At 38.2% G+C, this 107,072-nt stretch overlaps 3 protein-coding genes and 1 non-coding gene across 6 annotated transcripts; 1 reads left to right on the forward strand and 3 right to left on the reverse strand.

The window, feature by feature from the left end:
- Positions 1 to 21,688: 21,688 nt before the first annotated feature.
- Positions 21,689 to 21,759, reverse strand: TRNAS-GGA (transfer RNA serine (anticodon GGA)). The gene has a single exon. It is a non-coding gene; the product is annotated as a tRNA-Ser (tRNA).
- A 2,318-nt stretch (positions 21,760 to 24,077) lies between these two features.
- On the reverse strand, positions 24,078 to 24,722 carry LOC145978178 (uncharacterized). Its single transcript, XM_083110618.1, has one exon. It carries the CDS (start codon positions 24,720 to 24,722, stop codon positions 24,078 to 24,080), a length of 645 nt encoding a protein of 214 aa, XP_082966744.1.
- A 3,970-nt stretch (positions 24,723 to 28,692) lies between these two features.
- Positions 28,693 to 43,562, forward strand: LOC145978084 (uncharacterized). The gene is made up of 3 exons (XM_083110512.1): positions 28,693 to 29,680; positions 37,263 to 37,411; positions 41,487 to 43,562. Exons 1-3 carry the CDS (start codon positions 28,849 to 28,851, stop codon positions 41,592 to 41,594), a joined length of 1,089 nt encoding a protein of 362 aa, XP_082966638.1. The 5' UTR covers positions 28,693 to 28,848; the 3' UTR covers positions 41,595 to 43,562.
- Positions 43,563 to 58,035: 14,473 nt separating this feature from the next.
- On the reverse strand, positions 58,036 to 96,205 carry TBC1D16 (TBC1 domain family member 16). 3 transcript variants are annotated; one of them, XM_083110479.1, is made up of 14 exons: positions 96,076 to 96,205; positions 93,428 to 93,557; positions 90,492 to 90,681; positions 89,093 to 89,210; positions 86,632 to 87,061; positions 77,067 to 77,198; positions 75,495 to 75,708; positions 72,490 to 72,613; positions 69,822 to 69,961; positions 69,282 to 69,425; positions 68,027 to 68,213; positions 65,360 to 65,466; positions 62,913 to 63,129; positions 58,036 to 59,629 (listed from the first exon to the last, which is right to left on the reverse strand). In XM_083110479.1, the coding sequence occupies exons 2-14, from the start codon at positions 93,525 to 93,527 to the stop codon at positions 59,456 to 59,458; spliced, it is 2,277 nt and encodes a 758-aa protein (XP_082966605.1). In that variant the 5' UTR covers positions 93,528 to 93,557; positions 96,076 to 96,205; the 3' UTR covers positions 58,036 to 59,455. The 3 variants fall into 3 exon arrangements, with proteins under 3 accessions (XP_082966605.1, XP_082966604.1, XP_082966603.1); XM_083110478.1 differs by having other exon boundaries at positions 96,039 to 96,205; XM_083110477.1 differs by having other exon boundaries at positions 96,055 to 96,204.
- Between the last annotated feature and the right edge of the window lie 10,867 nt (positions 96,206 to 107,072).

Genomic DNA, 107,072 nt, shown 5'->3' on the forward strand with positions numbered 1-107,072 from the left:
TTAACTAATAGGTAGGAACTCACCCTACAGTTTAATATGAGATTCGAACCACTAAATGCCTCTAACGGTAAGCTATTTGTTTAAAAAAAAATTGGATTATTGTTGACAAGAATTAATTGAAATTACTGCTGCATAACATCATAAGTATATTACAAAATCATCTAGCAATTTAAGCTGAGAGATTAATGTTATTTTCATGTCATTATACAATAAGCGTGTTCTGTAACAGTAATACTTAAAAAGTATTATCAAAATAATTATATTATTTATCCACACACCCCTAACGCCCCCCAAATTTCCTCAATACCCCTATTATTTTCACAAAGGCCCAATTTATGGTCATATACGCTCTAAATTTATACTTACACACCCCTAAATACAAACGTATACACCCCCAAACCAGTGGCGTACGCAGGGGCTTCTTTTCGGAGGGGGCTGGAATTGTGATGGTGGATATTACATACCTGCTTTCTGGGGGTGGATACACTACAAAATATTTCACAATTACCATTCTTAACCTTCGTCTTAAAGGTTGTTCAAACAAAATCAATGTAAGGCGGGGTTTCAGCTACCGCTTTAGTTTGCCCGAGTTCCTTACGGCTTTCATTTGAAAATCTTGAGAAAATCAAAATTTCGGGAGGGGCTGTAGCCCCATCAGCCGCCCTCTGAGTACGCCAGTGCCCCAAACGCCTGATCCGATGTCTTTCGACTTAAAATAATGGATAATTTGTAAACCGTATACTGTAGTATATACAATTCTAATTTTGTTCATGATAGGTCTACGACTACGAGTTAACTTTGTAGTTTGTATCATGATTTCGTGTAACATAAAACGTTCTGCGGGGAGTGACCCTCTGTATCCCCCGCTAAAATGTGAAGAAAACTGCATGGTTCATGAAGATTTCGTTGCTTATGAACGTTTTGCGTTGTCATTAGCTCGCGGCGATGTCTCGTTGTGAAGTAGAAAAGCCCGAAGGTTTCACGTAAGTGAATATAGCACCCAACAATATTATCCAAAACAACAGCAGAAGGGACGTTGCATAACCCTTCATGGACACAAAATGTTAATTAACGAAAAATCAATACATTTACAATAAATATTAATTACTTTACATTAATATATATTATAAAATAATGGGTAAATGTCTGTTATATCGGAGACACATTTCTATCGGATATTTTCAGTTTTATATGGTTCGTACTTACAAATTGTGTATTGCGGAACATAGTTGAAGGTGCCATTGTGCTTTTTACACGCAAATAACTTCAATTTTTCACATTACGAGTAATTCTTTTGGGTTCTTTCTTCCGTTGCGGAACATACAATATGGCACGCACAGCTGTGGATCATCGCGCGTCGTGCTTGTGTTTTGTCGATTTGGAGTGGGGTATGCAGTGTTTCAACCTTCTTAACCGAAAAATACCTATTTTCGTGTTCATTATATCATCACAAACCATTGACGGATAGCCCCAAAAACCATTCACGATAGCCCCAAAAACTCTTCACGATAGCCCCACGAATCATTTCCGGAAAGGTTATGTTAGGTTGGGTTAGGTTAGGTAAGCAGTTAAAAAAAAAAAAATTAAAAAATCTGGTAAAAAAAGGCACGTTTGGAAACACTGGCGAGACGGCGTGACTTTCGACGCTCGCGCCATCTGTAGGTACATAATGGAAACAACGGCATAATGTTGTCGCTTTGCACAAAATGCAAGTTTATTATATCAAAAGTGCTTATTTCTTGTTGTGCAGCATTCTACGGTGAGAAAATACCTCCACGAACTTTCAAAATACAACAGAAACTCATTTCCGTAAGTAGTTTCTTCTGTAAAAATGAAGAAATGTGTCTCCGATATAACAGACATTTACCAAATAATGAAAATGAAACACGAAGGACTGAAAACTTACGATTCCAAAATAGAAGTGAAACTATCCTTGTGTTAGATTTATTGTTGTTTATAAATCTATGTTGTCGGGTTAGGAGTGTTACATTTGACGCTGGCAGTGGCGCCAACTTATGTGGCTCCGAGCCCACCCAATAATTTGTCGTATTCCTATTATTAATATTATTATATTTGTTATCATGATTCGTGCTGGAGTCCTTATTAAAATCAGAAAATAACAGATTCTCTACAAAAATAACAATTTAGGATGCATTGTTGGTGGGCATTAATATCAAATCATGGAATGTGGATTTATGAGATTTTTTGTGAACTTTAATTCGAGTGTGTGAGTCCAATCAATGATTTTTAAAAGTTGGCGCTCCACAACGCTGACAGCAATTATTGACGTTTTTGTTAGGGTATGACTGCCAATTTTGATGGCGTTATCATTGCACGTGCTTTTCCGCTATTTTTATTCTGGATATAACCGGATTTTACTAACGAAAGAAGCGAAAGTACTACGAGGTACTTTTTTAGGCGGATAATGCTTTGGAATCATTCCATACCAAATCAACACAGCCTACAACCCGACCATCTCAGATTTTCATGGAATTTGTGGAGTTGATACTATCCATGGAACTTAGTAACTTAGCTATACTAAATATGCTGTAACTCCGCCCCATTTGGCCTAGAAAGCCCAATAAAGTTTATTGTGCAGGGAATGAAACAAGCGTTCCAATGATATGTAACAAGCCTACCTTTGGATAAAAAGAAAATTTTGTCACGTGACCTTGACCTTTGACCTTGAATATCTCAAAACATGTAATCGCCAAAAATATATTAACCATACTCTAAAACATATGAAAAAATCAAACTGGGACTGGAATGGGATCAAAAAATATAAAATAATTTGTGTAACTATGTCACTGATGAAACAGGGGCGATTCCTCAATGTAGGAAGTGAGGAAGTCCCTACAGTTCATTTTTACTTGTTTCCAGTTCTCTACCTTTTAGGAGTTTAATGCATGTTATAAAATGATGTACGTACAATTGCCTAGGTTAGATACTGTCAAGAGTTGACTGCTCTCGCTCGCTCCAGTAGCAGTCCAAAGACGATGGACTGCCGCTCGCTGAGGAACATCGGCGGTCATCCTACAGACAGATGGGTGGGGGTAGAAGAGGCAGTGCAAGGGAGTGGGGAAAGGTTACGAAGATCGGCGAGGGGCGAGCAACCAGCAAGACTTTCCTCAATCAGCGATGCCAACCACAACAAAATGTTACTAAACCAAGCACAATTTGATATTTGTTGGCACTAGCACCGTTTCTAGCATAATCTGCAAACGCCAATCCCTGGGAGAGGGAAATAGAATTCAAAGGAATATGTTTTCAGGAAATAAAAATAAAATTATGTCCAAATCTTATTTCTACTTCACCAGCGAACATGTTTCAAACGAAAGGGAGTATGCCGATCCAGCGGAAAGCTTTCTTGCAACCATACCACGATCCATCCTCTGTCTCGTCTTCATCCTGCCCGATTTAGTTCGTCAGGAGATTTTATGATAGGAAATCGGTAGAAAGTTGGGGGTAAACAATTTTCTCAAACCTAAGTACGATGTTGAACCCATGTCGTTTCTTGCATCATTTTAAACAATTTGGGGGGAAATTTACACTATTACATAACTGTTAAAAAATGTAACGCAAGTTCAAAACTCTAGAAAAGCAGATGCAGAATTACAATTATCCGAAAAAATAAATAATTAATAATAAACCCTACCACAATTAAGAAGCATTTAGCATAATTTCGAGTTTTAAGCAACACTTTTTATTATCGTCAATCTACACGACAGGGAGGGGGAAGAAAATATAAATTCTTACAAAATCTGAAATATCGTCAATGTTATTTTCGTCGATTTTCATAGGTTCACATTTAAATATTTCGTACTTCAAAGTGAGGATCAAGGGCCCCTTGCCACACCTTGAGCATGGGCCTGCAGCTAACATTCAAAATGCAATGGCTAGTACAAGCAAGACGTGTGAATGTAATTGAACCCATTTTTCAAACCTTCCTCGGTTTACCGTAACTTCTTCCTACACTCCGAAAAAGCCACGAGTCGTCACTGTGATGAAACCCTCATTGCAATGTACAAGGGAGTGATTTGTGATATTATAAACCCGAGAAATGATGAGCCCCCTCAGGCAGATTTGCCTACACTTAAAACTAACTCAACATGCCCATATGAGCTTTTTGCTCAAGTGTGGTACTCTGTCTAATCCAAGATTTTTGTAAAAATGCCCTCGGGATTTTCCCGTGAAATGATGAGCCCCTCAGATTGATTTGGCTACACTTACAAAAGCCACATCTGTGAGATTTTTGTCCATAATCCTGTCAAAAATATGCCCTTCTTGATATTTTTGGCTACACTTAAAACTAAGCCAAGATGCTACACACACACACACACACACACACACACACACACACACACACACACACACACACACACACACACACACACACACACACACACACACACACACACACACACACACACACACACACACACACACACACACACACACACACACACACACACACACACACACACACACACACACACACACACACACACACACACACACACACACACACACACACACACACACACACACACACACACACACACACACACACACACACACACAAAGCACACTGCTGAACCCAACTGATATTTTTTATTAAGTATAGAGTTTTGATTTGAACCCCAATAAATTTTATATAAATACCAAAGCCAAAAAATATTAACACACATACACACACACACTAAATATACAAAACACACTGCTGAACCCAACTGATATTTTTTTATTAAGCATAGAATTTTGATTTGAACCCCAAGAAATTTTATATAATAAACATAACAAAATTCTAATATTTATTTTTGTTTAACAGGCACAACAAGTTCTGAGCACATAAGCAGGTTCTGAGGAATACAAGGCAGCAGCAGCAGCAAGCAATTAACTTATAGAAGGCAGTGTGTATCCTATCTAATTGCATGGATAATCTTGACACAGGATTTTTTGAGAGAAGATGTATTTCAAAATACATAAAATCTAAGTCACTTGTTGATGATTTAAAGCTTAGATTCTTTGGCCTGTCCGAGTATGACCTGTTTACAGTGCAAAATGAAACTGAAATGCAGTGGGTGCTTGCCAGTGACAGGCCATTCCAATGCCTCTATCTCAATTTTATCACCAAGTTTGAAAGGCTTGTATACAACAGGTACAAAAGAATTGTTGGATTGTTTGTTAATTTTTATACAGACAGGTGCCATTATGATTTAAGGTTGAAATTGTTTAACAATTATTGGTTCAACAATGCTCATAGCAATTGTTTAGAATATAGGATGTGCATGATTGCATCTCAGAGTTCAAATTGGAGACATTATAAATATTCAAATAAAATTATTAACAGGATATCTAAAAATAAGACTATTGAATTTGTTACAACTGATAATGGGTATTTGTACAGTGGTGAGGATTTCAATCCAGAGTTTGTATCATATTCCAAATGTATATGTTTGATTGAGCTTATTATGTATTTCATAAGGCAAAAATTTAGAGATTGCACTTATGATTGTATTGTTCAGGCACTGGGGCAGAATAATTTGCATGACATATGCAACTGTGGGAGAGTTTTGTCTAGCCTCTCAATATGATTTCAGGCACAGGAATCTGGCAGTTGGGAATCAACCCGCAGCAGACAGCCCTGATTATTTCAGCAGAGACAGCAATCAAGGTAAATAAATATTTGCTGCAAGTGTAAATCCCTGCCCATCACAGCCAGGCTCGGGTCTGTATGCAGGAAGAGGCAAGATATTTGTTTGAAATCTGCTTGGGTATAATTTTCTGAATCCTGTACCTAATAATAGCATCACAGCATAACTCTGATAGAGATAGGGACATTGAGTATCAATAAAATATTCAGAACATACCTCTATAAGATATCACAACCTGCAACAATCTGGATGTATGAGATGTTTTATTGATTCTGTATTTTTCAGGCTCTCTTGTTACAATCTTGTTTCTCTCTGCAATATTGCCATCACTATAACAATATCTGCCACATGTTCTATGATTATATGCTCTAACAACATAAACCTGAAAACATATCTGTAATCAATAACTTGTCAGTAATCAATTCTAACAAGTTTAATTTTTAATAGGCTCTTCCTGTCTTGTTTCACATGCAGTTCCAAATCCCTGCCCATCGGTGCTGTAGAAATATCAGCCAGGCTCGAGTCTATGTGTAGGAAGAGGCAAGATATTTGTTTGAAATCTGCTTGGGTATAATTTTCTGAAGCCTGTACCTTATAATAGCATCACAGCATAGCTCTGTCAGAGATAGGGACATATTTTTCAGGCTCTCTTGTTACAATCTTGTTTCTCTCTGCATCACTATAATAATATCTGCCACATGTTCTATGATTATATGCTCTAACAACTTCAATGAAAACATATCTGTAATCAATAATTGTCAGTAATTAATTCTAACAAGTTTAATTTTTAATAGGCTCTTCTCTCATCAGTGTAACAAATTTCCTGTCTTGTTTTACATGCAGTTCCAAATCCCTGCCCATCAGTGCTGTAGAAATATCAGCCAGGCTCGGGTCTGTGTGTAGGAACAGGCAAGATATTTGTAGTTGAAATTTGCATGCAATAATCTGGATGTATGAGATTTTTTATTGATTTTATGTTTCTGTATTTTTTAGGCTTTCTTGTTACAATCTTGTTTCTCTCTGCAACATTGCCACCACTATAATAATATCTGCCACATGTTCTATGCTAACAACTTCATAATCTAAACCTGAAAACATATCTGTAATCAATAACAGTAATCAATTCTAACAAGTTTAATTTTTAATAGGCTCTTCTCCTGTCTTGTTTTGCATGTAGTTCCAAATTACTGCTCATCAGTGCTGTAGAAATATCAGCCAGGCTTGGGTCTGTATGTAGGAAGAGGCATAGTTGAAATCTGCTTGGGTATAATTTTCTGAAGCCTGTACCTAATAATAACATCACAGCATAACTCTGATAAAGAAGCAGCCATTAATGCAGATATTTGTGAAAACATTGACAGGCAAGACAGCGACTCTGGAGGTAAATCCAGAGGACACTGTTGCTGCTATAAAGCAGAAAATACAGGATAAGGAGGGAATCCCTCCCGATCAACAGAGGCTCATATTTGCATGCAAGCAGCTTGAGGATGACAGGGTGCTTTCAGATTACAACATACAGAAGGAATCAATAAAATATAGTTATATTCAGAACAAAACCTCTATAAGATATGACAACCTGCAACAATCTGGATGTATGAGATGTTTTATTGATTTTATATTTTTGTATTTTTCAGGCTCTCTTGTTACAATCTTGTTTCTCTCTGCACCATCACTATAATAATATCTGCCACATGTTCTATGCTAACAACTTCATAATCGATGCATGAAAATATATCTGTAATCAATAATTGTCAGTAATCAATTCTAACAAGTTTAATTCTTAATAGGCTCTTCTCCTCATCAGTGTAACAAATTTCCTGTCTTGTTTCACATGCAGTTCCATCCCTGCCCATCAGTGCTGTAGAAATATCAGCCAGGCTCGGGTCTGTGTGCAGGAAGAGGCATGATACCTGCAGTGGTACATAAAATTTTGAAATCTGCTTGGGTATAATTTTCTGAAGCCTGTACCTCATCACAGCACAGCTCTGTCAGAGATAGGGACATTGAGTATAAACTTAATTGAAAACATATCTGTAATCAATAAGTCACTAACAAGTTTAATTCTTAATAGGCTCTTCTCTGTGTTGTTTCACATGCAGTTCCATCCCTGCCCATCAGTGCTGTAGAAATATCAGCCAGGCTCGGGGGGTCTGTATGCAGGAACAGGCATAGTTGAAATCTGCTTGGGTATAATTTTCTGAAGCCTGTACCTAATAATAACATCACAGCACAGCTCTGTCAGAGACAGGGACATTGAGTATAAACTTTATTGTGAAAACATATCTGTAATCAATAATCATTATTCTTGTCAGTAATCAATTCCTTCTCATCAGTGTAACAAATTTCCTGTCTTGTTTCACATGCAGTTCCATCCCTGCCCATCAGTGCTGTAGAAATATCTGAAGCCTGTACCTAATAATAACATCACAGCACACCTCTATAAGATATGACAACCTGCAACAGTCTGGATGTATGAGATGTTTTATTGTTTTTATGTTTCTGTATTTTTCAGGTTCTCTCTTGTTACAATCTCATTGCCCTGCCACATGTTCTATGATTATATGCTCTAACAACTCATCTGTAATCAATAATAATTATTCTTGTCAGTAGCTCTTCTCATCAGTGTAACAAATTTTCTGTTTTGTTTTGCATGCAGTTCCAAATCCCTACCCATCAGTGCTCAGCCAGGCTCGGGTCTGTATGTAGGAAGACGCAAGATATTTGTTTGAAATCTGCTCTGAAGCCTGTACCTCATTACAGCACAGCTCTGTCAGAGATAGGGACATATATCTATAATCAATAATTCTCAATAACCAATTCTAACAAGTTTAATTTTCAATAGGATCTTCTCATCAGTGTAACAAATTACCTGTCTTGTTTTACATGCAGTTCCAAATCCCTGCTCATCAGTGCTCAGCCAGGCTCGGGCAAGATATTTGTTTGAAATCTGCTTGGGTATAATTTCCTGAAGCCTGTACCTCATCTCAGCACAGCTCTGTCAGAGATAGGGACATTGAGTATAAATTTAATTATATTCAGAACAAACCTCTATAAGATATGACAACCTGCAACAATCTGGATGTATGAGATGTTTTGTTTCTGTATTTTTCAGGCTCTCTTGTTACAATCTTGTTTCTCTCTGCAACATTGCCATCACTATAATAATATCTGCCACATGTTCTATCTAACAACTTCATAATCGATGCAAAAAAATAAACCTGAAAACATATCTGTAATCAATAATAATCTTGTCAGTAATTAATTCTAACTCTTCAGTGTAACAAATTTCCTGTCTTGTTTCATATTTCCAAATCCCTGCCCATCAGTGCTGTAGAAATATCAGCCAGGCTCGGGAAAACACACATATGCCACTTCTTCTATAAGCTAATATTGTTCCTAGCATATAAAATATTTGACAGGTACAAAGTTCTGTTGTTTCAACAATAATCTCATATTACCTTGTCTGCTGTTTATGCCTTCTATGAACCTGCTGAGATACTCAGGGCTGCTTGCTGTACCTGTTGAACAGGAAATACATATTAATACTTGTGTTAATTTATAAATACATACATATTTAAATATTTATCCTGACAGGGTTTGAATGCTGTTAATCCTGACATGGGTTTAACTGCTATTCACTCTACATATTTGATTGCTGTTTATTCTGTATTGTTTATTCTACAGGTTTGAATGCACTCTGTGCCACTCTACATGCTCACTCAGTAATGTTACAGGTTAAGCATGTTTGCAACCCATAGGTCATTGTGATTTGAAAAGTGGCAATCAATGCCCATTGTTCCTATATAAACGTTTCAATTATTATTAACATACGTTGAAACGTTTATATAGGAACAATGGGCATTGATTGCCACTTTTCAAATCACAATGACCTATGGGTTGCAAACATGCTTAACCTGTAACATTACTGAGTGAGCATGTAGAGTGGCACAGAGTGCATTCAAACCTGTAGAATAAACAATACAGAATAAACAGCAATCAAATATGTAGAGTGAATAGCAGTTAAACCCATGTCAGGATTAACAGCATTCAAACCCTGTCAGGATAAATATTTAAATATGTATGTATTTATAAATTAACACAAGTATTAATATGTATTTCCTGTTCAACAGGTACAGCAAGCAGCCCTGAGTATCTCAGCAGGTTCATAGAAGGCATAAACAGCAGACAAGGTAATATGAGATTATTGTTGAAACAACAGAACTTTGTACCTGTCAAATATTTTATATGCTAGGAACAATATTAGCTTATAGAAGAAGTGGCATATGTGTGTTTTCCCGAGCCTGGCTGATATTTCTACAGCACTGATGGGCAGGGATTTGGAAATATGAAACAAGACAGGAAATTTGTTACACTGATGAGTTAGAATTAATTACTGACAAGATTATTATTGATTACAGATATGTTTTCAGGTTTATTTTTTTGCATCGATTATGAAGTTGTTAGATAGAACATGTGGCAGATATTATTATAGTGATGGCAATGTTGCAGAGAGAAACAAGATTGTAACAAGAGAGCCTGAAAAATACAGAAACAAAACATCTCATACATCCAGATTGTTGCAGGTTGTCATATCTTATAGAGGTTTGTTCTGAATATAATTAAATTTATACTCAATGTCCCTATCTCTGACAGAGCTGTGCTGTGATGAGGTACAGGCTTCAGAGCAGAATTCAAACAAAAATCTTGCCTCTTCCTGCATACAGACCCAAGCCTGGCTGAGCACTGATGTGAAGGGATTTGGAACTGCATGTAAAACAAGAAGAAAATTTGTTACACTGATGAGAAGAAAATTAAACTTGTTAGAATTGATTATTGAGAATTATTGATTATAGATATATGTCCCTATCTCTGACAGAGCTGTGCTGAGATGAGGTACAGGCTTCAGGAAATTATACCCAAGCAGATTTCAAACAAATATCTTGCCCGAGCCTGGCTGAGCACTGATGAGCAGGAATTTGGAACTGCATGTAAAACAAGACAGGTAATTTGTTACACTGATGAGAAGATCCTATTGAAAATTAAACTTGTTAGAATTGGTTATTGAGAATTATTGATTATAGATATATGTCCCTATCTCTGACAGAGCTGTGCTGTGATGAGGTACAGGCTTCAGAGCAGATTTCAAACAAATATCTTGCCTCTTCCTGCATACAGACCCGAGCCTGGCTGAGCACTGATGTGAAGAGATTTGGAAATGTGAAACAAGACAGGAAATTTGTTACACTGATGAGAAGAAAATTAAACTTGTTAGAATTGATTACTGACTTATTGATTACAGATATGTTTTCAATTAAATTTATGCTCAATGTCCCTATCTCTGACAGAGTTATGCTGTGATGCTGTTATTAGGTACAGGCTTCAGAGCAGATTTCAAACCAATATCTTGCGTCTTCCTACATACAGACCCGAGCCTGGCTGAGCACTGATGGGTAGGGATTTGGAACTGCATGCAAAACAAAACAGAAAATTTGTTACACTGATGAGAAGAGCTACTGACAAGAATAATTATTATTGATTACAGATAAGTTGTTAGAGCATATAATCATAGAACATGTGGCAGGGCAATAAGATTGTAACAAGAGAGAACCTGAAAAATACAGAAACATAAAAACAATAAAACATCTCATACATCCAGATTGTTGCAGGTTGTCATATCTTATAGAGGTTTATACTCCATATCCCTGTCTCTGACAGAGCTGTGCTGTGATGTTATTATTAGGTACAGGCTTCAGAAAATTATACCCAAGCAGATTTCAACTATGCCTGTTCCTGCATACAGACCCCCCGAGCCTGGCTGATATTTCTACAGCACTGATGGGCAGGGATGGAACTGCATGTGAAACAAGACAGGAAATTTGTTACACTGATGAGAAGGAATTGATTACTGACAAGAATAATGATTATTGATTACAGATATGTTTTCACAATAAAGTTTATACTCAATGTCCCTGTCTCTGACAGAGCTGTGCTGTGATGTTATTATTAGGTACAGGCTTCAGAAAATTATACCCAAGCAGATTTCAACTATGCCTGTTCCTGCATACAGACCCCCCGAGCCTGGCTGATATTTCTACAGCACTGATGGGCAGGGATGGAACTGCATGTGAAACAACACAGAGAAGAGCCTATTAAGAATTAAACTTGTTAGTGACTTATTGATTACAGATATGTTTTCAATTAAGTTTATACTCAATGTCCCTATCTCTGACAGAGCTGTGCTGTGATGAGGTACAGGCTTCAGAAAATTATACCCAAGCAGATTTCAAAATTTTATGTACCACTGCAGGTATCATGCCTCTTCCTGCACACAGACCCGAGCCTGGCTGATATTTCTACAGCACTGATGGGCAGGGATGGAACTGCATGTGAAACAAGACAGGAAATTTGTTACACTGATGAGGAGAAGAGCCTATTAAGAATTAAACTTGTTAGAATTGATTACTGACAATTATTGATTACAGATATATTTTCATGCATCGATTATGAAGTTGTTAGCATAGAACATGTGGCAGATATTATTATAGTGATGGTGCAGAGAGAAACAAGATTGTAACAAGAGAGCCTGAAAAATACAAAAATATAAAATCAATAAAACATCTCATACATCCAGATTGTTGCAGGTTGTCATATCTTATAGAGGTTTTGTTCTGAATATAACTATATTTTATTGATTCCTTCTGTATGTTGTAATCTGAAAGCACCCTGTCATCCTCAAGCTGCTTGCATGCAAATATGAGCCTCTGTTGATCGGGAGGGATTCCCTCCTTATCCTGTATTTTCTGCTTTATAGCAGCAACAGTGTCCTCTGGATTTACCTCCAGAGTCGCTGTCTTGCCTGTCAATGTTTTCACAAATATCTGCATTAATGGCTGCTTCTTTATCAGAGTTATGCTGTGATGTTATTATTAGGTACAGGCTTCAGAAAATTATACCCAAGCAGATTTCAACTATGCCTCTTCCTACATACAGACCCAAGCCTGGCTGATATTTCTACAGCACTGATGAGCAGTAATTTGGAACTACATGCAAAACAAGACAGGAGAAGAGCCTATTAAAAATTAAACTTGTTAGAATTGATTACTGTTATTGATTACAGATATGTTTTCAGGTTTAGATTATGAAGTTGTTAGCATAGAACATGTGGCAGATATTATTATAGTGGTGGCAATGTTGCAGAGAGAAACAAGATTGTAACAAGAAAGCCTAAAAAATACAGAAACATAAAATCAATAAAAAATCTCATACATCCAGATTATTGCATGCAAATTTCAACTACAAATATCTTGCCTGTTCCTACACACAGACCCGAGCCTGGCTGATATTTCTACAGCACTGATGGGCAGGGATTTGGAACTGCATGTAAAACAAGACAGGAAATTTGTTACACTGATGAGAGAAGAGCCTATTAAAAATTAAACTTGTTAGAATTAATTACTGACAATTATTGATTACAGATATGTTTTCATTGAAGTTGTTAGAGCATATAATCATAGAACATGTGGCAGATATTATTATAGTGATGCAGAGAGAAACAAGATTGTAACAAGAGAGCCTGAAAAATATGTCCCTATCTCTGACAGAGCTATGCTGTGATGCTATTATTAGGTACAGGCTTCAGAAAATTATACCCAAGCAGATTTCAAACAAATATCTTGCCTCTTCCTACACATAGACCCGAGCCTGGCTCATATTTCTACAGCATTGATGGGCAGGGATTTGGAACTGCATGTAAAACAAGACAGGAAGAGCCTATTAAAAATTAAACTTGTTAGAATTGATTACTGACAAGTTATTGATTACAGATATGTTTTCAGGTTTATGTTGTTAGAGCATATAATTATAGAACATGTGGCAGATATTGTTATAGTGATGGCAATTTTGCAGAGAGAAACAAGATTGTAACAAGAGAGCCTGAAAAATACAGAATCAATAAAACATCTCATACATCCAGATTGTTGCAGGTTGTGATATCTTATAGAGGTTTGTTCTGAATATTTTATTGATACTCAATGTCCCTATCTCTATCAGAGTTATGCTGTGATGGTATTATTAGGTACAGGATTCAGAAAATTATACCCAAGCAGATTTCAAACACATATCTTGCCTCTTCCTGCATACAGACCCGAGCCTGGCTGTGATGGGCAGGGATTTACACTTGCAGCAAATATTTATTTACCTTGATTGCTGTCTCTGCTGAAATAATCAGGGCTGCCTGCTGCGGGTTGATTCCCAACTGCCAGATTCCTGTGCCTGAAATCATATTGAGAGGCTAGACAAAACTCTCCCACAGTTGCATATGTCATGCAAATTATTCTGCCCAAGTGCCTGAACAATACAATCATAAGTGCAATCTCTAAATTTTTGCCTTATGAAATACATAATAAGCTCAATCAAACATATACACTTGGAATATGATACAAACTCTGGATTGAAATCCTCACCACTGTACAAATACCCATTATCAGTTGTAACAAATTCAATATTCTTATTTTTAGATATCCTGTTAATAATTTTATTTGAATATTTATAATGTCTCCAATTTGAACTCTGAGATGCAATCATGCACATCCTATATTCTAAACAATTGCTATGAGCATTGTTGAACCAATAATTGTTAAACAATTTCAACCTTAAATCATAATGGCACCTGTCTGTATAAAAATTAACAAACAATCCAACAATTCTTTTGTACCTGTTGTATACAAGCCTTTCAAACTTGGTGATAAAATTGAGATAGAGGCATTGGAATGGCCTGTCACTGGCAAGCACCCACTGCATTTCAGTTTCATTTTGCACTGTAAACAGGTCATACTCGGACAGGCCAAAGAATCTAAGCTTTAAATCATCAACAAGTGACTTAGATTTTATGTATTTTGAAATACATCTTCTCTCAAAAAATCCTGTGTCAAGATTATCCATGCAATTAGATAGGATACACACTGCCTTCTATAAGTTAATTGCTTGCTGCTGCTGCTGCCTTGTATTCCTCAGAACCTGCTTATGTGCTCAGAACTTGTTGTGCCTGTTAAACAAAAATAAATATTAGAATTTTGTTATGTTTATTATATAAAATTTCTTGGGGTTCAAATCAAAATTCTATGCTTAATAAAAAAATATCAGTTGGGTTCAGCAGTGTGTTTTGTATATTTAGTGTGTGTGTGTGTATGTGTGTTAATATTTTTTGGCTTTGGTATTTATATAAAATTTATTGGGGTTCAAATCAAAACTCTATACTTAATAAAAAATATCAGTTGGGTTCAGCAGTGTGCTTTGTGTGTGTGTGTGTGTGTGTGTGTGTGTGTGTGTGTGTGTGTGTGTAGCATCTTGGCTTAGTTTTAAGTGTAGCCAAAAAAATATCAAGAAGGGCATATTTTTGACAGGATTATGGACAAAAATCTCACAGATGTGGCTTTTGTAAGTGTAGCCAAATCAATCTGAGGGGGCTCATCATTTCACGGGAAAATCCCGAGGGCATTTTTACAAAAATCTTGGATTAGACAGAGTACCACACTTGAGCAAAAAGCTCATATGGGCATGTTGAGCTAGTTTTAAGTGTAGGCAAATCTGCCTGAGGGGGGCTCATCATTTCTCGGGTTTATATTATATACTTTTATACTACTCAAGGGTGAGTCAAAAGTCTAGTAACACATCCTATAAAATGTAAAGGAATTATCCTGGGTATAATTGGTCATGATAGAAACAGATTTGCCCCAAGGGGAACCATAGTTGTGTGTGTGTCAATCGTAGGTCCGACCTATTGTTGGCCGCCATATTGAAATCTACTAGAAAAATTTCAATGGCTTGATGTGATACATCAAATCAGGCTAGAATTTCACGAGGAATGAAGTGGCGAAGATTTTTCCAACGTATCTTTAACCAGCAAAAAGTTAGGTAACACTTTACTATACCGGAGACAGATTTCTTCAAATTTACAGAGAAAGTACTTACGCAAATCATTTTCTGTAGCCTTGTTTATGTTCGGGAATGTAGTTTTGATCCATTTTAATGCTAATGCATGTGGTTTTCTACGAAAATCTATTTCCGACGCGCTATTGCTGCTGCCGCCATTTGCTTTCTGCACGTCATCGAGAAAAACCGATGTTGTCCGTATATGCTAAATTGAACGAAAGGAGTGCTAATGGAACCTAACCTAACCTAGTAGGCATACCTCGTCCCCATGATGGTTCGTGGGGCTATCGTGAATTTTTGGGCTAACGTGAATGGTTTTTGGGGCTAACGTCAATGGTTTAATAATTACTCTTTATGTCAAAAATTCAACTTTTTTTGGTTAAAAAAATTCGTGAAATGTTTTAATTTTTTTATTTAGGTATTTTTCGTTAGAAATTCATTATTTCAACTAAAGAAATGTTCCGCAATGCAGAATAGTACGTTAGCAATGTAAAAAATTGCGAAATAAATGAGTACCAAAAGTTATACGCATAACTTTCACTTACAATATCTGATCATTATAATGTTATCAATGTTCCCGTACGCACACTCGTTGACACCTCTCACACTAACATAGAACATTTTGCAATGTAGCAGGTGCAACATCATGAAGAGTACCAACTATGCGTTCTCTCATATGGTAAATATCATGGAATTTTAGAACATACACCATCCATTGCCTTGAATGTCCTGAAGGTAAAAGACATAAGGTGTTGGATCCGGGGAACGTTCAGGCATTTTAACAGGTCTCCGTCTACCAATCAATCTACCGGGAAGTTTTCGTGAAGAAATTGCAACAATGTTCCCATAGTGTGGTCTCACTCTGTCCTGTTGAAAAACTCGGGAAATGTGCCATAGTCCGTAAGCAATGATGAGAAAGCTGTTGACTTAACAAATCTAAGTAGCCCTCATCAAGGTTTCATTGTTGTAAATGGATCAACCAATGGCGTTCTCCATACACCGTACCACACCATTAGGGTGGTTAGGTTAGGCTGGGATCTGTTTACCGTAGATTATTAAGTCACAGGTATTGCATATTCTTTTATTAACTTCTCAGTGAATATAAAAAAATTAGCGTCGTGACTGAATATTTTTTCATTCCAAAGTTTAACGGCATCTACCTTAGTGTGTACGACGACGCTCTGGCGGTACGTTACATGGGTAATGTAAACAAACAAGAAACAAATAAACAAAAGGCAATGATTCATACAATATTTACCTTTTGTGCCAGGGTAAGTGCCATCAGTTGGAGCCCAAGAGATTGTATAGGGGTAGAATAGATGTTACAGTTGAAAATTACACACCACGGGGTTAGTTTACTTTATATGATATAATTGCTAGACAAGAGAACATGCATAAAACACTTACATTAATGCCCCTTACATTCCTACATTCACTCTCTCACGCATACTTCGGCATTTCGAAAGACATCATTAATTAATACAAATTTAGTTTCGGGTGATGTTTAAAGACCGTAGCATTGCTTACATCTTTTCCTAATTTTACCTTCCCGTTTCCGTTTCCCGGTAAATTATGTTCAGGTAGGAGCTTAAGCATGGACGAAAACAATACTCCTTTATGCATGTATAATTGAATGTTATTAGGTTTACCTTTATATTGTTACTTTTTCAGGTTAAATTTGATCACCGTTATATAATTACCTCGATAATTTATAGTGTCGTACAATCTGAAGGTTAAGTACTTTGCCTAATTGAATGACTGAAAGTTGTACTCTGATTTACATGGTAAAATTATCGCTGGTACGATCTAATCACCGTAATAAGCAATGTCAATGAGTGATTTATACGTAAATATGCGAATTCATCGGGCGTTTATAGTTACGGCGGGGCAAACGAAGCTTCTCCATTTACAGACGTCACACTTTTCACTCGGCTTACCTTGCCGGATCTGTTTGATGTAATCCTCTTGGCGATTTTGATGCCCCTGGCGGCGTGATGAATGGGATGGCTTCTAGACGGTAAGGCTTCACACTTCTGGATCTCTGCATCTTCGAGGGTGCAAGGGGTTGAACGCCCATACGTGGGTTCTTTCCCGCTCTCTACTCCATCGTGGTTGTAAACAATCCCGGGCGAACTAAACACAACACTGATTGGTTAGACACAAGAGGCGAGTATTTGTAAGCGCGGATGGTTCCCGAGAGGTTGTGTAAGATAAACTGTGTTTTCCGCTTCCCCGCTTCTCTATTTATGTGCTATTCCAAATGTTCGTTATGATACCCTCTCGGTCTACGCCTTGTTAAATCGTACTCAAACCATTGCATCTTACCCTTCTATCCTTGCCCGTGTAATTTGAGTTCCTTGACCTATCTCCAGCGACTCCTCGAAGGGAGGCTACCCTCTCGCCGGATCCATTATATTCTGCACGGTCGCTCCGTGGAGAGCGACGGGGAGTCTGCACCTATTGTCATCAACTCTCGCTCTTTAACCTTTAATATCTCCCTTAATTCACCTCCTATCATGTTGTCTTTTTGGGATTTTGCCTATCAGGATCTGATACGGAGCTGTCTTAAATTTCCATCGAATCCGTTCATTGGCTCCAAAGCTGTATTTTTGTGTCGGGAAACCGGCTTGTCCTCCGTATTCCACAATGCAACTCTCGGGGAACAGCCACAGTCCATTTTTTTATTGCTTATTACCGTGATTAATCTATTTACCTGATAGTTGGCAAGATTTGATCGTTATAAATATATTGATGCAGACGAAACTGGAGTGAAAGAAAACACGGAAACGGAAACGAAAAAGATTAAGGTGAAATAATGAAATACGTGAGAGAAAGAATAGCAAGAGATGGATAAGAGATTTGACTTTTAAATCTTCTTTCAAATCTTCGTATTTGTTTGATGGGCTTCGTTTTTCAGTCCACTTCGTGTATAGATAAAGGTTAATCGACACTAGATCTACAGCTTAAAGTGCGATCCGAACCAGTACGTGCCTGTAATTTATATCAAGGAATGTACAGAGACGTGCGCAGACTAATTTATGTATTAAAGCGAGTTCCAATTACCTATTTGGACAATGTTAGCTTAATTGTCGTAAACTTGTAACTTCATGTTTCATTTTCACAGAAACTTAGGCACATGAAGATAAAATTTTAACATTATAGCACAAGTTTTTTCTATCATACTGACGATATTTATGTTAGGAACTGTAGCTTTCCTGGCGACGAGATTCTACAGGGTGTTTCAAAAGTCCCACAACCCAAACTTTGAAAATGTATATCACGAAAATCGTAAGAAATATTTACACCGGGTTTGCTGCATTATAAAGCGTCATAAATTACGATATTTTTCAGTGCTTAGCATTATCAATTTATTCCATACAGAAAATTAAATAAATTAATGACTGGCGGAAGGCAGCGTTAAAATTTTTCCACTTTGCACTTTTGACTGAGAAAACTATGTAAGAAATTATCGGAGGGCCTTAATTAGACGTCTGATGACTGACACCATGTCAATCTGTCATTTATAACCAATGATGATCATGTGCAGCATTTGATGGATTTATGATTGGTGATTTTATGGGTTGAGTGAAAAAGTGCCATTTTTCGGACATATCTCCGCAGCTGGCAACACTAGCAGGTTGAAATTTTGTCACCAGACCACGCAACACGTGCCTAAGTATTGGCCATACATTTACGAGAAAAATCAAAATCATAATTTTGCGCCAAAATCTGACTTTTATGTGTAAATTCACGCACCTGGCAACCCTGCCATTCCAACACAGCTGACGGGAGCTTGTTACGAAAAGGGAAGGGCGAGTCATAAATGCGGCTTTTACACGACTACTTTTTTATTATTAATACAATTTGGACATTAAGTGTTAATTCCGATTAAATCACTAAACTAATCATGTAGGCTATCACTGGGTTAATAAAATTATCATTTATTAAATAAAGCCATTACAATATTTTATAAACATTGTAAATTGGCTAAACACATATGATCTTCAACACTAATTACCAACTCTTAACAATATGTGGGTGGCCGCGGTGGCTCAGTCGGTAACGCGTCTGACTACAATGCTAAAAGTCTCGGGTTCGATCCCCGGCCGGTTCAAATCCGGGAACTTTTCTAACGTTGGAAGCGGCCCCGGCGCCCAACCAGCGTCGAATAACATGGGTACCTGGGGGAAACCCTGGGGGGTAAAGGCGGTCAGGGCCCCCACTCACGACCGGATCAAGAAAGTGTGGGGCGTTACCCCCACACCCCCTATACGCCTTCATGGCGTGGTGCTAAGCACAGGGGAACACTTTACCTTTACCTTTTTAACAATATATGGGATCATTTGTTGGTGTTCAATATTGTTGATTTTTGTCGTCGGAAAACAGACACAGTCTGACAACAATAGTAAACGCAATACTCATATGACACAGTACACCATACTCCAAGTTTTTTTTTGTTTGTTTGTTTGTTTTTAATGGAGCGGTACCTCGTGGATCGCATGACGATTTCCAGCGGATCATGTTCTGCTGTCTTGGTTGTTAACAAATGGAACCAAGCCTCATCAGTGAACAAAAAAAAGAACAAATCAAGAATTTTGATGCCATTTTCTTCGATGAGAGATCGACACCACCCGCAGTACTTCAAGCGTTTATCCTTATCAAGGTTTACGATTCCCCGATGACGCAGTGGTAGCGTCGTCGCCTTGTAATGAAGGAGTCACTGGTTCGATACCCAGTGGTGGCACAAGTGGTTTGGATCCCACTTTAAACTGTAGGTCCAGTCCCGATTAGCCTTACTATGCATAATGTGGACTTAAAACACCAAAACAATCAATTATCATGGTTTACGCATATCCCCCACTGCGGCAGGGGTTAAATCCGATAGCGACCACTTCTTGTTTTGTCACATACACTTCCGGTTTCTCGAAATCGACGCACTAGCCGTAAAACAGTTGCTTTGTGAGGTACAGCAGAAGCAGGTTATTTTTCTTGGAAAACCTCTTGCACATGAGTGTAAGAATGAGTAGTAAAATACTCTTCAGCAATGCACACGCGCTGCTCCAATGAATACGCCATGCTGAATTTCCATGATATAAATTTTCAAAGTTTGGGTTGCGCGACTTTTGAAACACTCGTAGCAAGTGTTCACGGGTTACCAACCATCGAGTTAACCTGCCTGATAAGCCGATTAGACTTTTTCGGATATTGTATTATTTATAATTAAAGTAAATTGGAAATCAATGTTCGTACTGAAAAAAAGAGCTCTAACAAATGTAGTTACAATACAATGCTATATCACTACAGGCAGTAGCGGCAGCATGGGGGAAGGTAGTGACGGCGAATACAGGGGCATGGGGGAGGCAATTGCCCCCCTACTTTTTCGCACTTTTGCCACGCACTATGGCCTCTTGATGCCAAGCTTCAACTACCAAGAGAATGTAAGCTGTCCTTGTCCCCTCCCCATGTTTTGATACCCAATCACCGCTAATGTCTACAGATAATAACAGCTAAATCCTTCCCATTAAATTAATCTGTAGTTTATATGTTTTTTCCATATCGACCTCCATGGCAGAGTGGTTAGCACAGAGCGATAGGCGTCAGGGTCCCAGGTTCGAATCCCGGCCTGGACTTGTGAGTGTCCTTTCATCGTATCGTCACTCATCCTCATCTTCGCGATTAGCCAAAAGTGGCAGAAAAGCGAAGTAAAATAAACTAAATCAAATCTTGATAGAAGTTTTCCAGCGTTTTCTAATCTGCATTACTTCATAGAATATATTGCTCTGTACCTGATCACTTGATAGTTACTCCCATGTGGTAGGATTCTAAACGGTAGAATTCGTAGAGCTGTTATATGTCTTTTCCATTCTTACGGCGGCCGGTCCTAGTTGTAGCAAGGGGAGCGGGGATTATGCCGCAGACCAACCAGGACAACAGCAGTGGCGCCGAGAGACACGACGCGGCGGAAAAAGTACTACGTGAACCTCGTTCTACTGGCCGCTGCGTTTCTTATCGTGCTGGATTGGTCGCTTTCCCGCTCCCCACTTCTCTTGTCAGCATTGGGATCGACCGCCGTAACAGTAGAAAATACCTTTAGTGAAAAATGCAGGCTCGACCAGGACTCGAACCTGGGTCTCTGGCATTCCGTGCCTTTGCTCTACCACTGAGCTACCGAGCCCCGGGCGGTCGCCCACTTAGCCCACCCCTTGCTACACCTCTGCTTGCATGAATAAACATGGAGAAAATTCAGTGATTGGAAGGGGGTGTCTATGCATATTATCCTAGTGGAAGGTGGCCTCCGTGGCAGAGTGATTAGCTATGACGCCAGGGGTCCCAGGTTCGAATCCCAGCCTGGGCATGGGTGGTCTATGTGAGTCTTCCTTCATCAATTTCATCGTATCACATAGGCGGAGTTCTGGAGGGGCCAGGGGGGGCCTACCCCCCAACTTAAAGAAGACTAAAAAATAACACATGATTAAGTTCAGTTACTACATTCTTGTTATGAAGCCATACCGCAAATCTTGACGTTTGGCATGTGCGGTAATTGCGCCGCAATAGCGGGTCTTAGACGATTTGATTGATGTGTACATTTTGAAGAAAGAAAAACGTAAAATGACTTGTGTTGAGTCAACAGTTACTGCTGAGGCATCAAAGGAACTTTTCAATTTAATTTTTCTAAAATTTCTGAAGCTTACTATTGTACCGTAACTTTTTTAAAGTAATACGAGTATTGTATCAATAAAAAAAATAATGAAATGCAAAATGCAATAATCGTACTGTTTTTCTTCTTTTAAAACTGACAACCAATAAACTAATTAATATTTGTTTACTTAAGCTAGGAAATTTAACATTTTCAAATCTAAAAGGCCTAAAATTCAGTGTTTTTAAGTTGTTGTTTTTTTTTTTAAAAATTTCCGGGGGAAGAAATTTCTTGCTTGACTGGGGCATAGCATAACCCCCACGTTTCTCCACTTTTAGGACCGCTGCCCCCTAACAAAAATCCTGTGTGCGGCCGTGATTCAAGCTACGTCAAGGATAGAGTGTGACCCTCACGTAGAGTGGGATGCATAAGTATTTCCAAGCAAATTGTCCATCACCATGTTTATTCTATTTTTTATGTGTTTTAGGCAATGAGATCTTCCAAAATTGAAACAAAAAGCCAGACAAACTGCTGACAACTTCTATACAAAAGCCCATTTCATAAAAACAATAAGAGAAAAATGAATGAAAATTATCATGGACAATTTACCCAGCAATATTTGTGCATTCCAATGTACGGTCCACAGCGATTTATCAAGATCTAGCCGATGTATATGAGAAGCGGTCCAGAATGGGAGAAACCATTGCGGTTATGGCATACGATCCAGTGGCAGCTGGCCAAGTGCAACAAGTGCAGATGTTTTCACCTAATTTTTAAATTAATATTGACATTTTTCATTTGCTTGTTAAATTAAACTATTTCCCAGCAGAACGCACACGATAATACTCAAATAATACGCAGCTCGGCGCTACGCACGTGAAGAGTTCGTTGTAGCATAAACAAACCAAGAGCAGACGCCGCCAGGTTGCGGAAGACTTTAGCCGGTTGTCATGGCAACGGTGACGTCACCTAGCTTTGGAATTGAACGGGTATCGCCATCTAGGTGCAGCAGTTCTGTCGTCGACAGAAAACATTGCATCCAGTGGTTGTGGCAAAATCGTTGCGTTCTCGCGAGATCTTGTTCCGCGTGTGTGTTTCGCGTTTCCTATCGTGTGTTATGTTCATGTGTTGAGCTGTGGTTTGTACAATGAACCCAGTAAATGACTTAGTGTGTAATTTGTTGCAGACACCATTTTTCCAGATGGACAGATGAAAACAAAAAGGTCGTTTTAAATTTGGGGGGGAGGCACTGACACTTACTATTTGTTTTTCATTGCCTATAAATGTACTTCTTCACCTGTTATTTTAGGCACGAGCCGCTACTGATACCATCATCTCCTACCACGGAAACGGATTAAAACATAATCCAACAAACGTGGGATGAATGATGTATTCAATACCTATATAACAGCACAACCTACAAGTGGATCACTCAGGTTAGAAACAGACTCCCGCGATACCACGAGGTTTGAGACCATGTTTACCATACGTCTACTCACGGGTCACTAACATATTTCCCGCACTTGCTGTAAGCCAACACAAACAGTCTCTCATTATTTTTCACAAAGTTCTTTACAAGAACGAACCTCTTAAAACAGACTCGCAAGGGTATGTACTGTTGGGAGCTGAGAAGACTGCAAGGCTGAGGAATGCGAAACTGTTGTCGCCGTGCGCAGCCAGCTAGTCTTCCTTTCAGGGTGGCAGCGGCATAAATGAAAAAGGCATGGTACGAAAACGCATTGCAAATGAATGGAAGATATTACATAGCAACAAGTGAAAGCAATACTAATAATGGAGGAATTTTATTTTGATTATTAAAGTATTTGTACAATAACATGCTTTCCACTCACCTTTCATCAGTCATCGTCACTATCTGATAAGGTTTGTGCCAATTCCGATCCCGAAGATGAATCGCTGTCACTGATGTTGTCGTCTTCATCACTGTCAATACCACCTAGTGAAATAACGATTCTATCCACAGTGTCCTCCATCAGACCATCTTTCTGCCAGTAGTCCTGTTCGACAGTGATGACATGCCTGTCATATCCTTCCCAGTCAGCTGGCGTCACAGATTCCACCGCACTCTTTGTCACTTCCTCCAACCTTGACAACGTCAAATCTCCTGTTATATTTTTCTCCCTCACAAGTCGTTTTATTTTAGCCCACGCTAGTTCAATGGCATTCAATTCGCACATGTAAGGAGGCAACCGAAGCACTGAATGGCCATTCGTCTTCAAAAGTTCGTCCACACGAAAAATCTTATCTGGCGGCCTGTACTTTTCGATCAATTGGAATAATTCAAATTTTTTCATGCTTTCTGAAAATGGCACTTTGTTTAGTCTTAACCAGTCTATCATCTCCTGCTTCACAGAATATTTAGTCGGAGGCTTATTCACCTGTATGTTGTGGTAGGGAGCGTTATCCAATACACAAACACTTGCCCTCGGGAGGGCCGGCAGAAGTTTTTCCCTCACCCATTTCTCGAAGTTAACGGAATTCATCTGTCCATGATAGTCTCCGGTTGCCTTTCCTGCCCTAAAAATCAAGTTTGATACATTTATGAAGCCGTGCCTTGAACCAGCATGAACTAAAATTAACCTATTGGAGGAACTGGTGTTGGTTGACACTCCTTGTACTGAATCACTTTGCCAGCATTTCCCAAAGGTGAGATTGTTGTCGACCCATGACTCGTCGATATATACTATCACACGATTCTCCGATCTCAATTTTTTAATTGCCCTTAGATATTTGGCACGCCAATGAACAATATTTGGACGTTCTATGAGAATTTTTTTGTTGCTTCTGCATTTTTTCCAACTGAAACCCATATCATGAAGCAGACGACGTAAACTATGCACTTTCCACGGAAAATTAATTTTTTCACGAATGGCTGAAAGAAGTTTCGGTGCCGTTGGTATTGTATTTTTCACAAGGTAAAATTCTTGTATTACGTCTCTGATGACCCTTCGATCGAATTCGTCGCAATGGAATCTGTATTGCTCGGCTCGTCGTCGTTTCTTACCCGGTGTAGACAGTGACGTCTCGCCCGCTTCATGGGCCTCTTTCCTTATTTTTGATACACTCCGCACAGATACGCCCGTGTAATTAGACACACGCAAATTTGATTGCTGTAGCAAGTACTTTAATTTTCCTTCTTTGGCCTCTTCATCACACTGCTGTATCACGTTTCTTATTATCTCCCTAGCTTCACTGTGAATTGTCTGTCCCATTCTTCGCGAAGAAGACATACTCGCACTGCAACAATGGAACAAGAGCACTGAAGTTAGCAAGACGCACACACACAGATCCAAAATAGTTGAGAAAGTAGCGCAGTCTTCCCTCCCGAAGCTGAAAAAAGAGGGTCGTGGGAGGTTCCAACCCTGACGTCAATCAAGGGACAGGGGTGACGCTGTCACTGACCTTTCCGCTTGTTATAGGATCTGCATTTGTGCGAGGGAACTTGAAAGTGCCTTGTGTTTCCTTTTCTGTAGCTTGTGTGATAGTGGGGATGTTCTTTTTTTTTGCAACAACAGTAACACTTCAGTAAGATGCCGCGCAATTGTGCTGTTGCTTTGTGCCAGAACAACGCAAGAAATATAGTAGGTGTAAGCTATTTGCTCCCAAAGCATAGGGGGGTTAGGGTTCAAGCCCCCCCCCCCTACCGAAACTTCTGGCATGTTGGATTAATGCGAGTTCAGAAACTAAAATTTGTAACATATTTTTTAAAAAATATTCGCAGTTGCACAAAATACAACAGACACACAATTCTGAAATGATCGAGTTGAAATTTTCAAACATTTTGAATTCTGAAATTTGAGCGAAATGGGTTTCATTCTCAGAATCACAGCCCACCCGCGACCCCTTCATTTTCACTTCTGCTGTCCTCTTTCCAGTGCTGTTCCTGGATCAGACTGAAAATTCTCTTGCGATTGTCCCAAAATTCCAGTTACAACTTTTAATTCCCTGTTCCATAAGGGTTTAAATGGCCCTTCATAAGTGTTCAAACCTAGAATATCCTGCTTCATAGCGTGTTACATTCACTATCCTTCACCCAGAAGTCGATATACGGTAGTACATACTGTACATTTAACCTATATGCGGTCCTATAAAGCACATACTTGTATAGTGCATAGTGGTTGTATATAATGCTGTTTGAAAAGCATAGGAACAATATGAGCGTCGGAAAGTGGGATCGAACTGGTCTATAGAATATACATCGTTTATTGCAAGTTACAAAATAGCACAATGTTTGTTAGTTTCATTGTTAATAACTGAAATAAAGTCCAGTTAGTTAGTATTCGAACAGAATAACCGAAGAAAAACAGCGTTAGATATAAAAATTGAGGTTACAATGCAGGTACCAGGTTATGTTTTACTATTTAAACCAAAGAATTACTGCTTTCGACAGTTTTCAAAATTCCAAAAATTAAGTTTCGTGTGAATGGTCAAACAACATAATTTTTATGACTAAAGATTATGCGACGCCCATGGGAAAAATTAAGAGTGAACCCCCTCCCCAACATTCTTCCTGCCTATGGCCATGTCCCAAAGGATCCGATTATGTGCAAGATGTGGGTTTCAAAGTGTAAGAGATTAGATCCTGTTAATATCAAAAGAGCCACAGTGTGCTCATCGCATTTTCTGGATGCCGATTACAAACGAAACTTAAAAGCAGAACTGCTGAGCAATGCCTGTAGAACGCAGCTTAATAAAAACGCTGAACCAAGTTTAAATTTACCTGGTTGTGTGGTGAATTGTAGCGTGCAACAGCCAAATTACATAATTGATCGAAGTGGACGTGCCAATAAACGTCAAGATTCGAAAGCGAGCAGTGGAAAACTTGAAGAGTCATCTTCTTGCAAAAGAATTTGCATGGCACACAATAATTCAGAGACTTTGAGTACTGGAAATATACTCAATATACCCAATCTCCAAGAATAATAGTGAGTTGAAACTGTGAAAAAGAAATTAAAATGTGCTGAAGAACAAGTAAAGAAACAATGCAATCGTTTATTACATAAAGTGAAGAATGTTCAAATTAGCAATAAACGTTTGAGGCAACAATTAGCAAAACTTCACAAATTAAAGCAATCTGCTTCCAACGTGTCTAAGAAAGTAAGGGTGTGTGCTTTTTGTGTATTTCCTAGCGTCTGTTAATGCTTCTTCGCGAGAGCACCTGACACGGTCATCCCTCGGGAAAGATGTGAGCAACCGGAGACTCCCGATTCCATTATCAGATTCTCACCCTTTCCTACAGGAATTTCTGTATGTCTGGCAACACTGAAAAATTGAACACCAAGTCGAAACTTCGCTCCCCACACTTCCTCCCCGTTCACCCCCGAACCTCACCCCGCACTCGCAGTCTTCTCAGCTCTCAACAGTACCAGTGGCGGATCCAGAAGTTACATTTGGTAGGGGCGAAATTTAACTTGGGTACCTCCCCTCATAGGAAATCAATTCTAACTTACACTTGCACCTTTTTATGTAAACAGTATTTCAATTTTCATTTATTGAAATGGCGAGGTTCAGCCTGTGACTGTTCTGCCACCTAGCCCCAGTTCAGTACTGCATGTAAACAGGAATCAATCTGACTTCTATGTTTCAGAGATCAGGGTATTATTTTGCAGAAATAGGCTCCAGGGCTAGAATAGATGGTTATTATTGCATGTCGTTATCATAATACCGCATTAAACTGAACGATTAAATTAAAATGAATAAACAAAGAAAACAAAAATCTATTTTCTCAAAGGGGTCTCGGGTTTGATCCACTTTTGAGGCATAAAGCGTTACGAGCTAAGATTCTGTCCCGTAGAAGAAGGTTCCATGCTTTCTCCTTCTCCTTTTGTGTTGTGCCGTCAGTTCTTTTTTAATATTATTATTTTTCTACACTCTACTACATCCTTGTACTCGTCGACAATAATGATTAGTACATATCAAATTCAGAGAGGTTTGCAGCCCGAATTACTTTCTTCTCCTACATGTTGATACTTTAAGACATGCCACTACTCTAGACGGTTCTTGATTGTAATTTGTTTTAGCCAATCAATCAGGTATAACCTTACAAATTTATCTCGGATCAGTTGAACGGAATCTCGTGAATGTCGTTTTTCGTTGGTTCAATGCAAATCTTTAAACCAACTTCATTTAGAGTGGATTAAAATTAATCTCGTTCATCTGAACTTCGAAATAATCATAAAATATCCACTAGTGCTAGCATTTGGAAGGGGCTATCGCCCCTATTGCCCTTCCCGTGGATCTGTACCTGGTATGTGGGTATCTCGTTGTGCGATGACGGACATACATAGTAGTGGTGGAAAGTGCTGTAGCTCATCTGCTCATCAAAGTGCGGAACAAACAAGGAAGCAAACGTGAGAAATAAACCAAAATACAATAACAGTACCATTGGCCAGAAGCTGCAATATAAGTGGCGTGGGCCACAGACCAGAAGACAAGACGTCAGGTTGGCGGTTTTTAAATGACAAGTGCAACAACGTGACATGAGTAATGCTGTGGAAACTCAAAGAAGTTTTGGTGCTTTCGTTTTATTTTTATAGAAGTGCTTAATATTATATTGTCCTTTGTGTAGTACTACGTTTTGGCTGTTAGGTTGCACTGAAAGAAGTTACAATGTCAGCGCTCGATGACAGTTCTGATTTCACAGAGAATATTTTACCAAGGGGCTTTGAAGACATAGTCAACGACTTACCAGACCTAGACGATGTTGATCCTTCTTTTGAAGATGGTGAATTGCTTCCTGATGACGGTCGTCATAAGGAAGCTTTAATCAGTTTCTGTGGCCGGAATATCATAGTAAAATTTGGAGAAGAGGATTCAGTGTCTTACGTAAAGGAACGCTTTATTGAAACTATTGGATTAATGCGTGAGTTTTGGCAGTATGCGCAGAAAAGTGAATCTTTGATTTTTCAAATGTTTAGTTCAAAGTTTAATGAGTGGATTGACGTTGTAGGAGATGGCCCTGTAGAAGACGGACAAAAACTTAGAGCACTTGTAAAGTCAGAGAATAATACTACAGGAGGAGATATGCAACTTGAAATGTGTGGAACCATTTCATGTAGCTCCGAGGGCAGTGATAATAAGATTTCCAAACACAAAGATCGCGGTAAGAAAGGCAGAAAAAGACATCGTAAGATGGTTGTTACTCGTACAATACGAAAGCACAAAAAGAAATGTAAAAAAGAGCGTAAAGACCACAGAGCATCTTCACCTGAAAAAGGCAACAGCAGCAGTAGCAGCAGCAGTTCTGTCTTGCCTTACACTAGTGAGAGAGATGAGACCCCTGGTACAAGTGCTGTGTTGTCCTATGATAGTACGTCGCACTATGACAGTACATCACAGTTTAACTCAGATGTATTGGATGTCTACCAGTATGAGGAGGAGTACCGGTATGAAGAAACCTATTCTGAGTATGACAGTTCGTATGGAATGGGACCCTCACAAGGTGAGACATTATTTTAATTTCCTATGGCAGTTTTCAGTGTTGAAATTGTTAGTTTTTGTTACAATCAATGTTCCAATAATGTGCAGTGTTTCTACCAAGTATCACTTATTTCTATCAAAAGTAAGACCTTATCTTTCTAGTAAGAGGTGCAGAATTTCATAAAAATGGGTGAATGTATGGTTGTACACAAAGTAATTGTGAAAATGAAGCAGAACGAAGAGAGGATGAAATTAATGGGACAGTGAATAGAGTAATCCATAATTTCATTAATTCCAGTGAAATACAGAAAATGTATCTAACTGTGTTTTTGTTTAAATCGCCTGAGCTGAAAAATTGCAACTGATAACCAGTGCTTGACAAAAAAAAAATTAAGTGCAGGTATGTTTACGTGAACCTCTGGACTAGCTGGGAGGATCCCAGACCCTGCATCCCCCTCCATTTCGAGCACTGTTCCTGACACTAAAGCACTTCAAAATTGTCTTAATAGTTATGTTTATTCCCTGTTCACAATTAGTGAACGGAGCACAAACTGTGTTATATGCATACATTTATTTCATCAGGGATGTGCAGTAACCTCGGTACTTGAGAATAACAATTGATTTTCGGTTGATGATTGTTTCAAAATGTCTGTATGCAAATAGACATCATTACATTTATTACCTTCGTAAAGCATTATGCCCCACTTCAGTGCAAATGCATAGTTTGCAGTCCTGGGCGTCGCCAGGAATTTTGCGAAGAGGGGGCAAAGTCAGGGAAAAGCGGGTACGTGTCATTTATGAAACACTAAACACAGGTAAATACATGGACACATTATGAAATGAGCACTTGCCACTTCCTTCAACTTTAGAAATCAACACAACAGAGCTATTCCCAGAACAAAAACTGGAGATGCCTCGGCATGCCAAATAATTCAATCACTCTATTCTCTGTCCCTAAAATCTGCGAAGCACATCCGCGAATAACAGAAGAGAAGATGAGAAAGTGAGTGGGCTGAGCAAAGCAGGTCGTGCTGCTGATAACAGGCTTGTAGCTGCTTCCGCACTCACTTCCACTGTCACGAGTTCATTGGTCAAGCCCTCTCAAGTCACTACCTGTTTACTACATTTATTTTGTTTGCTTGCTCTAGAGATTCCAGGGACAAAGTATAGAATGAAAGTTTGGATCACTTTGCAATTTTAGTCGGTGAATGCTTAACACACACAATCCTGAAACTCGAGGTTGATCTTAACCATGTCTTCACGTGTCACATTGTGCTGAAAGATCTTTTGATAGAGCACTTGTAACCGGTAAAGTCACTGCAGTAGCTAGAGAAGGATACATTGAAGTGAAGTGCAGCGAGGTCGTGTTGGCATGGCCGTCCGGAAGGGGGGGCCGTGCCCCCCCCCCTGGAAAACGAAAGTCAACCAAAAATTACATATTTCACACATATAATTTAATTTCAGCCACAATAATGTGTGTTAATTATTGCACAAACATGATAAATTCAAATTTAAGCAATGTTTTTTGAGGGATGAACACTATTCTTGGGGAAAATATGCCATGTTGGCCCCCCCTGGAAAAAAATACCTTCCTTGCCCCTCCCTGGAAAAAATCCTGCGGACGTCCATGCGTGTTGGTACCCTGTGGTGCAGGAACGTTTTTCATGTGGGGGGGACAAAGTTCAACCTACACACACACACACACACACACACACACATATACATATATATATATATGATCTAAAATTGAATTTCCCATGCACACACACATACATAGGGAGCATGGAAAATTCTATTTTAGAACAGCGCACATGAATTTCCGTTTTCTTTAATCAAAGTTTTCGATAAATAATTGCGACAGTGCTGGATACCACAGGTCTAAAAAGGTTAAAGCCCATCTAGAAAAAAGTAAAATAGAGTTAATATTTCTCCTGCCATAGCCCTAATCTGAACCCTATCGAATGATTGTGGAGATTTATCCATTCTTTTGTTACTAATAACAGATTTTACCCTGATTTTGAAGTTTTCAGCAAGTCATTACATGATTTCTTTATAAAATTCCAAACTACAAAGAGAAAATGAAAACTTTAATAACTGATATTAACCATTTTGCCAACTCTTCATGTTAAGGAGGTATATATACCTCTAATAAATAAAGAGTTGGTATTTTATATGTACATACGAAGTTAAGACTTCAAAAATATTTTTTTAGAATCTATGGTTACTTTTTTTTTAAAAAAAACACAGGTTTAAAAACAGATAACAATTCTGAAATATATAAAGCTCTAGATCTTGTTCTTGGTTCATTTGTAATTTAATGGAACAGAAGATCACATGCTTGCAATGTGAAAGTCACGAACACACACACATCTATTAATTTTAATGCAGAGTGAGATTTGAAATGGGGGAAATTTCTCCACCCTCTGTCTTGACATATCCAACCAGGGGCTCATGGATACGCAAACTGTATTTTTAGAGTTCCAGTTCATTTTAGTTAATTTTAGAGTCCCATAAGTATATGTAAAGCAATTTATGGCGGATATATGTTCGTTATTTTCACAGACTTCTGGAGCGTGTTCCAGAAGACTTATCTATAGAAAATTAAAAACTGTGCCCTGTTGGACCACTTTTCTTTAATGCTCTTCAAACACTTGTTTAGAGTTGTCGTGTTTTGTTGCATCTTTTTGAAAACTGAGTCGTGATGGTTCCTAATCGACTGCGAGAGGTCCAAGTTTGAAAGACAGATATAACATTGAAATAGTAGTTATTTATAATAGATTGGCCTGTAGGACGACACTCCACAAGTATGCTTCATTGAATTATTTTACCGCGCTTTAATGACAACTTTCAATAATCGCAAAGGTGAGGATGAATGGTAATAAAACAAAATCCAAAACACATTGCCCCTCACTCAAAGACATTGTGTATTCAATCGAAATTTACCAATATCTACAGCTCAATGCGAAAACTGATTCAGTGCTATGAATGTAACCTTAACTGATTGCAGAAATAATTTACAAATTACGATACTTTAAATTTGCTTTTCCTTTCAAAAATTTGCAACATAATGGATCAAATCTAAGCACCACAGTGCCCCTGACAAAGCAGCTGGAAATGCATCGAATCTACAGGAACATCTTGTCTATTCACCTGATTTATATAATTTTCTTATAGTTTGATTTCAGAATTTAACTTCAAATGGAGTTTATTTGTGTTCCATTCTACATCAAAATTAGATGTTATTTTAAACAATGTCCAATTATAAGCATACTTATAGATAAAAAGATAGTGCATGCAAGGTTTAAAATAATGGAAACTTGTGTTTCTGGTGAACTATTGTCAAACATCTACAAGCTTATTGGGACAGTAAACCCAGTAAGTCTATCCATACGTGCCCTGTTTTAGTGTCTAGGAAGCGGAAATATTACTGTTCCATTTCAACTACGAATGGTATAGAGATGAGACAAGTCGAAACCTGTCACAGCATCCGCTTGTCTCCTCCTTGTTCTTGTTTGTGCTTGTTCTCGTTTTGATCTCGATTCAGAAGTTTGTCAAAACTTGTTTTAGATTCACTTTATGCTCAGGTAGGGTAATCGAGACTGTATCTACAGTTTAAATAGAACTAGAAGTATCTTACAAATAATTTACATGATAATATTATGTGGCATTTGCAATGCATTTATGTAAGCATAAAATGGGAAAAATATAAATTATGTTTGTAGTGATGGAATATGAAAAGTTTATATAATTATATATTTTCATGTCACAAAAATTCCTCTTCTGAAACAGCTTTATGTCTTATCAATCAATTGACTACCTCTTTAGGAAAGTGTACACAAAAGGGGAGTTAGCATGCAGCATGATTTCCTGAAACTAAACTTTATCTTATTCCATTGTTTCTCACTCTTTTTTAAAAAAAAAATCCAAGAGCACAATTAAAGCAAACTAGTATGACAATGTAGTAGAAAAGTTTACAGTGGTTTGAATTATGAATTATATTCCAAAGGACGATAATGTTGGTAAACAATATAATATTTTTGTGTTGAACTATTAGAAAGTACGTTATTTTGACAGCAGCACCTTGTATGTGTCGCATTATTTTAGGAGGGTTCAGGGGGTACAACGTGATCTACGGATTTAGGGGGTACTGTACCCCTCAAAAAATTTAGGGGGTACAATGTACCCCTTTACCCCCAGTTCCTGCATCACTGTTGGTACCACATCAATGTGCTCACAAATTTGTTGAACGTACATCTCTGCAAATTTGCTGTTTGCATTTTCCCTGTCTTGCAGAATCAAGAATGAATATTTAGGGAAAGGCCAGTTACATTGCATAATTCTCACACTTTCAGGCAAGAGATTAGCACTTTCAATAATCAGTAGCACCAAAACGAGAGAGAAAGAGGTTCTTCTTTGTTATTTACTTCTTGTACATTCCATATTGAGACAAAGTAAAAAAATCATAACATTTCCAAGTACTTTGTGTTTGCACATATTACTTTACCATTTCATAAATAATAAAAAATTGAAACTGTATGATTGTATCATGGGCTCCTGCATAGCCAATTCGTGCGTGTGGTTCGCATTTGGTGCAAGTGGGTTCCTGGATTCAATTCACGGTGGGAGCCCATGTTGTGTGAGGAGAATTGGGAAGCTACTTGAGGGGAAGAAGTAGCCAGCTGCGGTCTCGAAAGCCAGAAAACAGTAATTTGCTGACCACTTGTCACCAAATACAACCTTTGTCAGAAAAGTTCCAGGATTGATTTTTTTATTCTTTACCTCTGATATTGAAACACAAGAAATGGGTGTTATTCAGTTACCTGATATGTGTTCTGAATAAATAAGTGTTTCCATGTAAACTCACTAGGTGGCAGGGCTGTGCTTTGCAACCCACTGTTCGGCTTCTTGTCACATTTAGTTGGAAGTTACTCAAGTGACGTGATGGACGTGGATTCTGAGCAGTGTGTGAACATTAAGTTCTCTGTTAAGCTAGGAAAACCTCTAGTGAGACATGGAATATGATATAGCAAGTGTATGTGACAAGGCATTATCGAGAAGCCGTGTCTTTGATTGGCACAAAAGGTTTGGGAGGGCACAGATTCAGTGCAAGACGATCCAAAGACAATGTTGATCACATTTTATTATGCTAAAGGTTTGATGCACTATGAATAACTGCCTGAAGGATAAACGATAAATGAAAACTTTTATATTGACGAGCTGAAACGTTTTTGTCAATTTGGTGGTGCCGTCGTTATTTTGGCATTGGTTCACATTGCACGACAATACAAGGCCCCATATTTCTTTATGAGACCAGGAAAATCTGGCCAAGCATGGTATCCCTGCTCTACCAGATCCCCCATATTCACCCAAACTGTTGCCATGTGATTTTTTTTGTTTCCCCCATGTGAAAAAACCACTGAAAGGTAAGTGTCATGAAGATATTGTAGCAATCCAAACAGTTTTGCGACAGATGTGCTGAGAAGCATCCCGGATGAAGCTTTCTCTGCTTGCTTCCTTGACCTCCAGAAACGGTGGCAGCTGTGTATAGATAGCCAAGGGAACTATTTTGACAAGACCTAGGACCATTAGTTCCCAAGTTGAATACATTATTTTTTACAAGCTCAGTCCTGGAACTTTTCTGACAAAGGTTGTAAAAATGACAGTCTGGTAGGCCCTGCCCCGTAAAAGGCTGTTGCACCATAGAATTTAGTTCTTTTAATTGTGCATCATGCTATTTATTGAACTTTGAATGGTTATGTGTAAAATGTGTAGTGTGATTACTATAATGACTACAAATATCTCTCTTCAACTTCGTCGGATGAAATACATCAACGAAAACAATCCCTTATTAGTCCCAATGGTGATAGACCTGACTAACTGAAACCAGTGTCTTTGAACTATTGCAGTGACAGGTGGGCTGGAGGTGAGAGGACGGGGAACCAGCAACAAAAGTCTCATGCCTGCCTTGCTTTCAGTCACCCAAAAGGTGGGGCCATGGAAAAGCCTGCTGGATGAGCTCTTTTGAGTCGCCATACCTAAGGATGAAAAAGTACATGGAAAAGAGTGTCGTATATGAACTGCTATTGACAGGGCAATAAATATTACAATTTCAAATTTATAAAAGCTGTGTGTCACTGCTATATTCACTGGGCCCTGAAGAATAAGTGTTAATTCGGGGAGACTAGTGGTTCTGAAGTGATTTCCAAGATACACTCCTTGTGTTGGACTTACAGCAGTGCTTGAATTGGGATAAAGCAAGTGATGAAGCTGACTTCCCATGAAAGATGCATTTCATTGTCGTTTTAAAGAAATGAACATGATATGCTATCTACCGTACTTCTTTATGTAAAAACAAAATTGTACCTTCAACTTAACCATTCACTTCTTCCTTTGCCTGCCTTTTTACATGGTACAGGGTGTTTCAGCTGATTTCAATATGTATTTTAAAAAGTACTACAACAGACACAAACTTACACAAGATACTGTTCTAAAGAGGAAAGATCAAAGTTTATTTTAGTATGTTTTCAACATGGCCACCATGCAGTTTGGTGAGACAAACAAGGCGAACACACATGTCAAAAACACACGTTTCTAAGTTTCCTTCGAAATTGTTGTGGTTATCCTCCTGACTTCATCTTGCAGTTCATGGGCCAGATTTAAGAACTTCTTGTTTCAGGTATCCCCACAAGGAAAACTTGCATCGATTTAAGTCTGGACTTGTGGCAGGCCAGAATTGAACATTTCAGGATATCGATTCAAAATGACATGATGTCGGAAATGCGCGTTCAGGAATTCAAGAACTTCTTCTGTGGTGTGCATCCTGACCCCATCTTGTTGAAACCACCGTCTTCACATTGGAATACATCCTGGCCTGGATGTTCTTTCTGAGTGTCTCTTTATCAATTTCATCATCAAAAGGGGAGTAAAATATACAAAATCAGTCAATCAGTGAAGAACTTTCAAGCATACTATCTTCCTGGACCTACCTTTTGGGAGCAAAAATCTTTGAAATAAATAATTTTTGTGGCTTTCAAATGCTGGAATTACATTTTCACAGCTTCAAAAATGATTTAATGCTTAACTCTTTATTTTAACAAACATCTTCCTCAATCTCACGTACACCTTGTAAAAACTGTCCAGCATATGGAAACCTTGTGTGCATAAATATCAGTAGTTTTTTAATACTTGGTTTGACATGTAGAGACTCCCTGATGGCGTAGTGGTTGCGTTGTCGCCTTGTAATCAAGGGGTCCCGGATTCGATACCCGGAGGAAGCACATAGTGGTTCAGATTCCACTTTAAACTCCTAAGTCCAGTCCCAATTAGCCTTACTGTGCATAAAGTGGACTTAAAACACCAAATCAATCAATCAATTAGTTTGACATGTGTGTGAGTGAACTGAATATGTCAGAATCAGCAAGTTTTAGCAAGGGATAAAAGTAATTCTTAAAATATAAATAACGTGTAATGCATCTTAATCCGTCAGAAAAAATATATTTTCTAGTTTTTTGGTATGTTGAATATGATAGAGAATTGTAAACCTATGAGTTTACAAACCTTCATTCACGCTAGCTTTGTGATAAATACAATCCTCTTCTTTCCAGCTGGAGTTTTCAATGCATTCTTGGACATTAGGGGGAAGAATCCCATCATGGCCTTGAACGAGCTGTGTACCAGAATGAAGTGGGAATTTCCATCATTTCAGCTGGCGAACGAAGTGGGAATGCCCCATGAAAAAATGTTCCGCATGCAGGTGTGTGTATTTAACACAAACTTGGTGGATTTCAGTTTCTTTCTTGATCGATCTGAAAATGTGCTCCACTCAGGGTTAAAAACTATAAATTAATCATACACCAACCCCTTTTTTTATATATAAGATTTCAGTGGTGAGAAACATTGGAGATTATTCAATATTTCTCAGTGGTGAGAAACATTGGAGATTATTCAATATTTCTCAGTGGTGAGAAACATTGGAGATTATTCAATATTTCTCAGTGGTGAGAAACATTGGAGATTATTCAATATTTCTCAGTGGTGAGAAACATTGGAGATTATTCAATATTTCTCAGTGGTGAGAAACATTGGCGATTATTCAATATTTCTCAGTGGTGAGAAACATTGGCGATTATTCAATATTTCTCAGTGGTGAGAAACATTGGAGATTATTCAATATTTCTCAGTGGTGAGAAACATTGGAGATTATTCAATATTTCTCAGTGGTGAGAAACATTGGAGATTATTCAATATTTCTCAGTGGTGAGAAACATTGGAGATTATTCAATATTTCTCAGTGGTGAGAAACATTGGAGATTATTCAATATTTCTCAGTGGTGAGAAACATTGGAGATTATTCAATATTTCTCGCTGTCACATCATTACACTCATTAATTTGTTGAATTAGGTTTTTTGTGTTGCTTTTCTGCCACTTTTGGCTAATGAGTATGAGTGATGTTATGATAAAATTGATAAAGGGACGATGACAAAGAACATCCATGTCCAGGCAGGATTCAAACCTGGGACTCCTGGCATCATAGCATGCTATGTCCATTCATCAATTTCATCATACCGTCACTCATCCCAATCTTCGCAAATTAGCCAAAGAGTGGCTCAAAAGCGAACTAAAATAAAGCAAATCAATCAATCATTGAATTGTTGTAAATTATTTCTTGACAGTGATGGGATCCTTCATTTCTTTAATGTTTATTGGTACATGATATGGGTTGTGTACATACAAAGGCTGTCGCAGAGAAGGTGAGACTAATTCCTGTATAGGAAAAGAGCAACTTCCATTGGCTATCAAATGTACTAGGGTGAAAATTTGGTTCATTAGCTGCCGATTGAGACCAAAATGAGCGCAATAGATCAAAAAGTCATGACTGCGTAGCAGTTAAAAGACAAGCAAGAATCATTAAAATGAAACAAAAAAATTACAAACCACAACATTTTTATTCAGAATCAGCCTTATCGAGTAGACATACATCTTTTTCAAAATAGGCACCATTGACAGCTAAGCAAGCATCCATACGCTCCTGCCACTTTGTAAATGTCTTTGATAATTCATCGTCAGGTAGCGAAGTGAAGAAAACTTGCGCTGCAGTGATCACTTCTTTGTTCGTCATGAAATGATGACCACGTAAAGTGGCCTTTAAAAGTGGAAATAGCCAAAAGTCGCAGGGTGCAAGGTCCAGGCTTTAAGTTGGATGTGGGAAAATTTCTATTTTTCTCTTCGTTGCGTAATTCTGAAAAGCCCGCATGGTAAGCGGGCTTGCGTTATCGTCACGGCCGTAGGCAGGAAAAAGTTTCGGGGGGGGGGGGGGTTCATTCATAATTGTTCCCATGGGCGTCGCCAGAAATTTGAATAATAGAAATAATAACAATAATTGTACAATAATTATTAAAATTTTGTAATAATAAAACAATTTATTCCATAATAATACTACTAATAATTATTATTATATTATTGTTATATCCTTGAGGGGGGGGCTTACTCAATCCAGCAGATGAGTGAATATCCAGCACAAGTTTCTTTTTTGTTTTTTTTGTGTTTCATACAGTGTGTACTGAAATGCACAATTATTATACTTCGGCATTAAACTTTAGACACCTTCAAGAAAAAGCTTTAAAAGGTAGATGGAAATTTTAGTCATAAAGTTTTTGTTGTTTAACTTTAAAATTACATTTTTGGAATTTTGAAAAGTGTGGAAGCAGTTATTCTTTTTAAAAACTTTGCAAACGTAGCACTACGAAACTGGAGATCCTAGGTTTGAAATCCTATCAAGGGGGGGGGATTTTCAACTTTATCGGACAGGAAATTTAAAAGCTGGAAAGGGAATTTTGGGACAATCATAAGGGAATCTTCAGTTTATATTCCTTGTGACGCAGGAACAACACTGGAAAGATGACAGCAGAATTGATAATGGAGGGGTCGCGGGTTGGTTACGATTCTGAGCATAAATCCTGTTTCACTCAACTTTCAGAATTCCAAATGTATGAAAATTCTAGCTCGATCGTTTCAACATTGTCTCCTTGTATTTTTGTGATGCTTCGGAAAAAAAATTGAAAATTTGTTACACATTTTGGTTTCTGAACTTCCATTAATCCAACATGTCAGAAGTTTCGGGGGGGGGGGTTGAACCCTAGAAACCCCCCCTCTAAATACGGCCATGGTTATCGTGGTGCAATAACGTCTTGTTAATCACGGACAGTCTTTGTCCAGGATGCGGAAGCAAAGCACCTGATTCGCAACCCATCTTCGAACAACTTGTGCCATCGGTACACTGTGGCTCTACTCAGTCTGACTTGATCGACATATGCCTGTTGAAACATTGCATATGTTTTCGCAGTACTTTTCCCTAAACGCCAACAAAATTTTATGGCATGTCGCTGTTCATCTTGAATACTCATCGCAAAAAGCAATGTTATAATGTTATACACAAAAACCTGGAGAGGTAAACGAAACACGTTCCACGTAAATCAACACAGCTGCTCACTAACGTGGTTTCGCAACATGTGACAACTTGCTACGGAAACAGAATGAGCCATCCTACACGACGCGACTAGTGCCGAAACCATAGGCAGTGTTGCCAAGCCAGGAAAAAAATCTGTCTCACCTTCTCTGCAACAGCCTTTGTATGTTTAACGTAATATTTTTTTCTCACTGATCTATGGCTTGTTTCACTAGGAAACAGGAACACAGAAAAGGTGAAGCTGATTTTTCTAAACTTAATGAAAGAAAAACATATATACAACTTTGGTTCTTAACACAAGGAATTGCACTTAGATCTTCCATCTGGTAGTTAGATGCCCTACTTAATGGACTATTGCTGTGTTCCAATAGGCAGAATTATACCAGTATAAACATTTATCATCTTGATTTGAATTAGTACAGAAATAAATTTATATTTTAAGTATTTAATTCAAGGTAGCCACTACGTAGGGTGACTAACTTTTGGCCATGAATTTATGGGTAATTTAGTCGCAACAAATTTTGCACATTTGTAGTGGTGCGGCATCACTCCAGCAAATGGATAATATGAAACAAAGGAATTAATTTATATTTTATATAATATACAGATCACAATCTAGAATAAAAATGTACAAATTCCACGTTTATTACTTCCTAAACGATTGTATTTGTTCACTGTTGCTGCAATATTAACCACCAATCAACTACTGCAAGATAGGAAGTCATTTCCACCCACCATAAGTTAAACGTGCAAGATCTCGCAGTCGACTTGATGTTTTGTGTGGCTCGCCGAAGTCTGAATGAGTTGGCATTTCACGATCTTGTTTTTTAATTAAATATACAGGAGAAATGGAATGTCAATATGGGAACTGGGAGGGTCTAAAAAAAATAGCTGGAAATATGGGAGAGTTGGTCACTCTTCCACTACTATTTGTCTTTTTTTGCCTTTTTCGGCGTTATTTGGCTTCTTGGTCCTTTTTAGCCTTTTTTTTTCAGGTCTTAAAGGCTTTTTCTTGCAACTTCACCTTCTTTCGACTACGTTTTTACTGCCCATTCTCAATTCGAATCATCATCAGTTCATCACCTCTTAAACATCCTTTCTGTAGTAAATAATATGATTCTTCAAGTATGATTTCATTCATATTGTTTTTTCGCACTGTGTGTTCCATACCACCAGAATTTTGTATTTTTTATGCATTAAATATGTAATTAAAACTGAAGTTATTAATTAATTTGGATCACATTTATACGTCCTTTTTTCCATTTTAGGCCCTTTTTTGATATTTTTAGGTCTCTTTTTTTGGCAATGTATAGATCTTCAACTTCCAAGCCCTACTAATAACTAACTCTATTTCTAAAACAGGTAACTGTGAAAGGGGTTACCTACATGACTGATAGGTTTTACAAAACAAAGAAGGAAGCGAAGGCAAAGGTAGCAAAACTAGCCCTCAACTGCCTTGGATTTTTATAACGAGCATTACTCTTCAGGAAAACTGCATATGTACCTGCATTTTTATAGATTGTGATACTAGTTTCCAGTACTTTTTTTTCTTTTCCTTACATCCTTTGTGGATAAGAAATTATTAAATTAAAGAGATTATATGTTCAAGATATTTTATTTTAAAAAATAAGTACTTTTTGTTTTTGTTTCTAAATTCTATTAAAAGTGTATTTTTTTTCAAATTCTATATTGCGTCCTTCCTGATGTATATAGTGGAGGGAAGAATAAAGTGCAATTACAGAAAAGTGGTTAAAGTTGATTGATAGAGATTTAAAGTTGTTTGTTTACCATGAGGAGGGGTTTGAATTTGACATAAAGGATAAAATCAGATATTGAAATATAAACAATTTAGAGTTGAAGGATAATTATTCATGTAAATCTGTGGAATCTCAGAAGTGATAATTTAGCTAGGGTGGTCCGTAAGTTTCCTCCTTGTGGATATTTTGAATACACAGTTGGCTTCTTCAGACACTTCGAACCATTTTCTATATTGTGGTTTCCCCGTTTGGAAGCAAAAGTATTGTGATGTTATTTCAAAGGAGCAACCGCTGATATGCTTATTGGAAACAGTGTGTGATAATTAGTGTGCTGTTTTGTTTGATACAACATCTATCTTGTAGTATGTTAACATTCTGCTATTACATCCAATTTGCACGTACATGGATTTGCTAATTTTTCCACATAATCTATTGTCTAGGAAACCACACAATCTGCAGTTTGTTTTCAAATTACACATTTGGCAATCCAAACTTGAGAAGCTGATGATTACATTTCACCCTAACTTTATTTCATCTTCTGGCCATTCTTATACAGTTTGTACACCCTATCTCAATGTTCCTAAAACTTTTGTAAGAACTGTTGAATATTACAAAGTAATACAATAAATGCATGGTTTTTAGTCTTTAACGTTTTGTCCTGTTTCCCCAGAACTTTATAAAGTTTACACTACCACATTATACACAAACGTTACATGGCAACTCACTTCTACGCTAATAAAATATGCTCAGTTTGTGTCCTCTCTCAGGTTTTGTCCCATGAAAACCAGGATGAAACAGCGACAACAATTAAAAAAAAAAACCTTTAATAGTAACCCCCTATCTGTTTGCAACACTTCAATTTATTGTACATTTTTGCTTAACAGAGATCGTTCATTTACTTCTTTCATTTTATGTAATTGGATACCCTTCTTTTAATGTCCAGCTATTTGCCTTTCTGGATGGTGTGAAGTCCAGATTATGCAGTTGGAGCTCCCATATCTCTTTTCAAATGACTACAATTATATAATCTCCCGCATACAAAAACAGGGTTCCCACTAAGGCAGCTTGTAGACCAAAGTAACACATGCCCCTTCAGTCTGTACATGCACGGCCAACAGACCAAGGCAACATCACACACACAGTTGAAATACGTTTCAATCCAAGTGACTGAAGAAGGTGTCTGTGTTTGATGGCCTCATAGCTGAATTATCATGTTATGTGCTGAGTAATTTCAGTCTCGGATGAGTATGTGAACATACCAAGATGTTTCATGAATGCTTAAAAATACATGGAACTTTTATGTCATCTGTTATATTCATTGTTTGGGGAAGGACCTGTAATGTGCTTGAAAGATGTTACATTGAGAAGTGTGTGGTTAATATCCTTCTTCTCGAACAATTTTTTATTCAAAGTCTAGAAAGGTTTTTAGAAATATTAACACATGACAATATGTTATGAGCAACATGGTGTGATATTGCCAATGGCATCCTGGATCCTTCCTAAAAATATGTAAAAAGTGGTAAAATGGTGGCAATGCTTTAAATTTGGCATAATTTACTTCTTTTGTCAACATAATTAAAAACTTTAGTGATGTGTACATTTTGTGCAGTGGAAATGTTTTATTATTTGAATACTAAATATGCTTTGGCAAATATTTTTTTCTTTCTACTCGTGAAAAATAAACAAGTGTGTTATTAACATGGTTCTTGCATTTTTTTCATTCCAATTGAGAAAATTGTTGAAGATTGCATTACATGTACAGCACATTGTACTCTAATACAGGAAACACGCTGGTATGTGTTTTCATTACTTTGCTGGTGCCTAATGGAAAAGTATTTTTCTGTTAACCTACTTTATATAATGTGACTCTAATAAAACAGTTGTGACTGTATACATGTCCTCAAAAGTGAAATTTACTGACTGTAATGCAAAATTACAAAAATAAAGTTTCAAAGCATATATATATGTTTGTGTGTCTCTTGTACTTCCTTGATATCTATTTTGAGGAAAATATCAGGAAGTGGCAAGAAATCTAGCAGGCCCTTACGTGTTCATCCCAGTTTTAGGGAAAAAATTATTTTAAACATTGCCACTCGTGCTCTGTATTAATAATTGAATTCCTTTAAAACATTGCAAAATTAACTCTTAGTCCCCACTTTAGGTAAAATCATTTTTCTTAGAATTTATATAAGATGAAAGCGAGTTACTAAAGATATATCCGCGAAACTTACTTGTAAATGCTCTATTAATGTCGGTGGCCTCTGTCACCATCCACTTGGGAACTCGATGCTTTTCTGTTAGGTTTAATTAATAGAACATTTACAAGCAAGTTTTGCGGATATATCTTTAGTAACTCGCTTACGTCTTATATTATCAACCGCTTTGTTTATTCCCCTCAACATGAATTAGCATTTATGCCGTGTAAAGTGCAAATTTTTATGATATTTCAAATGTCATGGCATTTCTCAAAGATAGAATCCGTTCTATTTCCATAGCATTTTTCGTAGCATAACCAATCAGAAGCCACCTCTAGGGCCGCGAGTGCAGATGTAACGGTGGCCGAGTGAGATGTAAGCAATGTATCACTTCACATTTTTACAAGCCAATAACTATTCAACAGAGCGTTTCCTTTAAAAAGGGTATTAGGTACAAATATATACTTTATAGTGTATACAATACACAAATGGAAGAATAAATTAGTTGTTTCAATTGTTAACATGGGGCACTGGCTCATCTTGTATGCTTCCTTGCAAAGTATTGTCTGATATAAAAAATTATATATGGAAGCATTTATGCTATAGGTCTTGTCTTTTCTACTGTTACGGTGGCTGGTCCTCATGCTGGCAAGGGAAGTGGGGAGCTGAGAATCCACCGCAGACCAACCAGACAACAGCGGTGACGGCGAGAGTTACGATGTGGCAGGAAAAAGTACTACGTGAACCTCGTTCTACAGACTGTTGCATTTCTTATCACGCTGGATTGGTTGCTTCCCCGCTCCCCACTTCCCTTGCCAGCATGAGGATCGGCTGTCGTAACAGTAGAAAAGACCTATAGCAAACATGCCTCCATCTAAAGTGGGCCTTATAAGCAAAATTGTGTTTACCTTTCTATTTTTCACTCTCAGGTGCCATTGTCCAGGCAAAGTTTCTATTCTAGCTTATATTCATAAGTCTTTTATATAGTGGACCTGGAACTTTTCAACCTGCCCTCGTACATGAAATAAATACAATAGAAGCAACACCACCAGAAGATGCACACCAAACAAGGAGCAATCAAAAATTAAAACATAACATTAAAAAATAATAAATGCTCAAATTCCATTTAATATATTTCACATGTTTACACTTCTTTATATGTTTACACTCTTCCATGAAGCAAAATCGTAACTATCATACTCTTAATCTACTCATATTTTTTTCAAAATAAACAATAACTTGGTTCTTACTCAACAATATTGCTTTCAACAATAGTTTATAGAATACAGTCCTTTTAGTTGTAGCAAGGAAATCCTGCAGTCTTTTACAGACATGTAATGAAACTGGCAATCAATCTTGAAACGAAAATGTAACATTTTTCATAATATATAGTATTATACATAGGCATATTCAGGGAGGTTGTATCCCCACTCGTTGCCTCAAGAACATTGAAAACACAGGATTGTGGAATAATAATGTATTAATAAGCAAAGAACGGTGGTATACATCCCCTTTTCAGAATACCAGGCAAGCCATTAATAGATATATAATAAATATAATTACAAAATAATTTACAGGTGAATAAAATTACTAACAAACACAAAAGCAACATTTTTTTTTTACAGAAAAGGTTTGTGAAGTCAGGAACGGGGCTTTCAATGAACATAACACATTGAAAAATCATTGTGCATAATGGAGTACATGAGAAAAATATCTAAACGCACAGCCATGTAAGTAGGCAGCTGGGCAGAATTGCGCTATAGTGGAACCACAAGGAAAGAAACCTGCGCAGACCCCATCGCGCTGGCGGGTGGGGGAAAAAGACAGGAGGAAGAAGCCTTCAGAGTCGCAAACGTCAGTGTTGCCAGACCTATTGATTTCTTGGTAGGATTCCATAATAAACTATTGCTATGGCACCTCCGACGGCCAGCTCAAAAACACGTTTCCTGCTCATCTTTACTTGAACATGGAGGGGAGATGTGGAGTGGAACTCCACTCAGCCCTGAAAAGTGCTGTTTGAACTGTGAAATTATGTCAAACGCTACTCAATTGTGCCAGGACATTATTTTATTACTTTTACTACATTACTATTTTTAGATGGCTGTATTTTATCCCACCCTAAACTCTATTTCTATTTTAGTTATTTTACGTCGCTTTTGTGCCTCTACGGGTAAGTACGACAATATGGATGAATGAAAAACTGATGAAATGGATGAAGTGACACAAACACAGTGAAACGTCCTTGCCTTACGAGGTAGAAACACTGACTTCGTAGCGTGGGCAAATTATGTTATACATGTATGTGTTTGTGGGTGTGTGTGTGTATTTCTAGCAGATGGGGAGGATGGGTGGCACCCTAGCATAAGCGTTGCTATCTTGAATTATTGAGGAAGACATGCTGTCTAATTCACCAAATATATTTCACATACGTAATGCATTTTTTCATTATGGTGCAGGACGCGTGCCCACCCCTATCGATAGCTGCACACGAACACCATCAGAAGGCAAATTGATTTGTTATTGTTAGCATTCGACTTGAAAGATTGTGGAAAATCGCTGACAACGAAAGGCGGCACGTTAGCTTCATCTGTGAACACAAGTTTCTACCATTTCCTGTCATAAAAATTCCTCGCGATAATAGAGGCATCCCAACCCCTTGTGTCGATGCTGAGAAAGGGCAAATTTGAGGGTGGTTTCCACGCACCCTCTAACCGGAAAATGCGGAAGAGATGAAAGATGTTGGTCGGTTCCTTCGGGCGGTTTACTTTCTTTTGTTTGAAACATGTCCACTCCTGAAATGGAGATCTTCGGTATATTTTCGCCAAACACAGGGTGCTGGGTTTAGCACCATTGTTACAAACAATGCGCGCCACTCCCCCTTGCCCCCCCCCCCCAGTGCGCACAACTATGCCGCCCTTCCCCCCCAAGAACGTCGTTCATCCTCTTCTATTAGATCATCGGATTTTGTAGCAGAACTTCTGGTTTCCAAGGAACAATCTCCCGAATTTTTCAAATCTGACCTGGCAACACTGCCCCGAACACCGATAACGGCAGTGAAGTTGCACGAACGCTTTGGACGGAAGGTTTTTTTCCTTGTGGTCGAGCTATAGTGCCACATATAGGAAAAGCAGAGTGGGGCAAAAGTTGCTGGTTCCCGTGTAGTGTGTGGCAACGTCAACCGGGCTGTGTTGCCTAGTTCGAGTGTCAGACCGACCTCTCACCGGGCCACTTTCCAGTCAACTTGAAAGTTCGTTACAGACCCCAGAAATGGAGTCCAACTTCTACACTTTGGACTGCTATTAAACCTCCAAACACATGGGGTTGTGTTCCGACATGGAAACAGTGGGAACTTCTGCCACCCACCTAATTTCACAGCCCTGCATTCAGTGACAGCATGATATTCATGTACATGAATAAAAACATTAACTTATTATGGTTACTAAGGAAGTGAAGTACAATTGTCCAGAAAACAGATGTAATTTTTGTTGAACACAATTTTCTATTCTCACACTAATATAAATCATTATACTTAATTTATAAACCAATTCTATTTTGGATTTCTGATAAAGTTGCATGTGGATCACTTGAATTGTTGGAATTCTACATGCACATACCACAAAAAGTATGCTTTATACATGATTCTCATGAATGCTGGAGTCACACACAGTGGAAAAATGAACCATTTGACAAAGTGGACTCCGAATTCTGCATGTCAGTACCTCGTAGAACAATACAGGGTGGTTACTCTAAGTGAGATTTCAGGCTGAAGCGATAGGAGACGAGTGACACGTGTTGCTTGGAAGTGAACCCTCGGTAATCAATGCAATCTTTCAAAGCGTGGTAAGCTACACATGTTGCTTGCGTGTCACTCCAACTGGGCTCTTTTCTCAATATCATGCATTGTGTGGTGAATAATTAGCTTTACTAGCCAGCAAGTAACAAGGAGGTTTCATACTGCATCACAACCACAAACTGCCCATCCCCCTACAGTCTGTAAAAATGCATTTACTGTATATGCATGACCAATAGACTGAGCTAACAGATGAGTACTATTGAGAAAATGGTAAAGCCCCAGTGATAAGCAAGAGAAGGATGCAGCTTTTCATGTCAGTCTGGTATGAAAAGTTATTTTTTTTTTCTGAAGGTTCATTTTCAAGTGACAAGGGTCACTTGCCACTTTGGTCTGAAAGTTTCCTAAGGTAAAAGGTAAAGTGTTCCCCTGTGCATAGCACCACGCCATGAAGGCGTATAGGGGGTGTGGGGGTAACGCCCCACACTTTCTTGATCCGGTCGTGAGTGGGGGTGATGTGATCAGCATCACGCCCCTGACCGCCTTTACCCCCCAGGGTTTCCCCCAGGTACCCATGTTATTCGACGCTGGGTGGGCGCCGGGGCCGCTTTCACCGTTAGAAAAGTTCCCGGATTTGAACCGGCCGGGGATCGAACCCGGGACCTTGAGCATGGTAGTCAGACGCGTTACCGACTGAGCCACCGCGGCCTCTGAAAGTTTCCTAAGACCAAGATAAAATTTAAGTATATTTTAATGTTTTCAAGGTGAAATTTCTAAAATTTCAAGGCTAAAAATGGAATGATGTATTTCGATATTATTTATACTAGTCTCATTTCCAACTGGCGGCTGGGAAACAGCAATCAACTGAATTTTCTTCCGACTGACATTGAGCATTTTCGAGTCGCAAGGCACCAAATGCTGTTAGCGGAATGAAACAGATGAGCATTGGATACACCACATGTTGCCAAACATACTGTAAAGTGAGAGAGTTCTACGAGAATGATATCGTCAGCACCGGAAATCAAGTGGGTGTTAATGCACACATGATCCTGCACCATGAAGTTTCCGGAACGACCACCCACAGGTCGGTATGCAACTGGCAAAAATAGAAGTACACTTTGTTGATTGATTTGCTTTATTTTACCTTGCTTTTTGTGCCACTTTTGGCTAATTTGCAAAGATGGGGATGAGTGATGACATGATGAAATTGATGAATACACACTCACAAACATCCATGCCCAGGCCGGGATTCGAACCTGGGACCCCTAGTGTCATGCAATGTGCTAACCACTCCACCATGGGGGCCGGCAGAAGTACACTTGGCTATGTTGCTTCGGGAGAGGGATATTACTTCTACAGCTTTTACTTCACGACTGAGTTTGTCACCCAGCCATACAGCCCTGAATACAATTGGGGAACAGATAGAGCCCGAAATAGCCATGAAGGCCAGCCACCAGCTGGAAATGCAAACAGTATAGTGCAAAAATATCAAGACAAGTTTTTTTTAACTGTATCCAGTGTGTCCAAAGCTACTAATGCAATATTGTTATGCTTTCTAAGGAATATAATTTAAGGTTCAGAAAATAACATCACAAAATCATGTAAACTTGCTTGGAAAAGATATTTTATTTAATTAGAGGAAGAACTGTTATGTGATAAATAAAAAAAAATAGGTCCCCTTCAATGCAAAGACCTAAGTTTGAAACTTACATTTCATGAATTTGAAAAGTGAAGTTTACAAAATAAATATTGTCAGGAGTTCCTTCCAACAATCGACGTAAGCACTAAAAAATCTTTGAATACATTATCACTTGTATCATCTACCTATCTACATTCTTGAAAATCTGGTTACTGGAAGCTTGCATTTTTGCACCAGTAATTCCCACATATATGTCATTTCAAAATTCAAGGATTTCTTGGTGAGTAGACCCCCATGCTTTCTAATTAAGCAACTCATTGTAAGTACGAAAGTTCCAGCACATGACTGCAATAAGAGATCTAATACTTTGACCTCAAGGGAAGGTTACCTTCAAAAGTACCACTCTAAATACTTTGGTATTTTTATTTTAGTTATTGGCTTTTCCATTGGGGTATGAGACAGGACAGGTAAATGTTTTTACCCAGGTTTTGAACCCTGGACCCAAATGCTAGTCTAAAGAATTTGGCACTAACACAATTGGTCTCAAAAAATTATCCATATTGTACTCGTGTTATTTTTTATCACAATGAAGAATGTAACCTGTTCCAGACACATGTTTTAACGTTACAATCTTTTAAGGAATGTTTTAATTTTGAGCAATGTTCTGAAAATACTATGAGCGTACAGATAAGAAATATTGCAATTATAACTATTAATAATTCAACTTTGCAGCAGATATATGAAGTAATTGAAAGAGAGGCAGTTTTCATTAATTTTTCTCCACTTCACAATGTTCTGATTATATCTTGACACACACACCCAAGTATATACAGGGTGTCTCATAAGTAATAGCGCAAACTGACACAGGTGAAAGTACACGATAATAGAAGCAAAAAAGTCTCAGTAAACATGGGTCTGCAAACGAGCCTTGTCGAGATAATTGCGAATGTGTGATTACAAGCCACCACTGACTTCATTGTTTGTAAACATCATCCTAGTTGGTAAAATGCTAATACTGTGTGTGAATGTGTGGTTACAAACAGTCATTGATTGCATTTTGTAAACACTCAGTGCCTTACTCCTTGCGTGGTCCGAGGTTTGCTCTTTGTTTACAAAACAGAACATTTCCGAGAGGTGGCGTTGCAATCAAACAGAACATTTCCAAGAGGTGGTACGGCTTGTAGCCACACATTCGCACACATTATTAGCATTTTACCAACTAAAACGAGGTTCACAAACAATGAAGTCAGTGGCGGCTTGTAATCACACATTCGCAATTATCTCGACAACGGCTCGTTTGCAGACCCATGTTTACTGAGACTTTTTTTGCTTCTATTATCGTGTACTTTCACCTGTGTCAGTTTGCACTATTACTTTTGAGACACCCTGTAAAGTGTAACAAAAATTAACTAAAATATCCTACCTTGGAACCCCATATATGGCCTTAACACAGATATACATTAAAAGCTTGCTTATCAGATATGATTTTTAGTGAATTTTAAAAATAACCAAAACATTTTTCAATCTCAATATTTAATAGCATGCACAAGCAATTCTGCATGATAGATAACATTGTATACATAAATGTACACTGTAATGTTATTAATAACATTATTTGGTTGTGGTTCAAATAGTGTTACATAGGGATGTGACGAAGCTGAAAATTTACCGATGCCGATGTACTCACCGATAATTTTTGGAACCGATACCGATGCCGATATTTAACCGATTCCGATACATAAGATTATTAAACAGAAATGGGATGTTATTTTCAGCATGACAAAAATAAAATTGCTATGTACATTTCTATTGCATATCATATGTATATACATATATATTCTCAAGAGATGCGAATGTACATTTGCATCTACAAAATGTTATGTGAACCTTTAAGAAGAACATGGATTCTCAAGAGATTAAACATTAGTACACAAGCAGTTCTTTGAAATGCAAAATGAATTCCTGTTCTGCCAGATTCAACTTCAGAAACACGAGATTTGGAAGCACTTCAGGAAGTAACCTACTTCTTCTCTTATCTCAAATCTGTTCAGCAACACTGAACACTCAATCACTGAATACTGATGCAGCAGGTATGCTCAAGTATTTTCTCAGCACTTGCTTCAGGTTTGAATATTCATTTTTGAATTTCCAAATACAACAGCAGATCCTGGTTCAGCAATGTACTCTTATATTTCTGATTTATAGTTAGGTTGATCCTCTGAATGAGTTTGCAATAATTTTATTACAAAAACTCTTCAATAATGACGAATCATAACCAAATTTTCAATAAATCTTACAAAACTAGAATATAAAACTTATTAGAAGGTAAAAACTCTAGTATAATCTGCACCGGTTTAAATATCGGATTTTTGCCGATTCCGATACCGATGCCGATGTGTCAATTTCGGCCGATTTTCATACATCTGTAATCGGCTTCGGCACATCCCTAGTGTTACATCTTTCTTCCAATCTTGGTAATTTTACATTACCTTTCTACCTCTCGAGTTATCATGACAATGAGATGAATGTGTGAGGGGGAGACCACCACAATGATACATTCATGCCTTAACCAAAGTTCGAACCTGGGTCCACTAGTTTTCTAGCACATTATGTTGACCACTCCACCACAGAGGTCAGCTATTGTTATATCTTTCCAACAGTAACTACTGCATATATCTTTACAATGCAATACCTGTAAGTGACAGTGCAATGCAGTGCTCTATTGTGTCATATTCACTACATTTTTTAATGCACAGGTAAGTACATGTTTAATATACTCCAGATTATCCAAAATGGGTATGACCCCATCAAATTCAGATAAACAAGCTTTTGTAATTATAAGTAATTAAGTACAACTTGTGTACCAAGTATGAAGTTGCTGAGGCTGTGGACCAATTCGAATGAATCATAGGTGAATGTATGATTATGTTTAAACAGAACTATCTTTGCAATGGCACAATCTGCTCAAATTCTAATATCCCAACAATTTTAAATTGCCACAATTTTTAAGCATCAGTACTGGCAAGAATATAAGATTATTGGGAACTAATACTAGTGTCTGTTCAAGGACGTATTTAGTGAAAATACACTTATTTAATATTTGTTGTATAATCAATGCTTATTTATTTCCTCCAAATTTATTGGAAACCAAGGATTATATTGGGATCGTAACTTTGTATGACAGTAGCAAAGAAGATTTATGCACATTACTACTTACAATAATATAATCATATAATTAATAAAATATTAATCATGAACTTTAATTTTCATCAACTGGATCTAACATTATTTTTTTTTGTTATTGAATAAATATTCAATTCTTCATGTATTACACATTAATTTCCTTAATTTTGGCGATCTAAACTATATGTAAGCTAGATAATGCTTTTATATCTATTCTTATATCATCTTTTTACCTACTCATGGAATAAAATTATATAAATTAATATATACAGGGTGTCCCAGAAGTCTTTCCCTGATTACAAACTTTATTCATATCCATTATATGCAATGTAGAGATGTGAAAGTGGTGCCAAAATGTTGGAAAACTAACCAAGTTTATTTGTTGCAGGTTTCAGTAATGTGGCTGTAGTGTAGCAGTGTCAGTGCCAAGGAATCCAGAAGTAATGCTCTTGACATCGGGTAGCATCTTTCCATACAATGTTTCTTGGACTTGACACAATTTGGGAATGAAGATAAATTCCATTTGTTAAATACCAACTTATTGATGGCAGATATTCTAGACGAAAGAATTCTGTACATCTGAAAGTTCCTCTGCACTGTTATTGGTGACTGGGTCTCGTGACACCAGAGGACATGCTGAGCTTTTTCCTGATTTGTGAACATTTCCGGTTTTCTGGGCACTGACACTGCTACACTACAGCCACGTTACTCAAAACCTGCAACAAAAAAACTTTGTTAGTTTTCCAACATTTTGGCACCACTTTCACATCTCTACTTTGCATATAGCGGATATGAATAAAGTTTGTAATCAGGGAAAGATTTCTGGGACACCCGGTATATTTAAATAATTTGATACAATTATTTTAATTTTAATATTACACACTTGGTTCGGACTCCCCCGAAATATATTTCTTAATACGTACCTGTGTCTGTTGTATCAACTTGGTTCTAAATAACATCTTACTTGGCAAACACTACTGTACATCTGATAGCTAAGTCAATTCATTACTTAACCAGAGTACAGTCCCTGCAGTAGATAAGAATTTCTCTTACCATTCTCAATCTTGTCTTGCATGTTCTCTGTCAAGGAGAGATGCAAATCTACTTGTAACTTCTAAGCACCGAGGCATTCAAAACAAAGCATTCATTTTTTTAATGGAGTCTGAATTTTTAAAAAAAATTAAAAAGTACATGCAGTCAATACAAAATAAAAATACTGTGGTTATTATTAACGCTGAGCCGATACTGTTGTATTGATTAGATTTTATTTACTGGTACTAACTGATACTTTTCCGGCATTACGGTCTTTCACAGGGTACACAAAAATGCCATGCCCCACTTTCACAATCTAATTATCCTGAAAGTTATGCAAAATTTGAAGATTTCAACTGTTTTGCACCAATACTGTGGGAAATACTGTGTTTTGTGATTGCAACACAGGTATTTTAATATCCTGATAAAAATTCTTGAATATTCTGAAGTAAAACTGGTAAATTGATACATACGTATATTGGAGTGGAATACTCAGCAATTAATATTAATCAATATTTTGAACAACTATCCGTTGTTACAATATGTTGATAAACTCTAGCAAATGAACTAATTTTGTTTTGCATTCATAAACATTATCTAGTAAAGAATATGAGTCAAGCTCACTTCAGTGTAGAAATAATACAAGGGTTGGATAAAAAGTAATGGCAACACTGGTATAATTGCTACTTGACTGTATTGGCAGAGGAGCACGTGTTACATTCCTTCAATGTAATCGCCCCCCCCCCCCCCCCCATCTCTACGACCTTCTGCCACACGTATGGAAGGCATCGTACACCGTCAGCACGTCCATCTCTGTTGATGTCCCGCAGTGACCACCCTATAGCACGTATGATGGCTTCGCGCGTGTCGTAGTGCTTCCTGCCCAGTGGTTCCTTCATTTTGGCAACAAGGTCGTAATCACACAGTCTCATACCGGTGAATACGGCGGATGTTCCAGTACCTCCCACTACCAGTTATTCAGGAGCGCAGTCACAGTGTTCACAGTGTGACACTTTGCATTGTCAAGCAGGATGATGGGACACCGTGCCAGAACGTGCCGTCGCTTCCTTCTTAATGCGAGACGAAGGTGGTGTTGCAAGAAGGTGCAGTAGTAGGCTGCGTTGACCGTCTGCCTAAGAGACGTTGTTCTTCTTGCCTAAACATATTGTTAGGGCGCTTGCACTCTCGTCCTCTGCTTCAGAGCACTGCTGTTTTTGACTGAATAACATACAATCGCACCCCACTCACTATACTTCCTCGTCTGACATTCCTTTATCATCCACGAAACGGTTGTGGCGCTCTGACTCGCCCCTTTCACGGGACAGCAGTGTTGCCATTACTTTTTATCCAACCCTTGTATATTCCATTATATTGTATTTGTATCAGAAGGGAGAAGAGAAGAATTGGGCTTTCATTATTAGATAATTCTCTTTGACTGAATTAGTCGTATTCACATAAATATATTCTGACATCACATGCTGTGCAGAACATGTTCATGTCAGACAGCAGGTACACAAGGGAAAACACTGTACACGTAGAAATAAAACCTTAAAAGTTCCCTTTCGTTGCTTCCTGTCAGTACTCCCAAGGAAACAATGGGGGTTAAAAAGAGGTGTGAGAAGTTAAAAACACAAAACCCAGTGAAACATTGAAACTTTCAGGTTTATTTTTGTGTGTTGTGTTTCCACTCATGTTCCTGCTCTCCGACAGGTAAGATGAACATGAATTGATCGTATTCAATTAACATCATTTCCCTACCCTCTATGTCAATGACGATAATGGCAAAACGATGAACGAACAAACACCATGGCCCGAAACTCAAACGCAGAATTTTTTGAGTCAACTTAGGAACCTTCAATGTGGTCAGCTACTGTCTGGCTTTGTATAACGATGAGCCAGACATCCACACATCAGCAAAATCATTGTATTGTAATTAAAAGTTTGATGTGTATTGTTCACATTTACTTATTTCCACACCAATAATATTTTCATATCCATTTTCACGTATAACAAAAGAAATACTGTACTTTCTTAAACACTGTTCTAGAGTCAATTTACATTCTTTAGCTTTAAAATAGTTTTTGTATTAATAATAATCCTGCTTTTATCCATAACAGTAGATTTGGCTGGTTTATTGTGAGCTTTAAATTCACTTTATACACAGATAAGCTACTCAGGACTGGACCTACAGTTTAAAGTTAAACCCTTATGTGCATCCACCAAGTATCAAACCTGGGACCTCTTGAATACAAGGCGATGACATTGCCACTATGCCATTGGGGAGGTACATGCAATAACTTGTATATATCTCTTAGATACTGGCCATTATTTAAAGTATAATTTTCATGCATAAAGAGCACAATGCTACTCACAGTCTACCATTCTTACTTTCTACTTCCTTTATTTTACGCTGCTTTTCTACCTCATGAGTTAATCGTGGCAATCAGGATGAATGATGAAATGGATGATGGAACACAAGGTTGATACATACATGCCTTATCCAGGGTTCAAACCTGGTACTTCTGGCTTCATAGCATATCAATTCTTTCCTAGTGACTACATCTCAATTGTTGCAGACTGCTCTAAAAATTCACTGAATCTGGATTCCAAAACAGATTGCTACAGTCAAAAGAACTTGGTATAGCCCCCCCCCCCCCCCCTAACCACAACTTTCACAAATTTCAACAATATTATTACACAACTCCTTGTACACAAACAAAATTTGACTGAAAACAACCTGGGAGGTATTGTATTATAGATAGATAATGCCCACATTTACACAAAAAATCCTCCCATAGTTTAGAATATGTTCTAACATACATTCATGAATAACGGTACAAAATATACATACATATATATTTTGAAATAAATAAAATATATGAATGAATAACAATGCAAAAAATGTACATGGTAACTTTCTGTGGAAAATAAAATCACAAATATGCAAATAATAATACTAATGCCCATAATTTGTATGTGGAGTGCAATGCAGTCACAATGGCAAGACCATTGCTGTATATTATTACGTATTACACAAAACACACAAGCTTTCTGGAAAATGAATACAAGAGAGCACGATAACAAATGAGAAATAACATATCACATCAAACAGCTTCAGGAAAATCATTGAAACTTATAGTTTTATTCAACATTTTGTAATATCAACAAATTTTAAAAATTCATATGAATTTAGGAGAATTTTTTAAAGTAAAAAAATCTATGTGAAACAAATAATGTATGCATCATAATACAAATAGGCTTTCCTAAATTGTGCACTGATATGCACTGTTCTCAGCTTACCAGTTAGATTCAATTGGCATTAGTGTCGAATGTTTGGAGCGCACAATGTGCTCTCATCATTAGGGAAATCTGATGAATCTGGCTGGTAACCCGAGAAAAAATTTCTGAATCACATCGCCAGGAAAGTTACAATTCCAACTGTTATCTATCTTAACAATATCCTCATGATTATGCACTTTAGACTTATATGTAGACACCACACTTGTAAAAACAAGTTCCAAAATGTTTTATTCTAGCTTGTGAAATTACAATTTTATGTTCCTGGATTTCAAATTTTCCAGATTTACATATATTTTTTTCCACGCTTTTGTTGTCCAATGAAGCAGTGTCCTCGTTCTGCATTATTTGATTTGATTTGTTATTTATTGTTGCTTTTCTTCCAGTTTTGGCTAACTGCGACAATAAGGATGAGTGATGAAGGGACACTCACAAAGAACACTCATGTCCAGGCTGGGATTCGAACCTCGGACCCCTGGCATCATAGCATATTTTTTCTGCTTTCCGATTTATTTATTTACAGTTCCTAAAAATGTATATTCAATATCTTCTAGCTTTCCTCTTTTCTTCTTAGCTAAGTCAGAATTGTTAATTTCAGCAGTCAATATGCTCTCACTGATGAGTGTTCCAGCTTCGAATCCTGGCCTCGACATGGTTGTTTCTTTGCGAGTGTTCCTTCACCATTTCATCATCAAATTTGACCAATACAAATACAACATTACTCATTTTTAGTTCTTTCTCCCTCAGGATATAAACAATTTTCTATTTTTCCAACTGTAAGTCAGAAAACTTTCCATACTCGCATTCTTCTGGCATGAGTACCGTCGTCTCTGCAAGGCTGCTAGTTGCCTCTGTTTCTCAATTCTATTTGTTTTTGTTATTGTTGTTTTAAGTCCACTTTATGCATAGAAAGGCTAATCGGGACTGGACCTACAGTTTAAAGTGGGATTTGAATCACTTTGTACCTCCAGCAGGTATCGAACCTGGGACCCTTTGATTACAAGGCGACAACGTGCCATTGGGGAGGCCCTCAATGAAAATTATGTGATGCACAGAATGCAGGACATTTATGATTCTTTTTTAAAATTATTCCCAAACATCAGAGGCCCAAAAACACGATATATCTTGGAAAAAGCAGATGTGTGGTATCCCTGAATTAAATACATTATACAGTGGAACCTCGAATTTATGTTTTTCAGAGACCAAGCTGAAAATCTTAAAATGCAGGAAAATATAAAATCAGGGTTCCAACATAATTATAAAATTAAAGTCAAGTGATAAGTGGAAGTTGTATGAACTAAAGCTCCTAGAACCTTTTTCCATATTGTTATTACCTAATGACTACTTGAATTATGCAAGTCTATGAAAATATTCAGAAACATTTTACATGTAAAAAGTACTTCATAAGCACATATTTGGAATAAGTGTCATTTCAGTGAAAATATTGAAACATTTTGCAACGACCCTGTAAGCCAGTCATGGCACCCCAGGGCACCATGGTGTACACTTTGGGAACCACCGTGCTAACCTCTCTGCCACAGGGACCGGCATCATCTAGAAAATTTTCAGTTTCTGATTGGAAGTCATTTAAGAATAATAAACCAGAAAGCTTGTATATTTTATGTAAATACAAATATAAATAAATTACAACTATATGCAAACAAACACGTATTATATTAAAAATGAAACCAGCCTTTATGGCAAGAGAAAACGACATTGCTAAAACACATTCACAGTAAGCGACTAGAAAAAATTCACTCATGAACAAGTATCAGTGGTGCACATCATTATAATGCAAACAATAGACTTCAGAGAGGCACAAGTATTTCACATGGTGAATGTAAATATATACAAAACAATATGTAAGAGAAATTAAAAACTACAATATATAATATATACTATAAGTTACATTATTACATTTCTGTAGGCTTACAAGCATAATGCAAAATGCAGTCTTCACTGCAGCTTATAATTTACACATCTGCCGTACTTTATTATAAAATAAAAACCTCTCTATTGTGTTTGACTGTGTAAAATAACTATATTCCCCCAAAATGCATAATTATTATTAAGTAGCAAACAATGTCAACATACTGGCCTAAATTCTGCAACCGTTCATTAATGACTAGGGAAATAATATGGCAAGACATGAAACGACATCCCGTTTCCTCCACACTGATCCCGTTATAGTTATACATAGAAAAATTCTATTTCATATCAATGTGGCACTGGGTTGCCTACGTTTTCCATAAAAACACCTAACAATTAAAAAAGTTTTGAGTCATGCTAAGCATAACAATTTATGGCACATGTGAAAAAACATTGTTATGTACTTTGACGTGCATACACCTTAAAAATATCACAGATTAAAAAAGGAAAAACGAAAACCTGTCATGAATAATCAGTGCTTCTATCCGAGACTAGAGGCGTGTGGAAATTCACTGTACTATTTCCCCACCCTTCGGGCATGGATTATCATCATGATTCCCACAGCACTCTATCACTGGTGCATGCTGGCTGTCCCACATCCCGGGACCACATATCTGGCACAGTCCGCTTAGGGTGCAGGGGATTCTAGGCATCTGACGAAACTGATGGAGCAGACCACGTGCCTGTTGGGAAAAAAAAAGGACCATCAGGCTTTACAAATCACACTCTGATGAATCTTGTTCTATTGCAAACTACTCCATGGTATGACATCCTTTTGAGAACCAGCATCTGCCAAACTGCTTTTCAATGATTGAAGGGTGGTTTGTGTTTATGCCACCTCCATTATGTTTTGCAACGAGAACCCATATGCTTTGTTCAGAAAATACTCCATGGAGATAATTTATGTACAATTTATTTACACACCTCCCCTTCTCCGTATATACATCGTTTCATTACAGCTTCAGTACAAATACGCTACAGGTTGCCTTTTGCTCCATTACAGAAGAATGAACTTTCCAGGACTTTGCTCTACGAGTGCACTCTCGCAGTTTAGCGTGTCAGTGTCCCTACGCAGTTCTCTCATTAAGTACTGTACATGTAATTCCAGCTACAAGTGCACTATTTACCTTAGCACTAACCTGCCCTCGTAGTTTATAACGCAGAGGTTCCTACATGTGACTATCGTAAGTGCAAACTATTTGCTCGGCGCTCTCCGACATTATGCTGGAATTGACTTCAACTCGAAATCGTATCAACCTCAAAGAACCTCTGTCGGTGTGTCTCTTTCTGTGTTTTGAAACAGTCTGAACCAGATAGTTATACCTCCATTAAAACCAGCCTGACCCCTCCCACTGGGGCGAAGGCCCTTTCGTTAACTTTTTAAACAAGACAGTCCTTGGGGGGGGGGGGGGGGAACTAACTGTTGAATACAAACATGTAAAATGTTACACATAAATTTTCCCATTTCACAATGTGCGTCAAAAACCACACAGCATTGGGGCATCAAATGCCATTGCTACTGTTTTCTGCTCTTTCAAGTCCTGATTCGACTATTATTGTTTCTATTTTTCTTGTATGAACATATTACTTGCATTGTAGAATTATTTCTCCTGTCTTTTTACAGTTTATACAAGCACATACACAATTTTTGATGTAGGGTTCTGGGAGAACACATGCTCCCTTCGTCAGACATTTACTCTTAGTTTCATTAATGTTATCGTTATGACAATGGAAAATATTTATTTATTTTGGGATTACTGCCCTTTGCAGTTTTCCCCATGGCAACTTGTTGAACATAATCTTTGATATCCCTTTTTTTCCTGTTTGCATTACACTGAAAAAAGTTAGTTATAGGTCCCGTGTTTACTGTATATCCCATGCCCTGAACCCATGTAGGGTTCTTTCCAAAAAAAATTCAAGGATACAAGCAGATGTTTTCTGTATTTCAACCTTACGTATTACCGACTCTCACCCCAACACACATACACATACACAAATACATTAACAACATAAAAGGTCTGTGCGATTCCATGTATCCAAAAATTCTAACTCAATTCAATTAAATGATATATATTATAAAATATTTCATTCAAGGTGTGAAGTTTACATTTGCCATTTCACATACTCAGACCCGAAATACATCTACAAACACAAGTCACAAATGTTACAGGATTTACAAATCTACGAAAAATAATTAATTTTGTAAGAATTTCACACTCAAATTTACATAATCAACTTCAATATATCTTATCTTGCACCAAACTTCCATCTGTAGATAGATCGTTGTGCAAAGGATGCTAACAGGGCAAACACATTAAGAGAATTCCATTTAATTTTCCAGATAGATTTATTTTCCTTCTTCAATAAAAATAAAAGCTAAAGTGTGAAAAACTTGCCTCAGGGAATTTATAAACAAGTATAAATTCAATGGAACTTGTTTTAATAAAAGTTGCAATTTTTCAAGTCTACGGACAAAAAATCACGAAGAATTCATGCATAATTCCCGGTAAGTAGAAACCCTGCATTTGCATGGGGTGTCTCAGAAATATTTTAGTTTTTAAAACTATTAAAATAAATACTTAAATTTTTTGTATAAAGATTAGGGATGGGCCGATATGAAATTTTGGCCGATACCGATAAAGTTCCGATATAAAATTTACCGATACCGATAACTGATATTCTACTGATCCGATATAAAATTAGAAATGGTCCTTGAAGAACCTGAAAGGTTCATTGACCTCCTTAATAAATGTATGTTTTGAGGTGACTGCAGTGAAAAAGAAATTAGACATTTACTTTTTTAGAAATTTGGGCATGGAGATTAACCATAAAAATTACAACAAAATGGCAGAATTTTCCACTAAATTATCAGATATTTATCAATATAACAGATAGGTAAAATAATCGGTAATTATACTGATACACCGATATGCCTATATCGGCCGATACCGATAGAGTACCGATTAATCGGTCCCATTCCTAATAAAGATACATTTATTACCAAAAGAAAGCTTAAACATTACATTTTTATTTGTTGTAAAGAGCATTGGACAAATGGTGACTGTTCATGTTTTCGCATTCAAATATTCTTGAACTAAAGTTTTCGATCACTCGCAGAAGCATTGCACGAGGAAGAGCATTGGTTTCATCTGTAATTCTTTGCTTCTCTCAAAGTTTGTGGCATTGGGGTGTATACCTTACTCTTAAGGTAACCCCATAAGAAAAAATCTGCTGGTGTTAAATCGAGACTTCTCGGTGGCCAGTTAATGTCCCCTCTGTGACGGATAACCCTTTTTGGGAATAACTGATGAAGAGCATTCAGTGATTCATTGGTGACGTGAGAAGTGTACTAACAATTTTGTATGGGTGGAAATGCATATCCTTCCGAATAATTACTGTCGACTTATGCAAATTTAAAGAAGCTGCATGCAGTCTTAACGATTGGCAAGGATCCTCAGCAACAGACTGGCACTCAAAGTTAAAGTTTCTGTTAGATCTTGATGACCTTGGACATCCCAGCGGTTTACTCGTCATAGTGCTTCCAGTGTTTTCAAACTTTCTCACCCAATATTTAATTAAATTTGCGCTTGGGACGTCTCTCATTCCTGCCACGTTGTAATTATGCTGCTACAAACGACGCACAACATAACAATCATTATTTTTATAAAACGCACGAACACAAAAAGCACATTGCTGCTGCATAAAGTGCTCCATGGCAACAAAATATTAACAATGTTGCCAAGTGTTTGCGATCTATCTCATTTCTCCGTAATGTGTGAATTGCCCCAGAGGGCAGATTCAAAAACCAAAATATTTCTGAGACACCCCTTATAATTAGTAAGGACGGCAATTGCTTCAGCTGCAATTTATTTGCTCTTGCATTTGGCTATACGATATAGCATTTTCTTCATTTCTTAATATGAAAAAACACCCGTGTGCCTGGAGGCCTAACAACCCAGTCCTTACCTTCCTGAGAATGAGCTCTCCATCCATGAACATAGCGAGGGAGCTAAAATGCAGGAGCATCTCGTCTGCTCTCAAATCCTGAGCAATGACATCATCTCCATAAACACAAATTATAGCTAAGCACAGGAACAAGTGAAAGTAGTCAGTCTGATAGTTCGCCCAGCAGGCCTCCCACATCTTCAAAGCTTCTGCTTCTGGAAATTCCCGTTTGAAACAGCTGCAGGAGGAAAATGTACTTCAAATAACAGTTTAATAGTTTAACCAATACTGATAATTAGACATGTACGAGGGGGTATCCAAAAGTTTTAATTATAATAAAGAAGTTATAGAGATATTTACATGAAACTTTTTGTGCATAATCAGTGTCATTGCCATGCATACTTGTGCAAATATCAAATCTTTGTCTAACGTAGTTTTCTTCCCAAAGGCTGTAGAAGACATCAATCTGCATGATGAACAAAATTGAAGCCCGAAGTGTCATAAAGTTCCTCCATTTGAAGGGCAACAACGCACGCCAAATCCACAACGAAATGAAAGCTGTATATGGGGATGAAAGCCCATCATATGACACGGTTGTGAGGTGGAAGAGGAACTTTCAAAGTGGTCACATGTCCCTGACAGACGAGCCACGAGCGGGTAGACCCTCAATCAAGGATGATCTTGCCATGGTGAAGAAAGTGGAGGCCGTTATCCTTGACGACAGAGGATCGACCATGGAAAGGGTGATGGCGGAGACTGAACTAAGTTACGGAAGTGTGTGGAGGATTATTCATGAGGAACTGCACATGAATAAGGTGTCTGGTACGCTGGGTACCTCGCTTGTTGACACCTCTTCAAAAGCAAACTCGCCACGACTTTTCCCAGCAGAATTTGACTGTTGGAGCGAAATGAAGACGATTTTTTTGCTTGTCTCGTCACTATGGACGAGTGCTGGGTATACCTCTACGATCCGGAGACCAAAGAAATGAGCAAGGAGTGGAAACATCCATCCTCCCCCCCTCCCAAGAATGCGAAGGTCCAGAAATCTGTCGGGAAGGTGATGCGGTCCGTTTTTTGGGATAGCCACGGGGTAATCTTAACAAATTACCTTCCGAAGGGCGAGACCCTCAACAGCGATTACTACTGCAACCTTCTGGAGAAACTGCGTGATGCATTGAAACAAAACCGTCGTGGCATGATCAGCAAAGGCATCCGTCTCCTGACCGACAATGTACGCGTCCATACGGCCCAAGCATCCGTTGTCGCCGCCCACCGGTTAGGCTATGAACTTTTGCAGCATCCACCTTATTCGCCTGATCTTGCACCAAGCGACTTCTTCCTCTTTCCCGAGATGAAGAAACCACTTCGTGGTCGGCGATTTGACGACAGAGAGGATGTCATTTTCGAAGTGGAACAGTGGTTTTCGAGCAAAGCGGAGGACTTCTACAAAGAGGGCTTAAAACAGGTGAAGAAACGCTGGCAAAAATGTGTGACTCTGCAGGGAGACTACGTGAAGAAGAACTAACTTTGACCACTGCAAGTGACTATTGTATGTTTTTTATTTCATGGTGATAATTAAAACTTTTGGATACCCCCTCGTATAGTTTTTGATGGAAACGCTGAATGTGAAATAACACACTGTAATGTTATTTTTTATGTTTTGAAAGGTGTGAGGTGCTTTTTCATAACATGTCTTGTCATGAAATTGATTATTAATAATATGTAGTCTAAAAGTAAGACTAGCTAATCTAGCTTCTAAACCGGTTTCCTGAGCCTGGGTCAGAACCCGGTTACTTTGAGAGTTGTTAGCCAATTTCAATTGTTCGACCTCCTTCTGCAAGGCATTAGGATGTATCTTCAACCAGTAAAATGTTATTACTGAATTCTTGTACTAATTTGCTCCTTTTCAAGGTGTCAGAAATTAACATTAAAATGTCTTTAGCATGTCAGTAAAGAGATCAAAGTGACGTCTAGGGAGAGAAGTTCGCATGCCATTGCGAAGATACATCGAAAAAACCTTCACCATTGCATTTCTCGTGAAATTCTAGCCTGATTTGATATATCATATCACCCCCTCCCATTTAAAATTCTGAAGCTGAATTCAAGATGGCGGACATCAAGATGGACACCAACCACGCGGGTGGCGTCAATGTGGTCCCTTGGCCTAGCAACGATTGGTCATCACCATTTCCACGGTGTGTGCTGCAGTGGCCTTGTATGGGGGTGTTAAGGGACTTATTGAGCCACCCTGTAGTAATCCTTTTCTTTTTTTTGTGTTTACCATTTTAATTATATTTCAATAATACGTTTTTCTCAGTTATACGTTTTTACCCTTCTGTCACCTATAAAACATATAAATGAGATTTCACTGTAACTAAATAATGCCATTCATTTCAACATAGAATTTTTTTTATTTGCCACTCCTAATCACGATGTATGTATTAACTATGTGCAGCATGACTACTTACAGCAAAATCCACCGATGGCAGAAGAGCAGTTCCATAGCATCTGTATGCTTTTCAAGGTGAGCATAGAAATGTGGCACTATTACCCTAATAAGTTCCCGAAGGTAAGTCTGAAAATCAAGAACAAATAATTACAGCTATTCTAAAGCAGCTACGGAAATATATTTCTGAAATTATCAAATTTGATGCACAAAGAAATAGCACGGAGGGAAAAACTGTTCCATTAAAAGAACTCCAATCTTGATCCAATGCTACACAATCTGGCTGGCTCACTAGATCATATGATAAAGGATTTCTACTAACAAGCAGTTTGTCATGTGGTTATTTCTAGCATAGGTGTAGCTTAGGACCTAACTTTTGGGAGAGGCAGAATCAAAGATTTTTCAAGCCCATAAAAATATCATTCATGGCCTTTTTTGATAAATAACTGTTACATTTGCAAAATCTTAAAAAATACTTCTTACTTTGTGCCTCAGGTTCGAGAAGGTTAACAAAACTACCATTAACTTACAAAATTTCATAAACCTGAGAAGAAAAAAAGAGGGGAGACAAGTACTCCTGCCAAGTTACGCCTATGATTTATAGTAAAAAAAATAAAGTGCTCCCCTGTGCTTTGCACCATGCCATGAAGGCATATAGGGAGTGTGGGGTTAGGGCCCCACAATTTCTTGATCTCGGCCTAAGCTGCCTTTACCCCCCAGAGTTTCCTCCAGGTAGCCACTTTATACGACACTGGGTGGGTGCCAGAGCCACCCCATGATTTATAGTATGAATTAGGGATGTGCTGATATGAAATTTTGGCCAATACTGACAAAGTACCGATATAAAATTTACCGATACCGATAACCAATATTCTACCGATCCGATATAAAATTAGAAATTGCCTTTGAAGAACCTGAAAGGTTCATTGACCTCCTTAAAAATGTGTGTTTCAGTGACTGCAGTGCAAGAGAAATTGCATGTTTAGACATTTACTTTTTTAGAAAGTAGAGCATGGAGATTATCCATAAAAATTACAACAAAATGACAAAATTTTGCACTAAATTATCAGATATTTATCGATATATCCGATCGGTAAAATAATCGGTAATTTTACCGATAAACCGATATGCCTATATCGGCCGATACCGATAGAGTACCGATTAATCGGTCCCATCCCTAGTATAAGTACAAAATTTAAAAGGATTAGTTAGGGTCTGAAAAATCTGACACTAGAATAAGGTATGTGTGGCTACTTTATTGGTAATCAACAGGGTAAGTAACGCAAATTAACCGTTTTAGAACGAATAATAAATTGCACAAACTATCTACCATACCTCAGTAAAATGCAATAGGCAAGTTGAATGATGGTATTCTGAACTTATGTGGTGTCCTACTAGGCCAGTAGTAAAATGAAAATTTCAAATATAAATGGAGGTCAAGTGACAACTCATTTGATATAGGTGGTAGTAGAGATGTGGTAGTAAATAAATACGGAGAAACTAGTTCTAACTTTTTCTGCAAAACTGTTTTTTGGCAGTCTATGAAAAACAGTTTTGCGGAAAAAGTGAGTACTAGTTTCTCTGTATTTATAGGTCTCTTAGTTGCAAACAACTTTTGTAGAAAACTTATTTTACTATGATATATTTGATTTTGCAAAAATGTATCGGGTAAGGCAGTCAAACAGGAAGATTTAAAAAAATCACAAAAATATAGAGAAAGCAAATATTAGTTAATTTTCTAACATAAATGAACTGTACATGAGTTGAAATTGCTAGTGTACCTGAAAAATGTTATTTTTTAAAAAATATTTTTTAATATGGTGTCAGAAAGATGGCATCCTTAGTTTTGCACACATTGTCGAAGACTCAGAGTAAATCCACCCATGACGTTATGCTGACATATTGGTAACCATTTTCCTGCCTGTCCTCGATGACTATGACCCAGATGAAGAAGCACTCTTCCAGCAAGATGGTGCAACTAGCCATACTGCTAGAGTGTCTATGGATGTGCTTAGACTCGCATTTTCTGGTCATCTCATCAGCAGATTCGGCAATATTCCGTGGCCTGCCCATTCACCCGATTTGCCAGCTCCTGATTTTTTCCTTTGGGATTACCTCAAATCCAAAGTATTCAAGGACAACCCTCCAAGAACCAGGGATGATTTGAAGGAGCGAATTCGGCAAGAGATCCACAACATTCCGTCGGAGATGCTACAAAGCATCATAAGCGGATTTACTCTGAGACTCCGACAATGTGTGCAACACCTAGGATGCCATCTTACTGACACAATATTAAAAAAAAAATAAACATTTTTCAGGTACACTAGTAATTTCAACTCAAGTACAGTACATTCATGTTGAAAAAATAACTAATATTTGCTCTCTCTATTTTTTGTGAATTTTTAAAATCTTCCCGTTTGATTGCCTCACCCTATATTTCAATGTATTCTAAAATTCAAAACGACTAATACTTTTATCTTTCAGTCTCAATGATTGCAGAAATGCAAGCTATGAAAATGGACGAATAGTTTTGGGGTGCACATTCAAATATGGTGGCCCACACAATTTGCTTGGAATCCCACGACCACTAAAAATTTTGGAAGTCCTTTCCAGACCTCATAAACAAACCAATATATCTACATTTGCTGGAAAAGTAATGATGAAAATACCCCTTTCATAAAATGCTCACCAGACTTCTATCCATGTCATTATCCCTTGGGGTGCAAACGAAAATGGCTTTCTGCATGAGTCCAACGAAACACCAGAACGCATCAGATTCATTCTGGATTTCAGCTAACACTGGAGCCAAAAGGTCTGACATGCCTTGGGTGTACCCGACATTTGGATTCTCAGCAGCATAGTTAAGTAGAATGTTTCTGTAATCAAAGACAGCATTTACAAAAATAAACAGTTACAGCAAAGGTGACATAATATCTTCTGAAATGCTTTTAAAAAGAAAAAAAATAGTGGTACGAAAGTATTTGGAATAGCCATTTACAACAGAACCAAAAAAAAATATTAAAAAATGTTTCAAGATATAAAGACTTATAAAATTTGTTTAACAGTGCATTATTCAAATAAAATAATAATGAACTTGCAGTTTGGCATTTTAAGTTTTGTATATACTATACTACTCATATATTCTAACACTTATAACTAGGGCTCGGAAGTTAAGGAAAAATCCTTTTTTTTCCTAGTGTCCGAAGACAAGGCCCAACATAATATATGTTCATTTTGGGTCATTGTAGGCCAGAAAAAGGTGGGTTTTATTTGTCCTTTTTTGCGTTTTTTGGCTTATTGGTCCTTTTTTTTTAGCCTTTTTAAGGTCTTAACAGCTTTTTTTTTTTTGCAACTTCACCTTCTTTCGACTACGTTGTTACTGCCCATTCTCAATTCGAATCATCATCAGTTCACCACCTCTTAAACATCCTTTCTGCAGTAAAGAAATAAAAAGAAAAAGAAATAAATAAATATATTTGAACCATCCCTGAAACGAGAGAAAAACATTTTTGGACGACTGAAGCAGGTACGCTACAAGGTCCTTTAACCGTAACTTGTCTGGATGGTCGCACTGTAAGTGGCAACTTTATCCTGTTTTGAAGCTTTCAGTTTTTTCGCACTGTGTGTTCCATACCACCAGAATTTTGTATTTTTTTATTTATTAAATATGTAATTTCAACTGAAGTTATTAATTAATTTGGATCACATTTATACGTCCTTTTTTCCGTTTTTAGGTCCTTTTTTATATTTTTAGGTCTTTTTTTGGCAATTTATAGGTCTTCAACATCCGAGCCCTACTTATAACTAAGGACTATATCTTTTTAAAGAAAATTCTTGCAATCATTGTACTTGATAGGTTTTTTTTGGTTTTTTTTTTCAATTTGTCTTCAGCTCTAATGAGAAAATATGTGTCTTTAGCAGATTTTTCTAAAAAGCATACTTACTTCATCACTTGAACATTTGGGTTGTCCTCGCCAGCAAAGTAAGGGTTCCCACGATCCGTCCTCACGACATCCTTCTCAACTATGCATTGCACACTCTTCCAGAACTCCTGGTTGTCTTCACTGTCCATCTCTTCCCTCCTCTGCCTGAAAACAAATATTCAGTGCACTCTTTATCTACAATTCCACTTATTTTTCCTAACAGGCCTCTCCGTGGGCCCCCTTGTAATCTAGGGATTCCACGTTCAATCCCGGTGGAGCCTTAGTGTGTAGTGGCTTGGATCACATTTTAAACTGTAGGTTCACTCCCGATTAGCTTATCTGAGCATGAACTTCTGACTGTTGTTCCTTCACAAACTCTCCCAGTTATTACAATTTTGTAGAAACCAATGGAATATGTTAAAATATGTACAATAAAATATTAAAATGAGAGTTCTACGGTTCACAAAGATAACATTTAAAGTTTTTATATCACTAAATATGACTGCACAAAAATCGGGACTCTACTATTCACTAATAAGGAAAATGGCTTCAAATGCTTACATTATATCCTGATACTCCAAATCCTTGTCCCTTACAATCACTTCCCTCTCCTCATATGAAGACTGGAATGGGAAGTAATGAAGTAAAAAAGGCCACACTATTTTTCTCATGGAAGGGTCCAGTCCACCAAAGAATATTCCCTAAAACATTAAAAAAAATAGTGTTAGGATAAGCGATACAGATAAAGATGCCGTTTATGTTAGGGGTGGAGGTACAATTTGGAATATGGCATACATTTATGTGTCCACCCATCTCTTGAAGATGTTCCATCACCACCAACTAGAATATGAACCACAACCACTTTTCTTGTGAGACCACTTGCTCACTGGCTCATATCCGATAGGATGCTATCTAGATCATGTGAGGGGGGGCACGAAGGATAGATACCAAAACTGCCCCAAAAGACACAATAGGGCACTAAGGGTAGATATAGAAAATTCCCCAAAGGACAAACATACTGGGTGGGCACCAGAGCCACTTGAAGAGGTGGTAAAAAGACTGGTTCTCCCTCACCAGGGTTCAAACCCGGGCCTCTTGCATGGTAGTCAGATGCCGTACTGACTGAACTATCGTGGCTGTATTTTTTATTACAATAACATATAATAATATAATAATTTCCAAATTTTCATTTTGTGAATAAAGAAAAACAAATATATGTTCTGTTTTTGTATCGTAAAAGATACATTGCGCTATGTTGTCAAAATTTTCCACAAAGTAACTTTGTATCTCTCAGGATACAACGAAATTGGCAACGTTGTTACAGGAATTTACAAATTTTATATAACTTTCTGTCATATTTGAGTTTCAAGGAGGCTGATTGTAAAGTGTCATACTTTTCTGGCAATTGGAACATATCTTGCTCCTTTAAGGGTTAAATTAAGGAATGACCGATATAAAATTTCAACAGATACTGAAAAAGGACCAATTTAAAATTTACTTGAATGGTCAATTCACCTGTTCAATTAATGTACATACCCAGGTAACCAGCAGATTTGATTATTAAACATTTATGATCCAACACCAGTTACATGTACTATACTTTTATACACGAATACTAGTTACTAGAGTAACTAGGAGATATTTTGGGGGGATGGGGAGCCTTGAAGTTGATAAATTCATTAACCTGTGGCGCAACAGCCCGTGAGGGCCAGGGCCTAACTACCGACTGCCAGCCTCACTCCTACCTGCCAAAGTGTGATATCTAACCCATTACGGGGTGACCTGTGGTCAGCATGACGCATCCCCAGTTGTTGTTGTAGGTTTCCATGACCGGGTTAAGCTACTCATTCGTAGTTCCCCAATTTCCTCACGATGGTGGGTGGCCACTGGTCCCATACACAGGCCGAAAATCTCAAGAGAAAGTTGTTACAACACTTTTGCAGTTTAAATTATCATGTGTGGCCACTGGTCCCATACACAGGCCGAAATCTCAAGAGAAAGTTGTTACAACACTTTTGCAGTTTAAATTATCATGTAAATTATGCAAAACTAGCTGATTGCCCAGCATTGCCCGGGTATTTATTTATCTTAATGTTCTATTAGACAGGAATATAATGAATTCTAACTATAGTGTAAAATGAACTTGGGAGTTTAACGGCATTGGGAGTGTCCCTATTAATCTCAGCAGCTCTGAAAACTATGGATTCCACACTAATATTGGTAGTTTTACATGTCACCCCATTCCCACCGCAACCCCTAGGGGTGTCTTGAAGTTGAACAGCATTGGGAGTGTCACTATTCATCTTAGCACACCCGACAACTATAGATTCCACACTAATATCGGTCATTTTCGATTATTTTTATGTCACCCCCTTCCCATCCCCACCCCTAGGGGTGTCTTACCCACACAGTATTTCTCTCCAGATTGTAAGTCATACGTGTACCAAGTTTGGTCATCGTGAATGTCACCAATTAGCTTAGAGACTCCGAAAATTATGGATTCGACACTAATCTAGGCAATTTTTGACATTTTGATACTCACACAGTAACATTAATAAATATTTTTAACAACTTTAATTATTGTAATTTTCAAGCATTGGTAAGGGTATCTGCATCGGTATGGAGTATTGGTTCAGCCCTAATTAGAATTGATTGATTGATTTATTTGATTTTACTTCGCGTTTTGTGCCTCTTGGCTAATTTGCGAAGATGAGGATGAGTGATGAAATGATGAAATTGATGAATGGACATTCACAAACAACCAAGCCCGAGCGAGATTCGAACCCGAGACCCTTGGCATTGCAGCGCGATGTGCTAACCACTCGGCCAGAGCCCCCTAATTAGAACACAGTTTAAATTGTATAAAATGTGTTAAAAGTTTTTTTTTTTAAAAAAAATGATGACCACCACATTGGTGGAATTATCAATAGTTATATTTTTACACCATTCTTAAATCCTGACACACACATTTATTTGGGTCAAATTGTTGAATAAATAAAAAATACGACCATGAAAAGTACACGTTTACATTAATGTTAAATGTAAAATGACTGCTGAGACAATCTATAATGAACCAATATAACCAGTTATCTCCTGCATCAAGATTTATTATGCAACTTCACATGCTAAGCAGTCGTCTTCCTGTTAATTCTACAGATATTTGGATGCAAAGCAGAAAATTTTAAAACTAACACAGAAAATTTCTAAAATAACCTTGATAAATGCTGACCTTTCTCAATGTTAAATCATCCTCAATCTGCCCATCCTCGTTTAACAAAGTGAGCCATGTATCATCATTCACTGGAGGCACGTGCCCCTCTTCAGGATGAAGCTCATCCTCGCCCACCTCTGGTCTGCAAGTTAAAAAAGATGAAACACAAATTAGTACATGCAAGCAATTCCTACACAGGAAATATACTGTGTATATATACAAAGCGATTCAAAAAGATCTGGAAATTTTTGTTATGAATGAATTGCAATATAGTAACATACTATATATGAATAGAAAGTAAAGCTCTCAAAATATCCTTTCATGGTCACACACAATGGTCGGATTGACATGGGCCTCCCTCTTGGAGAGCATCCCAAACCTCCTCTGTACCATTGTGACAGAGTTTATCTTGCAGAACTCAATCACGTGAAACACATTTTTCTGCCTGCACCATCATTTTTTTGCTGAAATGAAATGAAACCATCATTTTTTTGCTGAAATGAAATGAAACAAAACAAGATGATATGAAACCTTGACAGTTTTCAATTCTCTTCATGTATAGTATGTTAACTATTCCTTAAAGAGAGATAATGTTGCAAAAATGTTGGAAGCTTTTTGAATCACCCTATATTTTAACAATAGTCTTGTATTAAAACTGTATCTTATCAAATTCAAGTTGAATTTCATCACCAGAGATTGTTTTGGAACTTCTTAAAGTCAGCAAAAACAATGCTCTCCTGCAGAACTTCAAAAACCAAAAGTAAATATTGTGGTTAACAGATACTCTACAGTTTTAGTTCAATAATCAGTTTGTATGTAAACTCGTTAATAATTTTCTGAAGCATGTCTTCATGTATTGGATGTTGGCAGAAACCTGTTATTTTGTCAGTACCAATAAAGTGCTGGTATAAAATTTAGGGAACTGATAAATGATATTCTACCAATTTGATATAAAATTACAAATGTTCCATGAAGAACTTGAATTTCTACAGGTCACTGCAATGGGTTTTGTCTTTGAATAAGCTGTTGTGTATTTCAAAATTGACTTTACATAAACAGGGAATGTAAATTACTCTTTCATGTTCATTAAAATATTAACAAAATGGTAGGGTTGTGCTGTACATTTAAACTAATTATATAAAAATCAGATTGGAGCAATTATCAACAATTTTACTGATAAACAGATATGCATCTCTTGGCCAATACCTATTTCCAGTTCACAGTGCATCTTCTCAAGCCTAATATTATTACTGTAATGTGATAGCCTAAATCAGAAAACAATGGAGCTTTTCCTGTACTTCACAATTTGTTCCCATGTGTAGGGTAACTCCAGACTTTCTTACTTGTGTATTGAATTTCAATGACCAATGAAATTATGCTTAGAGCATTTTTCAATTTTACAGGAAGATGCTTATTAGGGAGGATCTAATATGATAACGATACCTGACATAACACAGATCCAGTATAAAATACAAAAATATTAAACTTCAATCCTCTGTTAAGGTTTCTTCACAGTGGCAACCGATGAAGGGGGATTGTGCAAAAATTAAATATTTAAATACTTTTGCTATCTTACTGCATCCCATTGCACTGTGTGGACCTTTAAAATTCACTTGGCGTGCAACAAGCAGCACACTGGTATATGAAGCCGCTTCTTCCTCGGGGACTGCCAGTACATCTCCATGTTAACTCTAACGTAAGCACTGCTTCCACTTCCCTCCCTGCTAGGCCCTTGTCAATGCTAAAAAGCAAGACTGCATTCAAAGCAGCCAAATGTACAGTGGTGCTGCCAAGTGGTAGAAATAGAAAGCTCTCACACTAAGATGGTGAACACCGGGCATAAACATGCAATTACCGAGAGAAACAGCGGCCGGCCATGGAACGCGTCCGTTTCGCTTGTCAGTAAGTGCGTGATAGTTTATTTTTTTCGAATCGATTCAAAGAGTTATTTGTTTTCTGGCAGTAAGTTATATAATCTGGTGTTGTGAATGGTAAATCGTACAAGTAAAATTGAATAATTCAATGAAAGACCGCCGCATGAAGTTCATCTTCAAATAGTTAAGGTAAGGTTTCTTTTTCTTTTTATGCAGCCCTTCTAAAAAATAAGTAGCATGAGTCACCACTGTTTCTTCTACATTTTGTATGTGTTGCCCATATTCTAGCTTATTTCATATTACTTTCCTATATTTTTATGTTAACCATGATCATAAGCATACAGTGAGGGAACAAGATCAATGAAATACAAATGCCTTACACCGTATTTGAAGATCCTTGCCATCACAGCATGCTACACTACACCCTCATTAATAACATAGTGTTTCGGATCCCACTTTGCACTCTAAGTGCAGTCCTGCTCAGCCTACTGTGCATGACTTACTCTGCTCACCAACCTGCCATACAGTTCACCTCAGTTGCTTTTCTTTTGTTAAAAGTAGGTATGAGAAAATGTCAAATAATGTTCCATTTATGGTAACTGTTTAACGGCACAAATATTTATATCTTTCAACATTTGTAAGTGCAATACAGCTCTTTGACGGTCTAGTTGGCAGGGTCTCTGACTGCCACGTGTGGATGATCTCAGGAATGATTTTTTCTGATGCTGATGTCAGCATCTCTGGTACAATCTCACCAATAGGTAACTGAAATTGTTTGTTTGAAATGTCTTTAGTCCACTTAATGTACAGATAGACTAATCAGGACTGGACGTACATTGGGATACGAGCCACTGTGCAATGTGCCTCCACTGGGTATCAAACCCAGGACCTCTTGATTACAAGGTGATGATGTTACCAATATGCCATCAGAGAGACCTCAATATGTAACTGCAGGCAGCCCTAGGTGGTAAAGGCAGCCGGAGCATGGTGCTGATTGCAAAAATAAGGATATAGTATCATCATCAGTTCAAAGTGAGCCCTATTGTAAAGATGAGCTTTTTAATGTTTCAATTCTCCTACATTGGAAGCAAACTTAATCAGACTGCAACAATATATGAAGCGCTTACGATAGTGCAATGCCCAACCTACCTGCATACCATAAAATGCTTATAAGGAACAGAATCGTCCATCTTGGGTTGGGACTGAAGCAAGAAATTCCACTCCTCTAGAACTTGGGCGAGATGATCTAGACCACCATGATGGAAATGGAGGATCTTATATTGACTTTCACGGGATGCCACCACTAACTGGCCACATGTGTTTTCGGGATTACTAAAAAACAAACGTAGAGATCGCATCTGGCCTGTATAAAAGAAAAAGTCTATTTAACACAAATTGCAACGTGTATAATTCAGAACATAACAAAAAATACATACATTTTGAATTTCCTAGGCCAATACCACACAGTTTGTTTCTTGTCAGCATGTCAGGTTACATGTAAATAAGGGCTGAGCCGATGCATTGGTATCAGCCAATATCAGCTTGGACAGTATCAGCTGGAATGTATTTTTGTCATTTTAACCATGGCGCCTCTTCCACACACTTGCATCAGTGAAGTTTCTTACCCTCTGGAAGGATAAAATTGACAGAAAATCTCCGGCAAATGAAAATGCAATATCTCTATTCATGCTTACCACACCAGCAAGTGTGTAGGGGAAGAAGTTTGTTCGACAATGGCCTCTGTTCACAGGCAGAAGGGGGAAAAGACCTTTGCAGTGGCTCATAACAGACTACATGTTTACCCCAAAGATTATTATTCTTGAGGTATACATGCACTAACTGAGACTTCAAAATATATGTAGATCAGGAATGGATCTGTGCTAAAATGCAATGGACTTTTGCATTTTAGCAATATAGAAGAAAAAACAAAAACAAATTAATGTTTTTATTTGACTCCTTCTTGTAATATGCAAATCAAAGGTGTTGGTCACTGAGTACACTGGCTCTCTTGAACAAGAACCAATGGGTCTCAAAGTCTCCCAGGTATTTATTTTACCTGATAGCAGTAACACATTTTTTAAAAAATTTTGTACATTTCCATAATATTCATATTTTGTAATTTTACCATACTACCACATTAACTCTGATAAACTTACTATTCATTTACCCGTGTTCACGCCTGACAAAGTGGCAAAAACCTATCTCCACGTAACCACCAAACTGATATCTTTAGATACAATACTACCACATGTTTTTTTAAAAAGCATTCTTTGAAAAGCCTGAAATAAATATGTGCCTGCATAATTTAAGGGAAAAATTATTTAGTAACACGAATCTCTGTGTGCACGATACACTAAAGATTTCTTATTGATACTAGTTTCATGCTTGAAGGCTTTACCATTCCAGATATATTGACGATTTTGTAAATGTCTACAAAAGCACAATTCACTATGTGCTATGACAGAAACATGATTGCCATTTGAAAACCACAGATGTTAAAATTAAAATGCTACCAGTTTTAAACAACAGATACACAGGTGAAGTGACACACACACAAAAACTACATTTTTCAAAAATGACCAAGCAGGCTGAACCACTTCATACAGATGGACCCAAGAGCCAAAATTATTAACAATCAAAACTGAATCCATCATTATAGCTTTAATGGTTAATGATGACAAAGGTGGGACAAAACAGACCATTAATTTCAATGAAACTTACTCAGATCTACCGAGAACCGTCTACAACGATGCTCCCGTCTCACCATCGGTGACGTTCCTGAGCTTTCTGGAAACGAGAGGTTGTGCTGCAGAGCCAGCTGTTCTGGAGTACTCATCCAGGAAGGGACGACTCCTGTGGAAGACACAAGCATTGCCCTTACACTCAAAGCATTGGCCTGTTCCTGATAATTGATTGATTCAATGTGTAAAACATATGTTGTACATGAAAGTTATTCATGTCATATGTACGAAAATAATTATATTCGGACTGCATGTATAATGTATGTTTTCTGTCTTCAAAAATACAGACTGTGTGCTTGTTATCCATTATTAGCTAATGCGAAATTGAACGCGTTGAAAAAATATTTCAAATCATTTGTTCCTTTGCTTTATTTTACTTCGTTTTTTGTGCCACTTTTGGCTAATTTGCAAAGATGAGGATGAGTGATGATATGCAGTGGCATAGCGTGCGGTTCACATACGGTGTTCACAATAAAATTTCTATACTCAATGGAGATTTACTCCTCTCCCTTGTTCATCTTCAATTGAAAAAGTGAGAATAACAGTTCAACTTATTTTCAACAATTTCCCCCAAAAATCCTGTTACATTTGAAGTAATACAAGATTTATTATTCAATTAACACCCTTTTAATTACATAATTTACAATTAGTAATGGCTAGTGCAAACTAATTAGTTTAACATGCAATCTCAGGTATGTACAATGCAAATCTACCATACTTCACAATATACTTTCTATACTTTAATTAAAATCAAATACTACATTATGCAACTAACGTATATAGCGCAGACCGTCTCAAGTTCCCTTAGACATGCCTTGTATATGCTGCGCTCTGGTGCCGAATGCAAGAAGTATTGCTGCTTGCATCAGGGCATGATGTGTTCGCACAGCGTAGTGAACATTTTCGGCGTATAGTGGCCAACAGCCCCTTAGCTGCCAGTTTGATGCAACACACACAGCAATTGTGTTCAACGCAATCCGTGGAACACCGTAGGAGTAAGTGTTACCAACTATCTAAAAATGTTATCAGACGTGAAAGACCTTGTGTCAAAGTAAATTGTGTGTATATACTCGAACATCAAAGAAGGATTTTTTCGAATAAATATGTGTGTGTGTGTGTGTGTGTGTGTGTGTGTGTGTGTGTGTGTGTGTGTGTGTGTGTGTGTGTGTGTGTGTGTGTGTGTGTGTGTGTGTGTGTGTGTGTGTGTGTGTGTGTGTGTGTGTGTGTGTGTGTGTGTGTGTGTGTGTGTGTGTGTGTGTGTGTGTGTGTGTGTGTGTGTGTGTGTGTGTGTGTGTGTGTGTGTGTGTGTGTGTGTGTGTGTGTGTGTGTGTGTGTGTGTGTGTGTGTGTGTGTGTGTGTGTGTGTGTGTGTGTGTGTGTGTGTGTGTGTGTGTGTGTGTGTGTGTGTGTGTGTGTGTGTGTGTGTGTGTGTGTGTGTGTGTGTGTGTGTGTGTGTGTGTGTGTGTGTGTGTGTGTGTGTGTGTGTGTGTGTGTGTGTGTGTGTGTGTGTGTGTGTGTGTGTGTGTGTGTGTGTGTGTGTGTGTGTGTGTGTGTGTGTGTGTGTGTGTGTGTGTGTGTGTGTGTGTGTGTGTGTGTGTGTGTGTGTGTGTGTGTGTGTATTTACGTAGTTCAAAACATATACATGAGTGTTCACGTGCACATGCGAACATTATCAGGCGACGCTCCTGATGATATGATGAACATACACTCACAAACATCCATGCCCAGGCCAGGATTCGAACCCGGGACCCCTGGCATCGTACCATGATGTGCTAACCACTCTGCAACAGGGGCCGACATGTTCCTGATGACTGCATGTTACATTACACAAAAAACATGTTATGAATATTGTTTAGCATGTGCAAAACAAAACATAAAAAAAGCACACACAATGGATTATATTCAGCAAACAACTTTCTCACAATTCATTGAACGAAATCATACTCTGCCACCATATTTCGAGCAAACAGATCAGATCCTGCTTTGGTAACATGGCAGGTAAACATTGTGCATGTGGCTTGAGTTTGTGTTTTTTTTAAGTCCACTTAATGTACAGTAAGGCTAATCGGGACTGGACCTACAGGTTAGTGGGATCCGAACCACTGTATGCCTCCACCAGGAATCGAACCGGGACCCCTTGATTACAAGGATTGTGCATGTGGCCTTTGCCAAAGTAATTCAGGTATGATCATATGAGGAATGTGCATGTACAAAATACTGCAAATTTCTCGCTATAAGAAAACTTTTCCTTAACACATGGCAATCTGTTTTCCTTGAGTTTGTCCGACTTCATGCTGTTTCTTACCAAAATGAACTTCATGATGATGTCAAGTTGAATATCATACATTGATAGGGTACTAAATCTGATATAAAATGAAAGGGGTGGACCAATTTAAAACTCTTGCAGATATTTGCATAAAATTTACCAATATTCTACTGATCACACCTAAAATGTAAATGTTGCATGAAGAATCCGTATGCTTCATTTACATCTTTCATTAGCATAAAGTACCAGGTCAATGCAATAGGTTTGGGCAGTGAACATCTATGGACATTGATCTCTCTTTGCTATGCATGTTGCATCTTTTCTTTCGTGGGATTCTGAATTATTGGCCACTGGCGTAGACAGATGTGTTGCTGAAGATGTGACTGGCAGATTTCTTCCTGGCAGTTTGAGTCACTGCTCAAGGTAAAGTTTTAGCAGAGAGGCGAGCTGAGGGTATATTTTATCAGCGGGAAGCCTGGGGCAGATTTTCTTCAACATATTCATGTGTAGAAAATACTACATGCACATTGATTCGAGATCCAACTTTAAACTGTAGGTCCAGTCCCAATTAGCCCATCTTGGCATAAAGTGAACTTAAAATAAACTTTTTTGAGAATCACAATACCCATCGATAGACACCTACAGTTATTTTCTCATATTATTTAAAGTACTTTTCTGTGTTTAACTGAAACGACAAAGTTTATTTCGTTGTTGTAAGTTTAGTCAGAGGTATCCGACATTGTGAGATGCAGCCATGGTGAAGAATCAGTGGGGCTGGAAGTCCACAGTATAGCAGTTGATAGACGCATGATAAGAGGAAGAAGAATAATTTGTATTTTATGGCATGTTATTGATGGGTTGTCATAGTAACCGTGTGTAAGATGCAGTGACGTGCGGTAGAGGTCTGCACGGGCTCGGGCCAGGCCCTCGGGCCTAGGCCCGGCCCGGCCCGCGGGCCGGACTCGGGCCATAAATAACCAGAACTTCTCGGGCTCGGGTCGGGCCCGGGCCTCGTGGCTATTTTGTTAGCAAATATTGTCATCGAAAAATAATTTTTAATTATTGAAATTATGGTTTACTTCGAGAATGAGAATAGGAGCACGAAGTACAACAGTGCCCACTTTTTTTTCAAATGCTGAATTGGAAAGTAATTTTAATTATGTTTTCGGGCTCGGGCCGGGCTCATGTTTACTTATTATCGGACTCGGGTCGGGTTCGGGTTTCATTTCCTCGGGCCGGGCCGGACTCGGGCCTTACAATTTAGGCCCGTGCAGACCTCTAACGTGCGGTGACGTCGACACTTGGGGTAGCAATGAGTGGCGTGCCCAACGGGTCATAACCTCCCCCGCCCTTTTAGAGCCCAGTATTCCTAAAAGAAGAACGTCAAATACAGGAAAAATTGCAAAGTTAGGAATGGCTACAAAAAATTGTACACATAACTTCCACCCACTTTCGAAAATCAAAAACCATTTGATTTGACTACTGAGCCAGAGATGCCGGGTTTGAATCTCGGCTTGGCAATGGGTGATCTTTGTGTGTGTGCCCCTTCATCAATTTTATTGTATCGTCTTCGCGATTAGCCAAATATGGCGGAAAGCGAAGTAAAATAAACCAAATCAAACAATCAATCAATGAATGATTTGATTTGATTCGATTTTTTGATACATTAGGTTAATAGCGAAGATGATACGACAAAATTAATGAAGGCTCAAACACAAAGAACACCCATGTCCAGGTAGGGGTTCGAACCCGGAACTCCTGGTGCTGTAGCGCGCTGTGGTAACCACTCCCCCACGATTGGTTGATTTGATGGTTGATTTGACGTTTTAAGTTCATTTTATACACAGAAAGGCTAATCGGAACTAGACCTATAGTTTAATGTGGGATCCCAACCACTATATACCTCCATTGGGTACAGATTCGGCACCACTTGCACTCCCCCACGGATGTCGGTCGACAACAAACGTTTGAGGAAGGCGCTAACCATTTGGATACGTGGGTATCGGTAAAGCAAACTGCATTTTTCCAGAGTATAGTAATTTTCAATGGCATTTTTGAAATATCATCTTTATATATGATTAACGTTTTTCAAAAATTTTGCATTGCTTGATTTCCTTAATTTCCCCATCTCACGATCTCATTACTGAAGGATCTGGACTCGAGCCCTGGCCTTTGCATGAGTGTTTCTTTGCAACCACTCTTCACCCGTTTAATTTAATCAACGTTCATCGTCATGGCAGAAATTAGGTAAAGCGATGGAAGAGAGAAGAAAATACAAATAATTTCTTCCCAGTGCATCTGCAGGGCACTGTGAAATCAGGAGCCTAGAATTCTCTGTTTATGATTGTCCCTCACGACTTTCCAAGTTCTTAGCTACTTATTCCGATTAAATCTATACAGCTAGAAAAAGTGATGGGTAACAAAACACACCTTTAAACAAACATTTTTTCTACTTTCTTCAATGATATTCATTTGGCTTTTTGAGTTCTGGGATACATTTTTAATTTCTATTTTTTTCATTATTCACTGCAGGCAGAGTACAACACATTAAGAACAAGAATGCACGCTCGTCACGAATCACGGCCTGAATTATTCTTTGTGAGGTCCGTTAATCAATTTCATCATATCATCACTCATCCTCATTTTCGCGATAACCAAATGTGGCAGAAAAGCGAAGTAAAATAAACCAAACCAACAACAAAAATTAGAACGCACGTTCACTTGCCCAAATAAATACATCCGTATTTATGATTGTTTAGCTTATCCATTTTTTTATTGGAGGCCAAGAGATTAGTATATTTAAATAAAACACTACTAAAACGAGAGCAAGAGAGAGCGTGAGCAAATATTTGTTATTAAATCATTATATATTCCATATTTTAAAAAAAGCATAAAATTTTTGTCTGCACATAAGACGTTCCAATTGCATAAATAATAAAAGTACATCCCATATTATACATACATATTGTACAACGTGTAAAAAGTAGTGTAAATACAGAGATCATAAGTACTGCAGAAAAATTTCCCCTTAGTTCTTTAGAGGATTTACAAAGGAAGCGAAGAGAATCCAATCCCCTATCTGTCCTATAGGAGATAGACTGGAGGACCTGAAAGCACGGGCTTTCAACCATTGGAGCGGGGCGAGGGGGCAAGGGAGGTAGAGGCAGAAATCTTCCCTTTCCCTTCGAAAACCCGTTTCTACCTGGAACTGTGAGGCGGAGAAAGAGTGAGCTAGGCCGCTGAACACACCGAGGGACGAGAAGCGCGTGAAAAAAAGTGTTGCATATGAACTGTGGCTTCAACAAAACAATAAATATTGTGATTTGAAAATAATTAGAGATTTGAGATTGATTGATCTATCTCTGCTAGACTAGCTACTCCTCAGTGCACGTCACTGGTAAGATGTACATGAATGGCTTCCATGCATTAAAGTTATGTTGTTTAATTTGAACCTACGTATTTTGTATATCTTGTGCATGTATAGATAAGAAATCACACACAACAAGGCTTACATCTATGGTGCAGTCGTACAGGATATTCTTGGTGATTCTTCGTAAGAAGAAGTATGGATGAAGACGTCACGAAGAGTACGTGACGATCATCATTCCAGCATAGGCTTATGCAAAGAGAAATTGTGTCGGCGTGATCAATTTCTACGGTAAGAAACCAAGATTGCATGGTTTGTGTATTATTTACAATAATTGTACAAGGGCATGTTAAAATCAGTGTGATACGGCTTGTATCTATGATATGTGATATTAAGTTATTCACAATTATAAATATGTTCGGTTTGAATTTATTCTACGAGTTCCGGCCAGATTCGGAAAAAATAGAAGATTATTTAACGAGGTTTGAACAGTCTTGTTTGGCTCATGATGTTAATGAAGCCAGGAAGGTACCCATACTGATTGAAGTTATAGGGTTTGCAACTTTCAAAGTGCTGAAGAACATCCTTGCACCTGAACCAGTCGATCGTCAAACGTATGTGATTCTCCACGACAACCTGCTTAAACATTATGGCCAGAGAACAAACAAATATGTGGAACGTTTTAAGTTCCGGCAATGCATACAAGAAAGTGGCGAGAATGCAACACAATTCATGGTATGTGTTAAGCAACAAGCACTTAAATGTAGACTTGGCCAGTACTTACAGGAAGCCATTGCAGAGCAAATAATTGTAGGAGTTCGGTCTGACGCCATTAGAAAGAAATTACTGTCTGAACTTACATTGACTCCAACAAAATGTCAAGATGTTGTGCTTCAAATGGAATTAATTTAACGAGAAACACAAATGTTTTTACGTCATGAAAAGGAATGTAGTCCTAATCTAGTTGCATTTGCTGGGACACAGAAATTTAAACAGTTTCCAGTCATCGCAAGCACAGAAAAAGAACTTCGTTAATCCTCAGGATAGAAGTTATAAAAACATCGAAAAATGTGATAGATTGATTGATTGATTTGGTGTTTTAAGTCCACTTTATGCACAGTAAGGCTAATCGGTACTGGACCTACAGTTTAAAGTGGGATCCGAACCACTATGTGCCTCCACCAGGTATCGAACCAGGGACCCCTTGATTACAAGGCGACGACGCTACCACTGCGCCATCGGGGAGGCCAGAATGTGATAGATGTTCCAGAAGACATGATCCTGGACAGTGTCCAGCAAGATATTCGATATGTTCATTTTGCAAAAAGAAAGGTCATTGGCATGTAAAATGCAAGTTTAGGAAAAATAATGTTGGAGTTGCGAGAAAGACAATATCTACGTCTAATATTAAACCTTTAGATGTTATTGATAAACAAAACATGCATACGAATCTTGTGCTTTGTCTTCATTGCACATTGAAGTTCGTGATTCTCATCCGCCAGAAGATAGTACTTGTACAATTTCATCAACACAGAAAATACGCAAGTGGAAGATGCAACACTCACTCGTTCAAAAGCAATGAGTGTTAGTTTCAAACCAAGAGCACAAGCTATAGATGGCACTAATGTTCTTGTGTCAGGAGAACCGTGCGTAGTTGATTTGCGTAATTAATAAGTGAATTGTACAATGTGAACTAGATACTGGATCTACAGTTACTCTGTTCAATAACAAGTCTTTCAAACAATTGTTTCCACATAGGCGAACACAATTTACTTCACTAACGTTAGGAGGCGTGAATAATGATATGTTAAAGTTGAAAGGCCAAACCTTGGTTGATTTATCATTGAATGATATATTGTATAAATTACCGGTTATATTGTGTGAAGAAGAACTGCATTATCCGTTGATTGGACGTTCATGGCTCGACAGTATTCATCCAGGTTGGAGAAAATTGTTAATACAATGTAACACTGTGTTGACAAACACGGGGTCTGAACGAAAGAAAAACGCAGATATTAATACTAAAATACCGGAAAGTGAAGGTTTGAGACCAGCTAATTTATTATCTAGCAAATATGCTAAAGTTTTTGATGGTGATCTATATACATTCAGCCCCAAAGAATGTGGAAAAACACTTTACTGATTATAAGAAAGGAAAGACGACGAAGGAAACACCGGAAAAACAGAAAGGAGTATATAGAATAGAATGTCAAGGTGGGAGTATATAGGGCAGACTGGTCAAAATATGGGTAAAAGATATAAAAGAAAAAGTTCCCAAGATAGGCCTCTCGGAACACATCTTGGAAAGCAGACATAGAATTGTAAAAAAGGAAATCATTAGAAAGGAGAAGAGAAAGTTAAGAAGAAATATGTACGAAACAGCGAATATTTGTAGGGGGGAAGAATAATCTTAACAGGGATGAAGGAAATTTAGAAGAAGTAGGTATCAATTTCCTCAAAAAATGGGATAAAACCTGGAAGATTGTACCAAATATCGGTTTCCACGTCACTCCGGAAGTTATCCAAGCTGCCCGAGATGAACGGGAATTTACTTTGGAATGGTGACGCGACAGTGAGAGAGAAATAACAGAATAAAGGGGAGAGGGAAACGTACGTGGAGGAGTGACCTCCACGTAGATTAGGAAGCCCAGTTGAGTAGGAAAAGCCGAACCTGCGAGTTGTACCTAGTGATAGACGCAAGTTTTTAGTTCTTAACATTTTTAACATGAGAATAGGTTAATAATACAAGTCTTTAGTGAACGACGAGTTTTTTTTAAATATGTCTAGGACGGGGACATAATATCCTAAATGTATCCACACCCACCCTTGTCCACAATCCTTTTATTACATTTCGACGTGGTACCATGTTAAGTACCTAGTTTTTTCGCACGAACCTGAAGAAGGGGATAGTTAGTCCCCGAAATGTAGTTCTAAAGAAAGGAAAATAGGAACAACATACTCTCATACGTAAGTACAGTTTTTAACGTAAATATTTTAACGTCTTTTTTATATTCTGGAATTGTGAGTAATACGCACCAAACCTACAAAATGCCAGGGACCACGGAATGAAATCAACAAGCCTCATTTCATAAGTAATCTCCAAAGTTACACAAGCACTTGTCCCACTGTTTCACCATGCGGTGAATACCCTGCTCTTAGAACTCCTTTTGCTGAGATCAGAACTAGTTGCGAACATTGTCCATGACTTCATTGCCCGAGTCGAAGTGCCGAGCTTTCAAGGCATTTTACTATGGACGAAAAATTGGAAGTCGCACGGCGATAGATCAGGCCAATATGGTGGGAGTTCCAACACTGTTAACATAAACGTCGCCAATGTGTTCTTTGTAACAGCTGGCGTATGTGGCCGCATGCTGTCATGCAGGAAAACCTCTCCAGAGGACAACAGGCCGGGCCTTTTGGCCTTGATTGCTGCATGCAAACGGTGGACGGTACTGCAGAACAAGCAGCGTTGTTCGTTCGACCATGGTCCAGGAACTCAAAGAGTCCAACTCCTTCTGCCACTAAAAAACAAATAACATCACGCTGCTCTTCCTTGCTGGCAAACATTCCGCTGCCGCAGGTGAAGTACTGACTGACTGACTGCCTGCTCACCTTCTCGGACGATACTGCTGCCCGACAGACCACCTACACATATCACGTGCGAGTCAATTATGCAATACGGGTTTCCTTCCTTACCTTCTGCTCTATCTCTACCCAGGGTTGTCGCCACACATATACATAAAGATAACCCAATACATCCACTCTTCTGTTTTAATTTGATCCACCCTCATACTTTGTCAGTATCGGTTCAAAATTGAATATTGCTCCATTCCGAATAGAGAAGAATTCAGGGGAGGGGTGAGAGGGAGGGACAGAAACCATCCCAGAAATAGAACTCAAAGAAAGCTCTTACCTCCACAGTTTGCCTTCTCACAAGGATTTGAAGCAATGAGACTGCAAGTTGATGTAACCGAATCCGAACGGCTCAGTGCACCTGGTACCGGCGTCTCCATGCCTCGCCACGCATTCCAGTCGATTGGGCTGTCGGTACGTTGAAGGGAAGCACCATCTGAGAAGTTGAGACTGTTCAGCTTGCAGTTGAGCATCTTGAGGTCTGCTAGAAAGGTAGCACTCGGTTCACTATTGCACACCCCACTAGTGTCATCCAGGCTCTGCATGGAGTCTCTCGTCCTCAACGGCGTATCACATGCATACCTCCCCCACTCGCCACAACGTGAAGACAAGGACTCATCACAACTATCCACAGAGATCCTCCGCACGTACGATGGGGTTCTTGGCCTCCATGTGTAGTTCTCAGTCGTATCTTTTGAATTGGTGTTATTCTGCATAATGGAAAAATGAAATGAGAAAACTTGGACGTACCATAAACCTGTTGTAATGCTTACATGATTGAACTTGACACTTATCTCACTTTTCTAATTTACTACATACCTTCCGTGACTGCCTTTTACACAAGAAAATCATTCAGAGTACTTCAGTAACTACAGTATATTGTGAAGAGTAAAACAAAGCCAATATCCATGGCATAACTTACAACCATTTACGGAATCTCATTATCCATGTACATGTACAGCAATACTCTTGTAAATACTAGGGATGGGACCGATTAATCGGTACTCTATCGGTATCAGCCGATATAGGCATATCGGTGTATCGGTTTATCGATAAAATTATTTTACCGATCCGATATATTAATTATTATCTCATAATTTAGTGCAAAATTCTGCCATTTTGTTGTATTTTTTATGGATAATCTTCATGCTCTGCTTTCTAAAAAAGAAAATGTCTAAATATTCAATTTCTTTTTCACTGCAGTCACCTTGAAACACACATTTATTAAGGAGGTCAATGAACTTTTCAGGTTCTTCAAGGGCCATTTCTAATTTTATATCAGATTGGTAGTATATCGGTTATCTGTATCGGTAAATTTTATATCGGTACTTTATCGGTATCGGCCCATCCCTAGTAAATACTAATCTCTACAAATGTAACAACTTATATGTGTTGCATACAAGGAAATGTATAGGTAAGGCACCATACAGTTTCAGCCTGTCACCATGAAAGCAGAGTGATCAGCACCATGCTTCAGCCACATTTATCCCCTCCCCCAGGCATCCATTAACCCCTCTGCCTGGGATTTAAATCTCCCACCTACTGAAGCACAAGAAGTATTGAAATCGCTCAGCTTTACCATACTCTGGTTACATCAAAGAATTTCTAAATCTAGAGAATATATTTAAATCAAATTTTCAGAGTTATTCACCGACAGCTTTCTCACACATCTTGATCCGTGTGAATTTTTTTGATTAATTCATTCTAGATGCAGTGTGTTTATGACTACACTATTTGAAAGTAAGTAATGTTCTTGCTCTTAACACAGTTTTTATCACACTAACACTTAAATGACAAAAGCTAACACTTGTAATTACAAATAACTTGAAAAATTCTTATACATTTGCAGGGGGTGTCATTGTCGAAAATTTTGAATTTGGCATTTCTCTGGTATTCTTCTCCAAGGCTTACCAGTTGAGACAACCTAGCCATTGCCGATGTTTGACTGCCAAAAACAACATTGTACAATTAGTTTTTCTTATTTCCCTGTAGATGGCAGTACAGACTAACACCTTTCTGGTCAACTGGTAGAAACAGTTTATGTCTACCGCCAACAGATGGCATCTAACAGCAGTGTGACATCAATCATGCAGTGAACATCCAGGTGTATGTCGAACAGTCATTAACACGGACTTCTGCGAACGTACATCGTTCCACCTTGAAGGGTTAATAAGATAGGCCAACTGAACTTCTGAGTCATTTACGCAGACACGCTGAGAGAAGAATTCCTACTAGATATGTGTGCATGTGTTTCATCATCCGTTTCATAAGTTTATCATTCACCTCCGTCTCTGCTATTAAACATAGAGAAAAGGCACGAAACATTTAACATAACAAAGATTCCTTCTCAGTTTGTCTACATTAGCTTGTAAGGATAGGATAAATGACTAACTGTACATTATAAGCGAAACTGCTTCTACCTCTTTAGAATGACTAAACTCGGTGGCACAAGAGCGATTGAAGAGCCACGGCCTGCCGGAGCAGCTTTTTCATTGGGTGATGCACGATCAGCACATTGGGCACTGCAGTTTTCTGGCTTTCATGACCGGAGTCGCTACTTCTTCTTTTCAAGTAGCTCCCCATTTGTCCTCGCTACGCTTGGTGAATGCCGAAATTTTGGGAGCTCCCACCGGGAATCGAACCAGGGAATGCTCGCACCAAAGGCAAGAGCACTAACCGCTGGGCTACGCAGGAGCCCTCTTTAGAATGAAGTTAATTCATTTGCATTAAAAGGTACTTACAGTAGAATCCTTGTTGGGTGAGATTTCGTTCTCTGTATCCGTGGAGGAAGGCTGCTCATTCACGTGTTCCAAGTTTGAAATTCTTGATGACAAGCTCGCTGTTTCGCTTTGATCTTCACTGCATTTAAAAGAGATAAATCAGTGAACGATATTGTCATGCAACAGAGCAAAACATAAAATATTATGGACATATTCAGCTGGTTCTCCAATGGCAAATTATAGGTAAGAAAAAGTTAAACCATGCAAAAGTAAAGCCATGATCCTATAGGCACTATCCTATGGACTGGGCCTATATGTCATGAAATTTGAGATGGGGCCAAGAGGAAAATTGAGCTGCACTTCTCGCTCTACCCTTTGTTCAACATGCCAGCTTCTGTTCACAAGATACTTGTCCACGGCCCAGCGATTATTTCAGCTGCCCTTCTGCCAATAGGAGAAATGTCAGAAGAGACTCAAGATGCCAGAAACAAGCATGTAAAGCATTATCCGGAACACCATACTCGGACCATCTCTCGGGGATAAAAATGATGGACGTAATCGTTCGACTCCTTAGATCCAGTCCGAGATAGACACTTCAAAACTATGTATTAGATCTCGTTAAACATCTCCTCCAGTCTCTGGATGATGTTGAAACCGATTCAGATGGGAATTGTAAATACATTGAACAATGCATATGTCGTGGTTTATTGCATTGTGAGTGCAATTGGAATTAAAATATCAGAATTTTGTTAAATATTGTTGTCTGTCCCTAAAATGATAGACTATATGAAAAGAAAAAAAACATCTACTTTGGAAGGTCACAGACTAAAAAAATAATTATTACCAGGTTTTCCATGCAATGATAGGAATGGACAATCTTAATATTGAAACTGACATGTCATAAGAATAGATGGACCCTGTGGCCGAGTGGTTAGCACATCGCGCTGCGACACTAAGGATCCTGGGTTCGAATCCCTCTCGGGTTTGGTTGTTTGTGAATGTCCATTCATCAATTTCATCACTCATCCCCATCTTCACAAATTAGCCAAGAGGCACAAAACGTGAAGAAAATTATCTAAACCAATCAAATCAAAGTCATAAGAATAAAAATGAGAAAAAGTAAATCTCATGTTGCAATGTTAAAGAACCATTGCCATGAAAATTCACACATTTCCAAAGCAGTAACATTTAATCAAAATCTATGCTATAACACAAATTACTACTCTCTGCACATCTATTTTCATTGCTTTACATATTTTTTTCCACTTATGAAGGTTAATTACAACCATGTGGATAAATGACGATTGAAGAAACACAATAAGACAGCCATGCCTTACTCAGGATCCAAAACATGGGCCATAGGCTTTGTCGTACACTATGGTAATAGCTCCATCAGAAGCCAGCTACACCACAAGCCTACCTCCTATGGTTCCGCTTCTCGATTTTCCAGGGGTTACGACGCAGCGTGGAATTAGGGATCCAACTGAGCATGAGAGTAGACTTGTTGTTGGCCGTTGCTTGGCAATAAACGCTGAGGTAGCCAGGATGATGAACGACTTCACAGTCTTGCCGCAAGAGGGTTGGTGGATGAACGCAAACATTGTTTTTACCTGTAAACATAGAAGAATTTAAATGTAGACCATATCTAATTACGGGAAGTTAAGTTCACTCTGTGTACATACAGGCTACAAGACTGAATAGTTCCTAAACAACAAAAAAGAAACCTGTTACTCTTCGTTAAATATGAACCAACCATGTTCAGGAAGTTCCATGACCCAAAGAAACTACAGTAACTTACATAAATTAGCGGTTATGTAATAACTTTATGTAGCTGTCACAAGACTTTTGAAAGGACACGGAAGTGTTTTCTCCCTTCGTTCAATTTATTCGGCCGGTAAGTCATGTATTTTTCAACATTAATGTCTCTCTGATGCACAAGGCTTCGATTGCCTTGGACTACGTGAACCAGAAGTTCCGTGCATTTGATGATGTAACCCACGGTCAGTGTTTCCAACCACGCAGTTGTTTTTTAAGAAGATGACAATTTTAACTATGTTTGCCTTACCTACCCTAACCTTGCCATGCATGGTTTGTGGGGCTATCCGTAAATGGTGTGTGGGGCTACGCATGGATGGTTCGTGGGGTTTTCGAACCCGGAAAAAAATACAAAATCAGTAACACGAAAGTAGGTATTTTTCGGTGAAGAAGGTTGGAAAGACTGCATACCAACTGATGATAGACAACGTTAGTCAACATTTGCCTGCCATATTGTGTGTAACGCAAGCGAAAAAGGAAGGAACAATAATTACTCGATATGTGGAAAATTGAAACAATTTTCGTGAAAAATAGCAAAATCCGACCTTAAAGAATCCTTAGCAATGCAGAATAGGTAAGTACGAATGCGAAAAATAAGAAAATAAACGAATTTGAGATGTTTCCTGGAGATCAGAATTTTAATAATAAATCAATCAATCAATCAGCATATTACCTATGCAACAGCTGACAAATGGCCACTCATGTCAAATATGCATATGGAATAAAATAAAATTGTTCAGTGAGAAAGATGTTGGCATTCATTATACTTCCATAACATGTGCATATACACATGTAAGAAATTCATATGATGCAGAGCAGGTTCATCAGCAAAGACAAGATTAGCAATCAGAGTTACAGCTTAGAAGTGTATATTTGTATGGTCTTAAATATTTCAGTATCTTTTCGGCCCAAGTTCCTTTTGTTTTATTGCGATTTCATCATGCTACAAATGCAATTTTTACATGGTCCGATTTCGATGTACGTCTGTTAACACATACTGCGGAGTTTTAGTGATTACTTAATATTTTCTTCAATATATGCTATTGTGGTTAGGTTAGGCAGGTTAGGTTTGGTTCCCTTAGCATTAAAATAAAGTCCCTAAATGCATTCTACTAAGGTTCCGATTTACTTCTACATTCATTCCCATGTTTCTACGATACGAGGGTGGTTTGAAAAGTTCTCGGAATCACCACCAGATGTCAGTGCTAGGACAATGAGGTTCCCGCATAGTAATAGGCCATCCTTTATTAATAAACACGTGGCGCGTCAGTGTTCTGGGTAGAGATCTGTGGTGCAGACGTCACTTTGTAGTTGTTCCAGTGCATTGCTTTGTGAAGATGGAAAAAATCGAGATTCGAGCGGTGATTAAGTACTTCGTAAAGAAAGGTAAATTTGGTCGGGACAACTTAGAAGATGATCCACGTAGTGGTCGCCCAAAATGTGCTACTACCCCAGAAATTATTGAAAAAGTGCATAAATTGGTCAATGAGGATCGCCGACTGAAAGTGCGTGAAATTGCTGAAGCTATAGGAATGTCATCCGAACGGGCGTATCACATTTTAACAGTTGAATTGGATATGAGAAAATTATCTGCAAGATGGGTGCCGCGAACAATGTTTGACTCGTTTTAAGAGAAACCAAACAGGTTTGTGACGACAGATGAAACGTGGGTCCACTACTATACCCCAGAGACAAAACAACAGTCAAAGCAGTGGAAACATTGATTCACCACCACCAAAGAAAGCAAAGGCAATACGGTCGGCCGGAAAGGTAATGGCGTCAGTGTTTTGGGATGCGAAAGGGATTCTGTTGATCGATTATCTTCCCACTGGTCAAACAATTACGAGACAATACTACGCTAATCTCCTCGACCAACTAAAGCATAAGATACGGGAAAAGAGGCCAGGTTTGGCAATTTGGCAAGAAAGAAAATCATCTTGCATCAGGACAATGCGTGCCCTCACACAAGTATCGTTGCCATGGCAAAAATTCATGAACTTGGTTACGAATTGTTGCCACATCCACCTTATTCGCCTGATTTGGCTCCCTCAGACTTCCATCTTTTCCCCAAACTCAAAAGTTTCCTCGGTGGATGGAGATTCTCTTCAAAGGAAGAACTAATAGCCGAAGTTGACACGTATTTCACAGGCCTGGAGGAATCTAATTTTCGAGATGGGATCAAGGCATTGGAACATCGCTGGACCAAGTGCATTAGTGTACAGGGAGACTACATTGAAAAATAAAAAAAAAATCACTGTTGTAAGTCGTTTCTTTCTATTCCATTCCGAGAACTTTTCAAACCACCCTCGTATTTACTGGCACTTGTCGACAGAGAATATCTTGTCCATGAGAAGTGCGTAAGGTAATTTTCAAGTTGTTTTTTCAACATAAATAACTTTTTTTCGAGTCCAAACAGTGCTCACTACTTTAAGGAAGGTTCAAATTTCGTGTGCAATAATTAGTCTTTGTGCTAGGAGAAATCATAAAACAATCGGAACAGTTACCATGTTTTCAATTCAATAGAATTTTGAGAGTACTTACAGAATACTACTTCACCATCTTGAAATGTTGGTGATGAATTTTCAGCAGGGCATCCCAAAATAAGACTTGTTGCTCTACGTAATATCCTTGGAATTGGCATTTTTCAACAAAAAGAGTAGGTTCCATGCATCTAAAAAAACAAATACACAAATTTTCGATTATATCAAAAGAGTACAATAGTTTTATATGGCCCACTCTCAAAAAATTCATCTGCAATAAGTACTTGTGGATATTACAATGATCTAAAAGTTTCTTCACCAGTTTTTCTATATTCTAATGGTATGACAGCAAAATGTTTTGGTTATTCTACATTGCTTATCTCTTTTGGTTAATCATGACAATAAGGAAAGAACAGTTAAATAAATTTTGTGACACAGAAAAATATATCCCGTGCTATTATATTATTGTTGCACAATCATATCTACAGAGCATTCCCCGACATTCGCAACGAGACTCGGCGGCAAGCGGCACGGCGTCAGCGCTTGTCTTTCCCGGTGAACGGGTTTCGTGACAGTCGCACGCTACAGTCTGTTGTTTTTTTTTGCTCTCTTTCCCTTTTGGGTTGACGTTGCAGACTGACGCCAGTATAATCCTCCCTCGGAAGTTGTGTTGTGTCTTGTCCGTGTGTTGAAGATTGTGGCTTAATATGGCACCACAAAAGTTTACATTACAACAAAGGATTTATCTTGTCGAGTGTTACTTTGGAAAGAGGAACGAAATTTCCTGGTGTTCCCGTTCCACATAAGACCACTATATTAAACTTCATAAAAAAGTTTAGAGTAACAGGGTCAGTTCTGAATACAAGTGAAAAGAAGAATGGGGATAATCCGCACACCATGCGTGAGTTAAAAGAGAGTATTGTACGAATCAGGAGAATTACAGTAGACGAACTTGCACGTGTAAATGCCAATTTCCTTCGGAGATGCAAGGAATGGGTTGCAGCAGAGGGACATAATTTTCAACATCTTCTGTAGTCAAGGTTAGTACACAATATGAAAACTGTAATTTTAATAGCCGACTCTAGCGACTGTAAGAGACCAGTTCACCGGGAAAGACAAGCGCTGATGCCGGGCTGCTTGCCGCCGAGTCTCGTAGCGAATGTCAGGGAATGGGTACCAGTTTCATAGATCGGAGACACATTAAAATCGAATATTTTGTGTTTCGCATGGTTCGTAGTTACCAATTGTGTATTGTGGTACATAGTTCAAGGTGCCATTATGCTTTTTACATGAAGAAAAAACACAATTTTTCACATAGACAGTAATTTCTTTGACTCCTTTTTTCGCTAACATAACACAGAATATGGCGAGCAAATCTTGACTACCCTAGTGGGCATGCAGTGTTTCAAACATCCTTCACCGAAAAATACCTATCATGTTCGTCACTTGTGCAAATTGTACATTATGCACGGGTAGCTGACGGATAGCCCCACAAACCATTCGTGGATAACGCCACGAACCATTCACGGATAGCCACACAAACCATTATGTACGGTAGCTGACCAATAGCCCCACGAACCATTATGTACGGTAGCTGACCAATAGCCCCATGAACCATTTCCGATAAGGTTAGGTTAAGTTAGGCAAGCATAGTAAAAAAAGGGGGGGTTTGAAACACTGACAGGGGCTTATGACATCAAACGTACGCAGCATCCGGTTGTCGTAGGGCAAACAAATGAAAGCAATGGCAATTGTGTGTCAGTGAGATATTTGTCTTGAAAAATACATGATTTCCCAGTCAAATATATTAAACGATGAAAGAAAATACCTCGACGAACGTTGTAAACCTTGGAGAAACTCATTTCCGTAAGTAGTTTCTTGTGTAAAATTGAGGAAATGTATCTCCGATGTATGAAATTGTTACCAGGGAATGCTCTGTACTTGGATATCCAAAAAAAAAAAAACTATGTAAACTCAAGACGAGAACAAACATGTTTCTAACGATTGGCATGTCATTATTTACTTTTCCACACTCTACACTAACAAGATTAAGCAGAGAGCATATACTACTTGTAATCTTTACCGAGTAGTCAAATGTTGTAAGACAAATACGGTATCAAACACCTTCAAGACAAGCTGGACAAACAAGCAAACATTAGAAGCTGTAAAGTACTTCCAGTGTGTACTATTTGTCAACAAACACCTTCAAGATAAGCTTGCCTAAACATACAAAAATTACTAGCGGTAAAGTACTTCAACTGCATAGGATTTTAAATAAGTGAAAATAATGATTATAAACTAATACCGTTCTGTCCTCAGGAAAAACACAAACCGTACGAATCAAATAATTTAATCTACTGGTAAGTTTCAGTCAAAAATGTGAGAGAGTTCCTGCACAAAAAAAAAAAAAAAAAAAAAAAAAAAAAACAGGTTACGCCCCCCGTCAATCTGTCAATGATGTATTTTTCTTGATTACCGTAGATAAGCCGGCCGTCTTTCACCGTTGAGTACACAGATCTTCATTTTAATGTATTTCTCTGATGAAAAATACTAAACATTTCAAGAAATATTTTCTTCCATATGTTAGACACCAAAAAAGGTACATTAATCTACAAATGTCGTATGTTTATACCATTCTATAACACTTATTGTGTTGTGCTATCTCTAATCACCTATTATGTGACTTACTATAACAAGACACACAATTACATTCTTGGGATCACGGTTTTCCTGTGCACCAAAATCATTTCCGATTGTCATTGCTGTGCTGGCTTCATCCAACTTGATTCCTTCGGATGCTGCGGACAAAAGAAGAACGAATTCCGCGAAAAAGCATCCCACCTACACCCACGTAAAGTTCGCATCCAGTCGATTTTTCCCATCTAGGCAAAGGGCAAGGTCCGGAATGCATTTAATCCTGTATGTGATTGATCACACAAATAGGCAATAAATATAAATTAATCATGATAAAGTGTGTGTGTGTTCTGTTTTTTATGTTTAGGATGGCACATGTCAACACTGGAATTAAGATAATCTTACTTCTTAGTTCTTACATTACATACGCTACAAATAATACGTAGTTATATGGTATAGTATGTCATTAACTTTTGGTGAAAATTGTAAACGTTTACTTGTTTAATCCACCTTATGCTCAGGTAGACTCAGGTGATGTCAGCTGAGTGGACGGTAACGCCGCCTGTCAACCAATCCATATCCTCCACGAGAGAAAAAAACTAGGAAAATGAATGAATTGCTTTATTTTACGTCGCTTTTACGCCACTTTTGGACAATTTGCGAAGATAGGGATGAGTGATGATGACCCGATGAAATTGATGAATGAACCACCACAAATACCCATGCCCACGCCAGGACTCTGACGTCGTAGTGCGATGTGCTAACCACTCCGCCACGGTGGCCGGCTAAACTAGGAAAATAAAAGTTCATTTACCACAAATGAATAGGCTGGATTAGACCTATAGTTTAAAGTGGGGTCAGAACCAGTGGCGAACACTCCTCGTCAGGGGCGCCGACTTGTCAAAATTATTGAGGGGGCTCTGAACACTGAAATAAATGAATGAATGACTCACTCCCTCCCTTTTTTACAAATAAAAATTACGTCTTCGTATAGCAGTTTTTAAGCAGCTATTATATTCCTCATGCAAATGAAATGTAACATGAAAAATGTTTAGAAAATGTTTCAAAGTCTCTTTAGGCCTATGTCTTTTGTGTCTGCTCATTTGTTTCTTAGATAACAATTAACATTTTTATTGAAAAGTATGTATTTACATTAAGAGGCCAACCTAACAGTTTTATGCCCGCCTCGGTAGCCGAGCGTGTTGGGTGTCAACTCAACTAGCTTTGATCCAGAGGTCTCGGGTTCGAGTCCCGGCGAGGGCATGAGTGTGTTTTAATGTGATGGGTTGCAAATAACCCATAAAATAACTAATATTTAACAGTTTTATTTAATTATTTACATAAATGCTAACACAAATCGCAGGAAAATAGTTTTACTTTTTTGTTCTTGCTACAATATTTTACTTTTTAAATTTATTTTGCAATAATAAAAAAAATAGCATGTACACTAAGATATTAAGTGACATACACAACAAAAACATATGAATATGATTTAAAAATAAAAATAGAGATGCATTCTTTCTCTACGGCTGTTACTTTTTGTAGTCCTGTAGATGCATGTCCTTGTTTAACACATGATTTTGCTGTGTCACACATGTCAGTGCATATTGATTTGTAATACTATTTTGGAGTGTAGAACTTGTGATGTTTGGCAGCATTAGGATTTTCAAGTCTCTTCTGGCTCATCAACGAGGCTCGGTTTGCCCTCTGTGCATTTTAGCCAGAACTGCTCAAAACACATTCGCTTTTCTTGAAAGATGTCAATCAAGTATTTTAGTTTTGATTCCACTTCTGTAGCACCAAAGCGTGGAGACTGAATATTTCAGTTTACCTCTTCTATTGGACCCATCACATGGCAGTAGAGGGAGAGAAAGAAAAATGTCTTGAATTGAAGCATTGTCTCCAGGTATCCAGCACATTTTGATGCTGCGTCAGTAGAATCTTCTTCAAAAAATTTCTCAAAAAAATTGAGATGGTTTTCATAGTTCCTTAAGGTCTGTTGCATACTGGAGGCTCTCAACGTCCACCGACGAGGGCAAAGTGGTCGCAGTCCAGTATGGCAAACCTTCTCATTCACATCAATAATATTCCTAAATATTTGCATTCTTTTAGGAGTTCCCAAACAGTCTTTAACAAGTTGTTGGCTAAATTCATTATGTCTCTGATTAATATATGTTTAATAGTAAATAATCATTATATACTTAGTATATAATAATAAGTCGTGTGTTTTGCTGTCTCCGGTCAGAGCCCCCCCAAAGTTGATGGTTTAGCGGTCTCAGCCCCCAAAGTTGATGGTCTAGAACATTTTAAATGTGTATTTAAAGTTAAGTTCATGTGGCACAGTTCAGAGTAAACTTTACAAGAGAAGAAAAATAATACATTAGATCCTTTTAAGCAAAATTATTTGGGGGGCTCTGCCCCCACATCATTAACATTGGGGGCTCGAGCCCCCCTAAGCCCCATGGAGTCGGCGCCTATGCTCCTCGTACATAGCAGTAACGCGCACTGCACCTGTCAAGTGAGTGGGTGTTTCTCTAGCCTATATTTCTTTTGCCCAGGCGAGGTGGATTATTAGTGCCTCCAGTGGTGTGCTCAGGATTTTCAAAAGGGAGGGGTTACTTACAAAAGGTAAAGGTGAAGTGTTCCCCTGTGCATAGCACCACGCCATGAAGGCGTATAGGGGGTGTGGGGGTAACGCCCCACACTTTCTTGATCCGGTCGTGAGTGGGGTGATGTGATCAGCATCACGCCCATGGCCGCCTTTACCCCCCAGGGTTTCCCATGATATTCGACGCTGGGTGGGCGCCGGGGCCGCTTCCATCGTTAGAAAAGTTCCCGGATTTGAACCGGCCGGGGATCGAACCCGGGACCTTTAGCATGGTAGTCAGACGCGTTACCGACTGAGCCACCGCGGCCAACACTTTTTTTTTTGTAGTCAGCCCCCATTTTGCCATCTCTTCCTACCATTGATGTTCTTTTTTTATGAATACTGGGGCCAAAGGGAGGAGGGGTTATGACCCTAACTAACCTGCCCCTTGGGCACGCCACTGGGTGCACCCCACTAATTTCTAGTATTCCACCGGCCTAACCTTCCACCCTGGTCCTCCTGCTTTCCACCAAAGCATGACCATCTTATATATTTACGGTTTGAGGAAAAATAATAAAAACGGGGGATACTGCCGCTTATTATTTTTTTTTAAAAAAAAAAAAGGTAGCCGGGTTCGAATCCCGGCCTGAGCATGGGTGTACTTTGTAAGTGTCCATCAATTAGCCAAAATTGGCAGAAAGGCGAAGTAAAATACTCTCGACATTCAGGTTCCTCGGGTAAAAATTCTTCACATTAATGGTTTTTAGTTAAATACATCGGCAAGCCAGTGTGCCCTGTGTATGGAATTTCGTTCAGATGGGCAGAAGAGTGGACAAAATATTTTCAGGTGACTTCTTGTTTCGGTGGATGAGTTATAAGAAATATTCATTTCTGTGTGAGCATTCATTTAATTTTAAATTCTTACTTTCGTTTTCTGAAGTTTTATGGCAGGCCTATTCGGCTAGGCAGCTATAGACAAGGGGGCGAGGGAAGGGGGTCGCAGGAAAAATCGGACGCTGAAAGGAGAAAAACTTGTAAAAGAATAAACGTTGCGTGAAAATATTGGCGACTTATTTGATAATACCATTCTTCGTATGAGAAGTTGAGAAACGTAACTTCAAAAATGCTGTCTTCAGTTTTGTTTAAATAAACTCTTCCAAAGAGCTCTATCGGATAGATATACCTCAATTTCTAATCCTTAGCAGCACTGGCGTACTCAGGGAGAAAGTGGTGGGGATACAGCTCCTCACAAAATTTTGAGAAAACCTAGATTGTCAAATGTAAGCAGTAAAGTTTAATTGTTGTTATTAAGTCCACTTTATGCACAGAAAGGCCAATCTGAACTGGACCTACAGTTTAAATTGGAATCCGAACTACTATGTGCCTCCACCTGGTATCGAACCCGGGACCCCTTGCAGTGGCGCAACCACAGGAGAGGCAGGGGGCATTGCCCCCCCCCCCCGCCAACCTTGGTCGGAAATGAGTTCTAGGGGGAAAGGGGGGCAAACATTGACGACCAAGTTTACCTGCAGGGGGCAATTATCGCCCAGATCTTCAAATTTTATGCAAATAAAAATACTTTTCGTAAAATTTTCTTACTCGCTTCGCTCGCAGTAGCTGCATTTCTTAGTCATATCAAGTTCAGAACCGTAAATAGGGAACGGCGGGAGACGGACCTCGGGGGAACGATCTAAATGAAAAAAAAAGTTGTAAAACTGATTGATTCATTTGTGTTTTATTTAAAATTTTACTTTATGCACAGAAAGGCTAATTGAGACTGTGCCTATAGCTTAAAGTGGGTTCCGAACCACTATGTGCCTCCTCGAACCCGGGACCCCTTGATCACAAGGCGACGATGTTACCACTACACCATCGGGGAGGCACAAAAGTTGTAAATGATATAATGCCATGGCGTTCCGTGAAATTATTTGCACCATATTAAATTAATATTGATTTCAGCCTGCAAAAAAATTGGATCCAAAAATGTTCTTGCTGTAATGCATTGTAAATCACCAGACAGAGAAATAAGACTTGTCTTAATTGATTTTGTTTTAAATGCATGAACAATTGTTTTGAGGAAAGGGAGCGTGCACATTTCAGAGACAATTTATTTAATGTTTGCTGTTGGTTTATTGTGAGATGGATGAATTGGTTGTGTAATGTACTTAAATAATATATGCTGTATATAATATTTATTAAATAAATTTTGAATACATACACAATTTAGTGTCCACGTCACTCCACGTTGCATATAATATGTGAAACATGTATCGTGCATGAAAGTTATAAATACGGAGAAACTAGTACTCACTTTTATCCGCGAAGCTGTTTTTTCTTCTTTTTCGATTAATTTCAGTGGCCACTGCCACCATCCTCTTCCAACGAGGATGGTGGCAGTGGCCACTGAAATTAATCGAAAAAGAAGAAAAAACAGCTTCGCGGATAAAAGTGAGTACTAGTTTCTCCGTATTTATATACTACCGCGTCTCTCTTTTCCCAATCATGAATGAAAGTTATGTTAATGTAAAAAATAATTATATTTGGAATGCATTTATCAAGCATTTTCTGCCTTTCAAAAATAGTTTATGTGCTTTTTTTCCGTTATTAATGTGAAATTGAACGTGTTAAAAAAATAATTCAAATCGTTTGTTCGAACACAAATGCTTTAGCACAAACTTCTACCCCCTTTTTGCGTAATTTACGAGGATAATAACGTCCTTGATACTACCACTACTAATAGTAATAATAATGTTGGTCCAGGGTTCGCATCCCGATTTGGGCATGGATGTTTGTGAGTATCCATTCATCAATTTCATCCCCCATCTTCGCAAATTAGCCAAAGGTGGCACAAGAAGCGAAGTAAAATAAAGCAAATCAATAATAATAATAATAATAATGTTATAATAACATTATTAGTAACATTAATATTATTAAAATTATATTATTATTATTGGTACGTTTATCTTGGTACTTGCCCCCCCCCAGACAAAAATTCTGGTTGCGCCTCTGACCCCTTGATTACAAGTGAAATCAGTAAAGAACCCGGGGAAAATGAAGGTAGTAAATGCAAGCTCGTCTTAAAATGACACGCGATTATCATTTTTGTCTTCGAAAATCTTCTAAAACGAAGGTAAAAAATTGTAAATTACGAATTATTTTAAAGGGTATCACAATTTGAAACCCATCATAAAGCCAAGAAAAAATGCAAAAACTATATTCAGAATGAACTTCACCGATTTTCTTAAGGATCTTTTCAAAAGATTTTTTAAGCTGAGGAATTTATTCGAAAAGCCTTAGGGAAAGATGAATTAGACAATAACTCTGTATCCCATCTCTACTTAGAGTGATATCTATTTACTTTGTCTAGCTCCCCTCCGATAAAAAAAATCCTTCGTACGCCAGTGTTTAGCAGTAAGATAAAGTCACGTATCTCCAATTTACGACTCTTTTTAAGAGTTACACATATTCTTAATAGTGGCCGCGGTGGCTCAGTCGGTAACGCGTCTGACTTCCATGCTAAAGGTCCCCGGCCGGTCAAATCCGGGAACTTTTCTAACGATGGAAGCGGCCCCGGCGCTCACCCAGCGTCGAATAACATGGGTACCTGGGGAAACCCTGGGGGGTAAAGGCGGTTAGGGGCGTGATGCTGATCACATCACCCCCACTCACGACCGGATCAAGAAAGTGTGGGGCGTTACCCCCACACCCCTTATACGCCTTCATGGCGTGGTGCTATGCACAGGGGAGCACTTTACCTTTTTTTACATATTCTTAATAATACATTGTATCCTGTCTCCTGTAAATTTTATAAATTAGAGTTATATAATATGTCCCTCTGGTTCTCACATGACGTATTGTCAATTTGCAATGAAACAGATCTAAAAAAAAATATTGCGAAGTGCCGGGTAATGAATCACTAATTACTAAGGACCTTGATTTCTTGCAAACACGATACCACCGAAAAAGTTAATTGTTGCAAAAAGAAAAAAAAATGTTTATGTATGTGTAGTTACATGTTCTACACACATTTTTCATGCATTCGAAATCGCGTAAAAACTCGAATTTGATTTACAGTGAGAATTGTGGCTTTTAGCGTGAATTTCAACACACTTAAAATACCTCCAAAATACGACATTCTTGTGCTTTCGGCTTAAAGAATAAAATGAACCATATTTACGCATGTATAACGCACACGTTTTAAGAAAGAACTGGGGTGTGTGCGTTATACATGAAATAATTCCGACCGCTACATGAAGCCACGATTTTTCACCTTTCTATCGGAACGTGTTGCATCACCGAGTAAAGGGTGTGCGGGGGGGGGGGGGTCGGATAGCGAGTGTGCGCGCACACACAAACACACATAAGTACGTACTTACATACATACTTCAAATATGAAGTGGTAGTTGGAGGGACTCTTGTAATTTCTCTTCCCCTCTTTCGAAGGAAAGGGTCTCCCCGATTGGGTATTGGCAACGTCGCCTTGTAATCTAAGAGATCCCGGGTTCGGTACCCGGTGAAAGCACATGGCACAGTGGTTAGAATCCCATTTTAAACTGTAGGTCCAGTCCCGATTAGCCTATCTGTGCATAAAGTGGACTTAAAACACAAACATACAATTCTTTCAAAGGAAGTGTTTGCCACTGGTCTGAAGCACTGCCCAATATGCCTCCGCAGAAAGTGTCGTAGCTAAAGAGTTGGGGCCCAGGTGCCCTTTTTTTTAAGGTCCCTGTTTTGGTTAACAAAGCAGAAAGCAAGCCCGTAGCCAGAACTTTATTTCGGGGAGCTCATTCCTTATCAACATCTGCCATCTAAAAACGAAAATGTTGGTTGGTAGAAGCCCTGAAGATGAATTTCTCAGTACATTACGACTGCTAATGAAGTAAAGTAAATTACCACTATACACTATTTCAATTAGACATTTGTAGGATTTTAGGGGAGCTTCACCCACCCGATTACTCCTCCTGGCTACGTACCAGGCAGAAAGTAGTCGTTTTTCCAATTTATATTGGTTTAATTGTGGTAAGTACATTTCTAAAGAGTTTTTAGATCATTAATACGAACACTAGTTATTCAGAGGTTGGCAACACTGATCTTCCTGACTGTCAAAAAGAAATCGACGTACAGAAATGTAGCAAAGCTACTGAAACCAAGAGATGTAATAAAATCGCAGAGTTGCTTTTTTTACGAGTCGGTTTATCTCCCTGTTTCCGGAAAGAATCAGGTTAGTGAGATACGATTGTCAACGGGTATCGTCCTTGCAAAAGCGAATGGTTGTTGTTCCGGTTAGGAAATTTTATAACTCTACCATCTGTGCGTTCTGTCACGTGACGATATGTAACAAATTCGTGTAAAAAATGTTAGACCTTCGACAGCCAGGGATAAAGGAAGTTACCAAAGCCTTTATTGTAACAAGATCCGTATAACACTGCTAAACAATTACTAGTGCTCGCATTTGTACTGTAGGTATGTGCTTACATGTCGTATCACTTTCGAAATACATGTATAGATGTATAGTTAGATAAGACGATGAACTCGTACCCTGAAGGTCATAGGCTAACTCGGCCATTGACCCAAAATTATGTAGCTAGAATTGACCTGGGTGGGGACTCGTTTTCTAAATAGTGTCTTTTTATATAAGATTAACAGCAGTGATGTGCCGTAGACTATACGTTTACGTCTACATGCGTTGTCTACACGTAATCTACGCGTAGAATACATTGGGTTGTAATTTACATAGACTACGTAGACAATCTGAAGTGCATTAAAATTAATTTTCAAGGGTTTTATGAAAGGAAAGTGACATTTTCAACTATATTGGTTCCTAACGAAATGAAAAGAACCCTATTTACAACAAAATTTCTCGTCTCTTCTATTATCAACTATGGAAGAAGATAAATAGTATGCAAAAAACAACAACAGATGGCAGAGTGGTCTTTTTCCAAATAAAACACTAGAATATTGCCTATATTAGGTTTCTTCCTAGGTGAGAAATGTTCGAATTTGGAAGAAAGAGTATGAAAAGTTATCCTTACACATCAGCAACTGATAAGCAGTAGAACTTTATTTTAATTCCACGGCACCCTTTGCTAAGTTATCACCTTTCACCATGTTCTTTACATAGATTACGTAATCTACGTGTATAAAATAGTCTACGTGTAGACTATCGTTGTTTACGCGTAGACGCACATCACTGATTAACAGTATAAAACCAAAATAAATTGTGCAAGGGGTTCGAACTTGAAACATTGTCTCTTTATAAGTGACGTCATATTTACATACGATAAAAGGAATAAAGTACGTTTGAAGGCAGATAAATTAAATTAATGGTTGGGAATAAGTTGAGAGATAGAGAAATGAAATATAAAGATAGAGAGAGAAAGAAAGAAGCGGGAGAATGGGAGATTAAGATAAGAGAGAGAGAGAGAGAAAGTGAAAAATAGGGAAAAGAAGATAAATTAAGAAGCTAACCAAAGAGATAAAAAAGCAAGAGAGGAAAGATCGAACGAAAGCGAGAGAAACAAAGAAACAAACAGAGGGATAGAAAGATAAAATAAAGAAGATAATGAGAAAACCGGAGAGAACAGGAAAAATTATACAATTGGAAGTAATCACGATCAAATACACATTAAGAGTGAGGAAAGATCAAAAGGTAGAAACCTGATACAATAAAAGAAGAAATGAATTACAAATAAAATAGAGATTCAAAATAAGTAGGCAATTTTCCCAGTGGCGTATGTTGAGTTCAAGATGTGGTCTACCTCACCACACTGTGATAGAGAGAGAACTTCCACATGCAAGCACACAGACTTGCTCTTTCTGACAAATCACCTCATGTTGCAGGAATAAAATACCATAACAAACTTCGCCACACACATCAAACAAATTACAGAAACTTACAAGAAACTGAAAGCAATTAAACAGATATACCTCTATATAATATCAATGAATTTAAATAGTTAAACTGGATTAGTAAATTGTAGCATCTAAATTACTTATGTCTCTTATATTTGGATTTTCTCCTTTACAAGTTTAGTATGTGACACTTATAACTGTTTAACCTATATGATTTATTTGTATTTTTGTGTTTGCATTTGTTCTTTTCATTGTAATCCTACTCCATTTGTAATATTTAGTATGACGTTTTCCACACCCTTGGATATGGGTCTACAGAAATAAATAATTTATTATTATTATTATTATTATTATTATTATTATTACTGTAGCGTTCAAATTGAAATAAAAAAGTCCTTAAAACCGGGTCAAATGAGGCCATATCCTTGCCTGACATGGCTTGCTGTTGGCTATAAACGTCTTGAGGAGAACCTTGATTTTATTGGCCCCTACTTGCCCTTATCACAAAAATTTTCATATATTGACACATGAGGTGGCACAAGGAAATTGGGGTGCGGGGGGTGAATTTTATTCAGCAATGTGGAAAAATTCAATGAACCGAAATAGCTAGAGTATAACATTCCCGACAAGGAATTGACACCTTAGCAACACGGGAACAAAGTTTGAAGGTAAGGATTGAATTGAATTGTTGTCTTAAGTCCTCTTTATGCACAGTAAGGCTAATCGGGACTGGACCTACGGTTTAAAGTGGATCCGAACCACTGTGTCATGTGCCTCGACCGGGAATCGAACCCGGAACCCCTTGATTAAGGCGACGATGTTACCACTGCTTCATCAGGGAGGCGTAGGAGTTACAGGTCAGAACCTGGTTTAGGATCTCGTCAGAAACTTCTCTTTTGTCGATCTCCGTGGCGGAATGGTTATCACCGCGCGATAAGACGCCAAGGGTCCCAGGTTCGGATCCCTGCCATGGGTGTTATTTGCGAGTGTTCCGTCATCAATTCCATCATATCATTACTCCTTATCATCTTCGCGATTAGCCAAAAGCGGCAGAAAGGCGAAGTAAATTAAACCAAATCAATCAATCAATTTGTCGAGAGCGGAAGTCTTGAGCGGGACGGGAGTCGAACCAGGTTAAACTTCTGGCCCACACAGAGAGAAATATGTAGTATGTCTCCCACAAAATCGTTAAACACTACTGGCAACACTTGGAAAGAAAGGGATTTTAAAAAAATATGAAAAAAATATAATTGCTGATGAAGGTTTCATCTAAAGGAATTCCCGATGGTGCAATCTGCTCTAGAAATGGATCATCTCATTTTTCGGGTAAGTGTTCGATTACCTGCTTTGCTCTGAGGAAATTGGTTTCCTCCCAATCTCTGAAGAATGACGCATCCCACACAAATAACACATGGGTTAAGTATTATTAATATTATTTTCTAATTGTGTAAAGCCCACCTTATGTACAGATAAGCGGCTACTCGGGACTGGGCCTACAGTTTAAAATTGGTTTGATTGATTTGCTTTATTGTACTTCACTTTTTAGTCACTTTTGGCTAATTTGCGAAGAATGGGATGAGTGATGATGTGATGAAATTGATGAATAGGAGACTCATAAACACCGTTTTAAGTC

This window comes from Lepisma saccharinum, chromosome 24 (assembly GCF_977018435.1).
Source record: "Lepisma saccharinum chromosome 24, izLepSacc3.1, whole genome shotgun sequence".
Taxonomy (NCBI): Eukaryota; Metazoa; Arthropoda; class Insecta; order Zygentoma; family Lepismatidae; genus Lepisma; species Lepisma saccharinum.

Coding starts and splice junctions, on each gene's coding strand:
- TBC1D16 (XM_083110479.1), bottom strand. CDS start 93,527: ATGCCAATTCCAAGGATATTACGTAGAGCAACAAGTCTTATTTTGGGA. Junction 87,062..89,092: donor CACCCAACAAGGATTCTACT/GTAAGTACCTTT, acceptor TCCATTATGCAG/AATAACACCAATTCAAAAGA. Junction 77,199..86,631: donor TGAGAAGGCAAACTGTGGAG/GTAAGAGCTTTC, acceptor TGTCTTCCACAG/GAGTCGTCCCTTCCTGGATG.
- LOC145978084 (XM_083110512.1), top strand. CDS start 28,849: ATGTCAGCGCTCGATGACAGTTCTGATTTCACAGAGAATATTTTACCA. Junction 29,681..37,262: donor TGGAATGGGACCCTCACAAG/GTGAGACATTAT, acceptor TCTTCTTTCCAG/CTGGAGTTTTCAATGCATTC. Junction 37,412..41,486: donor AAAAAATGTTCCGCATGCAG/GTGTGTGTATTT, acceptor TTTCTAAAACAG/GTAACTGTGAAAGGGGTTAC.
- LOC145978178 (XM_083110618.1), bottom strand. CDS start 24,722: ATGAATTCCGTTAACTTCGAGAAATGGGTGAGGGAAAAACTTCTGCCG.